Source organism: Crotalus tigris, unplaced genomic scaffold (assembly GCF_016545835.1).
Source record: "Crotalus tigris isolate CLP2741 ecotype Arizona unplaced genomic scaffold, ASM1654583v1 scf7180000017674.1595824, whole genome shotgun sequence".
Taxonomy (NCBI): Eukaryota; Metazoa; Chordata; class Lepidosauria; order Squamata; family Viperidae; genus Crotalus; species Crotalus tigris.
The window spans coordinates 169,659-313,837 of record NW_024096559.1 but is presented as its reverse complement, the minus strand read 5'-3'; the positions used below and the strand labels follow the sequence as shown (position 1 = coordinate 313,837).

The 144,179-nt window shown below is 41.3% G+C and overlaps 2 protein-coding genes across 2 annotated transcripts; both read left to right on the top strand.

Moving 5' to 3' along the window:
- Nucleotides 1-48,894: 48,894 nt before the first annotated feature.
- Nucleotides 48,895-119,000, top strand: FIGNL2 (fidgetin like 2). Its single transcript, XM_039337308.1, has 2 exons — nucleotides 48,895-49,116; nucleotides 111,269-119,000. Exon 2 carries the CDS (start codon nucleotides 111,280-111,282, stop codon nucleotides 113,440-113,442), a length of 2,163 nt encoding a protein of 720 aa, XP_039193242.1. The 5' UTR covers nucleotides 48,895-49,116; nucleotides 111,269-111,279; the 3' UTR covers nucleotides 113,443-119,000.
- A 12,124-nt stretch (nucleotides 119,001-131,124) lies between these two features.
- LOC120305446 (transmembrane and death domain protein 1-like) lies at nucleotides 131,125-136,111 on the top strand. The gene is made up of 2 exons (XM_039337309.1): nucleotides 131,125-132,858; nucleotides 135,158-136,111. The coding sequence occupies exon 2, from the start codon at nucleotides 135,168-135,170 to the stop codon at nucleotides 136,041-136,043; it is 876 nt and encodes a 291-aa protein (XP_039193243.1). The 5' UTR covers nucleotides 131,125-132,858; nucleotides 135,158-135,167; the 3' UTR covers nucleotides 136,044-136,111.
- The last annotated feature ends 8,068 nt before the right edge of the window (nucleotides 136,112-144,179 follow it).

Here is a 144,179-nt window from a genome sequence, read left to right as displayed (position 1 = left end):
GAGAGTGAAGAAGATCTTAAAATCCAAACTCAATGGAGGAAATACCATAAAGGCAATCAACACCTGGGCAATCCCAGTCATTAGGTACACAGCTGGAATAGTGGACTGGACTCAAGCAGAACTAAAAGCAATGGATAGGCAGACCAGAAAAATAATGACAATGAATCATGCCCTTCATCCACGCAGTGACATTGATAGACTTTATCTACCAAGGCAAATAGGTGGGCGTGGAATGCTACAAGTACATCAGATGGTTGAAGAAGAAAAAATGGCTTTGGAAGAATATCTGAAGAACAATGATGAAGATGCACTGAAATTAGTATATCAGGAAGGCTTACTGACTACTGGAGAGACCAAACTGGCCTACAAGAAAGACCAAATGAAGAACAGAATAGAGGCATGGGAAGACAAAGCACTACATGGCCAATACATTAAAAAAATAGCTGGGAAAGCAGATAATAATAAAACCTGGCAATGGCTAAGAGCAGGAAAATTGAAGAAAGAGACCGAGGGACTAATTCTGGCTGCACAAGACCAAGCCTTAAGGACAAATGCATACAAAGTCAAAATTGAGAAGACAGCAACAGACAGTAAGTGCCGCCTATGCAAAGAAGCTGAAGAAACAGTGGACCACTTGGTAAGCTGTTGCAAGAAGATTGCACAGACTGATTACAAGCAGCGGCATGACAAAGTAGCAACAATGGTGCATTGGAAGATCTGCAAAAAATATCATTTGCCTGTAAGCAAAAACTGGTGGGATCATAAAATAGAGAAAGTCATAGAAAATGATAAAATTAAACTGCTCTGGGACTTCAGAATTCAAACAGACAAGCACCTGCAACATAACACCCCAGACTTAACAATTGTCGATAAGAAAGACAAAAAAGTCTGGATAGTGGACGTGGCAGTGCCTGGAGACAGCAGAATAGAAGAGAAAGAACTGGAGAAGATAACAAAATACAAAGACCTACAAATAGAAATAGAAAGACTGTGGCAAAAGCAAGCAAGGGTAGTATCAATAGTCATAGGCTCCTTGGGCGCAATCCCAAAACAACTGGAGCACCACTTGAACACCATTGGCATTGACAAATTTGCTATTAGTCAATTGCAAAAGGCGGCCTTATTAGGAACTGCTTCCATCCTGCGACGATACCTGTAATACCATCAAACATCCACATCTGCCTATCCCAGGTCCTGAGTAAGGACTCGATAGGTAGACAAAATACCAAATCCAGTCTGAACATCTGGCTGACTGTGCGATGATTGAGATTAATAATAATTGGAAGGGACCTTGGAGTCATCTAGTCCAACCCCCTGTTCAGGCAGGAAACCCTATACCATTTCAGACAAATGGCTGTCCAGTCTCTTCTTAAAAACTTCCAGTGTTGGAGCATTCACAGCTTCTGGAGGCAAGTTGTTCCACTGATTAATTGTTCTGATTGTCAGGAAATTTCTCCTTAGTTCTAGGCTGCTTGTCTCTTTGATCAATTTCCATCTGTTGCTTCTTGTCTGCCTTCAGGTGCTTTGGAGAATAGCTTGACTCCCTCTTCTTTGTGGCAGCCCCTTTGTTAAACTAGACATATCCAATTCCAGCAACCGTTCCTTATATGTTTTAGCCTCCTAACCTCTGATCATCTTTGTTGCTCTTCTCTGTACTCTTTCTAGGGTCTCAACATCTTTTTTACATCATGGTGACCAAACTTTTGTGGTGTATTCAAGAAATAATAATTAAACCATTAACTTTAGATTAATATGTATAACAACCATTTTCTTAAGTGCATATTTTACTGAAATATTTTTTGATATGAATTTTTTTAAATAAGATAATGAGCCTCTCTATTCTTAAAATAAGATTCCTACTTTTTACAGGAGGATTGATCAGGAAAAAATAGTTTGTGCATTTACTTTATTTTTTCCCTTTAAGGTTAATAAAGGGGAGTTTTGGCTAATGTTCTATTGTCTGCATTTCTGACATTTTCCCCAGAAAAAGGGTATGAAAAAATTCAGATATTTAATTTAATGTTCCAAATGATCAAATATGCCAGTTTTCAGAATAAAAGAACAAGTGTTTCCTGTTTGGAGACAAGACATATGAGAGTTTGCGTCTGTAACTCTGCAAGATAGAACAGATTATTTGATCTTATTTATCGCCATCCCATTATTCTAAGCCTTAAGATGAGAAGGTGCATTCCACATACAACCCTCACTCCTGGTTAATAGCTCTTGATAGAGTTTGTATACTTGATGAATTTATATAATTCTCGTGTATGTTGGGAAGTAGTAATTTTTTTGGTCTAACTCAGGGGTAGGCAACCTTGGCTCTTTTATGACTCGTGGACTTCAACTCCCAGAATTCCTGAGCTAGCATGTCTCAGCTTGGAAACCTCTCCCTTTTCCCTCAGCATGGCTGGATCAGGAATTCTGGGAGTTGAAGTCCATGAATCATAAAAGAGCCAAGGTTGCCTACCCCTGGCCTAACTGAATCTGTGGGCAAACTGAACAATCCTACTGTGATTAGAGAAAGAAAATTGGTTATTATTATGTACACAACAATGTGGAATCACAGAAGCCAGCTCTGTAGCTGATGCTGGCCTTCATACATATAGAGTATTATTGTTGTTGTTGTTGTTGTTGTTGTTGTTGTTATTATTGTCATCATCATCATCCCATATTCCTTCATAAACAAGTCAAAGTGGTGAACATGCCTAGTTGATTAATTAATACCTAATTGGTTGATTAATTAGGTAAGATCAATTAGTTGATCTTATAATTGTATCATCCTTTGGAAAAAGAAGTGACACTGTCTGTTACTTTTCCTCTGCTGCTGCTCCCTATCCTGCCTAACCTCTAATCCTTACAGGCCATGATCTGGATCTCACGGCCTCCTGCTGGGTTACTGGGTCCACATCAAAATCTGTGTGTGGCCAGTGCCACTTTCTCTTGCTCCTGTTTAAGATTAGGAGAGGAATAAATGTCCTTCTGGGGCCATAACTGAGCATCTGGTACTGCATGATCCTAACCTCCAACAGCTGACATAACAGGTAAAGAAATTTATTCTACGGCCAACCGGGCATCTGTCTTTTTTACTGGGGAATGCTGGTGACAGGAGTGTTTCTCATTGACCTCAGCAGGTGGGCCGAAGGGGGTGCCTCAAATGCATCAGATAACCTTTAAAAGTCTTGTCCCTTCAAGAAGAATTCACATTAGTTTATGCTTCTAACAAAGGCTGTCCCTGCTAAAACTTTAATCTGTTGAAATGTTTTTCAGATAATCTTAAATAGTCCAAGTAGCTACCCATGCAGTAACTGTTTCAAAGATTGCTGGCTAGTTCATTGTGATTTAATTCATCTATGTTTGACAAGAAACCTAGGGATACATTTTTTAAAGGTTGCGAATCAATTTTAAAAGTACCACTCTGGTTATTTCACTTGATTCTTTTTATGTGCCTGGATACAGATTTCAGGACTCAGATCTGACATTATGTTGTGCTGGTTAAAAGGTAGTTTGTAATAGAACTAATTAAGGGTTGATTAATCAATTGATTGCTAGTGAATGTTTCTAAGGAAATCAGAAGGAAAGGAAAGGAACATTTGGCCATTAGAAATTCAATAACAGATGAATATTTTAAATAACTAGTTATGAGGATGTCAGATCTGAATAACAAGAATATTCCAAGATAAAGACCTTCTTTGATCTGTTTTTAAATCATACTCACAGCTTCACATTCCAGTGATGATACGTTGCCAAGAAAATTTTATAGCATGTGCCAAACTTTTTTTCAGAGCCAAAAAGATTGACAACTCCAGTTTCTAAACTTCATTTACCAAGCTTATCTGAAATCATTTTCACTCTCTGTCTCTCTCTGTCTCTGTCTCTGTCTCTCTCTCTCTCTCTCTCACACACACACACATACACACACATACACACACACATTCAGTGAGAGAGAACCTCTTTTTCAAATACTTGCTGTGAAGATAAAAGAAATGTAGACCATCAACTCCTTGGAGGAAGAATAGATCAACATGAATTAATAGAATCATGTAAGGGAATACAAGAACTAGCGTGGTTTTAGGGTTTGCTTCATTTGTGTATTAGGGCACCACACACATTATGCCTTTGAATCATTTTCAGTCAGGAAATGAAAGCCTTGCACTTGGAGCCAATTTTGCTGTGAGGACAAGACATTCCATTCTTGATAATGAATGGAACAGCTCTTACTGAGAGCTGTTCTTTAAGAAGATGAAAACTGGTAGGATTTCTTGTAGTGCACAACCTCTGCCTCTCTAATGAACAGGAGCTTACTGTAAATTTGCTTTACTGCACTGTTACTTAATGGTTCTTCATCCCTCTGGTAAGAGCTGGGCAATTGCAAAACTGACATCCAAAGTTAGCCTCACAGACTGACAAAAATCGGCACACAAAGAACTTGTGTTAGGAGATTACAAGTCCCAAACTAGCCAGGGTTGCAAGTGGATAATAAGAACAGAACCAGGAAGAGTCCGTTCACATCATGATTATGAGGTTACCGTCTCCCAGTCCAATCTACCCCATTGGTTTGAATGAATAAAATGGGATGAGGGAGAACCATGGAGGATACTTTAGCTTCTAGGAAAAAAATAGCACAAAAATGTAATAAATAAACATAATTCTTGGATTCACTATTGGCCATAGGTAGGCTACTACAGTACATCTTTATCTTCATCTTTAGCTGTGTAAAAGTGTGGAGACAATGTACATAAAGTGCTTAGAACCTTCTGGTGTGTTAGCTGAATGGTAATTAGGCATTCCCCTAGATGAGATGGGCAGCACATGAATTTAAATAAGTAAATAAATAAAAACAAAGATAAAAATACAAATAAAACAACACACTGTTGGAATTTGAACATGCACTGAGAATGCTGCCAGTCCTAAGGGCACAATTGGATTTTCTGGCAGTGCTGTCATCCACATGTCCCGGCCCCTGGCAATCAGGATATTTTCATGCATAGGTGTAGCACTCTTGAAAAGTGCACTAGAGCTATGTTCAAAAATAGCCTGACAGATGACAGGTACCGAACGTCTCTGTGCAGGCAGTCTGTCTTTCAGGTAGCTCGGCACTCTGTTCCAAGTGTCCACCTAGATTTGCTGAGTCCCACTCCGCTCTACATGAAAGCGATTGTTGTTTGTTTACCTACCGGCAATTGATACTTGGGGGGGGGGGCAGGGAGAGGGAAATGAAGTCTGACAAATCCACTGATTACTTTCTTTAACTTTCCCCATGTTCAAACAATTAAGGGCAGCACCACTCACTAACTTCACCAGTTTAAAAAGAGACCCGAAAATTGGGGCAGCCAATGTAATGCCAGCATATTTTTCTCCTGGCTCAAAAAACGGGTGGATGGCACTTTAATATAGCCAGACTAAGGGCTCAGTTCAGAGGAGTTAAAATTGGGGGGGGGGAAGGAATCTTTGGATGTCTTCCATAACTGCAGAAGCTTGCTTCAATAGTGACATTAGCACAACCCACCATGTTTGGATGGCTCCAGTGAGGAAATATAAGAGAAGCAGTGTATCTTCATAAGAAACACGTATGCTTACTTGGTCCATTATGAAACAAACAGGGTTAGGATTATGTATCAATAAGTGATTGTAATGGCTGTCTTCTACCTAAACCAGGGGTAGGCAACCTCGGCTCTTTTATGACTCGTGGACTTCAACTCCCAGAATTCCTGAGCCAGCATAGCTGGCTCAGGAATTCTGGGAGTTGAAGTCCATGAGTCATAAAAGAGCCGAGGTTGCCTACCTCTGACCTAAACAAAGGATTCCACAACATTCAATTCAAGTATATACCAATCTGTAAGGGTAAAGGACATTATTATGCATAGTGTAGGTCTACCCCCAGACTGCAACGGGAACAGTCACTCTATTGACAACCCAATAGTTGCAATCCTCTCCCAAGGATATATTCTTCCTTTCCCCCTTTTAAATTTTGTATTGAAAAAACTTTGACCTTCAGCCCAGCTTCCCTTGTGCCTTGTAAAAAGAGGCAGCATTGATAGGAAATGTGAATCTAATCTAGATTTCCTGAAGAAGTACATGGTTTTTTCCCCCTACACCATACAAGGGTATGGCAGCCTCCTCTCCAGGACAGATAGGAACATATGACAAATCATCTGTTTTGGACTCCATGGGCAATCTCCCTAACAATGCCACTTGGCCAACATGGATGTTGAATTACCAGGGGTAGGCAACCTTGGCTCTTTTATGACTCGTGGACATTCTGACTCAGGAATTCTGGGAGTTGAAGTCCACGAGTCATAAAAGAGCCAAGGTTGCCTACCCCTGCTTTATACCAACGTCCCCTACAAGTATGGACTTCAGACCATCAAGACCATAATCACTTGATGCCAAGATGGCACACCTTGCCACCAGTGACTTCCTACTTGTGTGAATACTACTCCATTTTTAGCAATAGCACATACCTGCAAATCAGTGGAACAGGCGTGAGTATATGCATGGCTCCATAATATATCAATATCTTCATGGCTGTCTTAGAATGATACTTCCCCAGGATTTTTTTTTCCTGAAGCCCCTTTTTTACGTGAGATTTATTTATGGCATTTTTATCATCTTGAAAAAAAAAATGACCCATCAAATTCCATCAGGACACCAACTATTTGCAAAGTAATTTTGTGCAAAAAAAAAACCTCGTGAGATATCTGCCATTGTCATCTGAAAGCAAATCGTCCACTTTTTTTTTTACTATTGCCAAGGGTGTACTGTTTACAATCATCCATGTTCTACTTAGTAACTGTTCCCCTTCCTTGTACAGATAGTCCTCGATTTACAATTACAATTGAGCCCCAAATTTCTGATGCTATGTGAGACAGTTGTTAAATGAGTTTCGCCCCATTTTACTAGCCTTGCTTGCCATAGTTGTTAAGTGAATCGCTGCAGTTGTCAAAGTAGTAACACAGTTCTTTAGTGAATCTGACTTCCCCATTGACTTTGCTTATCAGAAGGACACACAAAGTGGTCACATGACTCTGGGACACTTCACCTGTATAAACATGAACCAGTTGCCAAGCATTTGAATTTTGATCATTTTGATCAAAAAGTCACTTTTTTCAGTGCCGTTGTAACTTTGAATGGTCACTAAATGAATGGTTGTAAGCTGAGGACTACCTATAGTCCATTACTGAATGATAGATGCGCGAAATGAGAGTGCCTGTATAAATATTCCTACCAGCTGAGATATACCTTTTCTGTGTTAACTAAATCCTGATTGTTCAGTTCCTTCAAGATTACCCAGTTTTCTGAAGAGGCTCAATAAATAGACAGCTCTAGGAAATTTACTGCAAATATGTGCCAGTCCACTATCTACTCACTCTCACTCTCAGTAATTGCCTATAGTACATGTTTAGAAGAGGACTGAAACACGTTCTTGGTTGGACAGAGTATCTAGCCTTCAAAGTCAAGATATCCTGAATATTGGAGCTATACAGACACTTACTTTGTGTCTCAGCACGTGTACCTTTGCTGCCCCTTGGGTCAAACATTGACCTAAGCTTTGACTTGGTTAATATTTACTTCTCTGGTCAATCAATATTGATGTTCTCTTTGACAGATGTCAATACTTGTTTAGTGTTTGTCTATTTTCCCCTGTTGCTAATTTTCTTGAAAGGTTTTATTTCTTCTTTTAAAGTTGAATTAGCAGAAGACTTCCTTCTTTTTTATTAGGCAGGGTCACCTTCTTCACATTTCTTAAGATTAAGTGGATGCGAATCATTTCGTAGATGGGATATCTCTTTAAAAGTTTGTTTCTATTCTCTGCTTTCTCTACTTCTCTATTCTGCCTGTTCTCCTTAAATGTATTTGCCTCTGTAAGGTCCCACTGACTTTTAACAAAGCAGTATCTTAAATACACAACACACTGTAGCAAGTAAAAGAGTATTACTATCTTTTTCAACAGTTTATGGAAAATTAGCAAATGGGAAGCTTGGTATAAACAGTCTACTGGATTTATTTTTTTTAAGACACAGTATGGCAATCGGAACTATATATTGTATTCCAAAACTGAGCATCAGAGATTTTTGTAGAGGCGTTTTGGTACCGGAAATTATATTTTTCTACTATAAGGATGTTTTGCTCCAATATGCATAATTTTACATCATCTTTATTTGTACACTAGCAAATATACTATGGGGTTAGCCTTTTAAACTATGTATTTTTAGAAAGCTTTAACAGTTTGTGTGTGTGTGTGTGTATGTGTGTGTGTGTGTGTGTGTGTGTTTTAAAACAGTCCCCTTTTAGCTGAGCTCAACTCTAGTGAATACACGATCTACTTATAAAGCTTCCTTGGCAGCAGTAGAGATTTGCCTGGTATTTTTCTAGGGAATCATCATCATCATCATCATCATCATCATCTGAAGAACAATGATGAAGATGAACTGAAATTAGTATATCAGGAAGGCTTACTGACTACTGGAGAGACCAAACTGGCCTACAAGAAAGACCAAATGAAGAACAGAATAGAGGCATAGGAAGACAAAGCACTACATGGCCAATACATTAAAAAAATAGGTGGGAAAGCAGATAATAACAAGACCTGGCAATGGCTAAGAGCAGGAAAATTGTAGAAAGAGACCGAGGGACTAATTCTGGCTGCACAAGACCAAGCCTTAAGGACAAATGCATATAAAGTCAAAATTGAGAAGACAGCAACAGACAGTAAGTGCCGCCTATGCAAAGAAGCTGAAGAAACAGTGGACCACCTGGTAAGCTGCTGCAAGAAGATTGCACAGATTGACTACAAGCAGCGGCATGACAAAATAGCAACAATGGTGCATTGGAAGATCTGCAAAAAAAAACAAAAAACATTTGCCTGTAAGCAAAAACTGGTGGGATCATAAAATAGAGAAAGTGATAGAAAATGATAAAATTAAATTGCTCTGGGACTTCAGAATTCAAACAGACAAGCACCTGCAACATAACACCCCAGACTTAACAATTGTCGATAAGAAAGACAAAAAAGTCTGGATAGTGGACGTGGCAGTGCCTGGAGATAGCAGAATAGAAGAGAAAGAACTGGAGAAGATCACAAAATACAAAGACCTACCAATAGAAATAGAAAGACTGTGGCAAAAGCAAGCAAGGGTAGTACCAATAGTGATAGGCTCCTTGGGTGCAATCCCAAAACAACTGGAGCACCACTTGAACACCATTGGCATTGACAAATTCGCTATTAGTCAATTGCAAAAGGCGGCCTTATTAGGAACTGCTTCCATCCTGCGACGATATCTGTAATACCATCAAACATCCACATCTGCCTATCCCAGGTCCTGGGTAAGGTCTCGATAGGTAGACAAAATGCCAAATCCAGTCTGAACATCTGGCTGACTGTGCGATGATCCATAATAAAGTTGGAAGGGACCTTGGAGGTCATCTAGTCCAACCCCCTGCTCGGGCAGGAAACCCTACACCATTTCGGACAAATGGCTGTCCAGTCTCTTCTTAATAACTTCCAGTGTTGGAGCATTTACTGCTTCTGGAGGCAAGCTGTTCCACTGATTAATTGTTCTCACTGTCAGGAAGTTTCTCCTTAGTTCTAGGTTGCTTCTCTCCTTGATTAGTTTCCACCCGTTGCTTCTTGTCCTTCCTTCAGGTGCTTTGGAAAATAGCTTAATTCCCTCTTCTTTATGGCAGCCCCTGAGATATTGGAATACTGCTATCATGTCCCCCCTTGTCCTTCTCTTCGTTAAACTAGACATACCCAATTCTCGCAACCGTTCCTTATATGTTTTAGCCTCCAGTCCCCTAATCATTTTTGTTGCTCTTCTCTGTACTCTTTCTAGAGTCTCAACATCTTTTTTATATCGTGGTGACCAAAACTGGATGCAGTATTCCAAGTGTGGTCTTACCAATTGGATGATATTCCAGTCTAGCCTCTCATTCATGTCCTAACAACTGAACCTATCTTGCTTACATAGTTTTTCAGGCCCAACCAAGTTCATCCCATGTTGCTACCTGCTGGGAAGCCAATGCATTTCAGATGTCACATGTTTCAAAAATGAAAGAACCCCACTAAAGCCGTCTAGATTTGTTGAAGTTTCTGGAGGGTTTTTTTTTCAAAGGCATCCTTTATTATAATCTGTTCAGGTGGGGTAAGAGCCAAAACTAGCCAGATGGACAACATTGCACAGATTTTCCAAGGAGGCAGAACTAGCCATCCTGTTATTCTGTTATCTTGCCAATTCTGACTCACTCTCTTCATGGATGTCAGTATGAGTGGATAAAGGTGGTCAAATCAGACCTATTTAGAAAAGGGACCAAAGTAGATAATTAAGCAGACGTGAAAGAACCTCTGCCCCCCACTGTACTTTTTTTGAGGATTCAGGGGCAGAAAGAATCTGATCTTTCATGTGTCGCCATGCAGAGTAGCAAAGTCCAATGCAATTGGACAGAGTTTTCACGGGCTATCAGACACTTTGACTTGTCTAGCTTCAGCTTAACTTTGTTACACCTCACCCAGTCTGCTATCCAGACCAAGAGAAGGCCTACTATAGAGGTCAAGACACATAAAGAAGTTGGCAAAAAAATAAATAGACGCGTCATCTGCACAAAATGGACATTTAGTTCCACATTCCCCAAAGATGCAGATCCAAGTAGATATTAAAGAGTGTGAGGAAAAGAAAAGAACCCCAAAACTGTGAGACGAAGTCGTAATTCCCTAAAACTGCCATCTGAGGCCGGCCTTTGGTATAGCAACAAAACCACAATAAAGCCAGTGTTAAATTCCCTCAGGAGATCTAGGAATACTGTACTTTGATCAATGTTAGAAGCTGCCAAGTGTAAGGAGGGACATGCTTCCTTCTTCATACTTCCTCAATAGACCATTCATCTGGCAAGTAAAGTGATCTCCCCAATATACCTGAGCTGAAACCAGTCAAAAAGAACTGGTTAATCCCAATCTTCAAAAGATACCTTGTTGCTCAAGCACCACTTGTTCAACCACTTTGGCCAAGAATGGTAAAGTAGAGACCGAGTATAATTGTTAAAGAAAAAGAAGTCTACAGATTTTGTTTTTTAACTGGGGCACTTGCTTCCTTCAAGATAGAATTATCAACCTTTGCATGATGGAGGCATTAACAATAAAACAATATGTCTTCTCAGTACTTTTGTCTAGCTCAGTGGTCGCGAACCTATGGCACGCGTGCCAGAGGCAGCACTCAGAGCCCTCTCTGTGGGCACGCGCACCATGCCCTGGAGATGGCAACTGTCCCTCTTCAACCAGCCGCCTGCTAACTCGCCGCGGTCCCACGTGGCCAGATGCATCCCAGCACCCATGTGCTTGCTGGCCTCTGTGTGCAGGGGCTGATGGTATCAGGTAGCAGCCACCCCGGCCCCTGCCTCACCTTGCCCTGTAACAATGGCATCCCTGCCCTCTCTCGCCTTGCCTTGCCTCACCCCCTCAGGACAAGCCTCCTGCCCATCGCCCCACCTGCCAGAGTCCCCCTGGATCTCCCCCAACCCTGCCCAGCCCCCACAGGCGTCCCTCCCCATGAGCAACATCAAGGTGATCATGCCCACCTTGGCCACACCCACCCAATCTGCCATGACCACCACAGCCACGCCCACCCAGTGGACCATGCCCACCTGTTCAATTGTTGTTTATTCAGAATTCTCAGCTGCATTTCATGCATATAGAATCATTTGTTAATTTTAGAATTGCCCATAGAGATTAGAGTTTCATCCATTTTTGTCATTATTTTGTTTAGCTCTTCAAAATTCTCTCCCTGGAAATTCTAATCTGGACACATTTATACAAGTTTAGTAAATTAATATATTATTATATACACAAATCTGTGAAATCACATCTGCTAGTTTTTTGGATTATTATTATAATTCACTTTTCATTCCTTCTTTGGCTTTTACATTTTATATTGAAGTAGATCTTCAAAATTCCAATAATAGAAACTTTTTGGAGGAATATTTAATTCTCTTGAATGTCTTTTATCTACTTTTCTATTCATTTCTTAATTGGAATTAAGTTTTCTGTTTTGAATTTATATTTGACTTTGGATATTGGAATTTCTTGGTATTTGAAACCATTCTGATTCTTATTTCCAAACAATTCAATAGTGTTTCAGTCTTACCCTTAGAATTTCAAGGTTAGGATTACCCTTAGATCAGTGGTTCTCAACCTTTCTAATGCCGCGACCCCATAATACAGTTCCCCATGTTGAGGTGACCCCCAACCACTTATACATCACTGGGTGCCAGGGGCGTGGCCAAAGAAAAGGGGGAAAAATGGCGGACATACTTGTTTGGCGACCCCCGTGAAATGGTCGTTCGACCCCAAATGGGGTCCCGACCCACAGGTTGAGAACCACTGCCTTAGATGATATTCTGTCACTTAGAAAAATCCGAGATTACTTTTTCTCTAGTCGGTTGCATGACCAGCCATTCCAGATCAGAATCAGTCACAGATGACTTACCAATAATTTTTGTGCCACCACACTACTTATTTTTAAAAATTTATTTAATTTCAAAAATGTTTCATGAGAAGGTGGCATACAACAAATCAAAACATCAGGCTGTCTCATCGCGTTTTGTTCCCAATAATGTTTCTGATCCTCACATACAATTGGCTTTCTTAGAAAATAGTGCTTGGTTGTAGCCAAGGATTTTGTTTGGAAATGTACAAGGTCAAACAAAATGTGAAATGATAGAGGGCACCTTGGATGCCAAAGGGAAAGGCTGGGTCTGCAGTAACAACAACAACAACCACCACCAAGCACTATTTTCTAAAAAAGCCAATTGTATGTAAGGATCAGAAACATTATTGGGAACAAAACACGATGAGACAGGCTGATGTTTTGATTTGCTGTATGCCACCTTCTCATGAAACATTTTTGAAATTAAATAAATAATGTGATGATCAATAATAATAATAATAATAATAATAATAATAATAATAATAATGTGAAGAAGATCTTAAAGTCCAAACTCAATGAGGAAATACCATAAAGGCAATCAACACTTGGGCAATTCCAGTCATTAGATACACAGCTGGAATAGCGGACTGAACTCAAGCAGAACTAAAAGCAATGGATAAGAAGACCAGAAAAATAATGACAATGAATCATACCCTTCATCCACAAAGTGACAGTGACAGACTTTATCTACCAAGGCAAATAGGTGGGTGTGGAATGCTACAAGTACATCAGATGGTTGAAGAAGAAAAAAATGGCTTTGGAAGAATATCTGAAGGACAATGATGAAGATGAACTGAAATTAGTATATCAGGAAGGCTTACTGACTACTGGGGAGACCAAACTGGCCTGCAAGAAAGACCAAATGAAGAACAGAATAGAGGCATGGGAAGACAAAGCACTACATGGCTAGTACATTAAAAAAATAGCTGGGAAAGCAGATAATAACAAGACCTGGCAATGACTAAGAGCAGGAAAATTGAAGAAAGAGACCGAGGGACTAATTCTGGCTGCACAAGACTAAGCCTTAAGGACAAATGCATATAAAGTCAAAATTGAGAAGACAGCAACAGACAGTAAGTGCCGCCTATGCAAAGAAGCTGAAGAAACAGTGGACCACCTGGTAAGCTGTTGCAAGAAGATCGCACAGACTGACTACAAGCAGTGGCATGACAAAGTAGCAACAATGGTGCATTGGAAGATCTGCAAAAAATATCATTTGCCTGTAAGCAAAAACTGGTTGGATCATAAAATAGAGACAGTCATAGAAAATGATAAAATTAAACTGCTCTGGGACTTCAGAATTCAAACAGACAAGCACCTGCAACATAACACCCCAGACTTAACAATTGTCGATAAGAAAGACAAAAAAGTCTGGATAGTGGATGTGGCAGTGCCTGGAGACAGCAGAATAGAAGAGAAAGAACTGGAGAAGAGAACAAAATACAAAGACCTACAAATAGAAATAGAAAGACTGTGGCAAAAGCAAGCAAGAGTAGTACCAATAGTAATAGGCGCCTTGGGTGCAATCCCAAAACAACTGGAGCACCACTTGAACACCATTGGCATTGACAAATTCGCTATTAGTCAGTTGCAAAAGGCGGCCTTATTAGGAACTGCTTCCATCCTGCGACGATATCTGTAATACCATCAAACATCCACATCTGCCTATCCCAGGTCCTGGGTAAGGACTCGATAGTAGACAAAATGCCAAATCCAGTCTGAACATCTGGCTGACTGTGCGATGATCGATAATAATAATAATAATAATAATAATAATAATAATAATAATAATAATAATAACCCCCAGTGAGGCACTATCTTGACGTGGTTGTGGGGCTTGTGTACTCTGAGGAAGATAAGAGCTATGCCAGACGTTCAACCATACTGGACAGGTCTCAAAGAGTGTCTCTCCCATAAAAAATATGGTGAGACGTAAATTTCAGAATGCCATACCGGCTCGGATGTCACCCAGGTTAACAAGGTCCACACTAGATATTGGAGTTCCTGGATATCTGGTGAAAAATGGGTTACAGGACTCAGGACTGTTGGCTGAGCAACCAGGGCCAGCAGCTGCAGAACTACTGGAAGAAAAGGTGTTTACCCGTCGCAGATACACAGTGATGGAAAACAAAGAAATAATGATCTGTTACTACCGATCAAGTCCAACAAGAAGAGGATATCTAAAACGAATGCACCAGTTTGGAAAGAACAACATCCAGAATCAGAAATAACAGAACAGAGCCTAGCAGATCAACGCTGATTTATAATACGAAATAAAGTATTCACAGAAACAGAATTGGAGGAACTGCAAAGGTTTACCCAGGGCAAAGAAATCAAAGCCTTACCAGAAATAATTCAGAATGTAGAGGCAAACCAGGGGGAGTTGGCAGTGAAGGAATCCAGCAGAGATATACAACTGTTCTCATTTGGAAACCAGGCACCTCTTCCTCAGGAAGAACAAAACCCTCTAACTAAAGAAATAAAAGAATTGAAACAAAGAATAACTGAGCATCTAGAACAGCACAAAAACAACAGAATAAGGCTGCCTGCATTGAAGCTTGTTCCAAAGAAACAGCTAGCACAAGCATTAAAAGATGCAAATACTGCAATATCAAGTATAAGCACCAATTCACTGCAAGAAACAAACCAACTAATGTACAGCACAGCTGCAGTTATAACAGAATACCTGGGATGCAAAATCAACAAAGAAGAAAAACAAACAAACAGTGCACCACAAAAATGGAAGGTTAGACTAGAAAATAAGATCAGCAAGTTAAGATCACATGCAAGCAAGCTAGAACAGATGAAAGAAAAGAAGCTGAAGAACAAGAAGACCAAAGAATACCTAATCAAGAAATACCACTTAGAAACAAGGAAGATCAAGGAAGCACTGGAAATAATAAAGCAACAAATAACAGCTATAGCCAGGAAAATCAGTAGATGTGAAGCTCGAATTGCAAACTATAGGCAGAACCTCCAATTTCAATCCAATCAGAAACGTTTCTACCAATCCATCAATGGAGAAACTGCAAGGAATCAGTCAGTACCTGACAAGGAAGAAACAGTGCAGTTCTGGAAGCAGATATGGGATAACCCAAAGAAATACAACAAGGATGCGGCTTGGTTAAAAGAGGTGGATGCAAATAAAACAGAAGTTGAAATGAAAGAACTAGTAATAACAACAAAAATGGTAGAAAAAAAAGCAAGGAAAATCAAAAATTGGTCAGCACCAGATGAAGATGAATTGCATGGGTTTTGGTTGAAACATCTAACTGTTATACACCCACTCATTGCCAAGCAGGTCAACAATATACTACAAGGAGGAGAAATTGAAAAGTGGCTAACAACTGGGAAAACCTACCTAATAATGAAAAATCCAGCAAAAGGGGCAACACCAGGCAACTACAGGCCAATTACCTGCTTACCAACAACTTTCAAATTACTAACTGGTGTGGTAGCTGATGCAGTACAACAGCATCTAGTTGAAAACAATCTCTTTCCACCTGAGCAGAAAGGAAACCGCCCCAATAGCAGAGGAACAAAAGATCAACTCCTAATAGACAAAATGATCTTGGAAAACTGCAAGAGAAGGAAGACCAACCTGAATGTGGCATGGATTGACTACAAAAAGGCATTTGACTCTCTGCCACATGATTGGATAATAAAGTGCCTAGAAATAACAGGAGTCAGTAGAAACATCAGAAAATTTGTGCAAAGATCGATGGCACAATGGAAGACACAGTTGCAGATCAATGGTGAGAGGCTGGGAGAGGTTAATATCAAGAGAGGAATATTTCAAGGAGATTCATTATCACCATTACTATTTGTTATTGCACTGTTTCCTCTGTCAACAATACTGAATAACTCAGGACATGGCTACCAAACATCAAAAACATCTACCAGACTATCCCATCTCCTTTACATGGATGATCTGAAGCTGTATGGAAAAACATCATCTGAAATAGAATCGCTGCTCAACACTGTCTGTATATATAGCCAAGATATTGTTATGGAGTTTGGCTTGGACAAATGTGCCACACTTACTATCAAACAAAGAAAACTAGTGAAAACTGAAGGAATCAAGATGCCCTACCAAAATAACATTAAGAGTCTGGATGAGGAAGATTACTACAAATACTTGGGTATCCTTCAAGCTGACAACATCAAGCACACTGAAGTCAAGAAAAAGATTAGAGGTGAATACATCAAAAGAGTGAAGAAGATCTTAAAGTCCAAACTCAATGGAGGAAATACCATAAAGGCAATCAACACCTGGGCAATCCCAGTCATTAGGTACACAGCTGGAATAGTGGACTGGACTCAAGCAGAACTAAAAGCAATGGATAGGAAGACCAGAAAAATAATGACCATGGGGGTGGGAGAGGGGGATTATTTTATTGTAAAACTGTAAAAATTTTCAATAAAAAAAATGAATCATGCCCTTCATCCATGCAGTGACATTGACAGACTTTATCTACCAAGGCAAATAGGTGGGCGTGAAATGCTACAAGTACATCAGATGGTTGAAGAAGAAAAAATGGCTTCGGAAGAATATCTGAAGAACAATGATGAAGATGCACTGAAATTAGTATATCAGGAAGGCTTACTGACTACTGGGGAGACCAAACTGGCCTACAAGAAAGACCAAATGAAGAACAGAATAGAGGCATGGGAAGACAAAGCACTACATGGCCAATACATTAAAAAAATAGCTGGGAAAGCAGATAATAAAAAGACCTGGCAATGGCTAAGAGCAGGAAAATTGAAGAAAGAGACCGAGGGACTAATTCTGGCTGCACAAGACCAAGCCTTAAGGACAAATGCATATAAAGTCAAAACTGAGAAAACAACAACAGACAGTAAGTGCCGCCTATGCAAAGAAGCTGAAGAAACAGTGGACCACCTGGTAAGCTGTTGCAAGAAGATTATACAGACTGACTACAAGCAGCGGCATGACAAAGTAGCAACAATGGTGCATTGGAAGATCTGCAAAAAATATCATTTGCCAGTAAACAAAAACTGGTGGGATCATAAAAAAAACTGGTGGGATCATAAGGAACGGTTGCTAGAATTGGGTATGTCTAGTTTAACGAAGAGAAGGACAAGGGGGGACATGATAGCAGTATTCCAATATCTCAGGGGCTGCCATAAAGAAGAGGGAATTAAGCTATTTTCCAAAGCACCTGAAGGCAGGACAAGAAGCAACGGGTGGAAACTAATCAAGGAGAGAAGCAACCTAGAACTAAGGAGAAACTTCCTGACAGTGAGAACAATTAATCAGTGGAACAGCCTGCCTCCAGAAGCAGTAAATGCTCCAACACTGGAGTTTTTAAGAAGAGACTGGACAGCCATTTGTCCGAAATGGTGTAGGGTTTCCTGCCTGAGCAGGGGGTTGGACTAGATGACCTCCAAGGTCCCTTCCTACTATTACTATTACTATAAAATAGAGAAAGTAATAGAAAATGATAAAATTAAACTGCTCTGGGACTTCAGAATTCAAACAGACGAGCACCTGCAACATAACACCCCAGACTTAACAATTGTCGATAAGAAAGACAAAAAGTCTGGATAGTGGACGTGGCAGTGCCTGGAGATAGCAGAATAGAAGAGAAAGAACTGGAGAAGATAACAAAATACAAAGACCTACAAATAGAAATAGAAAGACTGTGGCAAAAGCAAGCAAGGGTAGTGCCAATAGTCATAGGTGCCTTGCGTGCAATCACAAAACAACTGGAGCACCACTTGAACACCATTGGCATTGACAAATTTGCTATAAGTCAATTGCAAAAGGCGGCCTTACTAGGAACTGCTTCCATCCTGCGACGATACCTGTAATACCATCAAACATCCACATCTGCCTATCCCAGGTCCTGGGTAAGGACTCGCTAGGTAGACAAAATGCCAAATCCAGTCTGAACATCTGGCTGACTGTGCGATGATCCATAATAATAATAAATAAAAAAGTTGGAAGGGAACTTGGAGGTCATCTAGTCCAACCCCTTGCTCAGGCAGGAAACCCTATACCATTTCAGACAAATGGCTGTCCAGTCTCTCCTTAAAAACTTCCAGTGTTGGAGCATTCACCACTTCTGGAGGCAGGTTGTTCCACTGTTTAATTGTTTTAACTGTCAGGAAGTTTCTCCTTAGTTCTTGGTTGCTTCTCTCCTTGATTAGTTTCCATCCATTTGCTTCTTGTCTTGCCTTCAGGTGCTTTGAAGAATAGCTTGACTCCCTCTTCTTTGTGGCAGCCCCTGAGATATTGGAACACTGCTATCATGTCCCCCCTTGTCCTTCTCTTCATTAAACTAGACATATCCAATTCCAGCAGCCGTTCCTTACATGCTTTAGCCTCCAGTCCCCTAATCATCTTTGTTGCTCTTCTCTGTACTCTTTCTAGAGTCTCAACATCTTGTTTACATCGCAGTGACCAAAACTGGATGCAGTATTCCAAGTGTGGCCTTACCAAGGCATTGTAAAATGATACGTGACCCATAACTGAAACTCTTTTTCCTTGAGAGAGTTCCCTGATTTTATTTTCACCCAAAGAAAATATTTTTTTCTGGATCACCTTCATAAAGTAGAGAAGAGGCAAGTCTTCTGCAAGTATACAAGGTTCTCGACTGAAAACTACAGCACCACTGTGGTCAAATACAACATTGCTGAGTTGAGTTGTTTGAGCTCCATAAGAATAACAACGTAATTTCCTTGTTCGATCATATCCTGTGCATATCGGTGAAGAACAAGCTGGAAAGTCCCCAATATATTGCAATATGTGATTTGATTTATGAGTCATTGAATCAATGTTAACTCTTAGATTTTCTTCAGAGAATCTACTCGTAACTTTGTCCTTTGGGTCTTCTAACAATGCACCCATGGCTACTGTAACTGAACCCATTCATCTTCTGCTGGTCGTCTTCTTCTTCTTTTCTTTCCTTCCACTTTTCCCAGCATTAGAGCTTTCTCTGGAGAGCTGTGTCTTCATATAATGTGTCTCCGGTAAGATAATTTGAGCCTGGTCATTTGTGTCTTGAGTGAGAACTCTATTCCCAAATGTGCTGAAATATAATAAAATGTATCCCAGCATATCACATTTCCTACATTGCAAGAAGGATACATAATGCTTTAAGTCAATATAGAAAGCAATTTCTAAATACTTAAAATCAGAATTCCATTAATAGGATCTAATGTATTCCTGGTCAAGCACATATGCGCACCCATGGACACATATATCCATCCAGATATGCCACCAGCCTCTTCCCCCTCTACAGCATGTTCAATTAATCTCTGTCAGGGGTTAATCAAAAGAAGAGGGAACATGGGTGAATATAGATATGTTGGCAATTAATCTAACTCAGCTTAATGGGGAGGGGGTGAGTGCAGCGAGACCCAGAAGGCACGCTTGGATGGTAAAAGGAGACTGCTTTTATTATGGGGAGAAAAGGCGATTATACAATACAATAAAAGAAACACTGCACTAGAATCTCTGCTTAAAGCCCTCTGAAATTAGGTTATCTTGAAAGGGTGAGTGTGGAGTAGGGAGAAACAAAAAGCACATTGCATATATTTCTGCATGCCTGCAAATATTTGAAAATCACAAAACATTTAGCCTTTCATTAGCTTTAATGTCTTCCTAATTTCATATAAAAATTAACTCCTACAGAACGTGCAATTATTTTTATGTTTTCTGCCTTCAAACATAAGAATATTTGAAACATAAATTATTTTTATCTTTTCTGCCTTTAAACAGAAGAATATTTGAAACATAAATTATTTTTATCTTTTCTGCCTACAAACATAAGAATATTTGAAACATAAAACTGTTGTTCCATTTGACCCTAAAAAAAGCTTTTAAAATCGTGCACTCATTGCTATAGTTTAGGCAATGTTTTGCCTATATAATTTCCTTATGTATTGCCTAGAATAGATAATTCACATTTATTTATTATGTTCATTGAATTTAGAGACGATTTTGCAAAGAGCTCCTTTGCTTCTGACCAATAGAAATTTTATTTTACTTTAGCTAGTCCATCAATCCTAACTATTTTAGTAGCAATCAAATGTATGCAAATGGTTGAGGAAAATATAGAAATATAGACCTTAAATCACAATACTGTAAGTTGATCCACTTTTGTAGGCCTGTATCTTATCTCACAAAGATGTGGTGTTAGTTTGTTTCTACGGCAAACACTTCTTAATGAAGCTATTTGCTCATTGAAACAAACATCCAATGTTTATTTTGCCAATGTTATCAGTAAGTTCTGGAACAAAGCAGATACAAGAACTTCCAGAATGATTTGTAACTGACTGAGGCAAGTCAGAGGACATTAGCGTCCTTTCTTCAGCTCCATGAATTTATAAAGGCAATACTACATATTGCTAAAGAACTGCCTATATTCAGGCCAGCTGAGCTTTTGGGCTAAGTAATGAAAAATAGGTGTGTTTTTTTCTTATTCGTAAGACACAACAAGGCTGTTGCACATTGTCTCCAAATGTGTTCCAAGTAGCTGTGCCAAATGGGCTCTTTGGTCAAGGTCAGGGTGCAACCAGAACTTTATTCGTAACATCATGGCTGCCCTCTCAATTTTTTTGACCACACAATGTAGACATCCCTGGTCAAAGAAGGGCAGGGATGGGGCAAGGGAAAAATGGGTTCACTTCAACTTTTACAGTTGTCCTAATGACTTTCCACTTTTCATTCTCAGAATATTTTGTTTAAATAAATATCTTTTATATATTGTTTTTATCAAATTACTCTTTGGGAGGTTGCTTCCAGGATTTTGAATTACCATTTGTGGTGTGTTTGTGTATGTCCTTTTCTCTCCTTCCTTGGTCCTTCTACTGGCATGCAAAATGCTTTTATTTAAAATGTCGATGTTTTTAATTTGCTCTAATTCATTTATAAATTTTTGATGCTATTATTCTTGGCCATTATGAGCATGATGGCTAAATTATTCATCCTTATATATTATATCAGAAATACTAGCAAGTTTTATTGCCCTTAAGAGTATTCTGTTATTACTTTCGCCTGATCCATTCTTATATTCTTTATTATTTCACATTCTGTATTTAAATCTGGGAGTTATGTGGTTATTACTTGAATATTGAAATTTGAAAATTGTAATGGTGCATAAGTCAATTTCTTGCAGTCTTTTTTTTTTTTTGCAGTGCTTTGACCAGTGGATTTATGTCACTACCTAGAGGTACCTACTTAAAGCAAAAACCCACAGAGATCAAAGGGGCTTACACAAAGTTTGCTAAACTGTAAAGTCCTCATGATTCACGACTGCAGATCCTGATGTCATCTCAACTTCTTTTCAAGTTTTACAGTAATCCCTTTTTGCCTTAAGCATTAGAACAGCACTTTATGTTACTGTCTAATTTCAAGCTATGCTGATATTTCAGTCAAGTTGAGGTTTGATTTTCTATATTTCAGTTGTTTTTTTAGGAAAAAAAATGCTGCAGTATATATATATATATATATTCAATGATGCAATCTTCGATCTCTGGGAAGAGTATAATCCAGTTATTTATTGTTAAAACAATATTTAAAACAATAAAAACAGTTATATACAAAATTAAAACAACTTAGCTTTCGCTGGTCCTCTGCCAGCGTCCTCAGAGTGGGGCTTAGGGGGTGGGAAAGTTCTTTTTATCCCCTTGCTGATCCAACTGCCTACTCATTGCCCGCATGACAGGGCCACTCTTCCTGATTGCCTGTAACTGCCTTAACTGTTCTGCCCTCTCTTTCTTGCACTCCAATTTTGTATTTTTCTGCTCTGTCATCCTTGTACCGCCTCCTCCTCTCTGTGCTGTTATTACCAACACACTCTTCAATCCCTTCTCTCTACCCAATGCAAGGCGCCTCCTCCGATTTGGCACCACATGAGTCCTGTCACAGAGTTCCTCCTTTTTATTCTCCCTGTTAGACTGCTGGTCTACCTGACATTTTTGCATTCCACTGCCAGTTCCTATCTCATCTCCCTCCTCCAACCCCCCTCCTCTCCTAACCTGCCGATTCATACACCCTTTTTGTCTTCTGTTGTCCATTCCTGTCATCCCTCCCTTCTCCAATTTTTCCCTTTCCCTAACCTGCCTACTTGTATACCATTCCTACCTGCCATTATCCTCTCCTATCGCTCTTCCCTTCTCCAGACCCAAAATCTGATCTTGGATTGGAGAGGTTATGCTTCAGGCCAGGGTGTGGTAACAAAACTTAGCTTACCAAATGCTTAGCCTCCTTGTTCTGCAGCTTTTTTAACTTAGTATAAGACTTGAGAGAAAAAATGGCTAAATAAGAATCTTTGCTGTAAATAAAACTGAACCCTTAAATCCAACAGATAGTCCTTGAGTAATAACCATTTAGCGACTGTTTGAAGTTACCATGGCACTGAAAATAGTGACTTACAATTGGTCCTCACACTTATGACCATTGCAGCATTTCAGTGGTCACTTGACAACCTGCATGTATTTACAGGCACTTGAAAACCAGCATGTATTTACAACGGTTGCAGCAGCATCCCAGGGTCACGTGATCATCTTTTGTACCCTTCCCATCCAACTTCTGACCAGCAAAGTAATGGGGAAAGTCAGATTCACTTAAATCACATGATTCACTTAACAACTGCAGTGATTCGCTTAACAACTATGGCAAAAAAAAACGGTAAAATTGGATGTAACTCACTCAACAAACACCTTGCTTAGCAGTGGGAATTCTGGGGCCACATATGGTCGTAAATGGACACTGCCTATATGCAGTCCAAAGAGGTAGCCCGGAGGCCTGGTATGACTTAACAGCATTTATCAGGACTGTAAGTATTAAAAGAGGGAAGATGATAGTTGCGGCATCACAATCCAAGCCCCATTCTTTGGTACCTTGCACAGACAATGCTACAAAGATCATCTTCCCTGTTTTGACTTTCAGTGTGGACTCCACTGGCAGAGCTAGTTGATAGAAGCTTTAGGTGTCCAAGAAGCCTTATTTTATATCTTTATTCCATATTTCTGCTACTGAAAGTTCGGGCACCTCAGTTTCACGCCATCATTTCTCAGTTCATTTTCAGACAAGCAGCCCCCTCTCACCACAGCCAGCCAGATTTAGCTGAAATTGCCAAGAAAACGTAGGAACCGAGGGCAGAAGAGATGCTTGGATGATGCAACCTCTCACTCCATTTTTTGTCAGTTGCAGATCTCTTTGGCTGAAGAATGGAAGTAGAAGGGCACTTCCAATTCAAAGTCTACAGATATGTATACTTTGGAGATGTGAACCGGTGGAAGAGTGGAAGTGTCTAAGTATTTTCTTACATTAAATATTTCTCCCCCTTTCCCTCCTATGATTTTCAATACAGATGCTGGCAGTAATGAGGAGGAGTGATTACCTGACCAGACAGCAAAGAGAATTTACAGTAGTAGCATAATTTGCACACAGTTTTCAATGTGATGGCCTGCCTATATGTAAAACCATTGCTGAGCAGAGATAGTAATCGTGGATAATTTGAAATAGAAAAGCTATGTGTAGGTACCGTATATCTAAGCATTCTCTGCCCATTATTCCTTGGCTTGAAGCACATCCTCCCACTTAAAGATGTCTTTATGCATTCGGGAGGCCAAGCAAATGTCTCCTTTTGCAGGCACATATCTTGGACCCTGTAAAGACAGCTGGAGAATATCATCTGGAATGCAAAAACAGGAGGTGTTTGCCTGGGGTGAGGAAACTTATAAATCAAATCCTGCCTTCCACTTGCAGTTTTCCATTCCAAATTCTACCTTCTGAATTTCCTCCCTGCCCCCAAATAGTAGTGGAGTTTATATATATAATAATAAAACACGATCACCGGGAGGGTTTAAAGTAAGAATACTTTACTAAAAATATACTATACTTATGCTAAAAAGTTGCCAAGCTTTCATTGGGGGAAAACTCCCCAAAATCGTCAGGGCTAAAGAGGCCGCTTCAACAAGGGTGGTTTAAGTGGGTTCAAGTAACATCTGCGCACGGCTCTTAGACCGCGTCACTGGCCCTGATTGACCAGCTGATGATCGAAATGTGTCCGTAACGTTTTGTTCTTTTCTTCAAATTCCCTTCCCTATCCTTCCACTGTTAGTTTCTGGAGGCGTTAGTGACCTTGCACCTCCTCCTCTTCCGATGGTGCCGATACCCATCATATCGGGGGGAGGATTCAATCTAATATTTTCCTGTGTCTTATTACGGGGATGGGGCTCCACCAACTGTGGGTTAATGTCCCTTTCTGGTTGTATACTTCTCTCCTCTTCCGCCATATCAACAGTTCTTATCTGGGTATAATGTATTTCAACGTCCGTGTCTTTATCCCCCACTCCAGTCTTCCTTGTGTCCGTTCCCTCTCGTTGTTTAACATTCAGACCGGATCCTTCGCATTCCTGTCGGAGGGGGTTCATTAGTGTTTGGGCATGTTCTCCGCTCCTATTGCTTCCCCTTTTGCTAATCGAGCGGGTTGTCATTCTATGTTTTCTCTCCCCTCTCCATGTGGGACACTCCTCTTCATTGTTATGGGCGATCGTAAGCCCCGGAATTTTGTCGTTGGGTCTTTTGGATGTTCCGGCTCCACTGCTGTTACTTCTTCCCTCATGGGGGGATGTGAGCCTCACATGATATTGCTGGGAGGTGTGTAGATCGTCCATACCAGGAGCCCTCCCCCTTTCTTCCTCCATACGTAGGGGGTCCGCAGTTCGTGTTCCCACATCCGCATACTGCGGTGGGAAAATAGCCACCTCTATTCCATGGGGGGCCAGTAGTCTGGCCGTGGCCTCTGAAATATTGTTAATATATGGGAGGGAGATGCGGGTTTTCTGTAAGGGAGGTTCCTCTCTACGTTAGTTGGCCCGGGAATGAGTTGTTGCGCTATGCCAACAATAACAATAACAATATTTCAGAGGCCAAGGCCAGACTACTGGCCCCCCATGGAATAGAGGTGGCTCACAAACCAAATCAAACCCTATGGTCTCAAGTCATGCGCCCAAAAGACCCCCTGCCTTCTATGGAGAAATCATCAGTTATCTATAAAATCAACTGTAAGAACTGCCAAGGCAACTATGTGGGGGAAACAGCCAAACGCCTGAAGACTCATCTTCATGAACATCAACTGGCCATAAAGCGAGGCGAGCAGCATTCACAACTTTGGATGCACATGGTGCAGGAGGGCCATCAGTTTGATTTCGTTAACACCCGTATCGTAGCTAGTGATGCCATGAAGGGAGGCCAGCTGCTGAAAGAGGCCTGGTTCTCTAATGATAGCTCAATCAATCGCCACATCGACTTACACCCAGCGCAACAAGCACTGCGGAAATGAGATTCAAACTATTATTCATTACACCGCAAACGATTGAGTCAACGCCCGCGGTGCTACGGACAAGGAACTGCACCCCCTTACCTTCAGGAACGTTCGCATACGAGCATGAGTAACTACATCATCAACACCCCCCTACCATGTGACCAGCGCCGGCTCGCGCGGCGAGAGATTTTCCCACCGCAGTATGCGGATGTGGGAACACAAACTGCAGACCCCCCACATATGGAGGAAGAAAGGGGGAGGGCTCCTGGTATGGACGCTCTACACACCTCCCAACAATATCATGTGAGGCTCACATCCCCCCATGAGGGAAGAAATAACAGCAGTGGAGCCGGAACATCCAAAAGACCCAACGACAAAATTCCGGGGCTTACGATCGCCCATAACAATGAAGAGGAGTGTCCCACAGGAGAGGGGAGAGAAAACATAGAATGACAACCCGCTCGATTAGCAAAAGGGGAAGCAATAGGAGCGGAGAACATGCCCAAACACTAATGAACCCCCTCCGAAAGGAATGCAAAGGATCCGGTCTGAATGTTAAACAACGAGAGGGAACAGACACAAGGAAGACTGGAGTGGGGGATAAAGACACGGACGTTGAAATACATTATACCCAGATAAGAACTGTTGATATGGCGGAAGAGGAGAGAAGTATACAACCAGAAAGGGACATTAACCCACAGTTGGTGGAGCCCCATCCCCGTAATAAGACACAGGAAAATATTAGATTGAATCCTCCCCCCGATATGATGGGTATCGGCACCATCGGAAGAGGAGGAGGTGCAAGGTCACTAACGCCTCCGGAAACTAACAGTGGAAGGATAGGGAAGGGAATTTGAAGAAAAGAACAAAACGTTACGGACACATTTTGATTATCAGCTGGTCAATCAGGGCCAGTGACGCGGTCTAAGAGTCATGCGCAGACGTTACTTGAACCCACTTAAACCACCCTTGTTGAAGCGGCCTCTTTAGCCCTGACGATTTTGGGGAGTTTTCCCCCAACGAAAGCTTGGCAACTTTTTAGCATAAGTATAGTATATTTTTAGTAAAGTATTCTTACTTTAAACCCTCCCGGTGATCGTGTTTTATTTGTTTTATTTATAGTTATGCCCGGGAGTCGCATTTTTGCGGGTGTTTGTACATAGGTCTTTGGTTGTTCGGGTTTTCTCCCGTGTAAAATTGGAAGTGTCTTGGGGATATATATGTGTGTGTGTGTGTATAATATGCTCTTAATCTATAATCTCCTTCCTTAGTCAATCTCTGTAATGTATCCCACCCTAAATTACTATTGCAGCACCAAGATTTTGCCATTTTTTAAATTCAGCTTTATTTTGACATCTCTTTGTTTCCAAAAAATAACACTTAGAATGATTTCATTCTGCATTCACCTTCACCAAAAGGTTTTACACAGGTTGAGAAACCTTGCCTCTCATATTTTCTCATCTATTCTTCTATTTTTTTTTTTAATTAATTGCAAAAATAATAGTTAAAGATGGGGCAAACCATCTTAGGCCTTACCACTTGGAGCTGTCCCTCTGGAAGCATCTTTTGCCTTTTAAGACAGAAAAAGACAACATCAGAAGACACTCAACAGGTTGAGACAGGCATCAGGCATCAGAGACAGTTCTTTTTGTTCAAGCATTGGTGAATCTCTTGATCGGATTGGGGCCAAACTAGAGAAAGAATGGATTAGCTATAACACAACCACCCTCTCTCTGACCCAAATTATTCTGCTTTTAAATATGGAGAGGGAGACTTGCAGATTTATATTTCTTGCCACAATGCAAAACATTTTTATAGATATTATCTTCTCTGACATATATGATCTCCCTGGAGCAGGAGGGACTGCCTGCTTCTGAAATTCCAGCAAATGTTATCATTTGGCATTGATGATCACCAGTTCTGAATTTAGCTGTTAAATTAAGGTTATTGGAAAATCCCACCTCTTTCCCAGTTTGCAGAAGACTTTCCCCCCTCTTTTCTTGCTGCTTTCCAGGAAGGCTGCAATAATCCTGGTCTCCCCCCTCACACACACAAACACACACACACACACACACACACACACAAGGCGGGGGGGGGGAGAGGGAGAGTTTGCCAAAGAAGCAAGATTTAGCTCCAATCTCTGAGTTTCTGACTTGGACTTTTAATATTTTAATTGAGTGAATTGGTCCAGAGTAGTCTATTGAACTCTACCTGACCCTTTAAATAACAGGTCAAGGATTTAGCTTTTGTGGCTTTGACCCCTTCCCTTATCTGCTAAGGCTGCTCCTCTCTCAATTAGTTGCCTGCCCCACCCTTGGCAAAAGTTTGAATCTCTTTGCAGGCGCCTGAATGGCTTCCCATCATATGCCACGTGGGCTGCATACAACTGTGACCCTGCCACACCAATAATTTACGGGGCCTGAGTGGTTTGCTGCTGATGCTTCCTAGGGTCTGGTGATGGAAGCACCCATTTCTAGTCTTATCAACTTTCTAGCTTTACCGCAGTAATGAACATTGGAAGCTATAGACAAGGCCAAACCTTTTCACTTATTCTGAGCCAATCATGCTTGGTGTGCAACCCCCAGGTTCCATGCTCTTACTCAACACGTTTGTTTAGAATGATTTATTTCATTTATAGCCCATCAACAAATCAAAACAAACTACTTGGTTTGCCCACCCATTTTGTCCTTAAAACTTTTTGCCAGGATAGATTAATCTAAGAGATAGAAGAGATAAAAACTGGTCTAAATGATCAAGTACCTGAAAAGTTGTGGACTTGATGTTGGGTAATTGGTTGAAATACACTTAGCTGGTTATGAATTCATCAGGGTCCTCTTAAAACTAGTTTTGCACTGTGGCACTTTTTTTTTGCAACACATCCATCACTTAACACACAGTAAAAAATTGGCTTTCAACTGTGTGATTCAATAGAGTCCATAGCATTTTATCCAGCTCTGGTTCTCCACCTCAGTTTATAAAACTAGTGACCTTTGGACTAAAAGTAAATATTTTGCTGGAGAATTCATGAGATAGATATCATCACAATGTCTGTAAATAGTCTCTGTTGCAGTTTTAAATGTGCAAGTGAAGATACTCACGGGGCACAGAAAATTCCAAGACAATCCAATTTGGAGCTAGCCTTTGAGCTGAATTGCTTCATCACCCAATTGTTAATGTTAACTGTTAACGAAGAGCGATGTACATCTTCTGCACATGCTCAATCCTTCTTAAACATCATTCATTACTTCAAGCCATCAACCATACATTTCAAAAATATTTCCAGCAGAGAGATCCAAGTTATTTGAACTAGATAGAACAGGGGTTCCCAACCGGGAATGCTCGCACCCACTGGGGATGCGAGATGATATTTCAGGGAGTGCAAAAAGTTGGGTTTTCAAAATTATAGTGTATATGTATAATTTGTTGCTGCTATTTCAAACTTTTGTAAGGGGTATGAGAATATATTAGAAGTGTTCTAGGGGTGCAGGGTATAGGAAAGGTTGGGAGTTTCAATCTCACCATCACAGCCATTGTTCTGATTTTTTTTAATCACTTCTATAGACACCCCTATTATGAAATAAGATCTAGAATAGTAGAGATTGATGTAGAAAATACATTGATTTAACTTTGTTCATCTGTGAAGTTTAGTTGGTAGTACTGGCAAAGTTGTCATTTTCAGCACTGAGCATCATAAAGAGTGGCAGAGAGCGTAAGCTCATGACACAGTCTGCAAATCTGTGTAAGGTTTTTTGGTGGCTCTTTAAATGGAAGTTCATAGATGGGAAAAAGTAATGTCAAATCTGTTGTTTCTGGCATTCAGATACTTAAGAGAGATTTAGCTGTAGTATGAGAATCCTCTTGATTAGAAAAATAAAATAAAAAATGCACAGGTATGGAATGCAGTACTATATTCCAGAAGAATCATTAGTACCTGTTTCAAGACGGGTCATAGGGTCTTCCACACAGCTGTAGGAATGAACATTTATCCAGTCCCTAAATTGTCAGAGAGTAAACCGAATTACCCCAACATACTGCCTAATAATGATGATTGCAGCGATTGGTGCATTGTGCAGCTTTGAGGTGGGATAATTTGAGATCAACCATAGGTAAATTCTCTTGGTTGTGCTTCCCTTCCCAACCAATATCATCTGCTAGTGGGAAAAACAGTTCTCAGTTGCAGTCCTTAATATAGGGGTCTTCACACCTGGCCCTTTTATGACTTGTGGACTTGAACTCCCAGAATTCCTCAGCCAGCATGCCTGGCTGAGGAATTCTGGGAGTTCAAGTCCACAAGTCATAAAAGGGCCAAGTTTGAAGACCTCCGCCTTAATGTTTGGTAGGGTAGGCTTGGATGTGCACCCAGGAGTCACTTGAACGGAAGGTTTCCCTTCTGCCCACTTCCAATTTGCCCAACTGACAGGAAGCCAATGCAGAGATTCTCTACACCAGCATTTCTCAGCCTTGACAATTTTAAGATGGGTGGACGTCAACTCTCAGGAGTTGAAGTCCATCTTAAAATTCCCAAGGTTGAGACACATTGCTATATAACAGGGGTTTTCAAACTTGGCCTTTTTATGACTTGTGGACTTCAACTCCCAGAATTCCTCAGCCAGACACGCTGGCTGAGGAATTCTGGGAGGTGAAGTCCACAAGTCATAAAAGGGCCAAGTTTGAAGAGCCCTGCTCTATAGTATACTGATGCCCTTCCATTCTGGCTAGAGATTCTGGAAGAGCACGCCACTAAGGTTCAAAAATAGCCCGGCTGATAGGTTTGTGGAATGGAGCACTTGAGATCTATCATCTGTATGTTGCTTGTTTTATAACTATCGGATGAGGTTTTATGCTATTTCTGCCAACGAGGGGTCCTATGTACTTTTTAGGGAGAGTGCCATGTTGTCACGTTTATTTGGGATCCATAACAATCCATGAATATTTCTGGGTGCTACCAGCCATCAGGACAGAACTAAACCTGTTGGAGCATGAGTCACAGATAAAGCCTGCTCGTTATCTCTCATTCCCTCTTGCTTCAGGATCATTAGCGGCATAAGTGCAAAGACATTGGAGAGATTAGGGGATCAGCCAATAGGAAGCTGTAACAAGCTCACAGGGGAAGGCTGGCAGGAATATTGGCGGCAGCAGTGAAAGATATTGGGAAGAGCAGAGAAATGCATGCAAGGCCAGCGGCTGATTAATTTAAACAGTCTGCTATTATGTCTTCCATTTTTCAACATAACAAACAATATGTAGACTTTTGAAACTTGTACAAAACTGCCTTTTTTGCATCTAATCCTGATGATTTGAGGGATCCAAATTGGAAAGTTAAAAATGAAACTCTCCTGTAGGATATACGGTAAATAGTGCTTTAAAAAAAAAAAAAGGTGCTGGAACTCACACATGTCATACAACCTGCCTTGCCTACCCTACAAGGTTCCATCCAAAAAAGGTGCCGGAACTCCATTCTGGGCATTCTATGAGAAAAAAAGCCCTGGATATAAAGATAATATTGTACGGTAAAGCTTTCCCTTAAATGTTCATCTGTCTTTTTGGAACTTCTGCATAAGGATGGCATCGATTGCCCCTCAGAGGGAATACTGTTGTTCCACTGGAAATGTACAACTTGTTGTTAAAACCTGTTGGGGGAACAGTTGTGTAGGATTGCCCATGTTTCCTGGAATTGTTGGGGCTTGAAGCTCAGAAAATTCTCCTGCTTTTCACAGTGTTCTCATTTTACAGCTTTCTATCAAGAATGCTTCCCAGGCAAAGGGCTGCTCTCATTGCCAATAAAACAACTGCACAGTTTAATCTGTCTTCTCCTCTGAAAGCAATTGTCTGCATGTGTGTAATGCATCTATATGTGTAAAAATAAAATAGAATTGGTAGCAGGAAAGTGTTGAGCTCTTGGTAGCAGAAAATGAGATTCTCATAAAACATTAATCAGATTTTTTTTGTACTGTTATTAAAAGTTTTAAAAGCAAATACCAACTAATGCAGAGTAAAAAAAGAAAAAGAAACAAAAAGGAAAGCTAAAAGTCTGATTTAGAATTTAAATAAAATGTTTAACACACAATCATTTCTTATTCACAGAAACAATTCTATGCTCCATGTACAACTCTCCCATATTTTTGTTAAGGGCTTGTCAGAGTCTGGAAAAGTGGAAAAGAAGTTTGCAAAAATTGCTACCTTGCAACATTTGCATGAGAATGAAGAGGTCTCAAGAAAGAAAGAAAAAGAGAAATAGAAAAGAAAGAAAAAGGGATACAAAGAAGTGGCTTCTGATTTTCTTTACAGCAGTTGTAAGCATGATTATAAATTTATCTCTTTCTCTAAAGTCACATCATGACTCTCTTTCTATCATACATTCCGTCTGATCGTTAAAACCATTAATCCTAAATTTATTTTTTGTTTTTGTTTTATGCAAAAAGTCCATAAGAAGCTTTCAGTCAGCAATAAATGTTGATTTTATCTTTTCTCTAATCAAACAAATCAGTCTGGCCACCTCAGCAAGTTCCATCTTCACTGATTATTCCATTATAGGTATTGCCAAAGCTTTCCATCTTTGTGCCTGCACAGTAATATCAGTGAAGTTACAATATACAAAAACAAAGTTCCATGACTCTTTTTTTTTTTTTAACTGTTAGCCCATCAGTCTGAAGAGGAACACTTCTGGCCTCAAAATATTCACTACTTAGATCTGCTAAGAGGGAAAAGGATTAAATTAGAGAGATCTCAGCACCTGGATACTTATATTTAGGCACTCAAGTTCTCAATGGCAGAGACTTCTCCATTCTCTTGCAAATGTTCCAAGTTAGTGGAGCTCTGTGCTGCACCACTCAACCCTGGCTTTGAGCTTGTTATGAACTCTTTTGCCCCACGTTCACTGGATATGATTGCTCAACCAGTTTTGTATCCATATAAGGTAAAACACTCTGTATCCCATAGTTTGCCATTTTCTTAGAATCTCATTGGAAACTTGGTCAAATGCTTCGCTGAAGTAAAAATACAATGTCCCATGGTCAACAAAACAAGTCACTCTGTTAGAATAGGACTATCATTCCTCTCCATGGGTCAGTCCTTTGAGGTAGTCCACACAAGAAGCCCCAACTATGAGTCCTAATGCTACCATTACCGTAAGTTTACGGTAACAGAATCTTGCAAGTGTGAAAGCATCTTTCCTCTCTTCTACTTTTACTTTCTCAAACCTAGATTTTCTCCATCCCTGCACGTCCTTCAGATTCAGATTTTGTGTGTCAGATCATTGTCTAAGATCATGCCTGCATACCATTGCACCACAGGCTGCTTCCTGAGGAACCAGCCAACTTCCCTCTCTCTCCTGCCACTCCCCGTCCCCACCCACCCTTTGACACCAAGAAACTATAAGGATGTATCCTTGAAGTCACCAGGACTCATGGTTGAGTATAACGAGATTTCATATTTTACCCTGCAGCCATTTTGTAGCCCCATTCAGAATACCTTTTTCCTTATTCCTAAAATGGTTCAAAATGTCTCACCCATCCAATAGTGGTCTATGGTTCAAAATGTCTCACCCATCCAATAGTGCCTATGTCATGACAACACTGTTGGAATCAAGACCTTCTGGTTTGAGGGCCTCCGCCATTTCAGTGGCTGTTGCTTTGTCAGCCCAACCAAAGAATAATCAAGACCGCTCCCACTAACAGTGACCAGTAAGCCGCTAGAATATAAATTTGAAAGCAAGCTCCACTCCCTGCCATTACTGATGATGTTTCCTAGTTTGGATAATGAAATGTCTGTAAGAAAACAACCAATCTCAGAAAGCACCGAGGACACCTCATTGTCAGAGATAATGTTTTTAAGAAGAGACTGGACAGCCATTTGTCTGAAATGATATAGGGTTTCCTGCCTGAACAGGGGGTTGGACTAGATGACTTCCAAGGTCCCTTCCGACTTCATTATTATTGTTGTTGTTGTTGTTGTTGTTGTTGTTGTTATTTTGCTTTTGAAGGACTGAAGATGACTCAAAAGAGAGAATTGCCTTCTTGCCGCTGCTAAACAGGTTTTGTTGCACTTTTTGAAGATTATTTCAAAAACCTGCCAATCTTTTTTGATGCAAAATAAGAATAAAAGAAGTAAACATCTCTTAACCACTTCCCTCAGCATAATCTCTCCTATACTGGATTTCTCTTTCCTTTTTATGCATTTTATAATCTGGCACTGTTACTTAGTCTTCATGCAATGTTCATTTCAAAAGGTAACTCAGCCAGAGGCATGAAAACTACCTTGACCTTTTAATATATCACATCTACAGTTTATAGATCTATTCTTTATTTTATTTTATTTTTTAAAAAAAGAAAGCCAAACAAGTAGTGTAATATCACTTATAAGAGTCAGGGACTATTTGACTTAAGCAATTATTACTACCTTTTTGGTTAACATCTGGAAAAAGTCCTAAGTAAGAAAATAATAATAAAAAGTGGAGAGGGGATACATAAATGTTCTTCTTAGTTGCGGCTTCTATGACAAGCTGTAATAATAAATGCTGTATGCTGATATCCATGACATCTGGGCACCTCTGTTCATCTAGCCAGACTTTCCATCAAGGCAACAAAAGACCTACTGTGCTGCAAAATAAGCCCACGTAAGTCTGCTGCAGCAGGAGGATGGTGTGTGTGTGTGGGGGGGGGGGAGAATCTTTCTCTCCTTTGCCTTGGGCTTTCCAGTCAGGCTGCAACACTTCCAATTTTGTCTCCATCGCATTTCTCATTAGCGGCAGCTGGCCTGTCCATTCAAGTGGTCAGTGAATTTACAGGGATTGTCAATTCAGCCTTTTACAGGGGATAGGAGAGAAGGGGACAAATGCCAGGATTTGTAAGCTCCATAAACCTCGCCTGTTCCAGTTTTATCTCTGTGTCAAGCGAGTGAGGAGAGCAGCTTTTGGTCACCCAGGGCCTATTAAATTAGCACCGGGCCCTGCATTCCACAGTATAAATATATGCCATTGTAATGCTCAGGAATGCAAGTGTGTTGGAGTCTAAAATTAAAGAGCCAAGAATAACGCTTCTCAAGTTACCAGAAACAAGACTCCATTGTGTCCCCCTTGGGCTCTGCTGGCCTAATACAGGAGTGTTGCCTGTTTGAGTTTAGAGACCACTCCAGCTTAGAAACGGGATTCACATCTTTAATTGAAACCCTCTTGGCTCCACAGCTGTGCTGCTGCAAGAAAACTGGGTTGCCATTTTGGGAAGCTTGCTCTGAAGTCTGCCATTTCTCAAGGCGCATTCATGAATGGTCATGGAAAGGGTGGACTGATGGATGGATGGATGGATGGATGGATGGATGGATGATTAAATAGATAAGGCATTGGTTGTGTTTCTTTTATCTCATGTATTTTATAACAGCCTCAATCTTCCAGAAGTAGAATCAAGAAAGCTTCACATCCAAATAATGAAGACCACTTAAAAGTCTTTGGCATGTTCTGAAAGTGATGGGCTAGAGTCACTCTGCACTTAAGGTAGCATACAATTTGACAAATAAAGAATATTGTAAGAAATAAAGAATACTGTAATATTCTAGAAAGAGTGCAGAGAAGAAGAACAAAATGACTATGGTCTGGAGGTGAAAACATATGAAGAACGGTTGCAGAAACTAGGTATGTCTAGTAATTTATTGTCTTTTGCTCTTTCCCCCCATCCTGAGAATTATCTCTGGTAGAGGTGGGTGCTTTGCTTCAGTGTACAAAACTAGCTGGACTCCATGCTATTTCTGTATCTCATGTTGAAATGGCTCTCCTCCTGTGGCAGATAGCCTGATAAAATTATGTGATAAGTAAAGATCAGTGGCTACTGAATAGCAACCAAAGGAGACCAGCTCCAAGGATGAGAAAGGCATGGGTCCATAACAATTCCTCACTGGGTCCATACTATGTAGGCCCTGCTGCCCTTGATCTATGCTGGCGAAAACAGCAGCCAAATGACTGGGTCAGTGGACGTGTAACTTTGCAAGCTCGGCCCAGTTGCTTCCTGCCTTAGCCCATCAAATGCTTGAAGGATGGCATAAAGGTAAAGAAATCCTTAATCTATAAATTCTGTTCCTTGACACTTTCCATTTTCAACCTATTTGTATTTGTATTTCACACACACACGCACACACACACACACACACACACAGAGACACATTTTAGCTTTATAAGGACAGTAATTCAGAGGACAGGGGGACTGACACAAAAGGTTACTGATTCTTCTGTTGCAAATTGTTGAAGATTAAATACCCACTTATAAACAACATAGCACTTGACCCTGCAAGCATCCTTAACTATAAGTGTGTGTGTGTGTCCATGTGTGCACTATGTGGATCACTAATTGTCAAATCCACTCACTTAATAATTGCTTAGGTTAACAAATTAGCTTAAGCAGAACGCTTTTATAGGGGTCAAGGACCACCTCCTTAATTAACACACCCTGCCCATTAATGAAGAAGGATTCTTCGTTTGCTTCTCCAGAATTCTCTCCGTTAGTTCAGTTTGCGAAAAGGCAGGCCGTATGCATTCCTAACTTTCCCCCATGTTGATCATTCAGGACCCACATAAATACTTATTTACTGTAAATGCCCATGGGTGTTTCTGCAGCTATCCGGAGAACCAACTTGATTGTCTGGATTTTTGCTGCCCAGAATTATAATTCTAACACTTTCTTAGAAATCCAAAGAGTTTAGCCATAAAAGCTGCTGGGGATTCAAGTGCTCCATCCTGAACATTTATGGCATGCATTCCCAGCACTTTGATAGTCCTAGCTTATTTCTTTGCACCTCAAGATACCAAGTTTACTAATGGTGTAAATCAAACGCCATTTGGCTTCAATTACATGGAATTCAGTGGAAATGGCTTCTGGACTTGACTTATGCAGGACTGTTAATACAGGTAGTCCCCAACTTACAACCACAACTGAGCCCAAAATTTATATTGCTAAATGAGAAATTTGTTGAGTTTTGCTCATTTTACGACTTTTCTTTGTTAAATGAATCACTGCAGTTGTTAAATTAGTAACAGGATTGTTAAATGAATCTGGCTCCCCCATTGACTTTGCTTGTCAGAAAGTCACAAAAGGGGATTGTGTGATCCCAGGACATAAATAAATATGGGTCAATTGACAGGCATCTGAATTTTGACCACGTGACTGTGGGGATGCTGCAACGGTCATAAGTATGAAAAACAGTCATAAGTTACTTTTTTCAGTACCGTTGTAACTTCAAACGATCACTCAACAAATTGTTGTAAGTTGAGGACTACCTGTAATGGTCCTTAAGGGGGGAGGGGGGTGACAGACATATATACCCACAGATATATTCATACACATTATAAAGATACTCTGTACGGTTAGCAATGTTTTACCAAGCTCTGCTTTTGAGCCTTTCGCGAATTCTTTAGATATTGGAGACAAAAACGTAGGTTCATTAGTAAATGAACCATTTGAAATACATGAAATCAGATCAGGAGAGCCCGCTTGTGTGTGTTTCTTTCTTCTGGCAATTCTATTTTAAGGTGTGCAATGGGGATTTTATTCATAAAGTCATAAACGCGAGTTGGGTCATGTGCAATGCAAAAAGGTTCTTGGGTTCCACCAACATTTTTTTTTTGTTTGTTTGTTTGTTTGTCTGTTTTCCCTAAGGCTGCTACTTCTTGGGGGATTCATCTGTTCTTCCAGGGCTTCTGGCTTCAGCTTTATTCTGCTTTATCAGTGTACTGAGAGGTTTATTTCCCTCCTCCCCCCCTCCTTATATGAAAGGCAGCGCATCCTCCCCCATGAGCTACATGCATTTTAAGCACAACCAGATGTGTGAGATGAAGCCGATAAACCCCACCACTTTTTTGCCTGCTCTTTAAGAAGATTCTTCTGGGAGGGTTACAGTCTCAAAATTTTCTTCTCTTAGGGTTTTTTTTTAATGGGGGGGAGGGAGGTGGAGGTGTTTAAAATCAGAAACTTTATTCATTCCAGAAGGCAATGAAGCCGGTATATATATTGCCCTGACAGGAACGGAATTGGTTCAGGATGTTTAAAAAGGCTTGTGGGAAAAGTGATGGTTTTGGCAAATGCAATAGATACATTTTTAAACGAGTTGAAAAGCTCAAAGCAACCTACTGTACATTTGTTTTGTGTATATATTAGAGTTTTTCACTGGAGTAAAACTATACGAAACTAAATCAAATCAAAATAAAAAGTAAGAAAAAAGAGAAGGAGTGAAAAGAGAAGAAAACACATAGACATGCCTTCTGCCCTTCTTTCTGTCGAATAATTATTTTATTCTTTTCCCCTATCATCTTTGGTCATTTTAAATGCCCAAATCCGGACATCATTAATTCAGAATAACACGCATTGGTAACCCAGCGGATTTATTCACGACCCTTTGCTTTGCCTCCCCTATTTCAAACTCAACAGTATGTTTTTATTAATGGAAATTCCTTATAATGAAAGGACTACTGGACTATTGTTTTAAAAAAGGTTCCCTTTGAAAGGTAGCATATATTAGTGGACTGAAATCACATTTGTAAAATCACCCAGTATATAGGTGATTATTACATATTTATATCTTTTTTCATGTTTTATATTATTCCCTCATTGGATTCACCTAACCACGGCAAAAATCCAGATGACCACTAACTACTGCCATCTAGTATTTATCCAGAGTTTTGCCACCCAACACGGCAGGTCTACACATTATGCTTAGTAGATTTTGGCTAGCATGTTGTATAACTTAGCTACGGTAGTCATATGTACTGCCTCACAGATTATGGCTTATTGAACAAATCATGGTTAGAATAAATCCTGTTGAACGTTATATTAGGGTGTGCAATGAGTGTATCTACTTCCTGCTTGATTGTTTAGGTTGTCCTCAAGAAGCCAAGTTAGGTAGCTCTATCTTCTGGTCTCTGGAGATTATGAACTGTTCCTTCCATGCTTAATTGAATAATGACTGAAATATTATTTTTTTAAAAAAAACTCCACAACTCTCTCCCCTTTCTGAAAACCAAACTGTTATCTCGGGAGCTGTGACTATGGAAGAAACTGAAATAACGATGTAGATTGTTTGAGTACTAATGGAGAGATGGATGGGTAAGTCATTTTTTTTTTTGTCGATTTATATGTAAAAGTTCTTTTCCACTTAGTGGCAATGCATTGGGATAATTGTTAAAAACGTGCAAATCTACTTTTGCCTGAGCCTAAAATCCATAGGCAGTTTATCTATATGAGAGCAGTAAGAAGAACAGATAGCCGGTTTGGTGTAGTATGGTTAAGGTACCAGGCTAGAAACCAGGAGACTGAGTTCTAGTCCTGCCTTAGGAAGAAAGCCAACTGGGTGATCCTGGGCCAGTCCTTTTCTTTCAGCCCTAGGAAGGAGGCAAGGGCAAACCACTTCCGAGAAGGCTTGCCAAGACAACTGGCAGTCACCAGGAGTCAGCACACTGACTTGAAGTGTATGTGTGCGTGCGCGCGCACACCTACCACTTCATGTCAGTGTGTTGACTCCTGGCAACTGCCACACAAAAGAACAAGGGAGATTATTTTCAGTCATCAGTACACCTTAAAACAACTGTGTTCTTTAGTATGCTTCAGAAACCAGCCCTATTGTTTAATATTGGAATAAAGTAGGAAAATGTTTTATGTATCAATATTATAGTAATAGAATATTAATTAGTATATTACTTACATAATACTAAAGTTATATTTATAAATTTTATTATATAAAGGTAAAGGCTTCCCTTGTCCAGCCGTGTCCAACTCTAGGGGGCGTTGCTCATCCCCGTTTCTTAGCTGAGGGAACCAGTGTTGTCTGAAGACATTTCTGTGGTCAAGTGGCCTGCATGACTATACACTGAGGGGCATGGAACCCTGTTACCTTCCCATGGAAGTGGTACCTATTTATCTACTCACATTAGCATGCTTTTCAACTACTAGGTGAGCTGAAGCTGGGGCAAATAACAAGAGCTCACCCTGTTGCGTAATGCTCGGGTCTTAAACCCAGGCTGTCGACTTTCAGCATCTTTAACTGCTAAACCATCATGCCCATACTTATGATTATATATCTATTTTCATATTAACTGCAATATAATTAATTAGGGTAGATTAATACAATACCTTTGCTTCATTTTTCTAATTTTCATTTTTCTAATTTAGCCAAAAAAGCCAACTCAGTGCTGGGCTGCATTAACAGAGGGGTAGAATCAAGATCATGTGAAGTATTAATACCACTTTAAAATAACTTGGTAAGGCCACACTTGGAATACTGCATCCAGTTTTGGTCACCACGATGTAAAAAATATGCTGAGACTCTAGAAAGAGTACAGAGAAGAGCAACAAAGATGATTAGGGGACTGGAGGCTAAAACATATGAGGAACAGTTGCTGGAATTGGGTATGTCTAGTTTAATGAAGAGAAGGACGAGGGGGGACATGATAGCAGTGTTCCAATATCTCAGGGGCTGCCACAAAGAAGAGGGAGTCAAGCTATTCTCCAAAGCACCTGAAGGCAGGACAAGAAGCAAGGGATGGAAACTAATCAAGGAGAGAAGCAACCTAGAACTAAGGAGAAACTTCCTGACAGTTAGAACAATTAACCAATGGAACAACCTGCCTCCAGAAGCTGTGAATGCTCCAACACTGGAAGTTTTAAAGAATAGACTGGACAGCCATTTGTCCGAAATGGTATAGGGTTTCCTGCCTGAGCAGGGGGTTGGACTTCATGACCTCCAAGGTCCCTTCCAACTTTATTATTATTATTATTATTATTATTATTATTATTATTATCATTATCATTATCATCATCATCATCATCATCATTATCATTTAACCATCCCCTAATCCAAGGGGAACTTCACTCAAATCTTTGATGAAATGAAGCACCCTTTAAAGATTTGCACAGTTCTATCATTTTTTTAATTTCCTGTATTATTTATGCCACTTCAATTCCAGACTCTAAGCAACCTACACATGCGGCAATCATAGTAGAATAGCAGTTACATTAGAATATGTTTAATCTTTAGAGGTTGTCCAAAATGTACAGGACAACATATTTCCAATTCTAATTTGGGGGCTGCATTTAGTAGTTAAAATTACTACATTTAGAATGGTGGAGTTTGCACTTCATATACAACAGTGTAATTTATCTGCTTTTGACTTATCAAGTCCAGCTACTTATGCTTAATTAAAGATACTTAAACACAACTATGATGTGCAGTTCAGCCCAAATGTGCTGTCCATGTCATTTTACCCTCTGCAGTCAGACTGAACAGATATACAAATATGGTATCCGGAGTTCACTTATGTATGCACTTACGCACATTGCAACCTCAGTGTTGAAATAAAATGTTTTTTTCTGCCTCCAAAGGCAAATTATTTTTCTTGCACTTCTAATGTTGCATTTTACAGGATGCACAATTAACAAATCTCCTTGCATCATTTAAGCATTTTCTGAAATGTGGATATCATACCAACTTGACTTTAATCAAGCATAAAAGTTGAGCTTGCTGTCGATTTGCACTGGAATGACAGCTGAGTTTCATTTGATTTACAGAGAAAGGTAATATGAACTTCTTTGCCTGTGAAATGTAGAACAGTATCAAAATGTGCTTTAAAAAGGGCGAATGGAGGAGCACATAGTTAGAACCAGTACTTTAATTTAAACTCTTTGAAGCAGGAACTCCGCTTTTTTTTAAAAAAAAAAATCAGACCCATATGTTAACTATTTCTGCTGTTGTCAAAAACAAAGAAATAAATGCATCAAATCATCTTATCTGAATGGAGGCAAGATTAACTAGGCCTTACCCAACCAACCACCTCTTCTTCTATTCTTTCCTTTTTAGAGTCCCATATGCTTGCTCCCACCTCCTTGCCTTTCTAGGTGGATTTTTTTTTTTTTACTGCTAAATGATGTGGAAGGTATTGGAGGGAACGTGAAGCTGAGACTGAGGAAAATGGATTTGCTTTCATAACATGTTCCTGCAGGGATAATCCTTTGGCCCTTCAGGATTTATTCCCGTACATTAAGCCCCAAGTGGCATTCCACAGCATCGTTCTTACAGAGGCTGCGGTAGGGGCAACAGCAATATAATATAACCCCAGCTAGTACAGAAGCAACTCCTTTCATCTTTGCTTTTGGACAGAATTCCAGAATGAAAGACCAAGCCCTCTCTGAGATGATGGCTGGGTTTTTTTAAAATGGGAGTTTTCCTTAAGGCCTTTGTTATGCCGATTAGTATGACAAAGCAGGAATAAAACATGCTGGCTTTAATTTCCTGTTTCAATTGTTTGCAAACTATTTTAACTCATACTTTCTTTCCAAACCATCATTTCTCCATCACACAGCATCTATTATGATTTTTGCATTAGTGCCCAAACTGATATGCACTCTCTTTTAGCATGTATTAGATCAGGGGTCCCCAACCCCAGTCCGTAGACCAGTACCAGACCACAGCATGCCAGCAACCAGTCCACACAAACAAGCAAAGCCCCATATGTGGGATGCACACAGCACACAAAACCACACACTCTCCGATCCGTGGAAAAACCTTTCTCCATGGAACTGGTCCCTGATGCCCAAAAGGTTGGGGACCTCTGCATTAAACTGGACTGTTTAACACAGGTGCAGAAGGTTGGCAGCCCTCCAAATGTTGGTGATCTATAGCAGACATGCCAAACTCGCAACATCACGTGACATCGCACAATGTATCGGAGCTTTTTCCCCATTACCAGCAATGGGGTGGGCGCGGTTTCCCCGTGACGTATCCAGCCTGCGAGCCAGTAGTTTGGCACCCTTGATCTATAGCTTCCAGCATCCATCATTACCAGCCATGCTGGCTTGAGCTACTGAAGACTGGGGATCCCTAATATCTGGACCCTAAAAGAGCCTCCTCTCCCCTACTTTTCTTTTTACTTTTGAAGCATCCAGGAAAATTAAGCATTTGCTGTGAAGTATCTACATCTTTTCCCCCTAAGAAAGGTTTTCTTAAAAATCACCATATAACTCTAAAGATCACCAATTCAGCCTGGACAGATCTATTTGTCTTGCAAGGAACACAAGCAAGTTATCACCTTTTGTTTGTTTATTTGCTTAAGCAACAATTTCTAAACTAGGTGTCTGACCACTCTCTTGATATGAAAAGGTGAGGAAGTCTTGGATTAAGTAATATCAAGCCTAAAAAGCTAAAAAGGACTAGAACTCACACACTCCTTTTTCTAGCCTGGTGCTTTAACCACTAGAACAGTGGTGGCGAACCTATGGCACGGGTGCCAGAGGCGGCACTCAGAACCCTCTCTGTAGACATGCGCACCATCGCCCCAGTCCTAGGCCTTCAGCTGGGTTTTATAAAACCTTTTTGCTTTAGGCCTCCGCCACTGTGTACAAAAAAAAAAGGTTCAATCAATCAGTGAATTTCAACTTCTCACGGAAAAAAAAGATCTTGCAAAGTTGGAATTGATTGATTGAACTTTTTAGTCCCATCCAGTCTGCTGTTATCACTGCAGCCACACCCACCCAATAGGCCACACCCACCTGGCACCCGACGATGCATAAGTGGGTTTTGGGTTGCAGTTTGCGCACTCAGTCTCTAAAAGGTTCGCCATCACTGCACTAGACCAAACTGGCTCTCTCTATATGAAGTCTGGTAGAATAACAATGATCTGCATCCAACGTAGTTATATTTGGATGGATGAGATTAAGAACTGCAATGGATAATCCTAAGAGTTTCTGGGTCTTGAACTTTTTATTTTTAAATCAGAAATTAAGCTTGCTTTGGGATTTACAATGCAGTTTTGGTCTGTTGCCTATCTCAAAATATGGGGAAAATGTTAATATCTTGCCCCCCCCTGGCAAGAATGAGTGGGTGGGGGGGCTATTGGGTCAGCAAAATACGTGGGGTTGGTTGGGGAAGAAGGTAAGTCACATGCTTACTCAGACTGAGGTGTAGATCAACCTCCATTGAATCTCCATGGACAGAGAATTCCAGAGTGGAATGAACAGATTTGAGCATATCCATTTCTTCTAACTGAGAATTTCTGATTCCTCTTAAAGACTATGATGGAGCATGATGGTGATCTGGTGATCGTGATCTCTTTGGCAGGATGCAGATGGTTTAAAAATCTTCTGAGACAAATGCTCTTGTTTATTGAAAATGCTTCTTCTCATTCCCACTTCCATGTACTGAGCTCAAATGTTTTTTTTTTTTTTTTTGTAAACTATAAGCAGTGACTCAAGGCCTGCCCTCTGAATAGCTCACAGCTATAAAGCAAGTCTTAATAGGCCCATCAATTAGCAGAAATGAGTGTTAAGTGTGACCGGTCTTTGACCAACATGTTAGGAACCTCCTAGGCTAAAAGCACTAATGTTTGCAGTTTGAACAGAGGAGTCAGAGGCTGTGAGAATCAAAATGATATGTCATCCTCTTTCAAGCCTTTGTTGTCACTGATTCGGTGCCCTCTAAATGGAGAAAAAGGACCCGTACTTGTGCATGATTCTGTCCAAGCAAGGAAAAACGGGATTCTTGACAACTGTGGCCTCATTTTGCAGGCCAGCTTGGGGCTTTTGTCATTTCCATACACCCCCCCCCCTTAGGAACAAAGCTGCTCTTGCTGTATAGAACAATTGTCCACTGCTAGCAGAAACGTAATTTAAGTTGTTGATGGGACTATCCAGGTAAACCAACATGCAGAAAAAGAACTGGTAGTGAGGGGAGGGAATTATTTATTACATGTTTTTCTTTCACTAAAAAGGAAAAAAAATGCCATATTTTTAAAACCCTGGATCCGATTTTGCGAATATAGAGACACTTCATCCCCTGTGCTATAATGCATATTTAAGTGAATTGGCCTTAGTTTAGTCTTACATTGCTATAGTTACTGACTGTTACCCTCATTTGCAATCTTAAAAAGGAGAGCATGATCCCATTCACATATACCGTAATCAATCAAAATAGTAACTTTTGAACCAAACCATACTTTAATGCTGTCCTACCATCTTTATGAAATTTTCTGTCCTGCTCCCTGCAAATGTCACTTTGCAGTCCTTTAGGAGTACCGGATGAGAAATCCCTGGCCCTCTTGCGACTCCTGCTGAATTCAAGATCCCACTATTCTTGGCCATATTTACAATCAATGCGCTGACTTTTATTTCATCAGCTTTCAGAGTGGGCAACTTTCCCATCCTGGGAACTCAGACCAGTGGCTGCCAAGAGCCAGTTCAACATTGAATTCTTGATATGGGAAGAAGCGCCAAAATTTTGATTCAACATATAATAGTCAAGTAATGATTCATGTTTTGATTGTTTGGGAAAGGATTTCAACAGATCATAAAAGTGACTATGCAAACCTCTGCTTCTTTAGGAGTTCTTTCTGGGATATCCTGCTTTTGTACTTTGCCCTCTTGCCAGTAATTCCCCATCTTCCACTTCCAGACTATTTTAGACATGCCGTGTGCTGTGTCTTTGTTAAGCCTCTTGCCAATGTTTGCGAGACAAAATGGGGAATATCTGACTGTGGGATGAAGGACTGGGATTGGGTGAGACTGGAGCCTGAAGATGGTGGGGTTGGCTGCATTAGAGGAGAAGGGTTGAGGGACCAGTTTTGGTTTCTGGTCTCCTGCATTTTAGTTTTTTTTTTTTTTTTACTGTTGTAAGCCAGCCAGAATTGTGTTTTTTAAGACGGGAGTAAAATAATAAAATAAAATAATTCATTATACAGATGAAAGTCAGGAAACTCCTGGCAAGACTTTGACTACCACTTAGAAAGAGTCCTTTAGAGTCACTCCAATTGCTCTATTCTGTAGCTTTTTCCCAAAATGTGAAACTTCTATACTTTCTGATCATTAAAATAATAACAGAAACGCCACCCTCAGGATTAATGTGCCCTCAGATTAGGAAGACCCTATCTTGATTATGGCCCAATCAGAACTCTGCAAATTGTTTGGGATTGGCAGGGCTTTTTTTCTCATAGAACGCCCAGAACGGAGTTCTGGCACCTTTTTTGGATGGAACCTTGTAGGGTAGGCCAGGCGGGTTGTATGACGTGTGAGTTCCAGCACCTTATTTTTTTATTATTTTTTTTTTAGAAAAAAAGCACTGGGGATTGGTATAGTTGTATTGCAACTGCGTGAAACCAGTCCCTCTTCTTCCTCATCATCTGTGCTGCTTCATGGACTTCTTCCAGTTTTGCAATATTTTGCTGCTTGCTGCTATGATATAGTTATTCTGATCACCCCCTTGGCATAATCCTTCCATGCTCTCTCCCCTGCCTTGCCTTCTGGGGATCCACTCCTGTTTCTATGGAGACAACCCATAAATATAAAGTCTTATCCTTCATCCATTGAGGCCAGAGGCAAAGCTGCTTCTAATTCTGACTGCAGCAGCATATTACAATCTTTACTGATATCCTTCCTTGGATGTAAAGATGGTTTCCATAAGACACAACACTGATGATTTTCATGAGCATCATGGACAATTCACAATATAATAAACACAAATGAAGTCAAAGTGTTGTCCCAGTCTACCTACTACAATTTTTTTAATTTTTCTTTTCTAGGATAGTACAGTAATAATATGTTCCTCTTAAATGTATCTATTTTTAACACAATTGGTGGACATGCTAAATGAAACCAGGTTTTTTTTAAAAAAAAATCCCTTGAGAGATCAGCAGATACCCACTTCTTGTACTGCTGTAAAGGAAGGTTAAAAGAGGGATTTGTTCTGTTTCATTGGTTACTTTTTCAATCCTTATTCATTAGGCTTCTAAGCATGTGGGTTGTGTGCTGTGCAAGCTATACCCAGCAATGGGGGAGGGGAACTGGAATTGGGGAAGAAGAGAGGAAATAGCACAAGCTTAAACAGGCATCAGTCGAATACTGTATGCTTAAGCAAGCTTATTTAATATATTACATGATAATCAGCATTTTCATAGAATAAAAAAATGATGCAAATGCCATTGGGGGGTTTGTTTTTTGGTTGGAATACTGAAGATGAGTTTAGAGTCCGTTAGGGAATCATGGCACTGAATATTGACCACGTTTTGGTTTTTTTTGTAAAAAAAAGTATTTTACAAAATGAATATTTAAAACCAGGGATTGGAACAAGGCTATCCAATCACTGGCAACCCTGGGAATTAGCATAACAAAATGGAGCCAGAGGTAATACTGCACAATTAATTTCAACTGTGAGTGAGGTATAATTTTATATTCCGATATTCTATTCCACCAGAGATATTTAATAGAGGTGTTTTCACCTGTCCCAGCAAGTGCTCTGCTAAATACCACCCATGGCAAGAGAATTTCGCCTGATGCAAGGAAAAAAAAAAAGGACTCCATTCCACCATTTTTCCTCCCACTCCCAATTCCATTTGATCAGGTATTGTCTCTGATGATAGCTGGCCTGGCTCTCTTCTAGAAGCACAACGCCTGGAATATTATTGAAGGGGGTACAGAAACCCTGTAACACTAACTACCTGAGTAAATATGAGATCGCCTTAAGCCCTGTGGCTCTGATCCCTTTTGAAGAGCTTAATCGGTCCATAATAAGCTGTTTTGGTCATGGACTGTCCTGAAGAGGAGGCTTAAAAAAATTAAATAATTTTAAAAAAGGATGAAAGGCATGGATGGATGGACGGATGGATGGACACAGAGAAAAATGAAGAACAGATTGCTCATGATATATAGTTTTATTAATAGTCTTTATCAATGGTTCTCAGAGTGGGCCTTTTGATCCCCTAGAGGGCTATGCCATATTTCTAGGGGAACTCAGTAACTTTCAGAGGCTAGCCCAGGGGTGTCGAACTGGCAGCCGTGGGCTGGATGCGTCACGTGCAGGCCACGCAGGATGTGTCAGGCAAAAAACATTGCGATACATCACGCTATGTCATGTGACGCAATTGGGTGAGTTTGACACCCATGGCCTACTCACATCTAACTGCCCAGGCATACGATCAATTTGTTGTAATCCTCACATCTCATTCTCTGTGCTAATTTCAGCAACATAAACATTGAAAATTACTACAGTTCACAGTAAACAATATTGCCTATGTTGGGGGTCACAGAACTAATAAGGCTCAGAAGGGGGCCATGGGTAACGAAAGAACAAGAACCCTGATCTGTAGGACAGAGCTACAAGACGCAAAAGTAAGGCAGTCTTGAATTGAGGGCTGTTTTTGCAGTCAGAAGGAATCCATCATCCTGACTGTCCACTCAGAATATTTATTGAAATCGTCTTAAGCGACAGATTTACAGTAAGCATATCTAAGAAAACAGCATGCCAGGGCTGTGGTCACAGTATGCATGCCAGTCTGCATCTCCAACCTGAAAGAGTATGGTGGTTATTTATTACTAAAGGCTTAAGTAATTCCCTCCTTCCCAAACCCCCCCCCCCAATCACCTGGAAATGGAAATTTAAGGACAAGAGCCCGTTCTTTCTTGATTCCCAAATGGAGATGTAACAAAGTTGAAAGAATGAAAGGCAGCATCGTGCAAGAAAATGCCCTTTTCGGTGGATCACACCCCATTCCCATGCCAAAAGCAGTGGACAGCAATTCCCGGTTTGGGGGAAGGTGCTCTCTCTGTTTTTAAAGCCTAGGCTCCAAATAGCCAGAAGTTTTGAAGGACATTTTTTTTGCATGGCTTCTGATCATCCTGGAACAATTGCGGGGGTGGATTCAAAAGACCCCATTGTTTCCCACTCTTGGGGATCCTTGAGAGAAACCAGCATTCACGGAGCAGCCATCCGGCCTTCACTGGTCATGTGTGGGAGGCTTGCGCCAAGTCCCACGCGTGATTGTGAATGTGTGCTTTCCCATCTAGGTCCGGCCAAGCCTCTTCACCTTAGGAGAGGCCGACTTAACTCAGTTCCCCGGCAGATGGTTTCCAGAAGGCCTCTTCTTCCCTAATGGACCTGGGAGGCATTTTGGGGGATTCCAGAATCCATTTCTTGGCCTGGAACTGGGAGATGAACCAGCGCCTCCAGGGAGCGGGCCGCTGGAAAGGCTTAGAATTATCGTAGAAAGCGGGGAAGGTCAGCGCGGCAGCAAGAAAGACCGAGAGCAGAGCCGGAGAGAAGGGGAGGGAGGTGGGCAGGCCGCTGGAGACAGGGGGAGGATCCAGGGCGGAGGGAAGGGGAAGCAGAGGGGAGGCGCGCAGCCTGGAACTGCTCGCTTGACTGGCCGAAGGAGCAGCAATCTCGGCGGCTCGGGTGCTGCGCCGTCCCAGCCGGGTGGCAAAGAGGATGCGGAGTCCCGCGGCCGCCCACAGCGCCGCAGCGCCCGGCTCCGCAGCTGAAGCGCCCCGGCCACGCGGACCAGGTGGCTGCGCCGGGTTCCGCTAGGGACAGGCAGGGATGAGTAGGTGAGTGGCAGCAGAAGCGCTGTCAGGGGGTCTCGGGGACGAGGAGCGGGGCTGAGTTGTGGACTGGACGCCAGCTCGGAGGCCGCGCAATGCCGGGATGCCCGCCCGGTCGGACGAGGAGGCCCCCTCCGTGGACGGGACCTTAGGCGTTTGGGCAGTTTCCAGGGGGAAAAGGGTGCGGGGCTGGCTTGGACTGGCCAAAACCAACGGGTGGGAGAAGATGGTCGCGATGGCTGGATGTGGGTGCCAAGATGCTGCTCCCACGGTGACCCAATCCCACGGGCAGTTGGAAGGATTAACTGAAATGGGCACGAGCCGATTGCGGTGGAGGATCGGGGGTGGATTTTCGTTCGGGCGCCGCGTGAGAAAGCGGGGATAGAGACGCGCGAGAGGGGAGGCGACGGTCCGGCTGCCAAAGGCCCACGGGGCTGGTTCCTTCGGGTCGGGGAGGGGCTGAGATCAGCGTTGAGGAATGCAGGCAGGGGAGAGAAATAGGAGCGGAGGTATTGTGTGTAGGAAGCTCGTTCGTGTCCGTCGCGCAGGGCCGGTGCGTGTCGAAAGCGGGCTGGGCAAACCTCACCCCCCCCCCCTCCCCGGAAAGCACAACCGTTATTTGGTAGGACGGGTGCGTGACGCAAAGCATCCCAGCCCTCTGGCACCCCACGGGATCCCCATTGTGCTCCGTGGAGCCTTATTTTGTTCCCCGAAGGCTTTTCTTCGGCGCTGGCACGGGCGGGCCTGGGGGTTCGTTCCTGAAGGGAGGGCCCTGCCTGCCGCTGGGGCGTAAATCCTGCACACAAGAGAGCAAAGGTCGCGATTAACTTGCCTGCTGGTGTTTTGAAAGGCAGTGCGTGTATGGGGGGGGGCTTCGGAAGGTCTCCGGGGTTGGGTGCCTGCCTTGGCGGGGGGAAAGTGGGGTGGGAAGTCCATCCCACCCTCGGGGAAAAGTTTTACTTGCGGGGAGTTGCACAGGCAGGCAGGGGCTGCCTGGACGCCAAGCGGGGCTTGGAAAGGGGCCGGCGGTAAAAGCTGTTGGACTTGCAGCGTTGCGTGCAGCTCCTTTGCCCGCGATTGGAGAAAAAGGGCTAAATGCGGTTATATATCGGGGGGCAACCAGAAAGCGGTGGCCTTTGTTTGAGGCTGTCTCTTCAGTGACCCCTGGGGCTCGAGGAGCAGCGTCTCTTGAGGAATTTTGATTCGGCGTGGCAATGGCTCTTGCCTTTTCTATGGCCTGGCCAGGCTCTCTGTTTTGCAGGCATGGGGGGGGGGAGGAGGGAGGGAGGGGCGTTTAAAAGTGGGAGCGCCCTCTCCGCACATACGTTTCCTATTGATTGCCTTGAAAAAAAAAAAATCCCCTCAGGTTGTCGGTTTAGTGAACTGTCAATTAACCAAACTTGCAGGGAGCAGGCAGAGCGGCTTCCAGCCTTGTCAGTTTGAGGCAGCGTTTGCCTCATCATCCATGACGTTATTTTGCATGCTCCAGAAATGCAGCTCCCGGGCAAGGGGAGGGGTGTGGAAGGGCCTTGCTGGATTCTGCCCAGGAATGGGGCTCCATTGGGCATTACGCCTGTCATGCATAACCCTTCAGAAATTTGATCAGGTTTGTAGCCTGCAAGATCAGACACAAAAACAGAGATGAAGCTGAAGCATTAGAGCTTGTAAGAAGAATCCCCCAGAAAAGCTTGGTTTGTTTTAGTCCCTCTATATCTTTTCAGGGTACTGTGGTGCTAAGCAAAAATGTCTCAACTTTGCTGTGAATCCTCTTCTAACTGCAGATTAACATTATTGGTGTTTCTAAACACACCTGTATTCTTAGCAATTTTCATCTGACACCCACCCACTGGATGCATTGAACTAGTACTTCCCCCATCATCTTCCCCCATGATGGCTAGAGACAGAGTTGTTGCAGTGCAACTCAGTGTGGCAGGCACTTTGTTGGGGAGAGCAGCTAAATGGTATCCACTCAGATTTCTATTTCCTTTCTTAGTGAGGTGAGAAAAAGAAGCAGCATGAAAGCCAACCTTTGGCATAAAATATGTCTTCTCAAAACAGTGACATTGATTGGCCCACGCTATTTAACATGGGTGTTCCCTGCCTCTTGTCTTAGTCATGCCTTCCTGCTTCTCTCCAAAAAGATGGGGAATACTGAATAATTGAGGGTGGTGGTTTGTTTGTTTATTTTTTTAGCAAATTCAGCCACTTTGTATTTGGTTACAGGTAGTCCTTGACTTACAACCACAGTTGAGCCCAACATTTCTGTTGCTAGGTGAGACATTTGTTAAGTGAATTTTGCCCTATTTTATGACCTTTCTGGCCACAGTTGTTAAGTGGATCACCATGGTTGTTAGTAACACTGTTGTTAAGTGAATCTGGCTTCCCCATTGACTTTACTTGTCAGAAGGTTGCAAAAGGTGATCATCACATGACTCAGGGACACTGCAACCCTCATAAATATGAGTCAGTTGCCAAACATCTGAATTTTTATCATATGAAGGGATGCTGCAACCGTTGTAAGTGTGAAAACACAGTCATAAGTAACTTTTTTCAGTGCTGTTGTAACTTTGAATGGTCACTAGACAAATTGTTGTAAGTCGAGGACTATATATAGCCTGCTCTGAAAATCAAGGAGGATTGGACAGTAGACTCAATCAGAGATTTATCTCTTTTTGCTGCCAACATCCTTATAGCACATAATTCCAGAGCAGTTCTCCCTTTGTTTCTGGGAAGGATAATTATGACTCCAGTCAACACCAATATCCAGGTTTTCTTTGTGTTTACTGGACATGTATTTCTCTAAGCAGACATGTCAAACTCGCGACATCAAATGACGCCGCGCGACATATCGGAGCTTTTTCCCCATTGCCAGCAATGGGGTGGGCGCAGTTTCCTGGTGATGTGTCTGGCCCATGGACCGGCAGTTTGACACCCCTGCTCTCAAGCAAAGGAACACTTACTCTTTTGGCATCTTGCTCATTTTCTTGAAATCAGAGCCTAATCCTCAGCAAAATGAATAAAAGTGATACAATAAAGTTATAGTGATATAATCTAAAATAACAGTGATCATGAAGCTAATCAAACAAGATTAATTTTAAAGAAAGTCTAGTATTGGAGCACTGGAAATGCCCAGGTGAACAAAACATCATGATTTGGATCACTCTTTGGATTTATTTTCAAAATGGATAATGGATAAAAATTTAGAGGATATGTCACAACAATGGTTACTTAAGACTTCAGTTTTCAGTGCCTTTCATTCTATTTGCAAATTGGTCCTTTTATAGTTTGTTTGGACAAGTGCTATCTAATGTGGTTGTAACAGCTGTAGCAATTTGAGTGTGCCTTGGATTGTTAATGTTGGTAAATTATGGAACCATTCATTTGGCAAGCACACTGATTCAGATTCCACGAATTTCCTTTGATTGCTTTCTATGTGATTTGTGAATATTGAATATTTAAAATTTAGGCTGCAAGCTTTAATTGGTTTAATTAGTAGATTGATCCATAAAAGTGTTTTAGTTGATTTATTGGTGGGACCAATTGTAATCAGTGAGACTCTGGGTTAAGGTCACAGTTGCCTATTTTTTGAAGTGGCTTGCTTCTGATATATTACAGTGGTGTAAATATAAAAATAGTGAAGATGAATAAAATCATTTACTGTATGTATTAAGTTGAAATGTTTTAACTATATCCCAGCCCCAAACTTTAAACATATAACAATCATATTTAAAATCAAATTGTTGAAGATAAAATATTAAGCTAAAATATCTTCAATTGACAGGCCCTTTTTCATTGAAAACAGAAGTAATTTTGGGCACTCTTACTTGGAAATACTTTCCATTGATCTGAGTAGAATTTATGACTGAATAAGCATCCTTAAAATTGTGTTTTGAAGGGACTTTTTCCCCTTTTTTCTTTTAAGGACACTAACATAAAAGTTTTCTGGAAAGAGAAATGGAAGGAATTCTTAAGGGCTAGTAAAACAAATTGGTCTATAAGGATTTATATTTTAAAGAACATATATCCCAAAGTTTTTGCAGAAAGGATTTCCTGTAATTGGCCCTTTGTTTCTTCAACCCAAAGCATTTTTGGGAAAGCCTAAATGGGGGGGGGCATTTCCCCCATTTTCACATGCCAGTAGCTCTGAATTCAGCAGTGATCAGTATAGTGATACATAGAATGCAGACTACCCTTTAAACTGTATTGAGCTTATATTTTGTTCAGCAACAAAAATGTTCTTCCTTTTTTTGTATGGCTCTTTGATTGTAAGTAGCGACAAATATAGGCTTTGCATCTCTTGAAAAGATGTGTAGGCCCTATCTTTCTCCTCACATAAACATGCACGTCTGTGTGCATACGGGTGCACATCCTTGAGGGCAGAAGGGCAAAAATTCCTCTCACAATGTAGATATTTTAAAACTGTAGTCATGCAGTCAAAACTTGCTCAGTTTGTAGTGATTTTCGGTAGGGGTGTCATTTCATAAAAAGTCACTTCAAGATTTCCTAAAAAAAAAAATCTTGCGTTTGGTGATATTTTAATATAGGAAAAAATATATGTGAGGGGAGTGTGAGGGGAGTGGATGTTCCATTGAGCGGGAAGGGAGGGGGAAGCTGCTGTTTGTGCAGCTTAAATTGCAAACAAACAGAATAGGGCAGCTCCTTCCGTGTGACTTCTAAGTCCACTCTACAGAATTTTTTACTAGCAGTCTTTGTCCTGGCTCCCATTCTCTGTTGGAGACCCCAACCACTGTCCTGCTCCCTCCCCCCCCTGCATTTTTCCCTTTTCCCATTATCATTTTGGTTAAACAGAAAGGCAACTTGTGTACCATATGGATCGTGTTAACAACGGCTTATCTAGGAGCCCTCCGGTTTTCTGCCCCTCCCCAGCAGCTCCTTACAGCCTGTCCTTTTTCTGAAGAGCATCTTCTGTCATTGCCTGAAGAGCCAGTTTGGCCCAAATCCTGGAAGAGACAGAAGGGATGCACAGGCTTAACTGCTTTCTTTCTTGTCTGTGTTTTCTGCCCCTTTCTTGTGGGAGAGATTTGTTTTCTGTTCCTCTGCTTGGCTTTCCATGTGGATCTGGCCAGTACAGAATTAGTCTGTCAAAGCATTACATTTCATCTGGAAAAGAATAGAGAGGCAGCCTAGCTTTTTTTTTTCTTCTTCTTCTCTTATGCTACATTTTCAGCTCGGAAAATAGTGCAGAACTCTAAAAGTGCAAAGCTTAAAAGAAAGTTTAGATTTACAAATATCACCAGCGCTTCCTGGAAAGGGATAGACTTGGCAGCTCCTGGTGGCCTTTCTACTGTTAACCAAGGTAGTCAATATGGGAAGGAAGCCCTATGCAAGGAAGCAAAACATGCCCCAGTTTTGCAAAAACAAGCAGGGATTATTTAGCATGATGGTGCCTCCTAGGAAGAAGGACCTGGAGAAACTCCCTGAAAACACTAGCTCGCTCAGCTGTGGGGGTGAAAACATTGAAGAACAAGGCATGAAAATAGAGCATCAAATGTCATGATTAGATATAACACGACTGCATTTAGAACATTTTACTGCTAATCTCTGCTTGCAAAAACATCATCAACAACAGAACCTTAGAGTTAAAAGAGAAAAAAAATATAAAAAATGCAACTACAATATCACAACCCTAGAGCTAAGGGGAAGGAAACAGCAACAACACAAATACAGCTAAAGTGTCAGTTCACCCGCTTGTTTTTCTTCTTTAAGAAGGAATTTGGGACGGTTGCCTGTCATCTCGCCCAAAGAGTGCTTTTGACAGATGACCAGCCCCATGCTTTCCTCTGACCCACTTCTAGTTTTTTCCAGCTTGCTTTACCCCCAATGATGACATATGCTTCACGTGCTCCATAGGCCAGTCCTTGCAACCCCTTTCTAAGACCTTCCTCCCATTGTGATGGTGAGCTCTCCCTCCCTATTCCACAGAACATGTGTTCCTCTCTCCTTCGGCCAATGATCTGTTGCTGTGCAACTGGCATCTATTCTGCCCAGAAGTTTGACAAAAAATGGGAATCCTGGAGAATCTTACTGCCCAGCGCAATCAGGAGGGCTGGCATAGATGTGATACTTGATACAGCAGCAACTGCCTTGAAGTAGGATCAGATTAAGAGATGCTAAGGATCATTTGCTTAAACCGTGTAGCTAAAGAGAATGCAAACATTTGATGGTATTTCCAGGCTGACTGAAGACAACACTGTCCTCAAATTGCCCCATCCTTGCTAGCTTCTCTACTACAGGATTATTAGACATTCTTGGTTTAACCAGGATGTGGCTTCACTGATGTGAGTAGGTTAATGAATGGGCAAGCCTTGTTTGTTGCACAGATCATCCTTAAACAGACTATGAGCTATGGCTGCAGCTGCAAAGGGAGCTTTGTTCTCTCCCTTGCCATGATGTCTGCAAAGTGTCATCTTCTGAAGTTATTCTGGGTGGCAAAGGGCCTGGAAAATCTGGGCTGCCCTCCCCCCCCCCCTTCCTCAGCCAGAGATAAGTCCTGTCTCCTGTGATGGATTTGCCACCTTCTTAGAAGATGAAGCTGCTCTTTGAGGATAACTCAGTTTAAGTATACAGGTTTTGCTCATGATCTGTGTCTTCACTGGAGGGTTGGGGACCGTAAGATACCCCTCCTCGGGTGATGGAGGCTTCAACTTTTCCTAGATGGAAAAGTCAGTTTTGAAGAACCAGTACTCTACTTGTGGCGGCAATCTGAAAGGAAGGGAGGATCCACTGCCTGGATCACTGTGAGAAATGCTGGCTGGGGAATTCTGGGAGTTGGTCCATCCATCTTAAAGTAGTCAAAGTTGAGAAACACTAGTCCAGACAATGGAAGCTCTATGGCATGACCATTTCAAAACAGAAGTGTCTTTCTCAATTTTCTGCTTTTACCCCTATTTCTCCCTCTGGCTATTCCCCCTGCTGGCTTTGTGGGCTCCTCCTTGCTTTTTCAGGTAGTGTTCAACTTGCTTCTTTCTAACCATGGTGGAGGTAAAATCCTGGAATTCAGGTTGGGGAAAGCAGGTTTAGCCTTTCTTTTGGTCCTCTCTAAAGCCTCCTGCTCATCTCCCAAAAGCTGCTCCTCATCCGGTGGATGAAATACGTAGGTATGCAGGAGGGAATGGTTAGTCATCCTCAGCACCAGGCCCCTGGTGGGATTCTCCTTTCCTGCTTTTAAATTTCAACCTCCGGGCAGGAAATCTGATAGTGGATTTCCTGCCATTGGCCCTGAGTTTCTCCAGTAAAAATGCCTATTGCATGCAGCTAAAAGTCTCTATCCTATGACTATTCCCATTTTTTCTCTTCCGAACCTGCCATCCTATGGATGATATATTCTACATTTGTTTCGTCTCCATTCTCCGAGCCAACATTTTTTGTTTTTAATGACATCTGATTTACTAGTCTAGTAGTTGCTTTATTTACTTTAATTTATTCATTGTGCATATTTTCCCCACTTTATCCAATGGCAAACATCCTTTGAGGGCATTAAAAAGAGCAAAATGGCAGTAAAATCTAAAGTAAATGCCATGCTGATTTCATCAATGATCACTGGACAATTTGTGTCAACCCATTTAATTAGCTAACCTACTTTGGATTGGGCTCTCTTGGTCAGGAATTCCAGGACCAATCTGAACGCTCATTCATATTTGTTTTCTTTATGATTTTTTTAAGTCAAAAGAAACAAATGTAGTAGTTATGAAGACTGGAGTGGGTTGATTAGGTGTAAATCAGGTTAGCCATGCAAGGTCATTGGATGACTTTGGCCAGTTGTACTATCTCTTAGCTCAGCCTACCACACTGGGTTGTTGAAGGGAAAATAGCAGGGAGAGTTCACTTTGTCACCATGGGCTCCTTGAAGAAAGGCAGAGTATAAACTGAATTGTTTTGTAATGTATATAAGACTCCTGGGTTCTTCCAAAATTAAAGGATTACAGGGGTCTTCTTTTGCTTAAACAAGAGTGTGACTGAGTCTGGTTCTTTCTCTGAGAACCAAATAATTGAACACAGGCAATCACTGTATACTTGCAGTGGGAGGAAGAGATATGATGCTAAGGTGGGCATAGTCAAAACTACAGAGCTCTTTCCACTTCCCCAAGATGCTCTCTCCTGATCTGGAGACCACATTCTCAAACAACATCCTGGGCGTTGCATAGACTGAATGTGCTTTCTGAGAGTGCCTCTGTGCCTAGAAAGGACCCTGGTAGAAAGAAATCTGATGCTTGGTCAGTGCTTTGTGGCTGTTTCTAAAACCAAGGGTCTCTTCAGCTCATTGACCCCTTCATTAGGTTTTAGATTGTTCATTGACCCCCTAACATTTATGGTATGAAAATAATTTAATAACTACTATCTTAACTAATAGTACTACAAATAACAATAAAAACAACAACCATAGCCCATCAACTCTTGCAGTCAGTATTGACCCCTTTGGAGAACCCTGCTCCAAAAGGACATTTGAAGTCAAGAGGGATCTTCTTGGCTATAGACTCTCACCTATGTCTGATGGAAAGAAACATAGGTGTGGCCTCACTGCAGCTTGGAGGGTCAGGGTGTTGGAGCTGGGGACCACCTCTCTGCTTCAGAGGTTATTGGATGATTGGATGCAGTAAAGTTGCTGGTTTCAGAGGAGGCTGCTTCCTACAGTGCTGTGTGAAATCTCACTATGGTTTTCTTCTTTCAAATCAGGGCATGAACAGAACCTGCCCTCATATAGAAACCCATAGGCCAGGGGTCTTCAAACGTGGCCCTTTTATGTTTGAAGACCCCTGCCATAGATGAACAAGTGTGTGCCTTTGCCTTTGAGTCAGAATGTTGATGACTCTTGATGACTGCCTGGACAAGTCCCTGCAAGTTTCTTGACAAAATTTTGAAAGTGGTTTGCCATTACCTGTTTCCTGGGGCTGAGAGAGAATAATGGGTTCAAGGTCACCCAGCTGGCTTTCATGGCTGAAGTGGGACTAGAACTCACAGCTTCCCGGATTCTAGCTTAGTGCCTCATAACCACTACACTATGCTGGCTTGTCCCTCTAATTAAGCCTGCCAAATTCCCAAGCAGTTAAAGCAGAGCAAAGGTCATAATTAGAGACTTTGCACAGATAAAACATAAGATCATGGATTTTAGTGCTTCCAGTGCAAGCCAAAGGAAAGCAAATTTTGATGGATTGCTAAATCTGATCTCCCTTAAGCAAAGGGAGAGCATAGGTTTAGCCACTGAACAAAATTTGCTCCCTACTTGGCCTATGCAAGCTATGTTTTGTAGACTTTTGCTACCTGCTCAAAGCTTTTTAGTTTAGTTTCTGCAAAGGAGAAATGCAAAAATCAAATGGATGAGCAAAATAAGTGAGATGAGAAACTGCCCAAGTGGATAAATGAAATCTTGAGTTTTCCAATGCAGCACAGGGTGACATTTGATCATCAAGTGAAAAGACCCTCTGAAGTATCTTTCTGGGTTGCTTACTGGATATGCTGGGCTGCGGAGAGGCAGAAGCTAAGCAACATGACATTTGGAATCACACTGAGGTGAGCGTGTGTGCTGAGTATTTCTCTCTCATTTGAAAATAACCCAATAACAATATCTTATTTTCTGGCTTACTTTCAAGGATAGTGAATGTTCCATGCCATTTTATTACTTCAATTTACATCCTTAGCCTTCTCTTAGATACCTGAATTATTCAAGGCTTGACTTAAGATGATCATTCTGATTTTCATGTATTAGTTTACTGGAAAGCTGTATAATTTCATTGAGAATGCCAGAAGGCTTTGCTGGATCAAATTTCCAGATCCCAAAATCCAACATTTTGTTTCTGACTGTGGCCAGCTAGACACCACTGAGAATCGGACAATCATGATGTGAAGGTGGTAACTCTCACCTGTTGTATATATCCTTAGTACCTGTCATTTTAGCGGTAGACTCTGCTACACCACCACCTTTAGTTCCCAATTGCTCTTTTGTTTCTAAGTGGCTTACAAAGCATGGGACTAAACCTCTAAAACCGATATGCCATAAACCTAACTGTTGAAAGCACTAAATAAGCCCATAGCTGCTGTCAAACAGGTCTAAATGCTTCTTTAAAGAAAGTTGTTTTCATCTGGGGCAGTCAGGATGAGTTACATGAGGCTGAGGCGTGCTTCTGGATCGACTTCCCTCAAACAGCATAAAACCTGGCTTCCTCTTATCAGGAGACACTGATCTTTATTGTTGGGCTTATCCTTCCCTCCTCTGCATAGACATAGGCTGAATATTTCTTTTCAGTTCCCAAACAGAAAATGTTGCCTTTCCTCCTCTTTAAAAAAGGCAGCTGTTAACTCATGCAGACTGGCCCACTTTTAATCCAGTTCGTTTTCCCTTTTACCTGTTTTCTTTTCCTTTCCTTCTCCGGGAGGCCAATCTGTCCAAATCTGTGCCAGCCCCTGGATTATTTATTTATTTATTTTTGTATATAAGCATTGCTTCTTTCCTTTACTGCATTTTGACCCAAAGTCACTTCATGACATTAAAATCCTCAGCATTATTTATTTCAAAGTAAGGCATGGTAGGTTCAGCAGGAGCTTACTGCTCAATCAATACTGCAGCACCGGTCTGCAAAAACATCCAAGGACTTGCAAGGGACGTGTGAAGGAAGTGAGTCTTACCTCTGAGTAAATGTGCATCTCTGCCTCAACAGGACATATACCGTATTTTCCGGCGTATAAGACGACTTTCTAAACCAGGGGTTCTCAACCTTGGCCACTTTAAGACTTGTGGACTTCAATTCCCAGAATTCCTCAGCCAGCTTTGCTGGCTGAGGAATTCTGGGAGTTGAAGTCCACAAGTCTTAAAGTGGCCAAGGTTGAGAACCCCTGTTCTAAACCATGAAAATCTTCTGAAAAGTCGGGGGTCGTCTTATACGCCCAGTCGTCTTATACGGTACTTATACGGAAAATACGGTACTATGAATAAGCCTGGTCCATTCTGCAGTGGGTCTTGGTCTATGTTTGTCTCTCATCTCCCTCCATGCGTCTCTCTTGTCTTTCTCTCTCTCTCTCTCTCTCTCTCTCTCTCTCTCTCTCTTCCTCCTAAGGGAAAACCTACTTTTGAGACTTTTCTTTAGTCCCGCTGACAATTTTCACTAGTGCTGTTCTTGATGTTTGATCAATCCCAGAACATGTCTCTCTCTCTCTCTCTTTCTGTAAGGGCCATTTTCTTTTCTTTTTTACTGTTTGTTTACATGCTTAGCAGAAGGAAAGCAAACATTAAACGGCCTTCTGGCCTGTTGGGGAGTAAAGTGTGAGGAACTCTTTAACCATGCCCCTCCCCCTCTCTCCTCCTGGGACAAAGGCCGTTTTCTGCAAAGATCATTGCGCCAGTAATCTGGCTAAATCTAAAAGGCCTGGCAACGAAAGACCTGTCCCTGCTTTGGATGGGAAAGGAATTGCTGAGACAACATTCTCCATTGAAAAATAGTGGGATGGCAACATTTTTTTTTCCTCCACAAGCCTTTGCTCTTTCTAATAATGCAGCATAAGAAACAAGCTGAAGGAAAAACACATTTGTGCCCAATCAAGCTGAATAAGACATGTCTTTTTCTCTTTAAAGTGAAAATAGGTCAGAGCCCCCTCATGTTTCATTATCTATCCATGAACTGAATCTATAGAGGCTGGATTTAATATTTTGAAATAGGTGTTATTTTTCGTCAACAGGGAAATAAATTGAAGGCAGCTATTGTGAATACTCTAAACACATACAGTAAAGTTGTCGAAGTGTCAAGAATGAATCTGCCCAAGTGTTTTTTCCTCCCTTACAAATCATGAAAGCTAGGAATGATCCTATTTAAATTAAAAAGAATGGAACTGTCTGGATATGCTGTTCAAATATTTATTTATTCAATTTCTGTAGTTGCCCATCTCAATGACTGGGTGACTTACAATTCAAAAATACGCTACTGAAAACAAAAAAAAATCCCAAATAAATATAGAAACATACAGCACTAGAAAGTATTCTCAGATCTTCAAGGTTTGTGGCAGAGTCATTTTGCTGTGCAATAGAACAAGGATTCAATTCACAATCCCAGGACTTCATTCATTTCCACAAACTCTGGGGAAACACCTAGAGCAGGGATGTCAAACTCAATTTCATTGAGGGCTGCATCAGCATTGCGGTTGCCCTTGGGGGGGGGCAGCCTACTGGGTGGGCGTGGATGGAGTGGGTGTGGCCTACTGGGTGGGCATGGCCAGCTCTACATCGTTTGCGTCAAGGGTGTCTGTGGGGGCCTGGGCAGGAGTGGGACAGATCTGAGGGTCTCTGGCAGAAGATGGTGGGACCGGGCGGCAAGCACCAAGGCACGGTCCATTTCTTCATTCCTCCCAAAGGGTGACACCTCTCCAGCATGCACCCAGGGGGCGAGGCCGACACAGCAGGAGCTGGTTCCTTGCTGTTTCTAGACTGCCTTGTGGAGCTAAGACTGAATGCATTTCAGCATAGATGGCCACCACAAAATTGTACATTGGCTCCCGGCTGGCCTGGGCCAGGGCCAAGGCAGAGGGGGCCGTTTCCTCACTGTTTCCAGGATGGCTTCGCGGGCCACATGAAACCACTTCGCGGGCCACATCCGGCCCCTGGGCTTTGTGTTTGACATGTCTGACCTAGAGCCACCCTCTCCCACTTTGCTGAAGGATTGTAATTGTAGTGGTTGAGATGGAAGAAAAACATTTATGGAGTAATTCTCTTAGTAGCAGTTATCTCAAATGAATTCTTGTTTTTCCCACCTAAATCAAACCCATCTCTTTGGAAGAAAAGTTTTTTATTGGGATGTTAAAAAATCATATCCAAAAATCTCAGCTAAAAACAGTGGCATGAAATAAAATATCTTTGGAAAATATATCAAAATAATATATTAATGGAAGAGAAAAAAGTTCATGAGGTACTGAAATAGCAGGAGAGTAATAATGGAATGAGCCAATGTTAGTATATGCCTCTGGGAGATTCTAAGTCCCGTTATCTTCAGTAGCCACATAGGGTGAGGATCTGCCTGCTGATCTTCAATTGACAGGTAAAGGAGAGAATGCTTAAGTGCCTCATTGCTTACTAGCCTCCTAAAGCCTTTTATTTTTTTGTGCTCTCTCTCTCTCTCTCTCCCTCTTTAAGGGAATGGGATAAAGCTCCAGTAATTGATGGCAGCAGGATTAATGGTTGCAAAGATGTGTAATTAAAGGGCCAGGGGTGATGCACTGCTAACCCAATCAGTGTAAAGGAGGTTAGGGAGGTTGAGTGTTTCAAGGGTGATGTGTCTTCTCTAGAGTCGTAGCTTCGACTCTACGGGGCTTGTTCTAGTTGCCTGCTTCTGTTCAGCGCTGGATAATGTGCTTAAATATACAACTGCAAAATAGCAGAGTTGAAAAAGTGAGATAACTGATTCTCTATGGTGCTTTTGTAAATGCAGGCTTTATGCCAAGTTTTTTTTTTTTTTTAATCATTACATAAAAGCCAGCTCCTACTTTTCCTGCTGAGTTACCATATTTGGGAGAGGGAATTTAGAAGTGAGTGTTCTTATCACAATGGCTTTGGAGGGTCTGGGTGTGTGTTAGTTTTGTATAAGGAGAAGAATCTTCAGAGTCGATGTATGGATTGTGTGTTAACAGGTCTCCTGTCACGCGGATTAGGCTTCCAGATAGAAGAGAAAGATGGGAACCTGTGCAGTATTTAGAGCTCAAGGCATTTTTCTAAGATAACATTACAGCGTATGGATTCTCACCTAGTAGCATTGATGGTTTTCCTATGTAAACTGCTCTGGATTTTTTAACATTATCCTTTTAGTCTGCGCTGCATGTATTCTTTTTCTCTGGAAGCTGAAGGTGGCCTATGTCCAGTGTTTCACTGATTTAGTCTTCACAAAAGCATCCTTGTGAAGGAGGTTGGTCTGAAAGTGACTGGCCCCATACTTTAGTGAGCTCAGAGGGTTAATTGAATTAGGAGTCTCCTTGATCCAGATCCAGCACTGCTAAACTACATTGTTTTAAAATAGATGTAATAAATAAATCTAGCCTGCCTTTTCTTTTGCTCTGCGCTGTTATACTATTTTACTAATTTCTTAGAATGACATCTCACTTTTCCTTCAAGAATTGAAGGCGGTCTACTCCCTCCTCCAAGTATTTTCCACAACAAAGTGCAGGTAGGCAGGTCTAAGCAATAGTTATTGGCAAAAATCAGACAGTGAATTCCCATGGCTTAAATGGATGGCTATGAGCTTGTTTCTTTCTGGCCTCAGGAGTAAAAAAACTATTTCTCTCCCCCCCCCCTGTTTTCCTGTTACCCATTCTCAGCAGCCTTTGCAGAATCATACAATTGGAATACATCAGAAAACCATCTGGCCAAGAACTCTGTTAGTGCTGGATCTTCTACCCTATGTCTTTATAATGCACACAAATGAACAGACACGGACCAATTTCATGAAGAAATACTACTGTTTCTAAATAAGAATAACCTCACGGAATCCTTGGCATTCAAAACTGTACTTCTGCACAGAATCTGCAAAAAGTGAACTAACAATTCACCACCTTCAATTTTCAGGGCAGATCCAACTGATTAGTGTGGGCAACCGATGTTTTGCTTCTGCCTAATTAATTTACTTTCTACTTATCAGTAGTCTGGCATAGACCTTACATAGAAGTAGGGGAAACAGTTCAGATATAGCTATTTCTTTTTTTTTATTGAAAAGTTTTATACAAATTTTTAACAATATCCCCCTCTAAAATAATCCCCTCCCTCCCCCCCTCACTTCCCAGAGCTGGTTACAGGGTTACAAATAAACAAACAAATTCTAAATAAACTTATCCAGCTATACAAATAACAAAATCAATAATATACTTAGATATAGCTATTTCTTGACAGATTGCATACAGAATGACACTTATTTGCATGCATATTCTAATCCACTATCACGTATTCAACCACACATAGTTTCATTTATCCTGCACTTGAGTGCATATAGAAGCAAAATATGCCTCATAAACAAGCAAAACAGTCATTATTTTGTTTCAACCGCTGGGTTTTTCATGATGACCTTTGATTTTCTGTTCTCAAATTGTTCAGATGCTTAGACATCAAGGCAAGTGGCAACACTGATTTGAAACTTGGGACAACCACTAATATTACTGTGTAAAATCTCTATGAACACATGAGCCTACTGTTATAATGTTTATGAATATATGTAAAAAACCCACTGCTTTTTCAGAGAAAACTAATTGAGGAAGCCTTATGTACAGAAGTTCTTCAGAATAAGAATCACAAAGCATGTTAATTTCTCCATGAATATTTGAGAACACAGGAAGCAAAACAGAAAATTCAGAGTATTGCAGAAGGATGTTATCAGAATGGAGAAGCGAGGCTTAAGTTCAGTCCTTAAAATACTTGCTATATTGAACATATCTCTGATTCGCTGATAATATAACTTGAAAAGTCATTATGAAGATCTCAATATCATAATTTCTATAAAATGCTACTATGTTTGTCTAACAGATGATTTTATTAATCAGAATCCCATTTTATTCAGCTAAAAAATCTGATTTTTTGAAAGTGTATTTATGTAGATTATTAGTTTTATAACCTAGTCTTCTCCAAGCTGTTGTCTTCTGGATATGTTCTACTACAACTTTCATAATCTCAAGTCAGTATAGAATAAGGAAAATATAGTCTGGGTTTAGAGGAAAACAGGATGGGGAAGGTAATGATAGCCAACATATGCAGAGTGGTGTACACAAAAAAAATAAAATAGGATACAGTCAATAAAATACAGTTGAATAACAGCAATAAAGTGCTGCTTATTAAATAGAGAATAATTGTAAAAGATGACAACTACAAAATGTTTATAAAGCGCCTACTGAAGAAGGGCAATTCTAAAACAAAATTAGAATAACTAGGCTCATCAGATCTGAGCTGCAAAATTCAGACAACCCATAGATGCTAACAAAGAGATGAAGAAAACTAGTAGTCCTCTGGATTTCTGCAGCCCAGATCTGGTAGCTCTAGTAGAAGTGGCACTAAAACACTGAAGAAGTTAAGAGCTGTAGGAGAATAAAAAAAAGGTCCCATTCTGCTCCTGAAAGGTCACAATGAAGAATCCAACTGGCCTTTACAAGGAGGGTGTATACAGTTGAAAAGTCAGCGGAGAGAGTGGTAAATAATTAAAAACAAAGCCTGCAGAATCTGAAGCCTATTGACATCATAAAGGCTCTTGGCTGAAATGATACCAGTGAACCACTTTAGGCAAATTAAATCTTGCAAGGTGGCAGCTCTTTAATGAGCAGCTGCTGAAATAAATGAAATGCATGTAAATATATTAGTTCTAGAGAGTTTAAGCACCGAGGGAGGGAGGGAAAAAGGAAGGAAAAAAATTACTATGTGTGCAGAGTTCTGCCTATAAGGAAAGAATCACAGTTTATTGACTACAATATATATATATTATGTGTCTATTGCCACAAATATAAATGTATGTGGTATACCATCTTTTTTGAGGCCAACAGAAGGAGTAATTAATTGCTCTGTAGACTCTCCAGGGCTTTCTTCTGAATGATGTTAGTTTTAGTTAGAAATAGAATGAAATAAACTGTAAGTGCTGTGCAGTACATTGGATTTAGGCTCCAAAAAGTGCTCTGGAGTATACAGGGTCATGAATGTAGCACCTGTCTGCAATACATGAAGCTGCTTTAAGGCAATGCAGATAGATGTTCAATTTGTGCTCCAAAATGTTGTTCAGAGATTGAATCCAAAGCACTGCACTGCATCTACCAAACAGATTTGGCTAAATCAGATTAAATAGCAACCCAAATAAACTAAGTGATTATAAATGCTAATAAAGCATACATTATGGTAAGTTTGCAGTTATTTTGGACAGTGGCTATAAGGGCTTGTGGTGCCAGATAATGAGCAGAGGACTGGATAAGTCAGCCTGTATTCAAAACCACATTGACTGGTTGATTGATTGATTGTGTTTACATGTCACTGCAATCAATTTGACTCTTTGTTTGTAACAAAGTATATTATTCTGCCTTTCTCTGAAATGTAGACACAATGTGGCAAACACTTAACAAAATAAAACAGTGTATCAACTAGATAATTGCAAATGCAATTAACATTTAGTCAAAGATTATATAGTGAGACAATAAAGAGAACATCCACTGGGCAAGAACATCCACTGAAATAGCATCTTAAACATATGCTTAAAAGCATGAAATTGAACCATCTTTGAGGTGGTCAGTAATCTGGATCACACACACACATACAAACTAAGATCCCTCTTTTGTTCTCACTAAGCAAATCTGTGTAGTAGCCATGAACTATAAAGCTCAAACTTAAATTCTGGTAACCTGGGATGATGGGATCTGGACTACCAAAATCTGGATGACCAAGAGAGATGTCTTGTGTTTGTGTTTTTGCTACCACCTAGTGGCTCTCTGGGTTTTTGCAGCCCAAATGAATTTGTCCTACCTGATACCTAAAATAAAAACAAGGTGAAAATGCATCCAGCTTAACATATACAGTGGGGCAAAAAAGTATTTAGTCAGCCACCAATTGTGCAAGTTCTCCCACTTAAAAAGATGAGAGAGGCCTGTAATTGTCATCATAGGTAGACCTCAACTATGAGAGACAAAAGGAGAAAACAAATCCAGACAATCACATTGTTTGATTTGGAAAGAATTTATTTGCAAATTATGGTGGAAAATAAGTATGTGGTCAATATCAAAAGTTCATCTCAATACTTTGTTATACTGTATTGGTGCAAGAGAGGAAATAAGTGCAACTCATTGGAAGAAGGGAAGTTGGGGAATGGACATCCTGCCAAATTCTTTGTAATATCTTAACCCGGTTCTATGTTGGACCAATGGAAGACAGCAGGCGCAGAAAGTAAGAACGGACTGCTAAAAGGAGCTAAGAAAGAAAAAGTCAGGGCTTCCCTGGAAAAGCCATCAACAAATGGAGCAGATCGGCGCTGAAGGCCTTTCAGCTCATAGAGGTGGCATTTAGAAAAGAGCTGTCAGTCAGGGAACAAAGGCAGCCTGGCGAGGCCTAAACAGCCCTAACATGAGCCAGATTGAACACGCTATGCTGGGAGGCACTCTGAAGGGGTGGCGACACTGGAGGCTGAAAGCTTCCCCCTCTTCAAGGGGAAGGCCTGGAGCTTTGGGAATATGAGATTGCTTTTGAACTCCTTCTTCTGTGGAAACACTGATATCTCTCTCTCTCTTTCTCTCTTTCTCTCTTTCTTTCTCTCTCTCTGTGTGTGTGTGTGTGTGTGTGTGTGTGTGTGTATGGGGTATCATCTTCTCAGGGGCTCGTCACTGAGGCAGTCAGTATCTCAAAGTAGAGAGTTTTGTGGAGGATCCAGGGCAGGACTTCTTTGGGCCACCATCAGCTACGGACATTTTGGGTTGGCTCTTCTTATGAGCATGATAGAAGTAAGATGGCAAAGTTGATCAATCCTGTTGCAACGATAGAGAGGTCCTGAAGAATCTGCTTTGTTCGTGAATGAGAGCCCTCCTGAGATCGGTCCTCTTTTGCTCCAGGGGGAAGGAAAGAAGTGCATTCGTATCATGTTTTAACCATACCAATACTTTCATATTAAGGCAGCATTTTTAAGGTGCACCTTTTGACTTGATTTTGTAATGAAGTTACAAATCCCAGCTCCTATGAAATTATAGGGGGCCAACTAAAAAAAAAATGATTGACTTAATTATAGTTACTTATGGGAGAGGATGAGAAGGACTGAGGAGACCATGCAATCCTAAAAGGAACAATTAAGTTTAGGAGTCAGGAGGCAAAACTGTGTCTGGGCCAGATCTCTAGAGAAATACGTTGTTCTTTCCTTATGTCAATAAATGGATACGGGTAGCTTAACACAATTATTCCAGGCTTTTCCCTTGCAGATGATTATTTCAAAGCCAAGTAAGACATACCACAAACAAATGCACATCACCTTCGTAGAGTTTTCAAACAGATGGGTAGCTTAAAATGTTATGCCCCCACGTGCAAGCTTGCAATGCTTCTAACTGCAACATACGCTTCCAAAACGCAACAATTCGCATGTTTCTACTTGATGCTGGTTTCTCTTGTCTGCCCATTCCCATTAAACCAGTGCTTCTCAACGTTTGTGTGACGGCGACCCCCGTCACACAAACGTGCCGTGCATGCACGGCGGTGCCCCCATGCGCGGCGCGCATGCGCGGTGCCGCCCCCCGAGGAGGGAAAATGGCGGATCGCCTTGTTTGGCGACCCCCGAGAAGTGGTCGATCGACCCCAAATGGGGTCGCGACCCATAGGTTGAGAACCGTTGCATTAAACCATTGGTATAACCATTTCCATAGCTTTTGATTTATAGGCTGCTGCTGCTGTTTTCTCTTGATAAAATGTGATGCCATAGCAAAACTGGGGAGAGGAACAATTTGTGATGACCTAAGTCAGGGGTCCCCAACTCCTGGTCCATGGACCAGCACCAGTCCACTGGATGCCAGAAACTGGTCCGTGCAAACAAGCGAAGCCCCATCCGCGGGGTGCAGACACTACACGAAACCACGCCCCCTCCGATCCACGGAAAAACCTCTCTCCACGGAACCGGTCCCTGGTGCCCAAAAGGTTGGGGACCTCTGACCTAAGTGGACAGACAGACATTTGCAACGGCTCTTCCTCTCAATCGCTGTTATAGAGAGGGAAAGAGGTGCATTGCACAGTGCTCTGTGAATACTTACCTACTTTGCACAGCCTGTCAAGTCTCCTCATGTAGACGAAGCCCATTTTTTGTCTCTGAATGACTTCTAGAACTCAGTAGCATTTCCCATATATTACTTGTATGCAAGTTAACCCCTCATGCCAAAGGAGCAAGATCCTGTTATTTCAGATGATCATGTGCCCTTTGTTAGGCTCCCTTCTTGTACCATCCATGTGTCCGCATGTATTGTTCTTCTCTCTCTAACTTCTGTACTGCAGTTTACCAGTCTCATTGCTGTCTTGGTTGAGTTGGCAAATTCCTTAGGGCAAAAGCCTCATTTTCTTTGTAGGTGCAACTGTTCTCAGAGAGAGTTAAAAAAAAGGGAAAAAGAAACCTTTAGAACAGTGGTTCTCAACCTGTGGGTCGGGACCCCATTTGGGGTCGAACAACCATTTCACGGGGGTCGCCAAACAAGGCTGTCCGCCATTTTTTCCCCTTTTCTTTGGCCACGCCCCTGGCACCCAGTGATGTATAAGTGGTTGGGGGTCACCACAACATGGGGAAATGTATTATGGGGTCGCGACATTAGAAAGGTTGAGAACCACTGCTTTAGAAGAAGGCAGTGGAAAACAACTTTTGTCCTATTGCCAAGAAAATGACACATGCCCATCTTGTCAGCAGCATCGACAGCATCAAGTTCAACTCTGGAGCGTCTCTACCTTTTCTGTCCCACCTCCTCAGCTGCTGAATCTCAGGCAGAGTTCTGCGGTGGGCTGTTTGTGCCACTTTGTGAACGGTTAGTGGTAGCAGCCAAAGCTTTGTGGTTTTTCCCTTTTGCACCCCAGTCTCCTGTATGGAGCCAGCAGATAAGAAGAAGCGACTGATATTTTTCTGAGGTTAGTCTGTGGCCACAAGTGAAGAATTAATTCTGTTCATCTGCACTCTAGGGAAAAGAGAGTAGAAGAACCTCGTCACTCAGGGGAGCTGTAGTTCAAAGCTGCTTGGGAAAATTGCTTCAGAATAATGAAGGCCTTCCAGCAAATTGTATTGGTCGAGTTCCTACATCAGTTCCTTAATTTGGCATCCCCCAGTGCTTCTTTGGACAGCATCTTCTAATTTTTAGCCTGCCAGAAACCTGCTGGTGGTGATTTCTGTAAATTGTGGTCCCAACACACCTGGACAGCATCAGATTGGGGAAGATTATTTGATGCCACTAGTAAACTCCCTTAAAAGTATATAATCAAATGGTCTTGGTATCTGCTTTGGTATGTACTGATTTCCTGTGGCCTGGTTCACACATTACATTAAACTGGGTTGCTAAACTGGACTGGTGGCTGAGTTCACACTAGCCAGTAACCTATGGTGTATAAAATATAGTGATTGAAGCCGGAATCAAATAAACCACATTATTACCTGCTTCCACTTCTGATTCTAGCTCTTTTTCCCCTCCTTTTTTCAAACACATGTAAACCCATTGTCTGTGTTCCAGCATATATTTGTATTTGAAGGTCCTGTTGGAGAATACATGCACATCAAATATGGTTGTGCATTCAAGACACTTATAGTTTCATCACAAGTATATCTCCCCCCCTTTTTTGTTTTGTTTTATTTTGTTTTCTTAACGCCATTGGACTTCATTGTTCCAGGTTTGGTGCTAAAATGAATTACTCATCTCTCTTAGAATCAATGTAGTACACAGTAAATTTTCTAAAGCCCAGCTCTTGTGCTATTTCTCTCTCTCTGTGTGTGTGTGTGAATGCCTGCATGCATCTGCACTGAACACAAAGAGCCACTTTACTTCTTGGAGAATATATCCACAGTGGGTTGTTAATTCATTTCAGTCACCCGAACAGCTATAGAGGTATTTTCCTTGCTTTGATCCACTTGAATATTCCTATATTAATTTACTCCCTATCAGTTGCTGTTGGGAAATAGGTTGTCAATACTTGATGTGATTTGTGATTTTCTGCTGGAATTTTACTCAGACCCAGGGAGTTGGACAGAAGACAAATTTCAGTATTGGTATTTGCCTTTCATTGTTTTTTAGCAATGCTATATGCCATCATTGGTTGTGGTTTTGGTTTTGTTCTCAATTTTCCCTGGTTGGTTGACTTCATGTTGCTTTTAAATCTTGCCTTTTGTCTTGGGAATTCAGTGCCATTCGTGGAGGGAGGGATCTCCCATAATTTTATTCTCACAATAATCCTATAAAATAGTTGTGTATGACAGAGAGCGACTGGCTCAGAGACATCTGGTGAATTCTGGTCAAGTGCTTGTCATTCATATGTTTCAGGAGGATCGGTATGCCTCCTTGATTGGAATTGTGTTGTCTCCTCATTTTCAAGTTGAAACTCGGTGTGGCAGAGGTTTTGTTTCTTCTTCTTCTAGCATATCAATTGTGAGAGTGCACAGTGGGGTGTAAAAGAGACATCTGCTTAATGAAAAATGCCCATTGTAGCATTAGCAATGGATGGGTGCAGAAGGGGACTAGATAAACCATAGAATTATGATAGGTATGTTAACCATGCCCTTTGGAGAACGGTTAGATTTGAAAGAATTACTGGAACGCTGGATGTTCCAATGTAATGGGATGAAAGCATGGAATAATATATGTTTGCACTGGCTGGGAGGGCTTTCTTTTTCAGTCGATTGATTGGCTTGATAATATTTATAGGCCTCCCCAATCCATACAGATTCTGAGCAGCAAACAGCGATAGACAATACATTTAACACAAATAATATTAACAATAATAGCCCCACAAATATCGCTAAGGTTGTTACAGAAATCATTTTACTTATTTCCACAAAGCAAGGTGGGTGGAGTTTCCCATACCTCCATGTGTTGCATTGAGTGGGAGCTTGTCACAACTTCATAAAGAAGGGGGATTTCTCAATAGGTGCTTTCAAGAAATCTGGCCCGGATAAATAGATTCTGCATTGACAAAGTGTTACCCGATATAATGCAGTGCTTGATTTGATGCCTCTGACTCGTTCTGCATTAAACCATTATTTGTTTTAATCTTAGCTGGTTGAATAACCCCAGTTGGAAGATTTCTGCATTTATTTTTTTCCTAAATAATGTTTATGTAATACCTTTATGTAAATAATCATGTAATCCATAAACCAAGGGTTAACATTCACAGTACCTAGGTTCTTACAGCCTCCTGGATGAAAACAAACTAATCACATTATAGATTAGTGCAATGTATGAATCTAGCTATAACGATTTAGCATCACTTTATTTATGGAGGACCAAGTAGTGCTGAGTTGGGAATCAACACAGGGAACATAACCAAATCTTGGGAATAGCTTTTAATTAAAAAGAGCTTTCAACTGCAACCCATGATGAAGACATTTGTTGAAATGTTTGAAATTTTTGCATGATAAGTTCTTCAGATTTGCTTGAGGTTTTTAGTTTTATGCTTCGAAAATGTAACAGTGACACAGAACAAAAAGTACATAATAGAATAATAGCTTGAGACATATAACTTGTGCTAGATGATACAAGACACAAAACAAATATTGCGCACTGCCCAAACTGTACCTTCTTAGTTTGGCCCAGAGTGACAGATAGCTTGAGTGAGATTGATCTAAAAGTATTCCTTACATCTCCATCTGGATTCAGGAGAGAAAAGGTTAATTCTTACTGAAAGCTAGCACAGCCTGCAAGTCAGGTTTTACAGGTAGGATGGGTCTGTCAAATTATCCACCCTTTCTTCAAAAGGAGTTGCCAATGCCCTGGGGTAGAGTTGCCAGATGTCCCTGTTTTTAAATGTTGTCCATTATTTTAGAATTTATTTTTTTTTACTCCAGAGTATAAACCCTTCATAGAAACCTGTTTCAATGTTTATAGCAAGTTGCTTCTGATTTGTGAAGCTTTGAGCTTCCTATTGGCTGGGACTATCATGGAATGTTCTGATTAGAAGGGCCAAGCGGCATTCCAAGCATTGGAGCCTTTTATGAGTTCTGAAAGTTATGAAGAACTTTTAGAGGTGCTACACCGACGGATTTATTCACTCTAGTGGCGAGGGACAGAGAGTGTATGGAGTCACAGATAAAATTAGTTGAACAAGATAGTAGAAATGATGAATTAAAAAACTTGCCTAGCTACTTGTGTATTGTTTTAAAAGACTCACATTTTTACGATTCAGAGAGCTATACATTTTAGAGGCATCCCACTCTGCTTTCTGTAAAATCCACATCTATTTCTTTTTCTATTGCATATGTATTTTGTCATGACTTACAAAGCTGTTTTAGAAGAGAGATGCAGGTATGGGTCAGACACTGTGAAGGAGTAACCACATACCTGGACAGAAGATCTGAATGGCTTAGGACCCAAATATTTATGCCCATGTTATAAATTTGCCTGTGCATTAAGGTCCATAGAAGAAGTCTTCCTTAGGATACCTTTGCATTCAGAAGTCCACTGATCAGGCAAGCAAGAGAGGCAGGCTTCTCTTGCGTCACTTCCATGGTATGCAGTGCACAGCTTTGGGAGTTGTATCTATATTTGCTGCTCATTGAACTTCCAAGGAAAAAAGTAAAGTCCTTTCTTTTTAACCAAATTTTTTTAGGGAGGAATAAAGCTAAGTTGAAATAATCAGTCAATTAAAGCAGGGGTCCCCAATCCCTGGGCAGTGGCCCAGTACTGGCCCATGGCCCGTTAGGAACTGGACTGCGCAAGTGGTGGGCAAGTGCAGAAAACTCCATTTCCGCTAGCTGCAGACACGCATTCTTGTGCACAAAGCTACATTTAATGGACCCAACAATTCGACCAGAAGGTGAGGAGAGCCCTATCAGAGGACAACTTTCAAAATATTTTTCAGCCTTTGTATCAGCCAGCCCTACTCAAGATTTACTAGAATGATATAAAAACATAGTTCATAAGCTACAACTACTACTAGCACGTGACCGAAGCATCTCAGCTAAGAGACTCTCCATTGCCTCCAAACCATGGTTTGACAAGGATTGTGTAGAAGGCAAGAAAGCTTTTACCTTGGCATGTACAAAAGTGAGACTGGAAATGACAATAAAACAGCTCTTAAACATCTCACACTCAAAAAACAATTTAAGCAATTGATTGCACTTAAGAAGAGACATGATACAAGGTCTTCCTGGGAATAGCTTATTCAGGTAGCAAAGCAAAAGAACTCTTCTCTATTCTGGCGTCTAATAGCTTGCCACTCAGACATAATTTATATCCCATTAAACTCCCATATCCTCCTGCAACCTGGGAACTTCACTTTCAGAGAATGAATGAAGATCCCTCCAGCAAGAGAATAAGGTATACAGTGAAGGATTTGAATAGAATAGAACTGGAAGGAACCTTGGAGATCTTCTAGTCCAGACCCCTACTCAAGCAGGAGAACCTGTCCTATACCATTTCAGACAAGTGATTGTATAGTGCAGTGGTTCTCAACATTTTTAATGCCGCGACCCCCAACCGGTCGTAAGTCGAGGACTACTCAGCCGATCGTAAGTTGAGGACTACTCAACTGGTGCAGCACTGTTTGTAGAATGGGACTTTTGGCGGGCTCAGCAGGGCAGAGACAGCCTGGACAATTCCTATTGGCTTTTGAAAGCCAATAGAATTAGATTCTATTCAAGAGAGTCTATTCTATTGGCTTTCAAAAGCCAGTAGAATAAAAGGGAGTAGCACAGCTAAGGAAAAGGGGGAAAAAATGGCGGACTGCGGTGTTTGGCGACCTCCATGAAATGGTCGTCCCAACTCAGGTTGAGAACCACTGGTCTAGTGTCTCTTAAAAATCTCCAGTGACGGAGTGCCCACAATTTCTGAAGGCAAGCTGTTCCACTGGTTAATCGTCCTCACTGTTAGGAAGTTTTTTCTTAATTCCAGGTTGCTTCTCTCTTTGGTCAGTTTCCAACCATTGTTTCTTGTCCTGCCCCCTGGTGCTTTGGAGAATAGGTTGAAGCCCTCTTTTTTGTGGCAGCCCCTCAAATACTGGAATACTGCTATCATGTCGCCTCTGTTTCTTTTCTTTAGACTAGCCAAACCCAAGTCCTGCAGCCGTTCTTCATATGTTTTAGTCTCCAGGCCTTTGAACATTTTAGTTGCTCTTCTCTGAACTTTTTCCAAGGTCTCAACATCATTTTTGTAGTATGGTGACCAAAATTGGTTACAGTATTCCAAATATGGTCTTACTAGAGTTTTATAAAGTGGTACTAATACTTTGTGTGATCTTGATTCTATACCTCCGTTTATACAACCCAGGATTGTATTAGCTTTTTTGGCTGCTGCTGCACACTGCTGGCTCATAGTCAAATGATCATCACTAGGACTCCAAGGTCCCTCTCACAGTTGCTGTTTTTGAGCTAGGTCTCACCTAATCTTTACTTTTGATTTTTCCTGCTTAAATGTAAAACTTTGCTTTTCTCTACATTAAAACTCATTTTGTTGGATAGGGCCCATTGTTCAAGTTTGTCAAGATCTTTTTGGATCCTGAGCTTGTCTTCTGGAGTGTTGGCTATTCCTGCCAGTTTAGTGTTATCTGAAAATCTGATGAGTTCCCCTTCTATTTCCTCATCTAAGTCATTAATGAAGATATTGAAGAGTACTGGACCTAAGACGGAGCCTTGTGGTACCCCTCTGCTTACTTCTCTCCATGTGGAGGTAGTGCCATTGAGGATTTACCTGAGTGGCCCCCAGTTTCAGAGACTGAAATTAAATCTCTCATTGGCCAATTCAGGACTGGGAAGGCTCCAGAGCTGACTTCATTTCTTCTGCACTCTACCAGCCATGTCCCAGAGGATTGGGGCTTGGCAATTGTTGTCCCAATTTTTAAAAAAGGAAAGAGAGACAACCCTGCCAATTACAGACTAATAAGTCTGCTAAATATAATCAGCAAACTACACAAAACGCTTCCAAGATACATTAAATGAGTGGCTGGATTCTGAGAACTTGATTGCTGAAGAGCAAGTTGGGTTTAGAGAGGGAAGAGGCACCATAGATCAGTGCTTAGTTCTCCATCATTTGATTGAAAAATATGTATATCAAATAGATCTGTATCACTATATACCACCTTTATAGATCTCAAGGCAGCTTTGGTATGGTTACCAGGACTATACTATGGGAGAAGCTGGAAGCGGCTTCAGTTGATCACAGGCTTCTCCATCTGTTGCATGCCTTACATCAGACATGTTAAACACAAGGCCCGGGGGCCGGATGCGGCCTGCGACGTGATTTCATGTGGCCCGCGAAGCCATCCTGGAAACAGTGAGGGAACGGCCCCTGCTGCCTTGGCCCTGGCCCAGGCCAGCCAGGAGCCAATGTACAATTTTGTGGTGGCCATCTATGCTGAAACGCATTCAGTCTTAACTCCACAAGGCCGTCTGGAAACATCAAGGGACCGGCCCCTACTGCGTCGGCCCCGCCCCCTGGGTGCATGCTGGGGAAGTGTCACCCTTTGTGAGGAATGAAGAAATGCACCATCGCCTGGAAGTGGCCAGCAAATGGCCCTCGCCTACTTCATATATCCGGCTTGATGGGCTCCTGGGGATGGGTTTCAGCAGGCTCTTCCAGTGGACCATGCCTTGGCGCTTGCCCTGGTCCCACCCCCTTCTACCAGAGACCCTCAGATCTGTCCCACTCCTGCCCAGGCCCCCACAGGCACCCTTGACGCGAATGATGTAGAGCTGGCCACGCCTACCCATTAGGCGACACCTACTCCAGTCACGCCCACCCTGGCCACACCTACCTCCCGAGGACAACCACAATGCTGATGGGGCCCTCAATGAAATTGAGTTTGACACCCCTGGTCTAGACCAGTGGTTCTTAACCTGGGCGATATTGCCCCCCAGGGGGCGATTTCATTTTTCAAGGGGGCGAAGGAACGAAAAGGGGGCGATATGGGGGTGATGGAGCGAGATGTTTTGGGGACACTTTTGAGATTTTTTTCGTACAGTGAATCGCTGTATATCTGTCGTACAAAAACATCAGATGATCGCCATTAGTGGATTGAATTGTGTTTTCAAATGTTCCCCCAGCTAGCTTCAGTACAGAACGCCGTACATGTGTGAATACGCATCACTTATCTTCATGCGCGTTGCGCAGCAGCCTCTACATACAGTGGCGTGCCAAATTGGCCAGAATATGGGAGATATGGGAAAAAGACTGGAAATAAATTATTTGCATCGATATGTCCTGATGACAATTTTAAAGAAAACAGAAAAAGTGTTTGCATAAATTGAAGAATTATTTCCTATGTTGTGATTGAGAGGTTATGTTGGGGGAGGGGGGCGATGACAACTTCCTCATTGGCTCAAGGGGGCAATTTGTTCAAAAAGGTTAAGAACCACTGCTCTAGACAATTAGATATGTTGTTACTCCTGCCAGTTATCTTAGCCAGTTGGAGTCGGCAAACCACCGGAAAGCATTTTCGCTCACACAGTGTCATGCACTTCCATCGGCCATCCTGTACAGCGAGTATAAAAAGATACCATTGATTGAAAGACTCTACTCCTGTGGCTCAGGAGAAGAGGAGACCATTGGACACATACTCCTTCAACACTCTTTCTACAGAGATATTTGAAAAAAACATATCCTCCCAATAGTTGCTAAGCAGTGTCAGAATGGCCAGGATATCTATCTCCAGGGGCCCCTTAAGGACGAACAGACTGTGATTATAGCACAGGTCGCTAGATTCTGTGCAGCAGCTCTGGCGATTCATTGGAAACATGGGATTACAACATGGGATTAATCCACCATAGGAATTTTATACAACTAATGTAACAAACTCTTTTGCATTAATTTTTTTTTTGCATTTTAGTATTCAATGACTAAGGCCCCCACAGTTAAAGGATTGATATTATAGTTTAGTTAGGCCATGTGAAACTGACAGACCGAATGCCAAATTGTGATTTTAATATAGATTTTATCTGTTATTTATTATTTTACTCTAGAATTTTAAACTGGATATTCATTGAATATTTTTATTTGTTCTGGTCTCTGACTGTAATAAACCTGAACTTGAACTTGAACCATAATATAAGGAGTTTAATAAAAGGCTTGCTTACCAGATTTGGAGAGAAGAATAATTTTATCCCTACATGCTTATTCTCCCCCTCCCCCACACTTGTCATCTATTTGTAATTTAAGAATAAACCTCATTCTTTTGATACATAAATGCAACCATAAAGTGGGAAATATCAGAGATCACAGAATAATGCAAAAATGATTCGTTATGAAGAATTCTCTTGGACTCACAATGAGACTGTTCCAAATGTGATGAGGACAGATGGGGAAAATGGCAAAAGAAGATTGGGGAAAGTCACATATCTCAAGAACAGTGTGAGACTAGATCACCCTGCATTGGTGAGATTGTTTTTTTCTTCTCTTGGAATTAATGCAAGGGAAATTTTAAGAAAATATAACCAGGTAACCACAGCTCTTGGAAATATGGCAGTCCTGTATTTGGAAGGCTTTAATAAATGCCATAATACATAGAACCGGAGCACTGATTTTTCCTCCGTTCTTTACTTATCTTGGTCATTTCTCTACTTATTTTCAAAATGAGAAATGATGACGATGATGATGATGATGACGACGATGATGATACTTCAGTCTCAGTCCTATTAATAGAGAATGAACAATGTCATTCTAGTGGACTGGAAGTCAGGAATAAAACACCTAAGAGTCAGAAGGACACTATTGCTTAGACAGGACCTCAGTTCAACCAGAAAAGCTTTGACATCCATGAACATCTGAATAAGTGAGGTCAGTCAAATCCTGAGAATAGAAAGCTCTTCCCCATCACAATTTGAACTGATTACTTGAGGAGCAGTGTTTCACATCTTTATCTCCTGGTCCTTGTTTAATATTTGAAAGAAGAGTTGATGGGATACATGATGTCTGGCTCTGTCTTACTTATCTTCAGGCCTTTTGAACGTCCACTTCACCCACCAGCAAACTTACCTATGTAATGTTGCCTGGGAGGGAGTAGGTGGGAATAGGATCTACTACTTTGTGATGCTATGGTTGTTATATACTTGGTTTTACTGTATCAGAAAATAAGCAGCAATGGGTATTTGCACTAGGATCCTAAAACAAAGTAGGGGAGGACAATTGCTTTCAGTCATCTGATTGCCAATAGAACAATGCTTTCCAGATGTTGGGAATTAAATCTGTAAATGGCTTCCATTTCTAATTCTGCCTTTCACTGTCCAGTATCCTTTTGACCAACTAAACTAATGGAAATCTATTCAGACGGCCCATTAAATGCAATGGAGCTCCCTCCCAAGTGATTGTTATGGATTGATACAGAAAGTCAGGCCCATAAATGCAGCTGGGTGGGACCATAAAATGCTGTGTTACCACCATTTTAGTCTGCACTCTTGGTGAGTTGTACAAATGTTATTTACTCGGTTTTAAAAACGTTCATGTGAGAACCGAATACTTCCCTATGTTTCATACTGCTATAGTATTCTACTAGTATATGGTATTTTAGGTAGCTGAGATTTTTTAGAGATAGTGCATTCTGGGGTATCATTATTACCACCAAGGATACCCACTCAACTCTCTGACGTGGGTCCCAACCCTTGAACCCTGCAGTGGGATGAAGAAAAAGAAAGTACTCAAACTTCTTCCCTGTCACCAGAGCTCCAGTTGTCAAGCATGGATTGGTCCCACCTCATATAATCTATCTTACTAGGATAGGATAAGCTTTTCATTTTGAAAAACATTATAGTATAATTCAAGTGTCCTACCAACTTCAGTTCCTCCTACAGATAGTCCTCAACTTACAACCACAATTGAGTCCAAAATTTATGTTGCTAAGCGAAAAAAATTGTTAAGGGAGTTTTGCCCCATTCTGTGACTTTTCTTGCCACAGTTGTTAAGTGAACCACTGCAATTGTTAAGTTAGTTGACTTAACTTGTTAGAAGGTTGCAAAACGTGATCACATGATCCTGGGACACTGCAACCCTCACAAATATGAACCAGCTGTCAAGCATCCAGTTTTGGTCACCACGATGTAAAAAAGATGTTGAGACTAGAAAGAGTACAGAGAAGAGCAACAAAGATGATTAGCGGACTGGAGGCTAAAACATATAAGGAACGGCTGCTGGAATTGGGTATGTCTAGTCTAATAAAGACAAGGACGAGGGGGGACATGATAGCAGTGTTCCAATATCTCAGGGGTTGCCACAAAGAAGAGGGAGTCAAGCTATTCTCCAAAGCTCCTGAAGGCAGGACAAGAAGCAACAGATGGAAACTAATCAAAGAGAGAAGCAACCTAGAACTAAGGAGAAACTTCCTGACAGTTAGAACAATTAACTAGTTGAACAACCTGCCTTCAGAAGCGGTGAATGCTCCAACACTGGAAGCTTTTAAGAAGAGACTGGACAGCCATTTGTCCGAAATGGTATAGGGTTTCCTGCCTGAGCAGGGGGTTGGACTTGATGACCTCCAAGGTCCCTTCCATTATCATCATCATCCTGATGAAAATCACATGACCATGGGAATGCTATGGTCATGGCACTTTTTTCCGTGCCTTTGTAACTTTGAACAGTCACTAAACAAACTGCTATAAGTCGAGGATTACCTCCATATGCACATGTGCTCATTGGACAAAGCAAACAAAGAACATCTCCACATCTCATCCAACCACCCTGTTATCACAAGGCATCAAGTGAAGAATGTGGCCTTGAAATCAACCCTTGCTTCTAAGCCAAGTAAGGGTCACTTCCTTGGGTTGTCCAGTCAATCTGCTCAATAAAGGACTATTACTGGACAAATGGGGAATATTCCCAGCCTTTTCAGTGGTGTGACTGAGGAATGAGGGAACAAGGTAGGCTGGTCCCAGAGAGACTGATTGGTCCAAAGTCACCCAGAGAGTTTTTCTGGCTGAAGGTTGGCATGAATGTGAATCTCCACAGTTCTAGCTGTACAGCTTTACCATTATACCACAATCAAAAAGATTCACTTTCAATTAGGTGTTCATAGTATCCCACTGTAACTATAGTGGAACCTGGGTTACTGGAGTTAGATAAAATAGACCACATTTCTGTGGTGCTCTGTATTATTTGAATAACGGTATTGTGCAAATGATGTAAACCGCTGCAGTGATGTATTTTCCAATTTAACGGATAGTTAGGAATAAGGAACAGCCCTCCCTTCAACTGACTAGTTAAATCAAACTTTCATGATACCCATGTATAGGGAACTCCTATACCCTGGGATACATTTAAGGGTTTTTCATTTATTTTGTTGAAATAAATGAAATGTTGGACAAATTCAACATTTATTTTGTCTAGAGATGGAGCTTATTTCTAAGCATTCTGCTTGCCCATGTTTCAACATTTTCCTTTCTGTTTTTCCCCTTGGACAAATGCCTACAATTCCTAAAATTCAAATCCTTATTTTCAAAAGCGTAGCACAATTTCCTGGCATCCGGCAGTTCCATAAACATAGTTTATGAGAATGCATTCCTGTATCTTGTAAACCTATACCTCTTCGGAGACAAGTCAAAGGAACTTTCATGGCTGCATGGAAATTTTTTTAAAAACTTGCACATAGGAAAAATGTATATGCAAGAATATGAAAATTGGTGTCCAAGGGACATTGTCCTGAAATAGATTTGCTATTTTTCTGTTGTTAGAGAGCTAGACTCTGGTTAAAACTTTTAATCAGCAAGTTTTCTTCCTCAGATCAACTAACCAGAGGTTACTGATTCTGTTACTCATCTATACAGATGGCCCCTATTACTTTTTTTAAATAGTGCAAAACCTTGTACTGGGCTGAGACTGGTCAGCTACAGGAATTCTTTCTAGTGCATTTTCAACTCTCATTCTAAGCTTTGGCGATCTTGGAAATTTAGTATGGGATGCTAGTGTATCTCACTAAAATAGTGTTTTGCTAGTGTATCTCACTAAAATAGATTTATGTTTGTGTTGGGTTGGATTTTTTCTTTCTGCCTACGAGATGTTTGACATTATCTGCTATGGTCAGAGAACAATCTGCAGATTTGTTTTTTCACTGAACAATTGTGGCTTTGAAATGAATTAGGGTGTCTGAGACATCTTGGGGAAGGGTAGGATTTTAGCAGAAGATAATTCCCCATAAAATGAAAAGTGCTATCATAAATAAAATGTAAAGGGATGGACAATATGAAAACCAGGAGCTTTGAGCAGCGAGATGTGTGTATGTGTGTTCCTTCTTGCTTTAACTACCTTCTAAGGCAGGGGTTCTCAACCTTGGCAACTTTAAGACTTGTGGACTTTAACTCCCAGAATTCCTCAGCCAGCTTCGCTGGCTGAGGAATTCTGGGAGTTGAAGTCCACAAGTCTTAAAGGTGCCAAGGTTGAGAACCGCTGTTCTAAGGAGATCTCAAGACAGCTGTAGAATCCCAGGTCTTCCTGACCATGCCAGAATTTTTCTCACAGTAAAAAGCCAGTTCTCCTCTTTATAGATCCCTGGAATCTCCCAAGTGCCTCATCCATTGATAAAACAGAAGAGGGAATCTGAGCTATGGGGGTGGCTTTTCTCTCCCCCTTGATCTGTCCCTTGCTTGACAGGGATTCCCTCCCAAAGCCTTCATTTTCGCTTTCTAAATAGCTGCTTGTCATCTGAGCTCTGGCAGGCAAAGCGTTAAGCTTTCATCCAAGTCACAGATTATCTGCATATCAGGATTTACATTTAGTTACGTTCTGCTTGCAAAGAGCCAAAAATTGGCTTTAACTTTTTGCAGAATTATGATGTACCCTGAAAGTAGAAAATGCTGCTACTGCTGAGATTGTTTGAAAAGGCTAGCCTGTTTACTGCTTGGGTCTTCTTCCATGTGCTTATGGATAAGATTAAGCTTTTCTATCAGTCTTGATAAAAGACAAGCTTCTCTTAGATCTTCCTGACCCCAAACAATTTTCAGCTACTTTATTGTAAGAAATGATGCTTGACTTTTCCCCTTCTTTCTTCCCTATTACTTTTTCTGATTGTAATTCATCTTTTTTATTATGAATGTTCCAATAAAATGTATTCAAAGGCCATTATTTTATTCATTAATGCTGTCTTATTGTTAGGGATGTAAACCACTCTGGGATATCTCATGGCCCTCCAATAACAGGTGGGGAACTCTGGCTACAACAGTGTTATGTATATAATTTGGTAAAAGGAAAAAATAATTAAGAACATAGGAATTGCTGATTATATTTTTAATTAAAATAAGCAAACAAACATAGTTTTGGCCTCGTCCTGGTCTTCAGATCAAATCTTTTTTACGATCATAGACCAGGATTAGAAGGGTGGAATAACAATTAATAATTTTAAAAGCTAAAAAAACATAAAATAGACAAAGTTAAAAATATTTTTTAAAACCAAAATACATATATAAAAAGAAAAATCTAAAAGAAAAAAGCCCTGTTCTTTGGCTTAACACTAGCATGCTGCAAAAATTAATCCAAAACCCTAAAATGGTGTGTACACCTGATTAATCTGAAGAGCAGCATAAAGAGGTTATAAATATTGCCAAATGTGCCATTTTAGCAGTGTCTGTAGTCTGCATTTATGCGTTTGTGTCAAAAAAAAAAGATACTGTAGTAACTGCAATGTCACAATCTAAGCCCACTCCACATGCATGTACAAAGGAGTATCCACTCTTTTGTTCATGCATGTGATAACAGAATAACAGAATTGGAAGGGACCTTGGAGGTCTTCTAGTCCAGCCCCTTGCTCAAGAAGGAACTACCATTTCAGATAAATGGTTGTCCAATCTCTTTTTAAAAACCTCCAGTTTTTAACTTCTGGAGGTGAGTCATTCCACTGATTAATTGTTCTGTCAGGAAATGTCTCCTTAGTTCTATCCTTAGTTCTCTCCTTGATTAATTTCCATTCATTGCTTCTTGTCCTGTCTACACAAAAGGAGTAGAGCTTGGATCACAATGCTGTGTCTACCATCTTGTAGATATCTGGGGGGCCACCTACAGTACAGGCAATTCTTAATGATGGCCATCGCTAAATTTTATTTTAGTGCACAATATTAATGTTTATTGTGTTGACCTGTGTTACTGCTAAGAATTTCAGATTTTCTACTTATAGTGATTGCTTTCCACATTCCTTCATCTGCCCTGCATTTTTTGTAGATTCAATAAGTGAAGAAGCTTGTGCAGGTGTTTGGGAGTTACTTTGTCTGCACTAAAAAAAAAAAACCTATTTAAACACAGGAAGATTTCTCTCTGTCCATCTGTTGCTGGGAGGTGGCTCAGTACTGTGTATCAGCTTCACTGCCAATCCTGATCCCACTGAAGAACAACTCTGATCAAGCCTCCAAGGGATATCAGAACTTTGTGAACTTCATTACAAACGATTTTCTGTTCGCTATATTGCAAAGGAGTAAGAAGGGTAGAGAAACACAATGTACTTTAACAGACAACAAGTAGCCTGCATGGGGCCTGTAGAACCTGTCCAGTTGGTTTGTGGGGCTCTGTCCCTTCACCCCCTGCCCTCATGTGGTTATTATTTCTAGGCTTTGATATTTATGGCAGTTGCTAGAGCCCTCTGCTAGACCACAGTGACCTTAGTATTAGGCATTTATAATTAAAAAAAGGACAACAGATCTATGGGACAAGGTGTTAACTGGACTGAGCCCCCCTGCAGCATGTATTCTAATGCTGAAAAAAAAGTCATGGTCCTCTTTTGCATACAGCAGAAAGAGATTCTTTGGGAACTGTGATAGGGAATGTGATATAGACAGGAACATAAGGTACTATGGTGGTGGTAGAGGAGCTCTTTCATTTTGCAATTAAATATATTGTGTAATTTGTGAATTGGGATGAAAACTAAGATAGTTTTTTTTTTCTCTCTCTCCCATTAAACACCCACATAAACATTTGTTCCTGGCCTCTACTTGAAAGTTAGATCTCCTTAATTATGTATGTTAGTAGTTAGATAACACAGAGAGAAAAAAAGATATTTGCTTTGAGGTTATTCATATCAAGAATGGTTCATGAACCAAACATCATTTAGCATACAAAGAATTTTGCATTGATTAAATCTATCTAAGCCCCCAGTGTGGCACCTTTCAGTATTCTTACAGATACCATCCTAGAGTCCTGCCAGGCTCTTTGCTTTTCCCTTTTAACAGGAAAAAAAAATTAAAAAGGGAAGTTGACATAGTGCAAAACAAAGCACCAGCCCCTCCCAGGATCCTCTCCCCCCCAGATTTGTCTCTATGCCCTAAACAGGCCAGGACTTTTTCTCAAGAAATGCAAAGTATACCCTAGTGTTTGTTCAAAAGTAGATCGTTCTGTCCAGAAAAAGGACATTGCAAAAGAAGACAACTATCAGTGTGGTAAACCACTATTACAGCCTTTGAAGCAGCCATTTTGTGAATATGTCCCAGCAGCCATTTTGCAAGAATTGCTCCAACACATTTTCAAAATTTGAAGTGTTCTCCCACAAAGGGACTTCTATTATTCTATTTTAGATATATTGTGGTTATGTTTTTAAATTGTATTGCAAGCTCAAAATGTCTTCTTTTTGATAGTGCATTTGTCCCTTTGGTGAAAAGAGTTCCCTGACCAATTTATCAGCCTTCTCTAATGCGCCCTTTGTAAAAATTCTCTTTCCATTTCATCCAATAATTTTAGAAGAATGAAGCAATTTGATTTTCTCTGTGAGACAATAAGATAGAATTTACATGCAAATGAAGCAGCAAGGATTTTTAATTTGTCTTTGTTTTGTTTTAAAGGAAGAGAATATTTGTAGCTCAGGGTTGAACTGTGAAATCCTTGGTACCCTCTAAGTTTGATTATTTTCTTGTAGATGTTTAATACCAAACAAGGTAATATAATCAGAGCACTGATGATGTTGCCTAGTTTGGTAATGATATATCTGCAAGAAAACAATCAAACTCAGAGCACCAAGAGCCCCCACAAGGATTTTTCCCCCAGGGATTGGCTCTGGATGTGGCAACAATTTTCAGAATATAAATTGACAGCAGGATCAGTTTAATAACAACAGGATTGTAACTGATTCCTTTCTTCATGCATGTTTGAAAAGTGTACAATTCCCACTTTTACCTCCATGGGTTCCTACTTTCATGTCCATATTGTCTCTTAGGTCAGCAGTGACGGAAAGCGTCCCTGAAATACAGCCAACTTTCTCATCATGTGCTACTACCAGGACTGGTTCTCAGTTCATGTTGAATGCTTGCCCTACACCAAGTGTCCGTAGTTTATTACAGTCCTTAGACTTGTAGGAGTTCGGAATTTGAGATTTCATGAGCACACACAAACACTCACCCTCCAAGAATGAGGAGTCCTGCCAAATCTATTCTCCTGCAATTCAGCCTTGTGCTTAGTTGGGAACTGTTAAAACTTGAATTCATGACCATTCACAAAATATGCAATCTTATCCAGTGTCTTCTATCTCAAGATTTGTTAGAAAAAGTATATTTTTAGATAAGCCTTTTTACTTTAGAATATAGATTTCTTTGGGCTAGCATAATTGGACTCCATTGGCTGTCAGAAATTACTGCAGATGGGAAGAATGGGACAGCTGTCTAAAACTTTGAGCCCCCATTAGCCCTCAATGTCCCACATAACTCTTAAGATTTATAGATTTCCTTCAGAAAATTTATATGGCCTCGAATGGGAATCATTGTCTAGATTTCTGGATTCCACACATCAGATTGAGCTACCGTACAGTTTATTTAGTTTTAGTTTATGCAATATGCAAACCAAGACCCTGAAGTCTTTAAACCTTGCTTTATGGCTTAGTCATGCATATATCTAGCCAATTTTAGTTCCTCCAAGGGATAAGCCAAAGTAAATGTTTGGTGTGGACTGTGAATTTTTTTTTGTAATGTGCTACATTGGGAGCGTCCAGGTTGACCCTGCAAGGCAAATATTTTGCTCAGCATGGTCTTTCTCCTGCTCACTCTCTCTTGCTTGTGTTTGGCCAAGATTATCTGCTGTCAGGCTGACAGATGGGTAATGCTCAGCTGCTGGCCACATATAAGTGGATACATATTAATTTTTTAGTTCCCGGACAGATACAAAAACGACACAGATGGGGAATGGTCTACTGGACATTCAAGTGCCCAGCTGCTGTGCTCTTGTTATATGAGTGGATAGGTAGTGGACACGAGAAGTCACTGGGCTCACAGAAGCAAACAGACAAAAAGAAAAGCGTTGAAACCTGATTCCAGGCAGGGGTGGCTCCAGCGGGTGGACATGGAATATGGGCTCCATTGAAGTTAGCCTCAATCCTTTTAGCATATGTACATTGACCCTGCTTTGATTGCAAAACCACCTTCCTTTTGTCAACAAGAATCACGAGGATGTGCATTGCGCAGTGCACCAATTGGGCAAAGCAAGCATCGTTTGTTTGTTTTTCGCCTCCATCTCCTATGGTGTGAGCCTTGGGAAGTTTTAATTTTAAAATTTCACTTTCCAGCCCAGCAATAATCACCATGACCTGGGGGATGGAAAAACTGAAGAAGATAAACATGCATGTGCTTGTGTGTTCCTGATTCAATCTGGCGAGGTGGTGGAGAGGGACCGTCTGGGGATTTTAGGGCATGTCTACAGTTGCCTGTGCTGGTGTTTGGACAATACAGTGCATAGCTAAAAGTGGAGAAAATTTCCTTGGAAAGGCAAGTATTTTTTTTCCCCTCCTGGAATGCCCTCATTCTGAGAGCAGAAAGATGATTTTCTAAGATCCAGGATGGTCAGTGATGTGCATAGCCCTTGTTTCTGATATTCTTTATCTATAAGAATAGAACAAGCTTGTTTGAATGCAAAACATACTGCATTCAAAACACTCGGTTTGTTTTGAACGCAATATATAGATGCATCCACCTTTATAAATCAGAATAATGTTAGATGTACTGTAATATAATCCTTAGCAGATCTGGGCCAAGTGTCAAATTCACAGAGTGCAAGCATTCAGTATGCCCAAAAGTTCTAAAAATATTTTTTGCTGCACTGTTCAGTATTTCAAACAAGGCTGTATGATTAAATAGGTAAAAAAAAAGATTGGCAGCTGAAAGCAGAGGGGCTACTTAAATACAGGTAGTCCTCAACGTATGACCACAATCGGGATTAGAATTTCCATTGCTAAACAACATTGTTATTAAGTGAGTCGTGCCTAATTTTACAAACTTTTTTGCCATGGTTGTTAAGTGAATCACTGCAGTTGTTAAGTGAATCACACTGTCATTAAAGGAATCTGACACATGATCCCAGGATATTGCAACCATCATAAATGTTGATTGCCAAGTGCTTCAATTTTAATCCTGTGACCTTGCTGTGATGGCCATAAGTATGAGGACTTATCATAAGTGACTTTTTTCAGTGCTGTGTAACTTTCAATGGTCGCTCAATGACTGGCTATAAATTGAGGACTATTTGGTAAAAATGGGAAAGTAAAGAGGGCAGTAATTTCCTTTTTTTTTTTTTACAACCATCTATATAGATATAGGAATCCATGTTCAGATGTATAAAATACAGAAATGCAACACAGAAGGAAAAATTGCAATTAGGTAATCTTGGACATGTTGAATCATTAGATGAATAAAGTCCTTTGCTGCGCTCTCTTTTTAAAGTTCTTTGTCTCTAAGCAGAACTTGTATTGCAAGTCCCCTCAGATAATTTTCTGAAAGCATTTCTAAGACAGAAGAACCAAATCTTGCTCTTAAGGGCCTAATTTTGGTACCAGCTGACATACATACATATACACACAGAGAGAGACACAGACACACACACACACACACACACACACACACACACACACAGACATATATACATACATACATACATATATATTTTCTGAGGTTTTCGTGGGTGTTTGTATGTAGGTCTTTGGTTGTTCGGGTTTTCTCCTGCGTAAAATTGGAAGTGTCTTGGCGACGTTTCGACGAAGTCCCATTCGTCATCTTCAGGCTGGTGTTTTCAGCTTCGTGCTTCGAGGAGCAATGTGTGGTCTTAGCTGTTTCTTTCTTTTAACTGCCAGTGGGGGTATGAACTGATTGGGTGGGAGCTTGGCTGTGTTCTCATTGGGTGGAGGTGTGTTCTGATTGGTTAGGGGCTTGGCTGATTGGATGGGGGCTTGGCTGTGCTCTGATTGGATGGGGGAGTGTTCTGTTTGGGTGGGGGCTTTGTTGTGCTCAGATTAGTCTGAGTTGCAGGGGGATTTAAGATGGTGGGCTGCCTTGCTATTTTTTGGCTTCGCGTTCGTGGTCGTGCCTCATCTTCATGGTGGGTCTCAGTTTGCTTCATGTATGGATTGGAGGGGTTTAAAGTGACTAATGATGCAGCTGTGGTCTAGCTTCTGGTTTGTGGTCGTGCCTCATCATCGGTGTGGCTTTGGGTTTGCTTTTTGCGTGGATGTGTGGTGGTGACATCCCATGTGGTTTTTGTGAGTGTGGGTCTGGTGTCATTCTTTGTGTTAGGGAGTCGTTTGTCAATAAGGGCGGGTTTCCAAATGGCTGGTAGGCGGGAGGTATCATCTCATTTGTTCATGCTAGAAGCAAGAAGCGGAAAAAACCAGTCTGAAGATGACAAATGGGACTTCGTCAAAACGTCGCCAAGACACTTCCAATTTGACGCGGGAGAAAACCCGAATAACCAAAGACACACACACACACACACACACACACACACACACACACATATATGAAACCCATGACAAGGTATAATTTTATGCAGACAAGTGTAAATAAAGCAGTCTTGCACATGAAAAATGCAATTACTTGATGGAAAATTTATTGCTGAAACTGAGTAAGGTTCATTGTTAAATCCCAACATGCTACATGAAATCTCTTTTCCAGTTAAAATATTATCTCAGTGGACTTTCTGAAGATTCATAGTTTTAAACCCATCAAATTCTTAAAATCTGATTTAAAATATGAGACTAAGCTTACTTTTGAACTGCCTCTGGTTTTTTTTTAATTATAAATGAACACACAGAACTTTAAAATGACAAGTAGACAACTCTGACATCAAATATATTGGATAGAATTTCTAATATCATTTACAGATCATTTACCTAGGGTCTGTAATCCGTGCTCTTCGGGCAGAAATTAGGTGTCCAGTTCAGCCCCTCTACTCTAGTAAGCCTCCCTGCTATCAGCCCCCTTTACCACAAAGATCCTGCAGGAAAAGGGCAGTGTGGACAACCGTGGGATCTGGCAGGGTGAGAGCTGTGAACCATAAACACAAAGCTTTCGCTGTGTCCCTGCACAACAGCTACAGTGCTCTTGCTGACCTTAATAGGGACATTAAGGAGACTGGTAAAGGTATTTGTGAAGATAACTCAAATAAGCAGGGGATTGTGGTCCGAGATGAAGAACTAGATTTTGATAGGGAGAAGTGTGAATCAGGTATTGCACATCAGTCATGCAAGAATAGAAAGGCTCCCAAAAAGAGAAGCTACCTTCTGGTAGGTGATTCAATTATAAGGGATGTAAATTTAGGAAAGGACACAGAGGCTTTGAAAGAGGTCAGGTGTCTTCCAGGTGCTACTGCCAGTAGGGACAAGAAGCGTATTTCTAAAATAATCAAGAATGGCAGCAAGGACTGTGATGTGGAGGCTATTGTACACCTTGGCACTAATGATCTGTCCCAAAAAGATGTACTCTCTGTGCAGAATGATTTCCAGAGCTTGGGGAAGGAACTTAGCAGAATAGGCTGTAGGCTTACTTTCTCAGAGGTTTTACCAGTGTATAAGGAGCAAAACGGAAAAGGCCAGCGCATAGCACAATTCAATATGTGGCTAAAGGAATGGTGTAAAGGGGAAGGCTTTGGATATATTAGTCACGATGTCAGTAGCTGGTCCAATCAAAAGATGTACAAAAGAGATGGTTTGCATCCATCAAAAAAAGGGACTGAGTTACTCGGCTATAAATTCACAGATTTTCTGGAGGGAAATTTAAACTAAACAGCGGGGACAGGGAGTTAATTGATACGGAACAACCCTGTCCCCGGCAATTTAAAAACTATAGGGCTATCAGTGCATGTAGCACAGATGTGTGTGTGGACAAGAATACCAACCTTGCTACCAATCAAAATGAAGCCTCTAATAGCGAGTGCCATATAAAGTGCACTAACCAAATAGGTGGTAAGACAATAGGGGAACTCAGGCACCACACAGGTTATGTAGAAAGGAAACACAGGGCCACCCACAAAGGACTCAAATGTTTATACACCAATGCACAAAGTATGAACAGCAAACAGGGTGAACTAGAAATTCAGGTTAATGAGGGCAGATACGATATTGTTGCCATTACGGAAACATGGTGGGATGAAACTCACACATGGAACACACAGCTAGAGGGATTTAAATTATTTAAAAGAAACAGACCAAATAAAAGAGGAGGTGGAGTTGCTCTCTATATAAGAAATAACTACATCTTCACAGAAATAGAGTACAACAATGATAAAAACTGTCTTGAATGCATTTGGGTCAATATAAAAGGGGGGGGGAATGACATTGCCATAGGTGTATACTACAGACCACCCAACCAAACAGAGGAAATAGATGAACTTTTTGCTAGTCAGCTAACTAAGGTATGTAGGAAGCACATCACAATAGTAATGGGGGACTTTAACTACCCTGACATCAACTGGGAGACAAACTCCGCACCAAGTGGAAGATCAAACAGGTTCCTGGCAAACCTAGCAGACAACTTTGTCTCCCAAAAAGTAGAGAATGGAACTAGGGGATTAGCCATTTTGGATCTAATTCTCACTAACAGAGATGAAATGATAGACGGTGTTGGAGCCATAGGAACCCTGGGAGGAAGTGATCATGCAATATTAGAATTCAACATTATAGAAGCACAACCAATAGAACACAGTCAAACTAGAGTCTTGGACTTCAAGAGAGCTAATTTCAATAAACTTAGAGAGGGCTTGGGAAGGATTCCATGGATGAGAATCCTCAAGGGGAAAACAACTCAAGAAGCTTGGGAAATTTTGAAAAATGAGATAATAAAAGCACAGTCTAGCACAATACCAACAAAGAGGAAAAATAACAGCTCTCAAAAGAAACCAGCATGGCTGCATAAAGAACTCTCTGACAAATTGAAAGATAAAAAGGACAAGTATAGAAAGTGGAAAGAGGGGAACATAACTAAGTCAGAATATCAGCAAATAGCCCGAGCCTGCAAAGATGAAGTGAAGAAAGCCAAGGCTCAAAATGAACTAAGGCTTGCGACCAAAGTCAAAAATAACAAAAAAAGCTTCTTTCAACATGTAAAAAACAAGAAAAAAGTGAAGGAAATGATTGGTCCATTAGTGGGTGGAAGTGGCAAGAAGGTGACAAGCAACAGGGAGAAAGCAGAACTATTTAACTCATTTTTTGCATCTGTCTTTACACAAAGGGAAAAAACAGACCAACCTATCAAAAATAGTGCCACAAAAAACAAAACAGAAACACAAGTTAAGATAGGCAAGAAAATCGTTAGTGAGCACCTGTCCAGCCTAGATGAGTTCAAATCGCCAGGACCAGACGGATTACACCCCAGAGTTCTCAAGGAACTGGCAGATGTGATATCGGAGCCACTGAACTATATTTTTCAAAGATCCTGGAACACAGGGGAACTACCAGAGGACTGGAAAAGAGCTGATGTAGTTCCCATCCTCAAAAAAGGAAAAAAAATGGATCCAGGAAATTACAGACCTATCAGCCTGACCTCAATACCTGGGAAGATCCTGGAAAAGATAATCAAACAACGAATCAACGAACACCTAGAGGCAAACAAAGTCATTACTAAAAGCCAACATGGGTTTGTCAAAAATAGATCATGCCAGACAAATCTTATTGCATTCTTTGACCAAGTGACAAAATTAGTGGATCAGAGGAATGCTGTGGACATAATTTACTTGGACTTCAGTAAGGCATTTGATAAAGTAGATCACAACCTACTACTTGACAAGATAGAAAAATGTGGGGTAGACAGAACCACCACCAGATGGATCCGTAGCTGGCTGACCGGCCGTACTCAGCGAGTGGTCCTCAATGGAACTGCATCTATATGGAGGGAAGTGTGTAGTGGGGTGCCCCAGGGCTCTGTTCTGGGCCCAGTACTCTTCAACATCTTCATCAACGATTTGGATGAAGGGATAGATGGGGAACTCATCAAATTTGCAGATGACACCAAGCTGGCAGGAATAGCCAACACTCCAGAAGACAGGCTTCAGATACAGAAGGATCTGGACAGACTTGAACACTGGGCACTAACTAACAAAATGAAATTCAATGGTGAAAAAAGCAAGGTTCTACATTTAGGCAAGAAAAACCAAATGCACAAGTACAGCATAGGTGGCACCATGCTCAATAGTAGTAACTGTGAGAGGGACCTCGGAGTCCTAGTAGACTCACTTAAATATGAGCCAGCAGTGTGCTGCAGCTGCCAAAAAGGCCAACACAGTGCTAGGCTGCATTAACAGAGGATAGAATCAAGATCACGTGAAGTATTAATACCACTCTTCAATGCCTTGGTAAGGCCACACTTGAATACTGCATCCAGTTTTGGTCACCACGATGTTAAAAAGATGTTGAGACTCTAGAAAGAGTACAGAGAAGAGCAACAAAGATGATTAGGGGACTGGAGGCTAAAAACATATAAGGAACGGTTGCGAGAATTGGGTATGTCTAGTTTAAACGAAGAGAAGGACAAGGGGGACATGATAGCAGTATTCCAATATCTCAGGGGCTGCCATAAAGAAGAGGGAATTAAGCTATTTTCCAAAGCACCTGAAGGCAGGACAAGAAGCAACGGGTGGAAACTAATCAAGGAGAGAAGCAACCTAGAACTAAGGAGAAACTTCCTGACAGTTAGAACAATTAATCAGTGGAACAGCTTGCCTCCAGACGCAGTAAATGCTCCAACACTGGAAGTTTTTAAGAAGAGACTGGACAGCCATTTGTCCGAAATGGTGTAGGGTTTCCTGCCCGAGCAGGGGGTTGGACTAGATGACCTCCAAGGTCCCTTCCAACTTTACTACTATTACTAGTAATATCCCTATTTGTTATAGAAGAAGGGAGACCCCTTTTAAACATGGAAAGATCTCTAGGTGGTATATGAGGCCTAGGGCTAGCTTCTTGAGGGACTGCCTGCCTGGCAGAATTGGCATGCTCTGCGTTTCTTTATTAAATAATGCCCAGAAATGCATCTTCTCTGCAGTAGGACCTGCCCTCTGGAATGAGGTTTCCCCTCAGATCCAAACAGCTCTTGTCCTGTTGATATTTCATAGGGCAGTGTTTCCCAAACTTGACAATTTTAAGGCATGAGGACTTCAACTCCCAGAATTCCACAGCCAGCAACGCTGGCTGTGGAATTCTGGGAGTTGAAGTCCACATGCCTTAAAATTGTCAAGTTTGGGAAACACTGTCATAGAGCATACCCAAAGAAAAATTGTCACATTCCTAAAATGACACTGATGATTTTTACCCAGATGTAGATAACATGGAGATAAGAGGATTGGTGTTGTGGGATATTTTTACCTACCGGTAGAACTGAAAAACTGTGACTCAGTGCTTCAAACAGGATATTGCGAGGTTAGCTATTTATTTCAAATACCAGCAGATGTTTTCTACTGATGATGCAGAATTAATGTCCAGACAAGTGATCAAATAAAAGTCTGATGAGCTTGTTGAAATGTTTCTCTTCATTACCTGATTGCCTTTCCTTTGTAGGATCTGAAAAGTATAATACAAGAATACGTATTATTTATAGATAGCTATGAATTGCTAAGCTGGATGAAAATTGATATGATATCTCATGTCTTCTCAGAGATGCTTTAGGGGAAACGTAAGAAACAAAATAAATTGTGATAGTATCTTAGTTAGTCTACTTATCTGTGACAAAGTTCTTATGAGAATAATAGTGATTAGAATACAGTAAACTCTGGAGAACCCCATCTTTTTATACTAAGATTTCAAATGCTGAATTGTCTATAAGAGCTAGTAAATAGACCCAATCATTTCATGTATTTACAAAATGTTTGAATGCTAAACTTACAAGGTAAGCTGAAATTTTATATCATAGCTGGGTCTAGTGCTTAAGGCACCAGGCTAGAAGGCAGGAGATTATGAGTTTTGTCCTGCCTTAGCTATGAAAACCAGCTGGGTGGCTTTGGGCCAGTTATTTTCTCTCAGCCCAACCTACCTCACAGGGTTGTTTTTGTGGAGAAAATAAGGGGAGGAAGTAGTATTGTGTGTGTTCACCACCTTACGTTATTTATACAAACAATACATGTGGGGAATAAATAAATATCATCATCATCATCCTTCCATATGGACCATAGTATCCTTCCTTGCTAGGAATTGTAGTTAGCTGCTTCTATTACTTCATTTTAAACTCTGCTCCTGTTTAAAAGTGGGGGTGGGGAGACATTCAGTTTTGAAAAACAGTATTTTGGTGAGGCTGGCATGCCCCTCAAATCAAGCAACAAGGTCCCTTTGTTTTTCCTCCAAATGTTATTCATTTAAGCAGCCTGATTTAGGTGATGCAATGATGGAGAAGAAAATCTTATTATTGCTGTTGTCAAAGTTTTGCTCTTCCATTGCTGATCATGCAGAGATCTATCTAGAGACTCTGTTTTTTGCTCCCACGTGGTGCCTTTTGATACAGCAGCCGATAAGAGAGAAAACTTTCCAGACTGGGCATTTGTAGCTGATGTCCAGATTCAGCTTCATTCTTATCTGATCTCCTGCTATGGTCCATGTTTGGGAACTTTGTCACTTATTTCCAGTTCAGCTGTTTGCAACAGAGCTCTGAAGCTCTGTGGAAGTTTCTAGGGTAGTGGTTCTCAACCTGTGGGTCGGGACCCCATTTGGGGTCGAACGACCATTTCATGGGGGTCGCCAAACAACGCAGTCTGCCATTTTCCCCCCCTTTTCCTTAGCTGTGCTACTCCCTTTTATTATATTGGCTTTTGAAAGCCAATAGAATAGACTCTCTTGAATAGAGTCTAATTCTATTGGCTTTCAAAAGCCAATAGGAATTGTCCAGGCTGTCTCTGCCCTGCTGAGCCCGCCAAAAGTCCCATTCTGCAAACGGTGCTTCACCAGTTGAGTAGTCCTCAACTTATGACCGGTTGAGTAGTCCTCAACTTACGACCGGTTGGGGGGTCGCGGCATTAAAAAGGTTGAGAACCACTGTTCTAGGGTATCCTCCCAGCTCCTGGGCTCAGGCCAGCTTCTCAACTTCCCGACAGAGGTTCAACAAACACAGGAAAGTGAAAGTACCTTGAATGTTTTTTATCTCCCCCTTTAGAACCATTCATTTTTGGAAAGTTGGGGGGGGTGTTCATTGAGTGCTTTTAATGTTGCCTCCTATTGGACAATTGGATAAAAGAACTGATAAGCTCATGCTGTTTAGAATTTAAGACTCCTTATTTTGGCCAGATGGGTGGCAAACAAATCTAATAAATAAAATATAAATAAATAAATACATCTTGGCCTTCTGGATACTCCATTCCGACAGACTTACAACATCTGAAGCATCACTTCAACACCATTGGCACTGAGAAAATCACCATTGGTCAATTGCAAAAGACAGCTTTACTTAGAACAGCTTACTTGCAACTTGCAACTATATTTTTAACACCATCAAACAACAACATCTGCTTATCCCAGGTCCTTGGGAAGGATGCAGTAGGTGGATAAAAATGCCAAATGTAGTCTAAACATCTGGCTGACTGTATGACCAACTGTAATAATATATTAATAAATTTATGTGCCACAAGACAAAGGAGCAATTATAACCAAAAAGAAACAAGCCCAGAAAGGAAGAATGGGGCATCAGTCATAACAAAATATGGCATATAGTTGAGTTTATTATGCCACTTGGAATAAGTTTTCTTATTTTTTTACTTTAACTACTGTACATATTAGTGTTTCCATTTCCATATTGTGTGTGGTTGATCTTCAAACGGGGATTAAATGGTAAACCAACCTGTGAAATAAATAAAACAATTATCACTTCTAGTCTCAGTGTTTTAAAATTGATGGCTGGAGGGATTTCACACTGGGACATAAATGAAGAGGCTTATGAGTCTTCAGGTGGCCCAAAAATAAACAATAACATATATATGTTGTACGCTATTAATAAGAAGATATCAGATGAACAAGCTAGAGATTTCATGCATTTGTACAGCTTTCCCTTTTTTACTAATCAGTGGTAATTCTGGGTCAGCCTTAGCCCAGAATGTTGTTTAGGAAGATAAGCTGGTCTCCTAACTGTAAGTGAGATGCCCCTTTGTTAAGCAGCGGAGCAGCAAAAGAGGCTACAGGCAGCAACATTTTGTATCCCCACCCCCCACTGCTAGGCACATCTGACTTCCTGGAGTATCTTCCTCATTCCATGAGTGTGTTTGTTGTATGTGCACATACAGATCTTCCTATGTATCTTCTTCCAGAGCACAGTGCAAGGGCATCCTACATTTGTGCACACAGATTTAAGGGGGACAATAGGCATATGCCTGTGTGGTGCCTACGAACAGCAGAATGTGGGTTGTCTGCAGAATACAACAGCCCTGGGTAGTGTCCATAATGGCTAACTGCTGGCATCAGAGGATGTTAAAGGCAGCTGATGACTCGGTTTGGAATTGACAACCAAGTCTTGTTTTTAAAAAGGTGGCAGGAGGAATAAGAGAAAAGATCTTTTTTTACTGTGGAAGAAGAGACAGCCAGGATCTGGGGAACAGCAGGGGTGTGGGCTGGGGGAGAGGGCATCTGCTTAAAACTCTGAATAGTTGGAAACCTTTTCTGCAAGCTTTGGCCAAAAGAGTCCCCACCACCACCACCATTCCCGGCAGCAAGCCCAGTCCAGTCCACAGTTGCTCCTGAATAGATTAACCAGATTTCCATAATTAGAGTGCAAGGGGACAATGGGATTCTCTCCTCAGTAGCCCCCCCTCCTTCCTTTTGTCTTGGGCTTTGGATAATGGGCCAGCCGAGAGGGTGGGAAACTGACAGGCTCTTTGGTCACTGGGCAGTAATTCTCTCACACTGCCAAGGGAGCACATTGAAACATCTGCCTTCTTTGGGAATGCTTATTCACGTTCCATTTCAAATGCCTGACAACTTCTCTCTCTCTCTCTCTCTTCCTCACCCCCACCACTTTTCTCCTTTTCCCTTTTTTTAAAATGAAAGGTAAGAGATTAGTTTAGATATGTTGCCTTTTGTCCATAGCTTTCATCCACCATAAACACACCACGGCTAGGTGTGTTTCCTTTCTTTGAGATAGGGCTCCCTTTCCTAAAATTTAATAAAATGGAGACCCAGATCCATGCGATTATAGCCTGACCATCTAGTAAAGGCCCTCTCGGTAAAGTCAAAAATCAGCTCCAAAGATTTGTGTTTAATCTAAAAGCATAGCTTTTAGAAGAATAAGTCATACTGTATGTGACACAGTGCAGATGATTCAGAATTTACCCTGCAGGGACCTTGACTAATAACTCTCACTGTTAAATATTGATATTTGAGTTCCTGCTTTGATTATATTCTCTTTGCTATTTAAGTGCTTCTCTTAAATTTGCTTTTGAAGGGAGGCTTTTTGAAAAGTCCTGCTCAGATCAGTGCATGTGGATATGGCATACAATGGGATCCATTCTCTGATAATGTCCATAATATTGAATTCTGCTTTAATATTCATTGTTGGCTAGGGAATTCTAGGGGTTGAAGTCCATACATCTTAAAGTTGCCAAGATTGAGAAACACTGGGCTACTAAATAATTTCCCCATTTAAAATAACTTAAGCTCTGAGGGTACAATAGACCGTCCCCAAAGCCTTAGCTATACCCCTGGAGCAGGGCCATTTGTAGTAAAAGAAGTCAAGATGGTGGCCTTTGCTGTGCAACTGAAGCCCCACCCCCTTTCATGTGCATCTTCTGATGGATGCAAAAAGGGGTGTGCTTTCAATCCTTTCCTCACAAATGTCCGCTTTGAGCATTTTGACCTTCATCCCAGATAGCCCTGCTGCAGAACCCTTCCAAAACTCCCATGAAATTGAAGCAAAAGGAGAAAATTATGAAATACATTATGAAATAATTTGACTCACTAAGCACTGAATTTAATTGAAATCCATTTTTGCCTTGACCACACTGACATTTTTCATCCCAACAAAGCTGGTCAGGGGTTTTGAAATTTAGGATTTAACTGAGTAGAATGTGCACAAGCAGGATTCAGTTTGTTAGATGTCGTAATTTCTTTCTTCCTTAATATTTTTAGTTTTATAAGTCCATTTTTCAAGACACTCTAGAATTTATTTAGAAAAAAACTGAAGAGTTAGGCCTTAATCTATTTAAATGAAATTCTCATGTTTTTTTCTTAACTAAATTCATCAAAAAGTTAAATGTAAATTTTGCCTTACTTTCAATGGAACCGACCACAATTAACTTTTTCTGGTTTAAGGCCTCTGTGTTGGGAATTAGAATTTTTCTGTGTAATCTTTTGCAGCTGAGAGTGCAACTGAGCTACATTTTGTTAAACCCACAAGATATTAGTCATTGGCAATAAACCAAGATAAATATAATAACAAAGTCAGTTATAATTTTCCAAAACACTTGTGCCACATCCTTCCACTGGAGAGTATGTTCCTAGCTGATTTTTTTAAAATAATTCTTTTAGGTACTGGTCTCTCTTGAAATCTTAAACTTTAAAGTCAAAAGAACAAAAAGTAATGCTTTGGGGAGTTACTTAAATTGTATTGCAATAGTTGCTCTTGTGCAGGGGTGTTAAACTGCTGGCCCACGGGCTGGTTTCATCATACCGGAGCTGCACCCACCCCATTGCCGACAATGGCGAAAAAGCTCCGACACGTTGTGCGATGTCACGTGACGTCGGGGTTTGACATGTCTGCTCTTGTGGAAGTTAGGATGTATTTATTTGATTCATATTCTGCCTTTCATTTAATTCTGTGAGCTGTCAAGAAATTTCACTCACTAAACTTCCAGCAAACTAAAATCAAAGTCACAAAAGCTTTTTATATATATATATATATATATATATATATATATATATATATATATATATATATGTAGGTCTTTGGTTGTTCGGGTTTTCTCCCGCGTAAAATTGGAAGTGTCATGGCGACATTTCGACGAAGTCCCATTCGTCATCTTCAGGCTGGTGTTTTCAGCTTCGTGCTTCGAGCAGCAAGATATATATTTGTTTTCTGAGGTTTTCGCGGGTGTTTGTATGTAGGTCTTTGGTTGTTCGGGTTTTCTCCCGTGTAAAATTGGAAGTGTCTTGGCGACGTTTCGACGAAGTCCCATTCGTCATCTTCAGGCTGGTGTTTTCAGCTTCGTGCTTCAAGGAGCAATGTGTGGTCTTAGCTGTTTCTTCCTTTTAACTGCCAGTGGGGGTATGAACTGATTGGGTGGGAGCTTGGCTGTGTTCTGATTGGGTGGAGGTATGTTCTGATTGGTTAGGGGCGTGGCTGTGCTCTGATTGGCTGGGGGGTTGGCTGTGCTCTGATTGGCTGGGGGGTTGGCTGTGCTCTGATTGGTTGGGGGTTGGCTGTGCTCTGATTGGCTGGGGGAGTGTTCTGTTTGGTTATGCTCAGGTTAGTCTGAGTTGCAGGGGGGTTTAAGATTTTGGGCTGCCTTGCTATTTTTTGGCTTCGCGTTCGTGGTCGTACCTCATCTTCATGGAGGGTGTCAGTTTGCTTCATGTTGGATTGGAGGGGTTTAAAGTGGCTAATGATGCAGCTGTGGTCTGGCTTCTGGTTTGTGGTCGTGCCTCATCATCGGTGTGGCTTTGGGTTTGCTTTTTGCGTGGATGTGTGGTGGTGACATCCTGTGTGGTTTTTGTGAGTGTGGATCTGGTATCATTTTTTGTATTAGGGAGTCGTTTGTCAATAAGGGCGGGTTTCCAAATGGCTGGTAGGCGGGAGGTATCATCTCGCTTGTTCATGCTGTGTGGGAGTTTTTCTATCTCGATGGCTTCTCTGATTATTCTGTTATTAAAATGTTCACTTTTGGCAATGGTTCTGGTATTTTTAAAGTCAATTTCATGTCCTGTGGCTTTAAGGTGTTGGACCAGGGAAGATGTTGGTTCCTCTTTTTGACTGAGTTCTTATGTTCTTCAATGCGTGCACTTATTCTTCTATTGGTTTGTCCGATGTATGTGTTGGGACAAGCAGTGCATGGGATTTCATATACTCCTTGATTTTCTAAGTCAATTTTATCTTTGGGGTTTCTAAGGATGGTGGATATTTTTCTGTTTGGGCAGAATGCTGTTTTGATGTTGTGTTTATGGAGGATCTTACTGATTCTGTCTGTGGTCCCTTTTATGTATGGGAGGAGGGCTTTGCAGTTTTCTTGTTCTTCGTCTTGGATTTTAGTGGGGGTTTCTTTTTGGATTAGGTTTGTAATCTTATTTCTTTGGAATCCATTGGATGTTAGTACATTGGTGAGAGTGTGTAGTTCAGTTTTTAGGTGTTGTTTGTCAGCTAAGTGTTTTGTTCTGGAGATGAGTGTCTTGGCTACGGAGTTGATCTGTGCTGGGTGGTGGTGTGAGAGAGCGTGCAGATAGCGGTTTGTGTGTGTTTTCTTCTGGTAGATGGTGTGTCCTAGGGAGCCATTGGATTTCTTGTAGACTAAGACATCCAGGAAGGGAAGTTGGTTGTTAGAATATAATTGTTAAAGTATAGTATACTCTAAAGTTAAGAGTATAATGGTAGAGTATAATTGTTAAAAATTAGCTTAGACATTTATGGTGGGGAAGATACATATGCATGTCTGGTGTTGTTTTCAGAACATAAATATCAAGTATTTATTCCATTTCACCATTTTAGAATGATTTAATTCATGCTTTTCTTCATAATGCCCTATAAGAAGAAAGTAGCTGTAGCTTGTTAAAAATTGTTCAAGCAATATTTGGACAGTGGCAGCACAAAACACAAAAGATCTGTTTTCTTCCCACCCACCTGTCCCTTTCATATATATTTATTTTCCTTTGGTATCTCCCCTCCTCCCCACATCATTTGATAAAGTGCTGAGGTAATCTCTCTAAGAATCATCAGTTGTTTGACAGCCTAATAGGTATAGGAAAAATATCATCTGCATAATTTATGTTTCTGTGCTCTGTAGCTTCAAAGCTTTAGGGTAAAATTTAGCTAGATGCAGAGGTGGATGGAAGGAGATTGTAATTTCTAGATAGATCTCCAGGTGAAATACATTGCAATTGTTTAACAGAAAAAGCAAAACAGCTCCCCAGCTAAACAAATAAAATAAAAAATACTGAAATATGAAGGACAGTCAGAAATGGAATTTTGCCTATGTCACTGTGGGAACATAATTCAGTTTGGCAACCCAGAAAATATTCCCGATTTTAGACTTTGTTCATTATATATGGTATTTTTAAAAAATGTGGCTTTAGTTTAAGCACACACAAAATATATCCCAAAGCTAAAAGTTTCTCCTCTGAAAAAGCATGATGATTTCAGTAAGATGCTATGACTGTGCTCCAAGTATTAATGAGCTCACTCTAGGACTGGAAAATTCAAATAATTAAAATTTACTGAGTACAACTTGGCAAGTGGGTGTCCATATAAATTGAATAAAGAAAATTTAAGAAAAAATAAGCTTCAGATTGATAAAAAAATTAATATTTGCCTTGTTAGTGACTAAAAATATGTTTTCAGAAATTGTCTCCCTCCCTCCCTCCCTCCCTTCCTTCCTTCTTTCCTTCCCTAGCACGGTTTTTGGGAAAAGGCAGAGAAGAGAGCAGTTTCTTCTTTTTACCCCATCTCATTCTTTGAATTTTGCAAAAGAAAGCTACTTGATGCCTTGCTTCTGCTGAAATAACTGTGCCAAGGGAAGGAAGGAAGGAAGGAAGGAAGGAAGGAAGGAAGGAAGGAAGGAAGGAAGGAAGGAAGGAAGGAAGGAAGGAAGGAAGGAAGGAAGGAAGGAAATCTCTGAAAATATATTTTTAGTCATTAACAAGACAAAATGTTAATTTTTTTATTAACCTGAAGCTTATTTTTTCTTAAATTTTCTTTATCCAGTTTATACGGACACCCACTTGCCAAGTTATGCCCAGTAAATGTTAGTTATTTGAATTTTCCAGTCCCAGAGTGAACTCATTAATACTTGGGGCATAGCCACCATGAACTGAAGCATCTTATGCTGGGTTCCCTTTAGTGATTTAAAACAACAATCACATTTTTCCTAATACTCCTGGGATGCCTTTTCCTTTAATAATTTACTGCTGCAAGGCAGAAATCTCTGCTGCTATTTCAGCACATGACATCATTCTCTCCCCCTCCCCAAAAATACCCCACCTCACATATCGCAGGGAGCCTAGTGTTTCCTGGGAGGTTTCTCTTCTTTTGTCTTCCCCTTTCCAAAGGTCTCCCTGTGGAGTGCCTTCTTTTAATTCTCTATCATTCCTTTATTTATTTATTTATTTGGCTGGGGGTTATAGATGGGATTCGGGGACAGAGGTATTGATGGCAAGAATGCCCCTCCGTGGGCTTTGCCTTCTTGTGCCTTTTAATATAATAGTGAGCAAATGCAGGCAGGATGCTGAAGAAAGCCCGGTTAAACCTGCCATTTAAATCCTCTTGTGTAAGTTTGATATCCAAAGTGGAAGGACAAATGCCATATAAGTCAATTAAAGCATTAGGTAATCTAATTGTGCTGTGGTCACCAAGTGGCTTAAAGGCTGAATGGAGGCTGCGCTTCCCCGCCACCCCTTCCCCACCTCAGCCTTCCCCTGAGGCCCTTGCAAATGAGGAGGAGGAGGAGGAGGAGAAACCCTGCCCAGGGAAGGGGGAGCAAGAATACACACACACACACACACACACACACACACACACACACACACAAATACAGAGAAAGAGAGAGAGCCATGGACCAACAATAGAAATGAAAGACCCAGCGCTGGAAAGCTAGGGTTGCAACCACAAAGCCAGAGGGTCGGGACAGATTATAAATATTACAAAATACATTGTAAAGAGAGAGTGGCAGGAAAGGTAGTATTTGCCTGGATAATGTGGAAAGTGTTGGGGGCCTCAGCCCCTCAGCCCAGTGCTCTTTTTTTTTCACCTTCTGGAGCCTGGAAGGTTTTTGGAATTTGCTTCGCCCCTCAGCAAGGCTTCTGAAATGTCTTTGCTCATTAGGGCAGGAGGATGAGAAGCCCACAGGCCTGGGGTTAAAAAAAACAACAACGGGCGAGTTGGGGGTGGGTGGGAGAAAAGAACGCCAAAACCAGCCCAGAGCAATTAAAGTTACTTAAGTCAGGACGAATGATGTGCTGCTAGCATTCCTCCAGCATGGCGCTTGATTGCTTCATTGTGTGCATTCCTCTGCCGAGTTGTGATGGAGCAGCTGAGGCCAGAGGAGGAGGGAAGGGCTGGGGTGGGTTTCTTGGTGTCACTCTACCAGGTTAAAAGAGCTCTGGCTGGCTTGCCTGCAGACTTCTTCAACCAGGAAGCTTCCAGATGGGTTGGACTCTATCTCCCATTATCCCCAACTGATGGTGTGCTAGATGATGAAATAGGAATCCAATCCAATTAGTAGCCACTGGCTTAAGAAAAAACTGCCCAGTGATAAAAAAAAAAATAGTATAAAAAGCAACTCCTTAAGCAGGGACTATACCTCTATTTTTCTCATAATTTAAGGTAGGCATGCATGCTTCAGGAAATATATACTGGTAGTCATCAGCTTACAACCACAGTTGAGACCTGAACTTTCATTGCTAAGTGACGTGGTCATTAAGTAAGTCACTTCCAATTTTATTGTCTTTTTTGCATGGTAGTTAACCAAATTTGGTTTCCCCTGTTGACCTTGCCTGACAGAAGCCCCCTGGGAAGGTCATAAAAGGTGATCACATGACCCTGGGATGCTGCAACCCTTGTAAATGTATGCTGGGTTGCCAAGAATTTGGATTTTGATCATGTCACTATGGGAATATTGTTAGTGTAAGAACCAGTTGTGAGTCATTTTTTCTCCATTGTATCTCCAAACTTTGATCGTTAAACAAATAGTCAAAAATTGGGAACTACCTATACATACATCTATATCACGGGTGTCAAACGCGATCGTGTTACGTGATATATCGTGATGTATCATAACTTTTTTGCCTTTGCAGAACCAGGGTGGGCGTGATGCACCCGGCCTGCGGGCCACCAGCTTGACACCCCTGATCTACATTCATACACCACCTTTATCTATAAAGGAGAAAAGAGAGTAAAGGGTGATAATAAGAATGGTGCTCCTCCCCTGTTGATATACCTTGATCTGAATCACTTCTGGATGGAAATAGTGCCAGGGACTCTCCTTGGAATCAGTTCAGGAAATATCCCGAGTACTTACTACTGCCCCAAGCTAATTCTGAAACAACTTGACCTCTTCATGTGTCTGAATGTATCTGAATTAGTTCAAGTTGCTGTAGTTCAAGTTTAATGTATGCCGATTAGTGTACATTCAAAGTGACAACAAAGTTATTATTCTAAGTTATTATTATTCTAAAGATGCTGAATTTTACATTAAAAAATACAATAATTTGACCTTCCAAATGACTCTAGCTTCCATATCAACCTCCCATTCATTAAATCAGAGTCCCCCAACGTTTTTGGCTTTGCGGACCGGGGGGGGGTTCTGCATACGGCGGGCAAGCATGTGCGCATGCAGCTTGCCCGCTGCTCATGCAAGTAGGGATGCACATGGTCACCTGCCAGTTCCGTGACCCGGTTCCTAAAGGCCCAAGGCCCAGTAGTGGGCCACGGCCCGAGGGTTGGGGATCCCTGCTTTAAATGACCCTCCAAGGCCAGTTTTCCTTTTGTGTGTATATATTTTCTGTCAGACAACAGTTGTTTAGCAAGAAGGCTTTCTTAGCAGTGGGAATTTAGTTAACAAATGCCCTTCCCATAACATTTTGCATGGGAACTAATGTTACTCTAATTTACAGCATTTTAATTTATTCAAACACTTAGTAATTGCTGTAATTTTAATAGGCAAATGGTAGTTGCTGTTGGGTTTTATGCTTTTAGTTGTCTTTGCTAGCCTTGTACTGCACCCTCAAGCATCTAGATGTTCTAGAATTCTCGCTGCCAGGACCCTGGCCAGCATTGTCCAAGATATTGGAAGTTGGAATTTAGCAAAGTCAATCAATCAATCAATCAATCAATCAATCAGAATAGAGCTGAAAGGGATCTTGGAGGTCCAACCTCCTGCTCAAGCAGGAGACCATATCATTTCAGACAAGTGACTGTCCAATCTGTTCTTAAACACCTGCAGTGATGAAGCACCCACAACGAAGAGCCCTGGTGGTGCAGTGGTTATTATGCAATACTGCAGGCTACTTCTGCTGACTCCCTGCTCAAGGTTGACTTAGCCTTCCATCCTTCTGAGGTCGGTAAAAATGAGGATCCAAATTGTTGGGGACAATAGGCTAACTCTGTAAACAGCTTAGAGAGGGTTGTAAAACACTATGAAGCGGTATATGAGTCTAAATGCTATTGCTATTCTGATGGCAAGCCGTTCCACTGGTTAATTGTCCTCATTATTAGGAACTCCTTAAATCCAGGTTGCTTCTCTCCTTGATTAGTTTCCATCCATTGTTTCTTGTCCTGCCCTCTGGTGCTTTGGAAGCCCAAAGTGCTGTGAATTTCTCTCCAGATGCCTGAGCTAGTATAGCCCCTGGATCTTGATATGGTGGAAAGGGATACATAAAGTTTAAACTGAAATAGATAACTTTTGTTGAGGATTTATAAATTATGCTGCATTCTTGTTAATTAATTAATGGTTTATAAGCTATGGCTTTATGAATATGAGTGCTCTGAATTAATGACAATTCATTGCAAAAGAAAACTTCTCATATATATTTAGATAATTCTGTCTTTATATAAATCTTTAAAGCAAGAATCCTGAGCTGCAAGCTATTAGGGATTGGAAACATCTTTAAGTACAAGGTGCCATTACCATATCCTGTACATGGCATAGAAATCAAGATGCCCTATAAAAACAACACCAAGAAATTGAATGAACACCAAATATCTGGGCATCCTTCAGAATGACAATATCAAGTGCAGTAAAATCAAAAGAAAATTAGAAGTGAATACATCATAAGAGTGAAGATCAGGGGTCTTCAAACTTGGCCCTTTTACGACTTATGGCAGTGATGGCGAACCTTTTAGAGACTGAGTGCCCAAACTGCAACCCAAAAGTGCCAGGTGGGTGTGGCCCATTGGCTGGGTGTAGCCCATTGGGTGGGCGTGGCTGCAGTGGTAACGGAAGACTGGGTGGGATTAAAAAGTTCAATCAATCAATTCCAACTTTGCAAGACCTTTTTTTTTTCCCGCGAGAAGTTGAAATTGACTGAACCTTTTTTTTTTTTGCACATGGCAGCAGAGGCCTAAAGCGAAAAGGTTTTATAAAACCCAGCTGAAGGCATAGGACTGGGGTGACGGCGCGCGTGCCCACAGAGAGGGCTCTGAGTGCTGCCTCTGGCACCCGTGCCATAGGTTTGCCACCACTGACTTATGGACTTCAACTCCCAGAATTCCTCAGCCAGGCATGCTGGCTGAGGAATTCTGGGAGTTGAAGTCCACAAGTCATAAAAGGGCCAAGTTTGAAAACCCCTGGTGAAGATCTTAATATCCTAACTCAGTGGAGAAAATACCAGCAAGACAATTAACACTTGGGCAATTCCAGTCGTAGACACATAACTGCAATAGTAGCCTGGACTCAAGCAGAACTCAAACCCCTGGATAGGAAGCCAGAAAAATTGGCAGTGATAAATCATGCCCTTCATCCACACACCAATGTTGACAGACTCTATTAACTGAGGAAAATATGTGAGCATGGTGTTATTTCCATAGAACATCTTGATTTCTTCACTATTTTTCTCCTGTAAGGGTGGCTTGTTTGTCCAGTGCAAAGTCCATGGGAGTATCTTGGCTGTATATAAGGACAGTGTTGAGCAATGATTCTATTTCAAATGGTGTTTTCCCATACAATTTCAGATCATCCACAAAAAGGAGGCAGGATAGCCTGGTAGATGTTTTTGATGTTTGATAAGCCATGGCCTGAATTATTTAGCAGTGTTGATAGAGGAATCAGTGCAAAGACAAACAGGAGCGGTGATACGTTTCCTTGAAAGATAGAACATAGATTCTTGTCTTGATATTAACTTCTCCTAGTCTATCACTATTGACCAACAATTGCCTCTTCATAGTGTCATTAATCATGGCAAAACGTTTCTGACTTCTGTTATTTCTAGGCATGTGATTATCCAGTCATGTGGCAAAGAGTTGAATGCCTTTTTGTAGTCAATCCATGCCACATTCAAGTTGGTCTTCTTTCTCTTGCAGTTTTCCAAAATCTTGTCAAATAGGGGTTGATTTTTTGTTCCTCTGCTGTTTCGGCGGTTTCCTTTCTGCTCAGGTGAAAAGCTTGTTTTCAACTAGATCAGTGATGGCGAACCTTTTAGAGACCGAGTGCCCAAAAACTGGCCCCATCCCTGCTGTGCCCCCCATCCCCTGCCCCACTTGCCCACAGGGCCACTCACCGCCTCCAGGGCCCGCCGCAGATTGCCCAGACAGCCCAGCAGCACTATGGCGGTCACGCCCTCTGCCCGCGCCCTGCAGCATCAACTGTGCATGATGGGATGTGAGGGCAGAGTCTTGTCTACGCTGCCTGGCTGCCATGTCCTTGGCTGTGCTGCTCCACATGGGCCACGCTCAGGGGCGACTCTCCTTCAGGGGGGCTGCTGGAGAGGAGGTGGTCACGAGGGGAGGCGAGGCTGGGGTAATGGCACGTGTGCCGTCAGAGTGGGCTCTGAGTGCTGCCTCTGGCACCCGTGCCATAGGTTCGCCACCACTGAACTAGATGCTATTGAACTACCACATCAGTTAGCAATTCGAAAGTTGTTGGTAACCAGATAATTGGCCTGTAGTTGCCGGATGCTGCCTCTTTTGTTGGATCTTTCATTATCAGGTAGGTTTTGCCAGATGTTAACCAATCTTTAATTTTGCCTTCTTGTTGTTAAACTGTTTGGCAAGGAGTAGATGTTCTGTTATTTCAGATTCTGGATGTTGTTCTTTCTAGAACTGCTGCATTCTTTCCAGATATTCTCTTCTCATTGGGCTTGATGGTTAGGGCTTCTTCTCTTCTGAAGAGAAGAGAAATTCTCCCTGCTAGCCCATCTTCAGAGAGAAGTTCCCTGAAGATGGGTTCTAGTACGAGTCCAAATGCTCGGAAGACAAAACCTGGTGACCGGCTCAGATTGGATCCTGCAACCTGATGTATCCTTTGGGAATGTCATCAAATTGTTCGCATAATATAATTTTAACCTGATGGCAAAGAACTTCAAAAAGAACAAAGAACAAACAAGAAGGAGCAAATCAGATTTTGTGAAATTAGAGTAAAATCGCCTATAGAGATCAGCCAGCCTAATTACAGTACATGTTTTTGATGATATCATCTAAGTGGGCTACAACAATTATTTATGAAAACGGCTTCAGCATCATGGCAGACAGCTCGGTGAAATGTTTTCACTAAAGACAGTCCTAGGAATAAAAACAAGAAAGAAACTAATCTATGAGAGTATCATAATGCCAAAGATGAGGGCTTTTCATTGATCTGTGGTTTGGATTGCTTCAAGGAAGAACTTCTGAGTGGGATACTTGTTGACAATAGGGAGAACCAGAGCCCTGTCTGAAAGCCTGCCCCACAGAGTCAGTCTTCTGATGTTGGAGGCATGGAGCTCATCCCTGCTTTCACCAGCAGGTAAAAAGGCCAATTCTATTGAGCACAGAGAGGCACAGAGCCACCTGGATGGTTGGAGGGAAAAGTCTTGTTTCATTGAGGTATGACATTCAGAACAGGGATAACTCTACTTCACAGGCTGGAAATCTCCCAAAATCTGAGATATAGTCACATTTGGAATAATGTACATAGTTTTGAGTTGTTGCACACCAGACAAGACCACAAGCAGAAAGAAACTAGCAATCAATATTATATTTATAAAAACCAAACTATAGGTGTAAACTGAATTATAGATTGCATAGTAGATTACATACTATAAATGGCTTTAGCTTTACTAAAGGCTGCTGCATTTAATAGTTAGATAAGATGTTAGATACTTCTCTGGCAGAATTTTGGAAATTTCTTAATTTTCTAATTATATTTTCTGGCTTTTACTACTATTTAAATGCTCCCCACTTCAAACTGGCAAAAAAAAGTAATATGTTGTGGTTTTTTTTAGCAACTGGGAGCAAAGGGGCCATTTAGAGCTATAAAAGGGGAATTGTGGGCTGCATTCAGCCTGTAGGTTGTCCACACTTGTACAACAGAAGTGACTATTAATGCAATATATTTAAAAAGAACCCGTAAATTCCCTTGCTAAAATCTTATTGATATTAATACATGTAGTCCTAGACTTATGACAGTTCATTTAGTGACTGTTCAAAGTTACGATGACACTGAAAAAAGTGACTTATAACTGTTTTTCACACTTACGACCATCGTAGCATCTGCACGGTCATGTGATCAAAATTCAGACGCTTGGCAACTGACTCATATTTATGACAGTTGCAGTGTCACCTTTTGTGACCTTCTGATAAGCAGAGTCAAGGGGGAAGCCAGATTCACTTAACAACCATGTTGCTAACTTAACAACTGCAGTGACTCACTTAACAACTGTGGCAAGACAGGTCGTAAATTGGGGCAAAAATCACTTAGTAAATGTTTTGCTTAGCAACAGAAATTTTGGGCTCAATTGTGGTTGTAAGTTGAGGACTACCTGTATTAAACTAATATGCAACAACCAGATGACATGCCCTAGTCATATATGTTAATGTGCGTTCAGATTTATTGTAGAAAGAAAGGCAGTTACACAACTCTTTATCTAGTAGTAAAAGTAAACTCTTCACATTGAGCTCTGTTCCTTGGGACTATAGGATTTTATATAATATTTCCAGGCAATTATATAGTCCAGGCAGAAGAAGAACATCATAGCTTCAAAATCTAAGGGACTGGTTTGAACAAAATTCCTCAGCACCTTTTCGTGCGGCTGCTGATAAAAACAGGATCGCCAACATGATCGCCAATGTCCGATAACGGATATGGCACAAGAAGAAGAAGAAGAATTATATAGTTGTGATTTGCGATTGCTTTCTTGCAGTATACCTTTTCAACATTGTCTAATCTCCATTCCTAGTATTTCCAGTAGCTACGTATCCATAGGTATCTTGCTGTCTAAGAATAGCCAAGGTTGACCAGCTGCTGACACACTGCAGGGCTGATTCAGGACTTCATATAGGAAGCTCAGAGTACATTCTTAGTTTAGATACTCCCAGCTTTTTCATTTTTTTTCAATTTTATTTATCCAGCTTATTCTACTTTGCATAGTTGTTATGAATATATATATATATATATATATGTATGTATTTTGTGCAGTAATAATCGTAGGTAATTCTCAAATGCGCCACTGGGTTTGTTTCAGGGTGCATTTCCTTTTAAATCTAAAGCTAATTCTGGTCCCTTTGTTCTTTCCTTCTAGCTCTGTCAAAGATGCACTGGACACCAGAGCATGCCCAGCCCCTGAATCAGTGGCCAGAGCAGCACCTTGATGTCTCCTCCACCACCTCCTCACCTGCCCACAAATCTGATCTCTACCACAGCAGTCGGCAGCGCTTCAACTATGCCTGGGCCAATGATGACATCTCTGCTCTGACTGCTTCCAACCTGCTGAAGAGGTATGCGGAGAAGTACTCAGGAGTCCTCGACTCCCCTTACGACCGGCCATCAGCACTCAACACCTATGGGGATGGTGCCTTCGGACCCCTCAATGGACAGAAGGGGGAGATGGAGCCTTGGTCAATGGCCCACAGCGCCGAAGGAGTTTACCCTCTGACCCCAATGCATGATGGACTGTCCAGCTCCAAGGGGATTGTCCCTCCTCCTGTCACACCGGGTAACAGTCTTGGTACATCCCCCGTGGTTTCCACTAACCTGTCTGACTCAATTTATCCCAGTAACACTTGTGGGGGACCCACCACATCTGGCAGCCTCGGGGCATCTCAGGAGTATCCGTCGGGCTACAGTGGAGCCTACCTGCCCTCAGGCTATTGCAGCCAGCCCACTTCAGCACTTCCCCCTCCGCACCCATCCACCCACCTGCATAGCTCTGGCCTCTTGCAGCCTAGCCATCCTTCCACCACCCTTGTCCCTGGATATACTTCTTCAGGACCCATGTACAATTACGCTTCAGGGAGCTACCCAGCCCAGCCCAGTTATGGTGCCATCCACCCTCCCCATCCTTCAGCTTCATATTTACCCACAGGCATTGCTGCCCCCACACCCATCCCTCCTTCCTCTCGCCCTCCTGTGGTCCCTGGTTACAGCTACCAGAGTCCTCTCTCTGTAGCACCCTTGAGTGGTGAATCAGGGAGCTCTTTGAAAAGAAAGGCCTTTGATATCGCTGGCGGGGAGGACGATGGCGAAGGCAGGTATCGCAAATACAGCTATGAGCAACCAAAGTCCCCATATCAGATGTCCGACAATGGTGAATGTAGAGGGAATGGATTCAGCCGGAGCTCAGAGGTGCCTTTCAAAGGTGGGAAAAGGCCAAGTGGAGCAGGAGTGGTGGCAACCACAGTGGCTTCCGAGGAGCCCATTGGAAAGTTCAACAACCAGGCTATGAAAGGAATGGTCTCTCCAGCTTACAGTGTTAGTGAAGCCCCACTGAGGGCTAGTGAGAGCTTTGAGAAATTCACTCCTCCAGCTGCCAATGGGGAGCATGAGGGGGACTCCTTTGCTCTAAGGATGCAGCCCAAAACGTCAGCATTCAGTGGTGACAATAGCAGCCAGCCAGTAGAAGAACAGCTGAAAACCATGGACCCTTTCATTCTGGAATTGGTGAACAACAAAGTAATTGACTGTGGCCCTCCAGTCCAGTGGACGGACATTGCAGGACAAGTCTCTGTCAAAGCTGCCATTGAAGAAGAGCTTGTATGGCCCATCCTGAGGCCTGGCGCATATACTGGTGCAAGCCAACCACCTAGAACCATCCTGCTTTTTGGGCCTCGTGGTGTAGGGAAGACCCTGCTGAGCAGGTGCATTTCTACCCAGCTGGGATCTACCCTGTTGAAGCTCAGTGGGACAGCCTTAGTCTCCAAATGGAAGGCTGAGGCTGAGAAAATCCTACAGACCACCTTCTTTATATCCAACTGTAGGCAGCCTGCTGTTATTCTCCTCACCGACTTGGAATCTGTCCTAGAAGACGCTGCCATCTTGAAGTCCCAGTTGCTCACCTACCTGGACAAGCTTGCTACCTCAGCTGAGCAGAATGTGGTTGTCATAGCAACTACCACCAGGCCTGGTACTCTGGATGAAGCCACCCAAAGAAGGTTTGCCAAACGATTTTACATCTCCCCGCCAGACAGCATTGCAAGGCGGCAGATTCTGCACCATGCTTTAGCTCAGCAAAACTACTGTCTCAGTGAGAGGGAGATGGCCTCCATTGTCCAACTTACTGAAAGCTACTCGGGCAGTGAGCTCCTCCAGCTCTGTCAGCAGGCAGGGACCAACAAACTGCATAGCCTGCCTGGCCAAATCCAACCCACCTCCTACAAAGATTTCGAAAGTGTTTTCTGCAAGATCCACCCTGCTGTCTCTCAGAAGGAGTTGGACCTGTATGTGGAATGGGATAAAATGTATGGGTCTCACAATTAGTGTGGAAGCGCCTGTTCTTCTTTCCAAATAATGTTTAATCTTTTTGAGAGGAAGCTACTGGAAACATTGAATTCTCTGTTTGCTCTTAAAGGTCTTGGGGCGCTGTGGGTTCCAGTTTCTGAGAGTCTCATATCTCCTTCCCTATGAAAACATGGGAAAGGGTGAGAAGTAGTTTTCATCTCTTTAAAAGCAAAAAGCCACACCAATTGGATGCAAGTCCTCCCCTAGACTGACATGCAGCTTGTTTCTTTAAAAATGACTGAAAGTTTATGTGGTGGTTGTCAGATCTCTATGTTAATGAAAAGTAGTTGCTCAATGAACTCAGGATAACCTATTTATTATTGATCTGTTTTTCTAATCAACCCTTTCCAGACAGCATTGTAAAATATTCTGCCAGGTATTACCCCGTTTCCAGCTCCTTTTTAGTGCTGCACACCTCAAACACTTCTGTCTGACTCTTCACATTTCTGTTGCAGCCTCTCTCTATCTTTTTACCCTGGAGAAACTCTTGAAATAATGTTCAGGTCTCAGGGAAGCCCTGCATAAAAATAGCCAAAAAAGAAGAAGATACAAATACCTCACAATTCAATTCACTTCTAACCTACACCATCCACATTTTATAATATTTACAACAGCAAAATGGCAGGCTGGCAGCAACATCGTGGTGTATAAAAATTCCCACCACTATCAATGCTGGTGTTGCCTGGCTTGCAAAGTTCCCAAAAAACAAATTTTTTTTCCAAGCATGATGTCTGGCAGAATCCCATGATTTTGTCAAACTCTAATTAGGGAAGGTTGTCCTATAGGTAACAACCTATGGGTCATTCACTTATTATTTCTCAACAGACTCATTTTTCAGAGGCATATCTTACCATAAAGCAGATGGCATCAATATGTTTTGAGAGAAGGGGGTTGGGATATTTTAAAAATGTAGATTGTTGAATAAGCTAGGCTCTTTTTTATTTTTCTAATGTATGTAGTAGTGGTTTTTTCCCTTTTTTTAACTACTCAGGAAAAATAATTTACCTCAAAAAATAAAGAATGTTTGCATTTTTTTTAACTCAAGGAAAATAAAAATGATTTGGAGGGATTACAAATGTGCTTTATAAGGTGCACAAGAGAAAAAAAAGCAAGAATAAACTTGAAGTTGTTACAAAGGTGAAAGTTGAATGTATTTCAGGGGTGTTTCACAATATATAATGCCATAACTTACTTTCTTTTTGTTTAAAGAAAGCATTTTTGCCATAGCATTTAGGTGGAGTAATGTGTCTTCAAAGAATAAGAAGTATTAGTATTGTAGTTTCAAAGCCATGGCTAGTACCACTTTTTAAAGGAATCTTTTTATCACATTTCCAAATTCCAAATGGCCAAGTCATGTTTCCTTTTCCTATGCTTTTCATAGGACCTCATATAGTAAGATTTCCATAATAAAAGAAAATGTCCATTTGAGATTCCCAAAATATTTTGAGGCAAAGCAAAACAAAACATGGACCTGTGGTCCCTGTCAAATTATCCCAAGGGCCATGGCACAGTCTCTAACTTGGTTGCCCTCAAATTCCTGGTTGAATCTTCCAGAATTCTCCAGCTAACATGGGCATTTCTGAGAATTCTAGGAGCCAGACTGGGGAAACCTGGCCTATAGGATTCAATGAGTGTCTGCATGTGGAGAAGGAAGTTAGTAGATGAATAATGGTGCCCTTTTAGGTTCTTCGTTCAAGATTGAGAAGCTTCTACTAAATCTAATCCTCTGATCCAGGGGTCTTCAAACTTGGCCCTTTTATGACTTGTGGACTTCAACTCCCAGAATTCCTCAGCCAGGCATGCTGGCTGAGGAATTCTGGGAGCTGAAGTCCACAGGTCATAAAAGGGCCAAGTTTGAAGACCCCTGCTCTGATCCATCCCAGAGCAGGGGGAAGGTACGTCAACTATGGAGCTAGAACATTTATTTCCAACCATCCCTGCACAATTTGTTTTTTTCTGCCTCTTGCATTTTTGCCCCCTGACCTGGGAGTCACAATTTAAGAGGTAATCTATGTAGGTTTATACTCTGTACTGTTCCATTTATAGGTTTGTGTGTAAGTAAATGGAGGGCATGTCTTGTAAATGTTTCTGTAAGTGAATAATGTTACCCTCTGTGTAAGCATATAAGAAATCCTGCCTTTATGAAAATACAGTTGAAAATGGAATCATGTGACTTAGGAGAGACTTGTACCTTCTCAAGCAGGAGATACATGGCAGGAGACTCTCATGTGCCTACTTTGCATTGTCATTTTGTTGTTATTGTTGTTACAGTATGTTGCCATACTGAATAATTCTAATAGAGTGGTGTGTTTCTCAACTTCAGCAGCTCTAGGATGTGTAGACTTCAACTTCCAGAATTCCCCAGCAAGCATGCAATTAAAGGTGCTTGAGGTTGAGAAACACTGAGATAGAACCTGCTAGTTTAATATGTATATCCCAGATTGAGTATAATATGAGGCCTCAATGTATACACCTGCAGAGTTAAGTCATCTTTTGTCCCCATCTCCCCTCAAAATCCTTCAAACCCCAAAGTTAGTTTTGGAGAAGAAACTGACAATTCTTGCATCTAAATATTCCCATTTTGTAAAAGTTTACAAAAAACACTTCTTGGAATATGGAGAGAAATTGATCAAAGGTAAATCTCCAAATATTAAAATTACTATAGTAGATAGGAACCATCTGACTATATGGGAAAATAAGTTATTAAAAAGTTTATAAAGAATTTCATTTGTATATTCATAGTGCAGTAAGTCAAACCTAAGTTCCCTATTGAGGAGTAGGCTGGATTTTAATGGCACCCAGACTCTTTCTACAATCCCTGGAATTCTGCCTTCCCCTCAAAACTGCCTTGCCAAAATGCGATAGCAAACCAATAATGTGTTTTCCTTTTCCACAAATAGAGAGTAAAAATACAATAGAGTTGTTAAATTCCATCAGATAGAAGACACCTGTTTAGGTGGAAGCTTCTCAGGTGAGATATACTTCTTTTGCCAAAGTACTGGTTTATAAACCACAATGCCTTAGAGCAGTACCAAACATTATGGCTTAGTGCAAATTCTGATGCCAGCAGGAGTCTTGTTTGGGATACATCAATATCTACTCTATTTCAAATATAGCTAAATCTGGATCCAACCCAAATCCATGTGGACAGAACCAGAGAAATGTAATTGGCTTAAGAACTATTAGGGGATGAGTGACATCTTTAAATAGGTACTTTAGAGATACTTCCATATTCTACAGTTATAAGGATATCTCAATAAGGTCAATATAATTTGCATGTAAAGCACAGCATTAAAGTAGGAGACAGAACAAGCACTCGCATTTGCATTTAGCACTCAATGACAGGCTCCCTTGCAATGTCTTACTGGTGACTTCACACCTCTTCCTTCTTCTTCTTCTTGTGCCATATCCTTTATCGGACGTTGGCGATCATGTTGGCGATCCTGTTTTTATCAGCAGCTTCACGAAAAAGTGCTGCTGAGTTTTGTCCAAACCAGTCCCTTAGATTCTGAAACATCTTATTACTGTAAATTAATTAGCCAAAGTAAATAATAATCCCATATGGTTTAGAACAGGTGGGGAACTATGGCCTTTTTATGACTTAAGGACTTCAACTCCCAGAATTCTAGAAATTGGTCATAGTTCCTCAGCCCTGTTTTAGAAGAAGCCAGAAATTCCGCTTAACATCTCTAAAGATCATCTCTTCTTTAATCAAGAGATGGACTTCTTTGCAAGTCTAGTTATCAGATTAGGAATTTAAATTATATAAGGGATCTGGATTTTATTAGCTGCTTAAGGATCACAGTTGAGATGATCCAGAGACAAAACCAAAGCAAAGATTAACTACTTGATTCCATTTAGGATTTTTTCCCTGTACCAAATGAAAACAAACATTGCTGAGTTAAAAAGCTGGCTGAAAGTTGTAAACCCTACAGTTGTGGCTTAAGCAGTCAATTGTCATTTATGTTTCTGTTAAACCAAAGCACTTAATATCAGAAAAACAGAGCTGATTCAGAAGACTCCCAGTTCAGATGTGGATTTAATGGGTGTCTTTGGATAAGTCACAATCTTCCAACCTCATTTTTCCCATTTTGTAATGGAGACCTGTCTCTCTCAGACTTTAAGAGGATTTCATTAGGCACTTTGCATACAATAAATACTATATTGAAAAAAAGACCAACCTCTTCATCCATCGATCACTGAATGGACCACTCAATAAAAGTCCTCTCTAAATGTTGATTTAAGAGCTGATGCTCACGCTTCCATCTAGGTCAGCCCTTGATGCTATATAATTGGACAGTGTAATCATCTGCTTGGAAAATATTGCATTTGGGAGAATTTGCATAACAGAAAAGTAAGGGTTAAACTTCCAGTCTTCCCATTTGTTTTTGTTTTTTTTCTTTCCAGCTTTTAGCCCCTTGGCTCCTTACTGTGAAAACCAAAAATGTGGAGAAGAAAGAGGATCACAGAAGTGATCCTTGATCCTTTTATTAGGTGAAGACCTTTCATTAGGTTTATGTGTATTAATAGTCTATCATACAGTTATTTAGTTTGCAAATCTGAAACTAAAACCCACAAAGAGATAAATTGTATGATAAATTTAGGACAATCAAACCCATGGCACCCATTCTGGTTAAATTTGATATTTTAACAAATATCTTTACTGCTACTATGGGTCTTGTTGATTCATAGCCATCTTTTGCCCTAAGATCTCTTAACTCCTAATAATAAATGAAAAAAAAAATCAATTACCATCAATGTTAAAACCTGCTGTAGGTTAAATAGTAATGGGAGATGGTTGATTTTCTTAGTAAGAAAATTCAGTTTGATCAGTTAGCACTTTATTTTGGAATTAATGGAACATTATTCTGATCGAGGTTTATTTTTTTCTTATATTTATATTTTCCTGCCGTTATTATTGCTTTGTGAAAACCTCTCTCTCTTTTGTATATTCCATCTCTTTTTTATTCATTATAATGTCTGTTGATTTTTCCTTTCTAATTCACATGCCCTTATTTTTTGTTGTATTCTCAAGATCACCTGGCAATTTATAAGTCATTGTGAGCCTAGTGATTGATAAACATTTGTAGGGAATTTTCTGATTTTTTTTTCTCACTGAGGAAGCAACCTGAAATGTTGTTTTTCCCCAAATCAGAGGTCAGCTGCACATTCACTTAACAGTCATTTTTCCTGAACATTTTTTTAAATGAAGGATGGGAAGAACAAATAAGGGAAGCTGTTCTTCCTTCTGTCTGTCCCAGCTAGACCCTAGAATTACTTCCACAAGCTGAATCATATGACTGGAATGGGGGGGGGGGGAACTGCCAGAAAACTAGAGGAAATAGCTGGAATGGAAGGTTTCCAGGGAATAATAAACTGGAAGAAGAGTTAAGTACTTCTGTAGTTTTCTGCAGTCCTCAAATAGTGCTCAACTTACAACCAGTCATTTAGCGACTATTCAAAATTACGATCACACTTATAACCAGTGGTGGGATTCAAATATGTGAACAACTGGTTCTCTGTGTGGAAGCCGCTTCCGGAAGTCCATTCTGGGCCTGGACAACAAAAAATTGGCTACCGGTTCTGCCGAAGTGATGTGAACCGGCTGAATCCCACCACTGTTTACGACCATTGCAGCATCCCCATGGTCATGTGATCACAATTTGGGCACTTGGCAGCCGGCATGGTTTACAGGGGTTGCAGCATCCCGGGGGTCCTGTGGTCACCATTTGCATCCTTCCCAGCCAGCTTCCAACGAGTGAATCAATGGAGGGGCCCTGATTTGCTTAATGAATGCATGACTCACTTAACGTGGCAAAAAAGCCCATAAAATCTGGGGTAACTCACTTAACTGCCTTGCTTAGCCATAGAAATTCTGGCCCGATTCTGGTCATAAGTTGAGGATTACCTGAACATCCACAGGATAGTAGGCATTTGTCTCCTTGTTTCTTATTCTGTTGAAAAGCCACTGACTTCTGAATGACTGTGAAGGAAGTTATCAGGTTTCCATCAAAGGGTTGTGTTTTTATTATCTGCTTTCCTTAAGATTGTATATTCCTGTATATATACAGACCCCTCTTTTTCTTCTTTTAGTGGAATGGGGAGAGATTTCAGCCTAGACCACTCCATATTTATTATGGTCAAATGATCTCCTCCCCATGTGGAACATCTCAAATTCTCCTTTCTCTGCCTTTTTTTCCTTTGGTTTCTCTGTCCACCTTTAGCCCTCATTAAGCAAGATTGTGGTTTTTCCCTGTTCCCGGCCATTTTTGCTTCTCCTGTCTGGGATGACCATTTATAGGTGTGATGTCAGCTATTTTTCAAAATGTTGGATAGGAGCTGAAGGGTAAGGGGAAAACTAATCAAGATCTCAGCATTAGAAAGCATAGGTTGGTTTTTCCCCTGCATTTCATTTGCCTGATGATGATCTTTTCCTATCTGGGCTAGTGTGGGAACAAACAACAATAAAAAGTATCATCTGAGATCAGAAATTAAATTAGCACTTTCTTGAGGCTTGAATAGAAGCTTCCAACAAAGCAGTATTCATCTCATAGGCAACCATACATAGATATAAATAAACATCAGAAAAGAATCACACACATATAAGACCAGACCTTGTTTGGAGATGAAGGTCCTCCCAATGTAACACTTTCCAAGACCATTGAATATTGTGAAGGCACAATACAATTTTTTTGTTTCAGTTATATAATGAACAATTGCCAATTGCAGCCTACATTACAAAATTCAGCAACTTTTCTCCTTCAGCTAAAGTTTGCTGCAATGTAGAATTCTACAACACCCAATATAGTACAGAGTATGGTACACTTTTCTGAAAATGATAACATTTTGTGATAAAAGAAAATTCTTACTCTTCCCGGTTGTGTGTTTCGAGGTGAAACAGAAATACTTTTCCCGATGGCCTCGATAAAGTAGAATTAGCCTGCTTTTATTTTGCTGAAGCATAGTGGGTTCCCTCCCTTTCTTTTTCTCTCTTCACACTAGATGAGCCTGTTTCAAAATAAATTGTGGCTAATGCATTTTAGGAAACCATGCAACTGCACATTTGAGCACTGAATTCAAATTTCTTTGCACGAAATACAGATTGTGTAAATAGTGTTTGGATCCACTATAGAATGTTCTCCATGAGACATTCAATGGAATTTCTGCTAGAAATATAATGTGACAGTGATTCTGTTCAGGCTCCAGGACTACTCAGGCACCAAAGATTTAATAACCTCCTTGACCTTTGACTGTGGGAGGCAAGTAATTCACAGGCATCCTCCTCTTGAAGATGTTTTGTGGTGGTAGATTGTACAGTATTAAGATAAGATGCAGCGGGGAGACTTTTCTCTTGGTGCATTGTACATTGTATCCTCATAAGAGTGTTGTATTATTCTTTTTGTCAATAAATTAAGATGAGAATCATATGAGATTTGTAGGTGCTGCACCTAGTCTGTTCCTAGCTATTGGGCTGGGGTGTTGTGTGAATTTGTATACTTTGTGGGGACATGGATCAAGGAAGACTGAAGGAGGTTGGCTTATAATTGGCCAGCTTTCCAGATTATTTTCTTTTGAAACAAAGCCAATTTTCTTTGGTTTTGAGAAACTTGGGAAAACAGGCAAGGTATGAGATTAGATCCTAGAAAGTAAAGCTGATCTAGTCTGCTTCATTAGCATGTTTATTTTTTGCCTTTTCTGAGGTGAAGCAGGAAACCCTTAATAATAGAGCGTTTTTGGGTTTTTTTGGGCAGGACAACTTTTGGGATTCTGAGATTAGGAAATTAATTTATAGGAATTAACTGAAAAGTATTTGGAGTGGTTGGTGTTTGAAGTTCAGGACTCACTTCGATGGGTGTCTAGCTTTTGGTCTTGGAGTTGTTACCTTTCTGTTAATCTTGCCGGTTTGCCTTCCAAGAAAGTAAGCACTGGGTTTCAAATGTGGAAATAAATCAGATGTCTAGTTTGGAGTTTGAAATTCAGATACCAGATTTGAGTTTATACACAGGTTCTAGTTCTATCAATTATTCATCTATATGTAATCCTTTACTCAATCAGTGACAATATCCAGCTATACATCTTCAGGAGCTATATACATACAGCATCCTTTCCTAATTGTTTCTTGTCAGCACACTGGTATGCAGAGATATGCTGCCTTTGAAGTTTAGTCTTCATTTAGCTGCTCCCATTAATGCAGGAGGTTTCCATGTGCCAATTTAAAATCAGAACTAGTGAAATTGAAATAAAGTGTAGGTGTAGCAGTGATTCGTCAGATTGAGAGGATTTATTCCCCAAGGAGAGAAGCATTTGCCAAGTGTAACTTTGCATGTGCTTATGAGGAAGAGGAAAAATATTAGGTTGCTTCCATTTTCCCCCCACTTCATATTGAATGATATTTGTTTCCCTTTTGCTTCAGTTCAGTTCATTAATATTGTCAGTTCTATTCATCTAAGCTCCTGATCTAGCTAGGTGGAATTACTGAAAGCTGGAGGGTGCCAATGCAGACTCCAGTGGCAACATCTCTTTGCTCATTGCAACTACATACTTTTAATGATCCTCCATTGTGTTTGCACACACATGTTCATATACGTGTGTGCATATATGGGCTGCAATTTACCACACATTGTAAACGGAACAGCTCCCCTACCTTTAGACAGTTACGGAATCTATCGGGGACCCAGTGAAAGTAATTCATGCTTGCTGAACAGTGTTTGGGTTTAAATGTTAGCCTTTAAAATTTTTGAAGCAGTGTCTTTTTCTCATTTTCATCGCCTTTCTCATTTTCATCCTCCACCCATCGATAAAATTTTATCAGGTTTATCAAACCACCTCTTTATAAGCAGCATGCATTTGGGAATCAGTTCGCAAGCTGTGATTCGGTCATGAATCGTAAACCTGCTATCAAAAGATGCCCCTTCAAATGTATACTTTTGTATATCTGGTCGAGAGCACAAAACATCAGAAAGGCACAACGCAACACCCGTCCAGTGTTAGATCAGGGTTCCTGATGTCACAGAACATTTCCTGGGCAGATTGGAGGAGGTTCATCAATCTTCTTCCTTCGGCTTCTGGAGAATCACCTTTTGGCAAGAGGTGGTGGCAATGGGGTCTGGGTTGGGAAAGCCACTCCCCCCCCCTTAGCTTTTGAATGGGATTCTGCTTGGGGGATTAAATCCAGCATATTAGCTTCATGCATGAGGACTCTATTAATTCTTGCTAGATTATACAGTATGTCTTTAACCTACTTTATAAGATACAAGTTTTTTTTTCTTCCAATAGACCACTGGCTTTCCAAATGCTTGGGAGGAACTCGGTAGACTATAAAACTTAACCGATCTCCTCTTAAAAACAAAGCTCAGGCTTTGCTGTACAGGTAGTCCTTGACTTACAACAGTTCATTTAGTGATCATTCAAAGTTAGAATGGCACTGAAAAATGTGACTTATGATCGTTTTTCAGAGTTACGACCTTTGCAGCATCCCCATGGTCACGTGATCAAAATTCAGACGCTTGGCAACTGGCTCATATCTATGACGGTCACTGTGTCCCCCGGGGTCACGTGATCACCTCTGGCAACCGTCTGACCAGCAAGGTCAAGGGGGAAGCCAGATTCAGTTAACAACCAGGTTAGTAACTTATCCACTACAGTGATTTACTAAACCATTGTGGCAAGAAAAGTTTTAAAATGGAGTAAAACTCACTTAACAAATGTCTCACTGAACAACAGAAATTTTTGGCTCAATTGTGGTCGTAAGTCGAGGGCTACCTGTAATGCAAAAGATAGCTGTGTCCACAATTTTCCGTGTTCCTAGGCAAAACCTAGCTACAGAGAAACCTCAGCTGTATCCTTAGATTGTTCCCCCCCCCCTTTAATGCAGGATAGTAAGGAAGCCCAACAGGATTGGGCAGAATTCTGTGTGAATGAAGGATGTGGTCTTAGAACTTGGATTCTCCCAATCCAGAAGGGTCTCCCATTAAATGCAGCACTAGAAATAGAATCTGGTGGCAATAGTCTATAAAAGCCATTGGAGGAGATAAGGGAAGCTGCTAGTTAGTAAATCCAGATAAATGTCCAGACAGACATCATCAAACTGCAACTTCTAATGGCCCTGGATATATGAAGTTCTACAGTAAAGATTGTTCAGTTTTTACAACAGGAACTGGTCATAGCAGCAGGCACAGTCTCTTCATATCATTTTAGTGCCTTCACTGCAAACCTGTCTCATAGATAGCAATGTAATATACCTCAGGAAGATTGCTTATTTTGTCCTTTTGTTGTTGTTGTTTTCCTCCAAAAAGTGGTACTGGAATTTTGAAAAGGGCTTTTTTTTTTTCTAAATCGTCTTTGACTTTTTGTACATCCTCTGTAACCATTTCTACCTCATTTTGCAACATATTGTACATGAAAGTATTTAATTCATGTCTTATTAATGTCTGAAAAGAAATGCGTTTGAACTGTAATGGTCTACCTCAGAAAATACTGTATTTTAAAAAAGAAAAGTATTTCACAGTATTAAAGAGATTACAAGGAATGAAAAGGTGTTGATTATTTGTGTTTTTAATGAAAATCATTCTGGGGCCCATTATCTTCTCAGTAATAGAACTGGGAAAGGTTATTTATTTATTTATTTATTTATTTATTTATTTATTTATTTATGAGACTTATATACCGCTTTAAGTGCAAGCACTCTCTAAGCGGTGTACACCAGTAAGCAATGTATATATATATTTACATTGCCCCCAACAATCTGGGTCCTCATTTTACCTACCCCGGAAGGATGTATAGGAGATTTTGTCATTTTCCTGCATGAAGAAATACTTCAAAACAACTTGAATATCCCAGCAGTTACTGTATGAGTAAATGAGTTTTGTATACTGCCCATTAATTTTGTTATACTTTAGCCTTTTCTTCAGGATTTTTTTCTTCCATTATATGGATACATACACATACTTTGTAGCATTATAGGTTAAACAGTATAAAAGACCTTACCAGCCAGCAGAAAATCAATATAGAAACTGTCTGATGGTCCAGGGATTGCTGTTAGAATGGGAAAAATAAGTCGAGGTGGCGCAGCAGTTAGAGTGCAGTACTGCAGGCCACTTTAGCTGACTGTGTTCAACAGGTCAGCGGTTCAAATCTCACCGGCTCAAGGTTGACTCAGCCTTCCATCCTTCCGGGGTAGGTAAAATGAGGACCCAGATTGTTGGGGGCAATGTAAATATATATATACATTGCTTACTGGTGTACACCACTTAGAGAGTGCTTGCACTTAAAGCGGTATATAAGTCTCATAAATAAATATAAAATCTGCAATATGAAAGAATATTGTATTATCTTTCTATCACTCATGTGCCACAGGGGCAGAGAGGATGGGCCTTTGTGGGGTGGGTGGGTTGGGAGATCTACTCTATCACTGGGCTGAAGGAAGGGTATTACAAAAGCCTACCCAAAAGTTTGAGTAGGTCAGTGAATAAATATAAGAAACTTTGGTAACAGAAAAGCTGGGCAGTCAGTTCAAATTATGAGTCGACCTTGACTATCAACCATTTGTTTAGCCACTATTCAAAGTTAGTACTGAAAAAAGTCACTTATGATTGGTCTTTGCACTTATGTCTTTGCAGTATCCCCACAACCGTGAGATTAGAATCTGAGCGCTTAGCCATCCATTTGCATTTACAATGGTTTCAGTGTCCCAGAATCACATGACCTTCTGACAAGCCAAGTCAGTGAAGAAGCAGCAGCAGGGAAGGTCCACATAGCCATCGTATGATGTCTGGCTTAACTGAAATAATTTGTTTTAACAACCGGAACAAAAATGTTCACTGAGTCAGGTGCCTCACTTAAGTGATGCCTCACTTAAATGATTACACCGCTTCATTATGAATTTTCCCATCCCAATTGTGGTTGTAAGTCAAGGACTACCTGCATACTGCAGCTCAATTTGAGTAACTGTTGGCCAGATCAAGTTTCTAGGCTGAGACCAGCCAAAGTGTGAGAAAGGCCACATGAAAGGAGTTTCTGCCTAAGCCAGGGGTAGGCAACCTTGGCTCTTTTATGACTCGTGGACTTCAACTCCCAGAATTCCTGAGCCAGCATGGCTCAGCTTGGAAACCTCTCCCTTTCCCCTCAGCATGGCTGGCTTAGGAATTCTGGGAGTTGAAGTCCACGAGTCATAAAAGAGCCAAGGTTGCCTACCCCTGGCCTAGGCGATTTCTTAGTGGATTGAAAAATATCAAAACAGAGTTGAACAGCCCTTGTAAGAAAGTTTAATATTGCAACCTGTTTTTTTAATTCTTCTAAATGGATTCATGCCTAAGTAGAGTATTAACAGTGAAATTCACCAAAGTTCTCTGCCCTTCAGATCTAATTATTCACTAGAGTTACATACATGTAGCCCTCAACTTACGACCAGTCATTTTAAGTTATGACAGCCTCAGAAAAGGGAAAGCATATGAGTATTTGAAGTAAGGGGGAGCTTTTAGACTGCATGAAGACAACTTAGCCTCTAGGGCAGTGGTTCTCAACCTTTCTAATGCTGTGACCCCATAATACAGTTCCCCATATTGTTGTGACCCCCAACCACTTATACATCACCATGTGCCAGGGGCGTGGCCAAAGAAAAGGGGGAAAAAATGGTGGACAGCCTTGTTTGGCGACCCCCGTGAAATGGTCGTTCGACCCCAAATGGGGTCCCGACCCACAGGTTGAGAACCACTGCTCTATGGGAAGACGGGAGACAGTGCAAGGGCAGGTAAGGAAGAGTTTCTGCCAGCGGGAAAAGGTCCATTCCTAAGTTTCCCATTGTCCAGCACTTTTCTTAGAAAGCTAACCCTGCTGTGATTCTTCATACATCCTGGCTAAGCTAGAAATAAATGGGCTTAGCTGTAAAGAATCTAGGCTGAAGGACTGACTGGGGATCCCTGCCAATGCTGTGTATGGAACTAAGATTATGAGTTCTAGACCTGGCTTAGAAAGCTGGCTGAGTGACTTTTGGCCAGTCACTGTTTCTCAGCCCAACCCACTGTACAGGGTGGTTCTGTGGAAAATAGGACAAGATATTTATAAAAACAACAAAGGATGGACAATAAATAAATAGATAAGAGAGGTATATACATCTCTCTCATACTTAATGGAGAGTTCAGAGAAAGCTGGGCTTGTGTCATATTGGAATTCAATATAGTACAGACAGAATAAAATGGAACAAAATCAAGCTAATATCTTAGACTTTAAACTTAGAGCCTGGGAATGATTCCATGGATGAAAATATTAAAGGGGAAAACAACTCAGGAAGCTTGGGAAATTCTGAAAAATGAAATTATAAAGGCCCAGTCCAGTATAATGCCATTGGAAAAAAAAAGAGATCTAAGAAAAACCAGCAGGAATTCTGTTAACTGAAAGACAAAAAGAACAAGTATAAAAAATGAAAAGAGGGACACTTAACTAAGGCAGAATATCAGCATATAGCTCGAATCTGCAAGGATGAAGTCTGGAAAGCTGGGCTCAGGATGAACTAAACTTGAAACAAATGTCAAAAATAATTTTTAAAAAAGTTTCAATATGTAAAAAAAAGTCAAGGAAATGATCAGTCCACTAGTGAGAGAAGATGGTAAGGAAGTGACAGGAAGCAGGGAGAAAACAGAACTGCTTAATTCTTTCTTTGCATCTGTCTTCACACAAAAGGAAAAAAACACCCCAATCTACCAAAAGCAGAAGCGTAAAAGACAGACTAGGAATAGAATTCAGAATAGGTAAGAGAATGGTAAGACAACACCTGTCCACCCTAGATGAGTTTAAATCACCAGAAATGGATTACATCTCAAAGTTCTAAAGGAGATGGCAAATGTGATCTTGCGACCACTGAACTGTATCTTTCAAAGTTATAGAATACGTGGTACCTGGCTCAACAGCAATAATCGTGAGAGGGATCTAGTAGGGTCCTAGTGGACAAACATTTAAGTATGAGCCAATAGTGTGTTGCAGCTGCCAAAAAAGCCAATGCAGTCTTAGGTTGCCTCAAAAGAGGAATAATAACAAGATCACATCAAATATCATGTCAAGGTAGTCCTTGACTTTAACAGTTCGCTTAGTGACTGTTCAAAGTTACAGTGGCACTGAAAAAAGTGAGTTATAACCATTTTTCACACTTACAACCATTGCAACATTCCCATGGTCGTGTGCTTGAAATTCAGACGGTTGTCTATATGACGGTTGCAGTATCCCGGGGTCATGTGATCACCTTTTGTGACCTTCTGACAAGCAAAGTCATTGGGGAAGCCAGATTCATTTAACAACTGTATTACTAATTTAAGAACTGTAGCGATTCACTTAACAACTGTGGCAACAAAGGTCGTAAAATGGAGCAAAATTCACTTAACAAATGTCTCACTTAGCAACAGAAATTTTGGGCTCAACTGTGGTCGTAAGTCGAAGACTTCCTTGTATATACTGCTTTGGTAAGATAACACTTGAAATATTGCATAAAGTTTTGGTCACCACACTACAAAAAAGATGTTGAGACTCTAGAAAGAGTACAGAGAAGAGCAACAAAGGCTAAAACATACAATGAATGGTTGCAGGAATTGGATATGTCTAGACTAACGAAGACAAGGACTAGGGGTGACATAATAGCAGTCTTCCAATATTTGAGAGGCTGTCACAAAGAAGAGAGGGGCAACCTATTCTCCAAAGCACTTGAAGGCAAAAAAAAAAAAAAGTAACACGTAAAAATGTAGAGTATTACAGACAGATCCAACCTAAAACTAAGGAGAAATTTCCTGAATCCTGACAATAAGAATCATTGATGGTTTGCTTTCAAAAGTTGTGGCTGCTGCGTCACTGCAGGTTTTTAAGAAGAGATTGGACAGCCGTTTATCTGGAATGGTATATAGGTTTTCCTGCTTGAGCAGGGGGTTGGACCAGATGACCTCCAAGGTCCCTTCCAATTCTGTTTTTCTGTTCTGTTGTTCCGTTGTTTTTTTTAATAGCCTTTTCAGATGTATTCTGACCTGATGGGGCAAAGAAGGCCTTGGCATTCACTGCCTTGTGCTCACTGTGAATAGAGTCAGAGAAAGAGAGGAGGTGGAAGGATGCTGCTAACGCTGCCCCCTGATGGCATTACCTCTCATGGTGATTTAAACAAACCCCTGAATTCAAGGACTGGTCAGTGAGACCATAGGAAATGCTTGTTTTCCTTGAAAATGTTGTGCAGTCCTGATCATCATCTCACGATGCAAAAGTAGCATTTGAACAAGATCAGTGAATTTGGATCTCCGAGCACCGAGATCAGGAGGCTCCTAGGCCCAGCTGCTTCTTGAGTGCTTCATTTCTCCTCGTCCCTTGACAATAACCTCCAGTGGATTGGCATGAGGGCAAGAAAATGTCACTTAATCAGGTGTTATGGTAGAGACATGGCTCTTTGAAGGCAGCAGCCATATATCTCCTTGTAATAGTCCATTTTGCTTTCTTGCAATTCCCTTGATTTTTGTTGTTAAGATTGCTTGAACCCAGCTGCTATAGTTTATAAACCCCCGAATAGCCTCAGTTTAGCCAGATGCTAAAAGTAACCTTGATTACACAGAATGAGATGATGGAATTCTGAACCAACACAATTGCAATAGCAGGCAGAATAGGGTAGCATTTCTGAGTCTCTGGTAGGCGAGCCACGTTTTATGTGAAGAGTGTTTAAAACCATATCATCCCTACCTACAATCTGAAGCAATGTAGCTTTCACTTGGCTGCTGCCTGGGGCCTAGTGTAGTGAATAGCTGTTTCTGCTTTCCTCCCATATGACATGCGTCTCTATGCCATCCAGATATCTAGTCCTGTAGGAATACATTCTCTTGGGCCACAAAATATATTCCCATTTCTGAAAGCTGTGCATCTCCTAGCATGGGAATTAAGAGAATTGAAAACGTGGATCCCTTGAGAGCTTTTGACAACTAAAAACCATTTGCCAACTTGAGGAGATCTGCAGAGTCTGGATCCAACTGTTAATGACAAAACCTGTTGTCAATTTGCCACACTATTTATCCATCCTTTGAGGAAAGAGTCTCACTGTGAAAGAACTCAGCTGGAATGAAGGTTTACACTGTTCCCTAAGGTTTCTATTCTCACTGCCACACTTTATTCAGTTTTCCAATACACAAATATATCTGTTTTGCATTCAAGAACTGTTTTAATGGCATCTATCAACAGGCAATGATTATGTACTTCTTGCACATCTTCGTTTCATTCTTTTGTATTCCCTGCACTATTTTTCATTGTCTATCCCAGCTCTGAGACGTGTGTGTGTGTGTGTGTGTGTGTGTGTGTGTGTGTGTGTATTCCAGTGTATCTGACAAGCAGACTATAACTCACAAAAGCCTACTGTCTTAAGACATGCATTTGCCTTCAAGATTCTACCCTCAATTGTCCCTTTGGAAATTATCCACACTGCTTGCAGAAGGACATGGGAAACCTCTAGAGAGTGTGCTACAGCCATTTCCAAAAGTGGGTACGTCAAAAAGAAGGATCTCCTTCTCTAACTGCAGTTAAGGACAGAGCATGTTTTCCTGGTCCAGAAAGTCAGAGAAGCAGCTTTGAAAATGGTATTTTCGGCCCCTTGGAATCAATGAATGTTAAGAACGAGGAACGCCCTTTGTGGGCCTCCTGCTCAGTCGCCAACTGTGGATGATTTGTTTTCATTCCACAGCTAGGCAGTAGCTTTTTTTTTAAGGGGAATTGGGGAGGGGTGGTGGGTTAGGGGTATTCCTAATGGGAACAATGAAACCACTGTGCATTTCTAATGGGCCTGTGGGAGGTTTTAGGGGAGAAGGTGCTTCCTTCTGGTTAGTTATTCGCCAGACTTTTCCAGAAGCAGTTGTCCCAAGGCACAATTAGGGAAAGGAGGCAAATCTGAATTTTCAAAAACTGCAGGACAGAGATGAAAATCCAATTCTTTTAGGAGCAGGCGGTGTGCTTATGTGCAAATGCAGGAATAGGGAGTCCCCTCTCCTTTCCTAGGGATCTTATTCCTATCTGTAGCAAGCACGTAGAGAGAGCTAATCTCTTAGGTGCTGGCCTTTCCGAGCCTGCTGCTCTGCACCATTCCAGTGACTAATGCCCATCATCCCCAGAAAACAAATCCATGTTGCCTGATTGATGAGGGGAACTGTAATCCAACTCGTCTGGAGGGCTCCAATTTGAAGAAGGCCACTGTGCACCTATGCATTAAAGGGGACAATCATAACCCAGAAGCAAAGAAGACCTGTGGGGTGGATAGAGACTGCAAGAATTCCTTTTCATCTTATCTCACATGATTATTTATATTTGAGGCAGAAATCCCTTCTGCAAGCCCCTTGTCATCTAATACTATCAGCTGATATATCTCCTAGCATACATATTAGGCAACCCATCTGGATGCCATTACATTAGTAAAAATTGTTTTAAAAATTGAAAATATTGTTAAACCCACTGAACTGGACTTGTGTTGCCAGCACAAATCTCTTTGTTTAAAAAAAAATGGACTATGACAGTTTCTCCTATAACTTACTCTTTTATTAGGTAACAGTAAAAAGCAGTGGCTTTTAGCCAACCCTTAAATACTGTGTTTAAAAATAGTAGTAGGCAATTGACAGATTTCTAATTTTAAGAGATAGATCCATTGCATAAAAACAGCATTTAAACATGTCCATAGGAAATCCTAGCTACTTGCCAAAAGACAAGCTACAAAGGAGACCAAATCAACTATATTTTTTATTGGAAAGATCAGTGCATCCTTACAAACAGCAAGTCCATAATTTAGCCCTGATGACTGTCAAAAATAAAACACAGAACAGAAAAAAAAGTCTTATGAGATATTCAACATTTTATACTTTATTTTTAAACAATCCCATTTCTGTGCTTTTCATAACAACCTGACATACAGCAATTCAGCCAATATAACTAACTCTCATTTTTCTGCATTTGTCTCTTAGTCTGGTTGAACAATGCTAATTTTAAAAGCAGAGGGCTAGTAATTTTAACCTACCCTTTGAGCTAGCATACTGAAAGCATGGAATTGCCACTTGTCACCTATTAAGGCTTGCTCTGAAGACCATCACATTCCAGTTCTGTATTAAAAGGGGGATATCTCTTTAGAAAGAGCACTAATTCAGGGCCAGAAGCAAAGTTTTTAGATGTCCTTGAGTGAAGGTGAAGGCTATTGATCAATCTCTTTCAAGTTTTAATTCTTGGGGTTATGCTGCCATCTGCTGATCCAGAGCTACAAGATGCAAAAAAAAAAAAAAAAAGCTGGCTTTCCTCACTTGCACTACACTACATTATGAAAAGCCTTAGCAACCGCCTTTTTTCCTGCCACGTCCTCATGAGGCTGCCTTCCTCTTGTCCCCAAGCCTTAGCCATTTAGGTGTGGAGGTAATGATTTTCCTTTTAAGCAGAGAAGCCAGGACTGTGGGTATAACCCAAGACACTTGACTATCTCTGCAGTTGGTAAGTCAGATGATCCACAGAGGATGAGTCCCTATTGGCTAATTTAGACTGCAGCCTGGAACCTATAGGCTAATTTGGTCTCCATCTTGTTTTGCAGGGCCATTCTGCTTTGGGCCCTGGAAAAAATAGTGTTCCTTCAAACTCAGTTCCTTCAGTGCGTACCACACTTCTGAACAAGGGCAGTTGTGGGGATATCTGGTCAAAGGGGGTGGGTGGCTGCGGCTGTTTCTGGAACAAGCCTCCATCTGTGGCATCTGTCTGCTGTTGCTGATTCCTTTGGGAGAGTCCATAGCTGGAAGCAATGGCCAATAGGAAGGGAGGATGGTTGTGACAGAAAATGGGAAGGAATTCTCAGGGAAAATGGTTAGTCAGCCTGGTTCCTGGTTCTCAGCAGCTACCTGAGCTGGTTAATATTATTTTAGCTTTTTAAAAATAAGTTTTTAAACATATTATTTTGAAGTCTTTTTTTTAGTTCAGCGATATTTCAAAGTATCCTGGAAAACAGCTAATGGTGGTTGGTGGGTGTGTAAAATTCTCTTTACCACACAATTCCTCCCTGTACTTGATACCTCGCTGTTTCCCCGTTTTTCTGCCCCCTCCCCAAGCAGGTAGGAGAAGGGGACAGCCTTTACTACCCCATAGCAATAAGGACTGCTCAATGGAGCAGGGACCATCTTCTGTTTCAACCAGTGGCCCCTGCCATCTCATGGATCCCCTATGTTGGAGGACAGCTGATCAGTGAATCTGGAGAGCTGCTTCATACACGTTACAGGATCCCATGAACCAGACCTTCTCCAGAGAGGGGGAAATGGAAGCAGAACCTTTTGCTGGCTCTTTCTATGACATCATACACTGAAGGTTTTAAGATTCCAACAGAAAAAAGCTCTACATTAGTTCAAGAAATGCCTCTTGTTCTGGAAGTCAGTTCAGGTAATTGGCAATATTTGTTCCTACATTTAGGGCAGCTTTTCCCAACTAGAAGTCCTCCAAATGTTTTGGAACTGAACTCCCTTCATGCAGACTGGGTTAGATCAGGGGTGTCAAACTGCTGGCCCGCAGGCTGGATGCGTCATGGTGAAACTGTGCCCACCCCATTGCCAGCAATGGAAAAAAAGTGGCGATACATCACGACACGTGACTTGACGTTGCGAGTTTGACATCCCTGGGTTAGATTATTATTTTAGTTTCTGGCATTTTTGTTGCTTTGGAGCCTCAACATGATCATTTCCCCTGATCTAAACAGATTGTTAAAATCTGTACATTATTAAATTGGTGGACATCTCAGGCAGTTATTATAGGACATGTTAGAAAATTGGAGAGACACAGTTGTTGTAGTTCACATCCTCTATAGTTAACTGCACTATGATTTCTTCAATTAAATTCATTACAGGTAGTCCTCAACTTACAATAGTTCATTTAGTGACCATCCAAAGTTGCAATGGCACTGAAAAAAGGGACTTATGAGCATTCTTCATACTTACGACCATTGCAGCAACCCTATGGTCACAGGATCAAAATTCAGATGCTTGGCAACTGGTTCATATTTATGATGGTTGCTGTGTCCTGGGGCCATGTGATCTGCTTTTGCAATCTTCTGACAAGCGAATGTGGAATCCAGATTCACTTAATGTTACTAACTTAACAAATGCAATGCTTAACAACTGTGGCAAGAAAGGTCGTAAACTGGGGCAAACATACTTAACAAATATTTCAATTAGCAACATAAGTTTGGGGATCAGTTGAGGTCGTAACTCAAGGACTACCTGTATCTGGATTAGCACAAAACATCAACTAACTGCAGACTAGGTTTGTATGACACACAGCCTCTCAAATTAGGCTCAGCACATTTTAGCCTATTGAGAGGTGAGAATACAGCCAGGGCATCTGAGGAATGTTACAAGCAAAGGAGGATATTGCAGACCAAACAAGGGTTCTTGTTTAGTCATGTGTTTTCTCACAGTTTAGGACATTTCTTTCCTTTGGCCATGAACAGAGTGCCATTCTTGTCACCAAACTACCCTAAGTTATTCCACACTTGTTGTAGGACGACACTGGATAGTGTGCAGTTTCCAGATAGGTTTGGGCATATTTCTATTTTTTCCACTTTGTGTTAATACATACATTGGACCTAGCGAGGATAGGAAATAGATGTTTTGCATCTCTTCCCTGAGCTAACATATTCAATCCGGCTTTCATATGCAGATAGTATAGGTCAATGGTGGCGAACCTATGGCACGGGTGCCAGAGGCGGGCACTCAGAGCCCTCTCTGTGGGCACACGTGCCATCGCCCCAGTCCTAGGCCTTCAGCTGGGTTTTATAAAACCTTTTTGCTTTAGGCCTCTGCCGCTGTGTGCAAAAAAAAAAAAAAGTTCAATCAAGCAGTCAATTTCAACTTGTTGCAGGAAAAAAAAATCTTGCAAAGTTGGAATTGATTGAACTTTTTTGTCCCACCCAGTCTGCTGTTACCACCACAGCCATGCCCAGCCAATGGGCCACACCCACCCGGCACCCGATGATGCATAAGTGGGTTTTGGGTTGCAATTTGGGCACTCGGTCTCTAAAAGGTTTACCATCACTGGTATAGGTGCAACTTCCCAACAAGTTTAACCAAGATCAGCTAGATGCTGCCCCCTGCCAGTAACCTGGATTCCTATGTCAGAGGTCTGCAACCTTGACAACTTTAAGACTTGTGGACTTCAGCTCCCAGAATTCCTCAGCCAGCATAAGAATTCTAGGAGCTGAACTGCACAAGTCTTAAAGTTGTCAAGGTTGCAGACCCCTGTCCTATATAAATATGCTGGGGGGGGGGGAAATCTCATTAAATGTAATTGGATTTCTGAAAGATTATGCCCAAAACAGAAAAGCAAATTGATGTTACCCGCTTCTCGTTACATTAAATACACATGTAGCCAATAAGGAATAATTCTGTGATTGAAAAAGAAAGGTCAGATAAATGGCTACATATGTGAGAGAACTTCATAAATGCTCTCCTCATTCTGCATGACATGTATTGCATTATATGACAGATAGCTGGATATCTGTCAAATATCAACTCAAGCCACCTTTTAACATGAAATGGCAGTCTGCGCAGACTCAGAGGTACTCTTCTCTCTTGCTGCTTGAGCCTCTGGTGCTTTGAGAGTTAATGCCAGAGTTCAGGCCGGGAGAAAGACCAGGCAGCTGGCAAACGTAAGGCTTTTCTTCCATTCTCAATCTTCCGCTTTCCAGAGCCTTCTGAATGTGGCCTCTGCTCGGTCTAGCTCTTTCCTTGCTAGCCCTGCCCGCCTTATGCGATGACACGGTGGCCGACGACATCGGGGCCCACATGATGGCTCGCATCTCGGAGCTCTTGTCCCCGGAGGAATGCCAGGCCTTCCACCTCAAACTCCTGGGCCCCGAGGAGAACGTGAAAGACGAACTGGAGCGCCTCTCCGAGAAGAACAACCCCATCGGCCGACGACGAAGACGCCGGGACATCATCACCACCGCCCAGTGTCAAGAGACCCTGCAGCGCTGGCTGGAGACGGAGGGCGACACCCTGTACTGGGATCGCTTGTCCCGGGCGCTCCAGCTAATCGGCCGCGCCGACGTCTCGCTCGAACTGGGCAAGAACCTCAACCAGGACAAGAACTTGGAGATCAAGAAGAACGTGGAGGAGTACCACGAGACTGTGAAGCACCTGACCTCCTCGCTGCTCTTGGACGAGAGCCCGGAAGGGAGCGCGCAAGGCCGGCAGCGGCGCGAGGGCCGGGGCTCCGCGGCGCCTCTCGAGCAGGGCGACTGGGACGGCCTGGAGCTGATCGTCGAGCGGAAAATGCGGCCGCCTTACAACAGGAGCCTCTTTGAATGGGCCACGCCTCTGGCGACGGGGGTCCTCAGCGGCTTTCTGACGTCCTTCGTCCTGGTGGCGCTGGCGCTCTACTCTTTCGTCTGGATCCTGAACGAAGGCAGCCCCAGCTCCGCGCGGTCTACCAACGCCCCTCCTCCGCCGGCGATGATCTTACGCCCGCCTCCCACCAGCCGCGGAGGCATCTACTACTCGTTTCAGCACCTTGAAAGCTATGGCGGGGAGACGGGGGACGATGCAGAGGAGGCCGAGGAAACCTTCCGTTAAACCGCAGCCAGGCAAAGCCGGCGTCTCTTCTGAAGAGTGGAGACAATAAAGGCGGCTCGTTTATTTTGCGTAATTTGAGTTCTCTTCACGACGGCATTCGATTCCCAGGTTGAGCCCCGCCATCGGCCCTCCTTGGGCACCGGGTGTGGGCCGTTCCTTCCTCCGCTAGAGGGATTTCTCACTTCTCCTTTCAGGGAGGCTTCCTCACCACTGCAGCATAGAGAGCGGAGGAGTGAAAGTCTCCTTGGCTTTGATCCTATCTTGCTTGTGTCAGTCGCTTACCAGTCTCCGGTTTTTGCCTCAAATGCAAAAGTGGGCAGGACATCGGTAGACCTAGAACAGGGGTAGGCAACCTCGGCTCTTTTATGACTCGTGGACTTCAACTCCCAGAATTCCTGAGTCAGCATGGCTGACTCAAGAATTCTGGGAGTTGAAATCCACGAGTCATAAAGGAGCCGAGGTTGCCTACCCCTGTCCTAGAAGCTTTAGACTGGGGGATTTTAGCAGATGCAACTGTAATCCTTTTTAGGGGTGCATCAGCTAACATCCCCCTGCTGGCCACTCCATTAAAACTGCTCTCTCTCTCTCTTCTATATTAGTGACTCTCAACCTTAGCAATGTTAAAATCTGAGGACTTCTACTCCCAGAATTCCCCAGCCAGCTGAGGATTTGAAATTGGAAGTTCTGGGAATTGAAGTTCAGGCATTTTAAAGTTGCTAAGGATGAAAAGCAGCATTCTATGCATAGTAGTTACTGCAATAGTAGATACTCTGCCCCCACCCCATCACCATGTTGCTATGAAAAGCAAACACTACAAATATACAGTGAAGAGATTTCCCAGTACATTGCAGTCCTGCTGGTGTCTCAAGTACATTAACCAAATATTCATGTAAGATCTGTGTGAAAAAAGAAATTGTATCAAACAGATTCCCCCCCCCCCAAGAAGATACTCCATAGTAGAAGCAAAAGCCCTGACATAACTGGATTCCGTTGGTTCTCATGCTGCCATATTGGTCAAGGAGGGTTCCATTTGTCCCTCTGACAGCTTGTTCTGCTACAATAATTGTCTTTCTTATGCAATCCTCTTCGAAGTGCCAAAACTCTTGGCTGAACTTCAGGGAGGCTCCTAAGCATATATCATTTTGGCAGGCTTGCTCAACCCCAACCTAATCTTTAATTTCCTCTCTTGAATACCTTCTGCTACCTTGTGGCTTTTAATAGGCAGTTAAGAAGATTTCTTTGCAGCTCCCTCATTTTTGAGCCAGTAGATTTGAAATTTTAAAAACAGGTTGTGGGCATGCTCACTAAATGGTCAGTGGCAGTTACATACTGGAAGATACAGTGGAGAGAGAACACCTCCCCCCCACACACAATTTTAATCCTCTGGCTTTTTTGTGGACCTTCGGGATCACTTTCCAATCAAACACTTGTAGGCTGCTAACTTCTAGTTTTATTTTCTAAGCATGCTTGCTTTTTTAGGTCTAAGTGGAGTGAGTGCCACTGTTGGAAACTCATCAAAGAGTGCCACTTCGCTTTGTAGGCATGCTTCCTTCTTGTTCAATGTTAAGATAATTTTTAAAATATTTAAACAAATGTGACATGGACAACAAAGGCAAAGAAAACAAACCCAAGGGGGAACAAAGCAAGAAAGAAAGGGGCATCAGTTGTTCTTGCCAAAGGCCTGGGTGAAGAGCCAGGTCTTTAGGGTCCTTTGAAATACCAATAGGGTGGGAGCAGTTTGAATTTTGCAAAAAAACTCATTCCAGAGGGCAGACACTGCTCCAGAGAAGGCATGCTTCTGGGGCGTCTACAGATGGCAATTTTTAATCAATTGAATTATCCTTCACCGGTATATTCAGGGCCAGATGAAGCTTCAGAGATGTCTTCAAGGGCAGCCCATGTAGAGTGTGTTCCAGTAGTCAGATCAGGTCACTAGGGCTTGAGTGACTATCTGAAGGGCACCTGTTCTAGGAAGGGGGCAATTAGTATACCAGATGAAGCTGGGCAAAAGCCTGTCTGACCACAGTTGCTACCTGCTCATCAAGCAACAGGTAAGTCCAGGGAAGATTCCCAAATTACACATCATCTTTGAATGGGGAAGTGCAACCTCATCCAAAGTCCAAGCTGGAATATCTTCAGATCTGGGCAGTCTAAACACCCACAGCCACTCATTCTTGGTAGAATTGGGATGGGCTTCTCCCCATCCAAACCTGCACAACCTCCCGGCACTGGGCCAGAATCTCAACAGCCTCACTTGGTAGCCCAGAGTCAAAATATATAATTGGGTTTCCTCAGGATGCTGATTATACCAAATCCCAAACTGGTGGAGGACCACTCTCCCGGGTCTAGGACAACTTGCCGCAGCCAACCTGCCGTAGCCAACTCTGTTGCCCCATTCTGCTCTCTCCCTGCCAATGAACAATGAATGGAACTGGCCCTGGAGAAAGGAAGGAGACCATCATAAAATGGTGTCCTCCATCTCCAACTCATAGAACCAGTTCCGGAGGACACATTGGTCAATGGTATCAAAAGCTGCCGAGAGGTCAAGAAGTACAAGGATGGGTGGACCACCACCATCCACAAGCACAAACAGAACTTTTCTCAGCACTAAATCCTAGCCCAAACCTTGGCTGAAATAGATCTAGAATAATCTGCTTCCTCCAGGATTCCCATCAGCTGCAGACTGACCCCCTTGTCACCAACCTTTACCCCCAAAGTACTAGTTAATAGCACATCTAAAATGGTTGGGTTCTTAGTGTTCTCTGAACTTGGTTCTTTTGCTGCAGACATTTTGTTATCAGAGTAGATAATGTCATCAGTGCTTGGGAGAATGAACTTTTACTGGGTCAACTGTTCAACTCTGGAGTTAAATTCTTCTAACTATTGAAAGAACCAAAATCTCAGACTGAAAAGCCTCTCCATTTTTTAATAGCCACTTTGAATATCCACTCACATCAAGGGTAGTTCAGAAATCTGTAGATTGAAATATAAATAATCAGTAAATTAAATCACAGGGCACCCATGCCTATGGAGGCACCTTGATGAATTATAGTACCGGTAGATTACACAAGGAAGAAAAGCTGAATATTTTTTTCTTGTTTCACCACTTTTCTTTGGATATGATTGTTGTTTTTTTTTCAAAGCAAACAGGGACTCTGCTGTACACCTCGGTTTGTAAAAATAAATAAGATTGTTGATTCTTCTCTCTTTCAGCACATAATTCAGTTTCCAAAGTACGCAGCTTAAAGCCACCACTGACTCATTAAATTGAGTGGTTTCAATTTATTCCAGAGGTTTTACTTTTTTTTTCCAGATTGCTGAACTTATTAGTTGTTTTTTTTAAAAAAATCTCACAACCCCTGATCAAGAGCTTTGGAGATAGAAAATTGGCTGTGTTCAAGTGAACATTTTTACCCTGGAATCATTCATAGAACTCTAGGGTTCTGCAAACAGTTAAAAAAAATATATCCCTGCTTTATTCATTCTTATTGTGTAAGTGCTACAGCTGTGATCTTAATTGGCCAAACACAGATTTCCAGCTTTTCCCCCTTGTATAACCTCTCAGGAGTGGATCTGCCCCAACAAAAAAGGAGGTTTTGTTTTTTTTTTTGCCTGTGATGTTGTGCAGCTACAACCCAGATCTACCCTCCTAACATTCCAGGGAAAAAAACGGGGTAGAAAGCAAGAGGTGGGGTGGGGGAGCGATCACAAATTGTGAGCATTTTTTGCACTCTTTTTCTCTTCCGTTTTTGCATGGTTACTCTCAACCACCTTAGACAATGTGGCCTCCAACTTCTAATAGACACAGGATTGAAAGCCATAATAAAGTGAAGTTCTTGAAACTTTTTATTTTCTAACACTCTATTTCAAAACTGGGGGGGGGTCTTAGACTCTTCATTTCTAATGGATCTAGAACTTTTAGGGTGCTTCCCATTAGCTAAGTGAGTCAGGACTACTAGAAATTCATTAACTATTAAAAATATAGCTATTAACATTACATCACAGGTAGTCCTCGATTTACAACAGTTCATTTAATGACCATTTGAAGTTACAACGCCACTGAAAAAAGTGACAACCGTTTTTCACACGACCATTGCAGTATCCTTGCAGTCACATGATCAAAATTCAGATGCTTGGCAACTGACACATATTTATGACAGTTTCAGTGTCCCAGGGTCATGTGACTGACTTTCTTAGAAGCAAAATCAGTGGGGAAGCCAGATTCACTTAATAGCCATGTTGTTAACTTGACTGCAATGATTTGCTTAATTGTGACAAAAAAGGTCATAAAATGAAGCAAAACTCATTTAACAAACTTCTGACTTAGCAACGGAAAGTCAAGGACTACCTGTACTAAGTTGCAATCGATCAACTACTAAAAAAACATAAATGTAGTTTATACTATGCTCCACATTTATTTAGGTAAGTTTACAAGACCCCTTAAAGCAGGGGTCCCCAAGGCCCAGGACATGGAGCGGTACCAAGCAGTGCAAGTGGTGGGTCTAGAGTGCAAAGCATCATTTGTGCATGCATAGGATTAGGTTGTATTGCAAAGCCATTCCCCCCTCCTGCTGTCACCCCCACTGCCGCTCGCTCAAGTTCATGGAGCCGGAAAGTTTGGGGGGCGCTGCCTTAAAGTATGAGTTGGCGGACATTTACAGAATATCAAAAAACAGAAAAATATTATTTAGCGTGCTTAAATTGGACAAAGGAAAAATATCAGTCCCCTTGCCAATTGGGATTGGTACGCTGGCAATATTCTTGTGGAATACTAAAGGACTCTTATGAATTCCAGAGGGTTTAGCAGAGAGATTTATTGTGCAGGTTCAGAAGCAGTAGCAACCAGCAATTCTGAACTCCGAGGGCGGGTTCAGACTTCAGTTTTATACTTTTCCTTTCTCAGGAACAAAGGACTACACATTGCAATACACATTGTGATACATTAGGTCCATTTCTCACGGGTATACAATGGAGAGTTTTGCTACATACATTGTATCCAAGTGCAATGCGCATTAGGTTAGTCACATATTGCTAACACAGCATTATTCCAGTAATTATGCAGACAAATCATTATTTTAGTGATTTTTCATTATTCCACATTAATATCATGTGCCATAAATCAGAACAGAGGCAGTAGAGTAGGGGTCCCCAAACCTTGGGCTGTGGCCCAGTACCGTGCCATGGCCCATTTGAAACTAGGTCACAGAAGTGGCGGGTGTGCGCACAACTCCACTTGTGTGCTTGATCGCCCCTTGCGCAGAACCACCCCCTCTCCTCCCCCAATTGGTCCACAAAACCGGAAAGGTTGGGGATCACTGCAGTAAAGGATGGATAAGGACTGCTGGGGAAAACAAGTGGGCAATTGGCCCTTTCATTCATAATGGCAAAAGCCCTAAAAGTTCAGGTGATCGATAGCTGCAAAATAATTCACTCTCTGTTGAGTGGAGAAGGACTTGGGACTTCTGCTCATGAGTCAGGATGTGACTTTGCAAAGTTATTAGACGGGGGACAGTGAGGCATCAAAAGGTTGACAAAGGAAGTGCTGCACCTTTCACCAACAATTTGCTCTACATCTTAGGGCTGCACAGTCCTTTGGATCTGAAGGCAAAGAATGAATGTTAGAGCCCATGAAGGTACTCACGTGGCACCTGTCTACAATTCTTTAAGCCAAATATGCTTTTTCCACCCTCCACGTGATCCTAGAAAAAGATACAGCTGCTTTAAGGACCTGCAGACCTCCCCAACCTGTTCTGAAGTAGTTTGTTGCCTTTGAATCCTTTGTTGCAAAGCCCTGGTACATACTAAAATCTTCAATGACACAATTTACTTCTGCTGTTTCGGGAGTACTGGAATTGGTTACCAGCTAGGAACCTGAATGCTTTCTTGCTAATAATAAACGTTAAATTATCCATCTTAATAGTCAAAAGTGGGATAATATGCCAGTGATAAAACATCTTATACCAATTTTCTCTGAGTATTGTGCTGAGAGTAAATTTAATGTTCTTCCATAGAAATTCTCCCTGCTGCATCTCTATTACTGCATTCAAACTCTGCTTCCATTTAATCATGCAGTCCTTGACCCGTTTGCTTTCTGAGTCATACTTCACCAGAAGTCTATAAATACATGCTAACAAATGCTCAGAGTCACCTACAAGATTTTCAGATTCAGTCAAATGTTTCCGTATTCCCCTTTGTTTCTGTCATTCTTTTGATACAATGCCTCATGTCTGAACATAGTGAAACCCATCAAGGAAACTGCACCATGGTGAAGAAAGACTTTCAAAGGATTGAAGCGGTAAGGCATTTCCTTACTAAATAGGGAGAGAAGAAATGCCTATGAGTCATTAATCCCTCCACCTTGAAACCTCCCCAAACAGCACAAGAAGGAAAGTTTTTTTTAATTCCACTGAATACATTTCCTGAATTTTCTTTTCTGACCCATTTATCAGGATATCAAGTTAATCTAGTATCAATTCCTTCCCAACAACCTTCATACTCTTGAGTTTGACTGGCTCTAGTGTTCCACCATTCTTGGTGTGTTCCCTTCCTTAAATACGGCATACTCCATTTAGTCCTCCAGGGAAAGATTGAAGGCAAACGAGGTCCAGGCAGAAGAAGAACATCGTGGCTTCAGAATGTAAGGGACTGGTTTGGACAAAACTCAGCAGCACTTTTTCGTGAGGCTGCTGATAAAAACAGGATCTCCAACATGATCGCCAACGTCCGATAACAGATATGGCAGAAGAAGAAGAAGAAGAAGAAGAAGAAGAAGAAGAAGAAGAAGAAGAAGAAGAAGAAGAAGGAAGAAGAAGAAGAAGAAGAAGAAGGAAGAAGAAGAGAGGAGGAGGAGGAGGAGGAGGAGGAGGAGGAGGAGGAGGAGGAGGAGGAGGAGGAGGAGGAGGAGGGAGGAGGAGGAGGAGGAGGAGGAGGAGGAAGAAGTTCCCTTCCTTTAATTTATAATCCAATTATATATATATATATATGTAGGTCTTTGGTTGTTCGGGTTTTCTCCCGCGTAAAATTGGAAGTGTCTTGGCGACGTTTCAACGAAGTCCCATTTGTCATCTTCAGGCTGGTGTTTTCAGCTTCGTCTTCGAGCAGCAATGTGTGGTCTTAGCTGTTTCTTCCTTTTAACTGCCAGTGGGGGTATGAACTGATTGGGTGGGAGCTTGGCTGTGTTCTGATTGGGTGGAGGATGTGTTCTGATTGGTTAGGGGCTTGGCTGTGCTCTGATTGGCTGGGGGGTTGGCTGTGCTCTGATTGGCTGGGGGTTGGCTGTGCTCTGATTGGCTGGGGGAGTGTTCTGTTTGGTTGTGCTCAGGTTAGTCTGAGTTGCAGGGGGGTTTAAGATTTTGGGCTGCCTTGCTATTTTTTGGCTTCGCATTCGTGGTCGTGCCTCATCTTCATGGAGGGTGTCAGTTTGCTTCATGTATGGATTGGAGGGGTTTAAAGTGGCTAATGATGCAGCTGTGGTCTGGCTTCTGGTTTGTGGTCGTGCCTCATCATCGGTGTGGCTTTGGGTTTGCTTTTTGCGTGGATGTGTGGTGGTGACATCCTGTGTGGTTTTTGTGAGTGTGGGTCTGGTATCATTTTTTGTGTTAGGGAGTCGTTTGTCAATAAGGGCGGGTTTCCAAATGGCTGGTAGGCGGGAGGTATCATCTCGCTTGTTCATGCTGTGTGGGCGTTTTTCTATCTCGATGGCTTCTCTGATTATTCTGTTATTAAAATGTTCACTTTTGGCAATGGTTCTGGTATTTTTAAAGTCAATTTCATGTCCTGTGGCTTTAAGGTGTTGGACCAGGGAAGATGTTGGTTCCTCTTTTTTGACTGAGTTCTTATGTTCTTCAATGCGTGCACTTATTCTTCTGTTGGTTTGTCCGATGTATGTGGTGGGACAAGTGGTGCATGGGATTTCGTATACTCCTTGATTTTCTAATTCAATTTTATCTTTGGGGTTTCTAAGGATGGTGGATATTTTTCTGTTTGTGCAGAATGCTGTTTTGATGTTGTGTTTATGGAGGATCTTACTGATTCTGTCTGTGGTGCCTTTTATGTATGGGAGGAGGGCTTTGCCGTTTTCTTGTTCTTTGTCTTGGATTTTAATGGTGGTTTCTTTTTGGATTAGGTTTGTAATCT

Coding starts and splice junctions, on each gene's coding strand:
- FIGNL2 (XM_039337308.1), top strand. CDS start 111,280: ATGCACTGGACACCAGAGCATGCCCAGCCCCTGAATCAGTGGCCAGAG.
- LOC120305446 (XM_039337309.1), top strand. CDS start 135,168: ATGTGGCCTCTGCTCGGTCTAGCTCTTTCCTTGCTAGCCCTGCCCGCC.